Here is a 119148-nt window from a genome sequence, read left to right as displayed (position 1 = left end):
CTGGGCAACCTGTTCCAGTGCCTCACCACCCTCACATTAAATACCTTCACAGAAGAGCCAGAGGGGTCCCACTTAAAAAAACAAAAAATCTTTTCTTTGGGGTAATGCAGCAGAAGCACATAGCAAAGAGTTAAAAATGTCTACTCACCTCCATGTGCTACAAGTTGAGTGAAAACAAAGTTAGCTTTGTTGTTTCCATTTTGTTATTGTTGTATTTTTTTTTTTACCTTTCAAAGAATTGTGTTGCAATAGAACATGACTTTCATGTATGTCTGAACTCCTCAACTGTTTCTTTTTGTTAAAGCCTGAAAGATGTTTAATTAGTCTTCATTTGTTTAAGAACAGAGCAGGTATCTGACCAAACCAAGAGAGGCAACACCACACGTTGCAATTGTGTTTCTCTTGATAAGCCCTCAGTCTTAATTCTCTCTCTAGAAAACCCAGTACAGAATACTGCCACATCTTTTAATTTAAACACAGCAGGTAATTAAGAACATGAAAGAGGGCCAGCAATAGAAACAAAGGACTGCAAATCACAAAGACCAATTTCAGAGTCACTGGCAAACTCATTTTGTGTACCCTACCACGCTCTTACTGTCCTAGGCCCTGGAACAGTGGCCACCAGATGTCTCAGCTGTAACACGGAGAGGATGCCAACGCTTACCTTGTCATCTCTTGCTTCCTATTCCTGAGCTTCCCATGTCCAGAAGGGCCCTCCAATTGTAAGATTATGACAAAAGCCATAAGATTCAACATAAGGTACACCTTCAAATTTTCAATAAATGTACAAATCATTTATTTAAAATTCAAAACTCAGAGATACAAACAAAATACTTAAGAAACAATAAATCCAAAATGTAAACACTTATAGAAAATATATGAACGGTATCAATTTAACCACCCACCATTCTTCACAGAAAACAGCAAGAAATAGAAAGACAAATCAATACCCAATTGTTCTTTTTTTTCAAATTCTAGTTTAGAGGTAGAATACTCATGTGAAAGTCTCAAAAAAATTTAATTCAGTAGAATTATGCTACAAATGAATTTGGCCCATATACTTATAAACATAATGAAGCCAGAAAAAAAGATTTTTACTGAGAGCTCTTGTACAATAAAATTTGGCATGGCACTTTCCAGGAGATAAAGCACCTTTTCCTGATAAATACTGGTTTATGTTTTTGCAAGACAGGGATCCTGTGCTTTTTCCATTACTGACAAAGAAAACATTTTAAAAAAGACAGAGTCCCAGTTTTTTGGTAGGCATATAGAAAGTAAGTGCTTCTCAGTAACTTGTCCTAGAAAGCCAATCTGGGGAGGAAAAAAAGTGTAACTATTAAAAGACATTTTGAAAGACTTTATGAATACTTGATGCATACTTATTTGGGTGGCACAGTCCTCAAGGGGGGAAGTGGGGAAAGTTAACACAACAGGAGAGGAAAAAAAAGTGTCTTTTCCACTAGCAGGGGAACTGACCAGTTTTTACATTTTATTATCATTCAGTCAGTCTCCCCTAACTGCTACAATTCTATCCTCTCAGGAAAAAGTGTATCTGTGTGAGACACACTAGAACATCAAGTGCAGTAAAAATTATCCAGGTAATCTCAAAGGAACATATATTCCATTTTTGTTCATCAGATAACCTACTACAAGTAGAAACAAGAATTGGAGTTCTTCAGACAATATATACAAATTCATAAAAAAACAGGAACAGTTTGCAAGCTCAAAAACAAACATTATTCTGAAAGAAAACCAAGTTTTTTTTATATAGAGAATGGCTGCTAAGTGCATTATTTAAACTGCTGCATGCAAATAATAGAACTTATGTTTTTTTAAGAAACTTAAGTATCAACAATTGTTGGCTTCTGCAATTTAGTTTAGCAAGGACTTTCTCAAGTATTTGCTAAGGACATTTGTGGTTCAGAAGCAGCAAAATAAAATTTGCAGTCTTAATGCCTTCTTGCTTTACGATATACAGAACCACTTGTCTCAGCCTTCAGAAAAAGAGGCAAAAGAGTAATTTCTGCCACAGACTAGCTGAAAATAGGCTTGCAGGTGCCAGCTATCTCATTTGGAGCAAAACTACTTGTGTGGTGCAGTTTAAATAGTCTGAGCTATATTTATCTGATTCTTCTGAAGCAAATTAAAGAAGCATTTGAACTGTACTCACGGCAGAGCTGGCTACATTACCTGGCAAATAACCAAGTTATCTCTCCCACTAACACTGGAGGATCAGCCCAGGACAACACACAAGAGAGAAGCTTTTCTTCTACAAAGAACATTCTTCTGCTGAACACTAAGCCTTGCAAAAGGAAAGGATACAATATTAACACAGGGACGTTTCAGATATATTTTAGGCCTTCCAATTCCTTTATGAAATTTCCATCACCTCCAAAGGAAAACTGTGCATCCCTATCCAGTTAAAAGAATATCACATACCTAGATTAAGGGAACTTACTTAAGGATGAGTAAATGCTAAGCCATATATTAAACTATGGTACTTCCACATCATGATTCTTTGAGAGCTCATACCAGGGCTGAAAGAAGACAATTTTAAGTACATATCCAGTTTTATTCCTTTTTTCCACTGTATCCCTCATTACGTCTTTCTCTGTATGTATTTTAATGGTCAGGAAGAAAATATTTTCTGTATATACAAACTAATTACATTTAATCCTGTAAAAACTATTCCAAAACTTCACCATTTAATTTCTCTATATTTAGGTAACTCATCTTCTACACATGCAAGATACTTTTCAGAACACTAGAAAAAAACTTCTAGTATTTCACTGTTTCCTAAAAAAAGGGAGATAAAGCTGGAAATTTGTTGGTACATGCTTCACTGTACCTGCATGAAACTATTTCTGGATATACACATTACACACTAATAAGGACAACAGCTGACCTCAGCATGAGTTAAAGCTGCCTTGTCTTTGTGCTTGCAAGTCCTAATAACAAAGGAAATGACAAGAAACATCTAGGGCTTCCATGGAAAATTTACTTGCACCAAGTTTTCCCCCTCTGACAACTCCAAAAGTTAAAGTTGCTTCACATCTAACCATGCAGCAAAAGTGACAATGCAAAACAGCAAAATATATATGCTCCCTCGGTGTCTCCAGGAAGTGAAACATTGTTAGCCAGGCAGTGGTCTAGTTTCTCCCAGGATTTGCAATAAAGTTCTTGGCCAGAAAACTTTTAGTGTGTTATTACATCCGACCACTGCCTCCAGAATGCAAGATCCAACAACTGTTTCACAAACTGAAATAATTCCCCTCTCAAAATCCAAGGTCTCTTTGAAGTTTGGGGGGTTTTACATAACATACTGACATTCAAAGAGCTAAGTCTTATGAACTGCAGATCCCCAGGCATGGCAGATTTAGAGCCAAGTTCAGCACCTTCAGAGGACAAGGTATGATCGTGCTTTGCCCAGGTTATCAGATGTTGTGATCCATCAATGCACCTGCACCATTTTCAATAGCCAAGCACAGCTGTGCTCTAACTGTGAATATACGGTCATGCTACAGACGTGCTGTAACTACATTCAGTTAGCAAGAGCACATTAAGAACCCACCACCTCAGCTGTTCTGGGTTTTCTTTAATGCTCCCATACTGGCAAGGCACAGTCCAAGGTCAGCCTGACTGCAGGGAGAAGGTGGTGCCCTGAAACTTTTTGGAGTGGAAGAAAAGGAGGAGATGGCTACTCTATGCACAGAGGCAAGCTTTATTCTTCCAAGGTGGACTTCACCAATGGGAACAGGGCTGGTACAAGTCCAATACACCATTTAAGTTCTAAATAAAGGATATTTTGAGGCCTCAAGCAGATACTGGTCTCTTACCTAACTACTGAGTAGTGGTAAATTTGAGCTTGGAACTAAAGAACAGACATGCAACCAAAGCTTTCACAAAAACTGAATTATTTTACATGGCAACGTGGCCATAGGAGTAATTTTTAAAGAGTGACAGTTGGTTTTAGTGACACCATAGCACCAGAAGTTAACCTGTGGATCCAGACAATTAAGCACGTGTCTTTGTAACTGAGAAGTAAATATTACCAAACTACTGCAACACTGGCCTTCCAGTACACATTGCAGCATCAGCAAATGCAATGGACCCCTGTAAATATCAACATCAACTTTTATTTCACTAGTGTCCATCACAAATCACATGGCAAAACAGATCTCCCTTGTCACCGTTGAAGTATACTAAGATATCTGATCGTTTTCCATTAAAAAACCCAACACAGCAATGGCTAGGTAAGATACAAACCTGCTGCTCTCCCAGTGTTTAAGTGGAAAGCATAGCCAAGATGTCTCAGCATATTTGCTGACAGGGAAGAAATACAACTTTTTATCCACATCCAAATAAAATGTCAAATACTGGACATACAGGCCAAAAAAAAAAAAAAAAACCCAACCAAAAAAATGCAACAAAGATATCAGGAAAGAATTTTAAGTCATGGCATTTGCTTTTAGTATTTATACCTGTAGACAGAAGTAGTTGTGACCCATCAAACTCAGCCATGTCTTGAAAGCCATGCAAATCCCAATCTCTCCAGGGTATTAGCATCCTGTGGATGTTAATATATACACCACCAAGTCTGCTGCTGTACCCAGCGGGGCAGTCTTGGAAATGATGTTCCCAAATCACATGCCCTTCTGAAATTCTCATTTAGTCCTGGCTGCTACTGGTTCCATTTTTGAATCTTACCTGAGAAGGAAGGGAAATTCAGCCCCAGGGCAAAGAAAGGTCAAGGCCGGTTTGAAACTCCCTGAGGTCTCTCTCCTGTAAGTCCTTGTTTCAGTGTGTGTGTAAATGATCTAATTCCTCGCCAGCAGCTTCAAGCTATTTACAGAAGAGTCACTGACTCAGACCTTGGTTTCCTGCAAAGCATCTTTGATACACTGACTGGGTTACTCTTGTTTAAGTCAAAAGAAGTCTGAAAAGCAACCTTTCATCTTTCTCAGCAGGCTGTATCCTGCCTATGACAGGATCTACTGCCTGTACTGACTCCATTTCTTCCCATATTGTTTGCTCCTCTTTGCAAAGCAAGAACTTAATCTTTCTTTGCAGGAAAAAAACCCAAACAAATACTTACTAACACATTCACCAAAGTGAATTTACAGCAGACATTACCACCACCACCATCCACCCCCTCAGTCTTCGGAATTAATTTAATGGAGGCCAGTTATTAGGATACCAGTTTTATGTTTGAAAATAAAGTGCATAATGATTGTCACTGAGAACTTTGCTGATTTCAGGTTAGCATAGTTAGTGTCTATCCTCAGCAACATCAATAAAATAGTAATCACAACATAAATGCATAACATGAGTCAAAATCTGGAACAGCACACATGAAAAATAAGTTTTGTATAAACAGGAAAAAGAAAGAGAAAATGAAATGGAATCCCTAGTCCTTTATAGAAATGATCCTATTACACAGCTATCCCAACATGCAGCATCTGAAACGAAGAATCACGGCCTGTTTGGTTCCCTTCTCCTATTCCTGAATTCAGTTTGTAGCTTTCTGGTGGTGTCTGACAGATTTCACCTTGGACAGGGGAGGATGTGTCTTGAGGGAGCTCTACAGAGATCGTGTCAGAGGAAGAATCTTGGCTTTCTGCTGACACAGCCATTTGTAGACAGCTGCCCTCTATTTCCTCATTGCAATCTGTGTCTTCATCAGCCTCTTCCAGCTGCTGAACAGATTTTAAGTACTGTTGTATCAGTCCGTTGTCCTGCTCATTACTAGAGCTCTCTCTGCTTTGCCCACACTCCCCATGGCCATCCTCTACATCTGAAGAACATGCTAAAACACAATAGCCACGTTCTTTGATGGTTTCCACTGAAAGGGAGCTCTCAGTTCCTTCAGCTAAGCTCTTTTCAGAGCTACACAGGTCACTGGCATGAGTCTGATCAGCTGCAGAAGAATGAAAACCAGAATCTGGGAACTGCAACAGAGACTTTTCCTGAAGATCATCCTCACTGCGTGGAGCTAACAAAGGAGAACTAACAGCTGGGGGGGTTTCTTGCTCCTCTGTGGAGGACTGAAGAGGTGGTTTGGATGAACATAAAGGACTGGCTGAAGGGATCCCAGAACCACCTAAATTTTGCATCACAGAAAGCTGCCATTGTTGAAGGGATTTAACCTGTAAAGTTGAAGAGAAAAATTCATTATGAAACACAGCTAAATGTGTTTTGATTTCTAGAGGATTTCTTGCATTCAGTAACCAAGCTCTAGTATAAAATCCAAGACCAAATGACAAACAAAAGGTTTCCTATAACCTTTAGGGAAATTTTGTTCTTCTCACTGTGAAATTATGGCTTTTCAACTTAGATGGCAAACACTGACAGAGCACACAAGCTCCCAATTCAAGTACCTGAAGAAAAAGAAATCTGTTCTTAAAACCAGAAAGGATTTATCTGTTTTGAAGAAAACAGCCCTATTTTTGGAAAGAAAGCTTATTAAAAGGTGTATTAGTAACTTTTCTGCCTGAAAAATGAGTTGCTCACAAGCAACACAGCTTGATAGAATTCCATCTGCCATGGGCATTTACCAGTCACATAATTCTTCACAGTTGTGCTTATATTTAGCTTTTTTGCATTTTGTCTTCCTTCTTACACCAGGCCACAATTTAGTCTTCAGTAATAAAACCAGTGCTTTGCACTAATGTTCTGAAGGTTATTTTCCCCCACAATATCAGTGTAGCAGACAATACAGCAATAAGATTCCATTAAACCACACAAACCATCATTGGAAAAACTGAACCATACTGACTGCTTCTTCAGGACCTACAGTAAGAAATAATGCAAATTCACATATAAGCAGATTCCAATTCTAATTCCAAACTCACATTTAAGCAGAAAAGCAAGAAAACTAAAATTACTTACCTGGTTCCAAAGAAATTTGACAGCTTCCTCCTGTACAAGCCTCTGTATTTTCTCTTCTTCTCTTTCTTTTCTTAGTCTGCAAGAACACACATCCAAAATTTATGCAGCTTAAATAAGCAACATTTGGGCAACAAGAGCTAAAAGAATACATAAAAATGCCTACTTATGTAACAGCACCTTTGAAAGATACAACAGAGCCCAACATTAAGAAGTTACTGCAGTCTGGCTTGCCATAAATACCCAACTGCTGACTTCAAGTTTCTTTTTCAGTTGCATTTAAATTCTGCTTACTTTTACTGCAGCACACTTGTTAGCTTGGCAATAACGTGTTTTTTTGTAAACTGAACCTGAGCTCTTATTTTTTCCTGCACAACTATCACCCCCACACACACCAAATAGTACTTCTTCATTTCAAATTATGCTGTCCCCACAGATACAAGGATGGAATATGATGTGCAAGTGTTGGGAGTTTCTAGAGGTTCACTGAGCACTCAGCTTGAATCACAGAACTTTTGTCATTTGTGACAGTGAAGAAAAACAGCCTGTCAGACTGACAGATCCAGGCTGATCCAGAGAGATATTAAGTAAAGCCAGAATTTTTGTCTTACAAATTGAGCAACTTTGACCATGATCTTCTTCAAACATGGATTCACAGGATCAAAAATTAAAACAGAACCAAACATAGAGCCACATTTTAAAACTGTATCATACAAGGGAAAGGAAATTCTTCTTTTCACCAGCAACAGAAGAATGACTCTCAACATGGACACTTGATTTATAGACTCTGTCATTGCAAGGAGACAAGTAAAAAAAAAATCCCACTCAGCAATTTCTATTTTGGAATATGCAAGTCCTGCTAACAGAGAAATAGAAAAATGTGTTCTAACCCAGTCCACTTATAGAAGGCACTTAGAGTATGAATAGCTATGAGCAAAACTGTGCTTACCAACAGGAAGTGATCCTGTAATGTAACCAGTTTTATATTTTGGATGCTAGGTTCTACTGTGAGTAATTTTATCAAGGCCCATCTACATCTGTTCTGAAATCCTCTGGAATGATAGTTATAGTCATACAGACTTGAAAATACACAGCATGACCTCAACTTACTTTTCTATTTCAGCTGTTAAGCAAACGATGTGCTCCTGCATTCTGTTCAGTCGAATTTCATTCCGCACCTCCTTGGCTCGAGGATGGTGGTTCCTCGTGTAGAATCCTCTCCAGGAAGCTTGAAGTTTGGTAGCTGCTTCAGTCATCCTCTGCAGTTCAGCTGTACCTTGAGCAGCTGGTGCTGCACCTCGCACAGCCAGTGAACCAGACCTGTCTTCTGTCATCTGGGCAGGACAGAGAGTTTTTACTCCTGATTCAGCAGCTAACGAGGTGCTGGGGTGGCCTTCAGAGGCCCCTAAAGGGATGCCAGTCCTTGCAGCCAACCCAGCTGTTACTGGATCAGGAGCAGGCTCCTGCAGGATCTCTTTGATCTTCTCTTGCATTCCCACACTTCCTGCTGCTCTATTAGGGTTCTCTCCTGTAACAGACAAAGCTTCTTGCTTGTTAGTTGTTTCCCTGCTATTAACATCTCTCACACATTCAATCACTGTATCATCATCATCTTCTAGGCCCAAACTGATTCCATGTCGCTTCACGTCTGAAGCAGGAGATGCTGGAGACAATCCTGAAGCAACTGGCATGAAAGTAGACTCTGAGGATAAAAGGCTGCTGTTTAGTTTGTCTTCACCTGTCTGTACATCTTCCAGCTGTAGCTCCTTGGAAAAGCTTCTTTCATGAAGAAAAGTGTTCTTTACTGCATAGGAATGATCACTGTTTGCACTTGGTCCAACCCAAGAATTCCTCTTGATGATAGGTTCTAGATAGGCAGAAAGCCACATTATAGTGTTAGGGTATTTCAACAATAATAACAGTTTGTTTAATTCATAGGGATTCTCAATTTGGTTTTGATCGTAAGCACCTGGCTGGGTAAGATGATCTAACTTGTTAGTAATGATGAGCATTATTTCTATATCAGGACAATACCTACCACAGTGACATCTAGACTTGGCAAATACTGGTACAGGAAATTGCACAAACTGCACTTCACTGGAGAATAAACTTGCATAAAATGGAAAAGTCAAAGTAGTAACTCTTCAGTTTGTTGGACTGAGTTTTTCACTTAACCAGCCTACTAGCATTTCAAGACACAAATAAGCATGGACCACATTTTTTTAGAAACAAAGTATAGCTTCATTAGAGAAAATTGATGATCAATAAAATAAAACAATGATAGGGCCTTGTTCTGAAATTCCTTCCACAAAGTTACCCGTGTTCAAAAGACAAATACTCATTTCCACAGGTGTTATGGGTTAACACAGTTTAGTTTTTAGTTAAAGAAGATGGACTATTGCTTTGTCAGGACCTTGGATTTCTTTAGGAAAGCCAAAGACCCGTCAAGGACTAGTTCTTGACTATTGGCAGGTGGTTTGATCACTGAGAAAACAGAATGCAACTTTTGGTAATACCCATATAAAACCGAGGCTTTGTTTGAGCCCTGTCTCTCTTTTTTCCTGGTGAATCACCAGGTAACATCGTGGGCTGCGGCGGGGCCCGGCTTAGGCCCGCTCGCCTTGGGCAGGGTCAGGCCCAGCCAGGTCTCCGGGAGCCGCTGCCGTGGAGAGCGGCCCGGGCGGCTGAGCCGAGCTCTCTTCTCCTTGGCTGCCGTGGAGAGCGGCCCGGGCGGCTGAGCCGAGCTCTCTTCTCCTTGGCTGCCGTGGAGAGCGGCCCGGCCGGCTGAGCCGAGCTCTCTTCTCCTTGGCTGCCGTGGAGAGCGGCCCGGCCGGCTGAGCCGAGCTCTCTTCTCCTTGGCTGCCGTGGAGAGCGGCCTGGCCGGCTGAGCCGAGCTCTCTTCTCCTTGGCTGCCGTGGAGAGCGGCCCGGGCGGCTGAGCCGAGCTCTCTTCTCCTTGGCTGCTGTGGAGAGCGGCCCGGCTGAGCCAAGCTCTCTTCTCCTTGGCTGCCGTGGAGAGCGGCCCGGGCGGCTGAGCCTCTTCCCTCCCCGGCTGCCGCGGGGAGCGCCCGGCTGGCCCAGCTCCCCTTCTCTCCCTGCTCCGGCTCGGCAGGGCTGTGGCAGAGGGGGCCAGGCCATGGCCGGGCCCGGTGGCAGCCGGCAGCGAGGAAGGGGTGCCTGCAGACTCTGATGGCAGCTCCGAGCTGAGCTATCTTGGATCAGATCAAGAGGTGGAAAAGCATCCACCAGCCTCCTCTGCCAGCATGGCTTCGGGACCTTTGCAGCTGTCGCCAGCCCAGTGAGGCCACATGAGCACCGCAGGCCTGCGCAAGCTTTAAACTCCTTCCTGCCAGCACATGGAACTCCCAGAGCACTAGCCCTTCTCGAAAGTGAGAACAGAAAGTGATTGAACCATAAAGAGACATAGCATGAAACTGAAGTCAGTGAAGAGTAAATGAAAAGACTACTTGGAACAAAGGAGAAGGAGTGGCCTAATTTGGCTGGACATCTCTAGTAAACTATAGATAATGAACATTCCCCCCAAAGTGATATGAAGCTCTTTGCTCCTAAGGAAAAGGAGATTTTTAGTTTTTGAAATGAAGATGATTTTGGAAATAGAAAAGAATCTTTGTTTTATACAAGGAGCATCCTTAGACAGTATCCCTAATAAGCAGACATGGCCCATATGCAGTGTTGAGAAAGACCTCACAAAGGCAAATTTTCTGAGCGGCTGTGTTTGTGAGAGATGACACCCACAAGACAACTTTTATGTCGTTAGTGAAGAAACTCCATAGAAGTTTCTAAGAGACTCCTTTCCTAAAAGAACTGATAAAAGATTATATTTGAATAGTGAAACTGACTAAAAATTACAAGTTTTATCTCTTTATGTTATATGTGAGAAAGTAAACCATTGGGGGGCAAGTGCTTTGAAAAGTTTCATTTTATTCTCTCTTTCCCTCCTTCTTTTAGTGTATGTTAATCTATTTTTTTTATCTTTAAATTGAGCCTTTTCTCCTAATCTTACTTTCACAATAAGAAAATATTTAAACTCCGACATAATTTAGTGTTTCTGCCTAGTTTTGAATTTGAAACCATTACAACAGGTTGGATCACAGGTGTAGATAAGCTACTTACCCTTTTCAAGAACCATCTGTGCTGGCTGGCCCAGGCCACTGTGTTCATGAGCAACTGGCACTGTTTTGCTGGGAGCAGAAGTTGTAGGTGGTTCCTCATTTTGGTTTTCATGCATCAACTGCCTCTGGTGGAGTCTAAGCAGAGCACCAACAACAGATTTTAAGTTTCTTTTAAACTTTCTTTTGTACAGAAAACATCTAAAAGAAACTACAAACTATTTCAAAAGAAACAAGTGATCAAAACATTCCAAGCAGAAGCTAGTTATGCAGACTCCCATACCTACAGGACACTAACAGGACTACTCACACAGCAGGGGACTGCAGTCTTTTCCTGCTCCCCTTCTTCCTGCCCGCCCCTCTTTCTTCATTACACACATAAAAAAAAAAAAAGAAAAAGAGAAAAAGCCCAACATGCAATTCTAACTACAGACTGAAAACCATGAGGTATTTCTACACACAAGGAAGGCATGCAGATATTTAATGTCTAATGTGGAATACATTATGTGTGTAGGTATAGAGGAGTTTGTGGAACGGTGGGAGTACCTTTTACATTTCAAAGTGAGTGAATCAAGCAATAGGTGCTCCTGTTATTAAAGGCCCAAAATCATAGTACAAATCATCAAATACTGCCACAAAAAATTATCCTTTATAAAGATCCTTTACAATTATCCTTTACAAAGAACACACAGGTATTTTTGGCCCATCTAAATTAGAAGATCATGAGGCAGAGGTCAAACTGTCCTAAAAATCATATATGGTTGTGCATATATGCAGGTGAGGATTTGGGGAGATTGTTTTTTCTAATAGGGGTTTTTGGCTTGGTTGTTGAGTGGGTTTTTTTTTTTTTAATTTTTAAAGAGTTACATTTAGCAGAACAACTTCCTGAATTTTCCCCAGAAACATGAATGCCAGAGCACTCAGCTAGCAACTCCAAGGTCAAGATGCCTTGACTGCACCTTCTTCTCAGAAACAGCTACAACACTTCTATAACTTCCTCCTGGAGACCAATCTTGCACACTTGCAAAGTGTGCAGTAACTCTTTCCAGATACTCCCAAGTTTCTGGCCCTTTTGACGAGATATCCTTCTGCTAACCACAACACTTTCATTGCTCATCGTTTTAACCACACTGTGCCACTTAAATAGCCTGCTCCTGGGAGCTGAATTTTCTGCTCTAATTTTCTGAAAAAAAAAAAGTTTGTCAATAGGTCCTGGGGAATAGAACAACCTGTGTTACTACGTTTTCTGGCTTCTAACCAAAATTAGCTCACCTTTACATGGATGAAAAACGCAGCATGATAACCCTACTCATCTATTTGCACAGACCTTAGCAAAACAGCTACTGCTGGCAGAACCAGCAGGCTCTCCAGAGGCCTCTGCTGACAGACTGGGAACATCTGTCCCCCAAATGCATCACTGGGAACACTGTCCCCCAAAGGACAACCTTAACTTAAACCAAGAAAGAACATCCCAGCAATAAAAAAGTGGCTAATACACCAGTGTACCACAATAGTCCTCAATTACAATTAGAACAAAAGCTAAGCTCTTTTGAAGTTTTCATCTTTTTTTGTGTGTGCAAAGAAAAAAAAAATCCCAGTATGCAGTTTATTTAAATCACAGTTCTAACACAAATTACCTTCAGTGACCTACTAAGCACAGACTGAAAAATATAAAGAATTTTCCCCTAGATGGCCCAGAAAGCAGGAAAACACTCCTGCTGCTGCTGCCTTGCCTCTCATTCCCACCTAGGACACATCCTGTACCTCCACAACACTTTGCATCTCCAGCTCTCACTGTTACTTTGAAATACTTAAAATGAAATCTTACTACATCTAACACACCAGATATAATTATGCTCTCAATTACATTCTCTAAGAAAGAAACTAAGTTCTCACCTTTGCTTACTCAGTATTTTTTCCAGTTTGGCATCCTCTTCAGTCTGTAGTCCATATGCAGAAATAAGAGGACAAACAGTAGCCAAGTACTGAACTAGCTGGACATGCTGCCCAGGTCGATACGACCTTCCCTTCCCTTGACTGTAGAGCCATTCTGCCTTCAAACTGTTAGGAAGGAGGAAATCATTTAATAAACAGCATAGAAACAGTAACTCTGTTTTCATTACTGTTTTTCTAGTGGGCACCCAAGAGGTAATCTACAAATCTAAGCAAAACTTGGATCAAGTGCAATGCCCAGGGGAACTGGCAATGTCATTATCAGAACAATTAATAATGTATTCATTCACTTAAGCACTGATGAATGAAAAAGAGACATTTGTCCAAAACTGTGCAGTCTCTGCTTTGTGTGTAGTCTTTGAGCACTGAAAACACATTTGTCTCAATGAATTTATCAGCAAAGCTTTCACAGAAACAGAGAAGTTCACACAAACATGCAAAGCAGACACAGAGAGCAAATATTGCTAAAAAGTATTCAACAAGTCTGTTTTTCAAATTAATCTACATGTAATAATACAGTTAATATAGAACATCCCATTAGCCATGAAAAAAAAAAGTCTAGAATTCTAAAAGGCAACTTTCCTGAAAAGTCATGCATGTTATGGTGAAACAGAAATACAATTGGTTTACCTTTGACCAAAAAAGGGGCACCTTTGTATTTTAGTAACGGGGAAAAAGGACATTTATGTCCTAGAATATATTCATGTCCTGGACTGGAATGTGCTTATAAGGGATAATACTTATGGTTGGACTCTTCTGATGTCAAGAACTTTGTCATGCAGATATCATAGTGAAACAATGAGTACAGTGATACAGTAACAAGTGATTTGAGCAAAATAGTATTTAACTAATCTACAGTGAAAAAAAAAGCCAAACCTAGAACTGCACATGCAAATCATGCTCTTTATATAAGGGCATGTTTGAGCCTCCACCAAGACAACAGCTTTAACACCTGCTGATTGTCACAGTCTGCAAAGTCAGAGAGGCTGTAAAGAAAGGGTGCCACACCACTGATGAATTGCTACCACAGTTTTGCTTTGTGGAAGTGCTCCTGTGAGTAGAGCAACAAAAGAGCAGCTTAACTTCATACCTCTGTCTAAACAAACTGGTGATCTTATGTAATAATTCCAGTGTAACAAACAAAAAATCTAATTAAAGCAATTTAGGCTTAGCCAAACTTAACTTAATAATTTTAGAAATACAATAATACTATTATATCACCTTTCCTTCTGAGAAATCACATATCCATCAAGAATTTTCAGATTCAGACACCAGCTGACAATGTAAGGCCTGTAGTCAAAGGCAGGGACAGAAGGTGTGGCCATCACACAAGGATTGTTCATAACTGACAGCTGCTCCAACTGGCGAAGAGGGGCCAGGAAGGAAACCTTGAGAAAACGAGATGCATTTGTTAGCTCTACAGAACACACCACATTTCTCCTAGCTACAGCTGGACAGCTCATGCAAAACAACAGAATGACAAATCAAAAATCACATTTGATCTTTGACCACAAAGGACTACAAAGGACCTCCTATCAACTACTGCCGTTTCCCACTAATTCCTCTGTAAGTGCTATTAATCCTTGGAAAGTACTGCCTTCTCTTAAAATTTGGGAATGGGGCTTTATATATAGAAAGGTAGAGTATTTCTATGATTCCAGTGCACCACAACAGATTTTGGATTTTGAAAACGAAGAAAAAGAAAGTAAAAGGTGAGCCAAAAGCCTGGAAAAACCCTGTCCTGTTCTGAAGAGAAATTATTACCGAACAGTTTTCTTCTGACATGAAATCCCAACTAAGAGTTTTGGCCGGTACTTATAATAAACAAACAAAGCAATAAAAACAAAAGTCACAGGCAGATTATTTGTTTCTTTTACACAGTGTTTAAAAAAATAGGTCAGTGGCAACAAGTGCAATTCAAACCTCTGTTTTAAACACAGCAGCTGCAGAAGCTCTCTGCAGCAGTTAATCAGCTCAGCCTTCAACTTTCAGACAACCACTAAAGATAGGAATTTAGCCCTAAAAGTAACACCCTTGAATAATATAAAAACATAACAGAAAAAAAGCAAAGTTTCTTTCCAGACAAAATTTTAAAAGACATTACCCTAGCTTGTGCAGATAATGCAAACATGGTTATTACATACAAACAATTAAACTGTTAGGAGTTGGGTTGTTTCAAAGAAGAGAGCACATTTTCAGTTACAACCTCAAAAAAATTGTTCAGCTTCCTTCTTTCAGTCTGCCTAAAGACAAGGTGATCTATATTCTATAAATTACCTCATTTAGGTCTCTGATTTCATTTTCTGCCAAAGAAAAAACAGTCAAACTCTGAGGTAGGCAAACAGGGGCAGTGCGAAGTGAAGTTATAATATTTCCATGTAGCAACAGAGTCTATAAAACAAAAATACAGTGATGAAATGAATGTTTGATCAAAATCCACAGATTTCTTTTCCAGGCATCATCTGACTAAAAGACAGGCAAAAGAACTTTAATTATTAAGGCTTTCTAGTGACAATTTCCAAAAAATGCTTTTGGAAACATTTTTCTCTATGGTGTACATGCCAGAAGAGTTAACAGTATGTTTTGTCTTGATTCATGATAGGAGAAAAGAGAATAAAAAGCTATGAAGAAGATACCACCATCATATCTTTATCAAAATTACTGGAGTGGCTATAGAAAAATCACTGCCTCAGCTCCTGCAACTTGAAAACAAGGAAGAGAATTCCTACCTGCGCTTCCCTCTAGAAATTACAATTAATTAATTAAAATGCTGTGAGAGCTAGTGTTTGAATAGTGAGTGTCTAAAGGCAGCAATTTTCAAAGCAAATTTCTTTATGTAAAGAAGGTAATAAAAAGAGAGATGGAATAACATATACCTTCAGCGAGGTGAGCTTGGAGAGATCGCCTAACTGAGCGATGTTATTGTCTGACAAATCAAGATGCTGAAGAGACAGACAGGAATTGATTTGTTCAATGACCTACAAAAATAAAGAAGTCAATTACTCACAGCAACTCTTTTTAGCCACTAAATAAAACCAGGTATCAATAATTATAAATTATTTTGAAAGATAAAAGACCCACTAGCTAAGTAACACAAAATAAAAACTGTGTTTTAATACAGTTGTATTTTAAAGATTTTTTTTTTCCTATTTTGGAGACCATTATCTTGCTTTCATTTAATTTTGATATCAAATCTTTTACTTTTTTCCTAGACAACTCTACTCCAAAATCTGCCCTCTTCTATTTCATAAACCAGTAGACACAAAACATTCACATTGTTGTTCCAAAACATATTCAGATTTCTTGCAGCATTTTGCAAATTTCCATCAACACAAGATTCTGGTTAATGCAATAGCCTAAATACTTCACCTTAAGGTTATTTCCTGCCAAATTCAGCCATTCCAGGTGCACCAAGTCCTTCAGCCCTTCCACGTACCCAATGCTATTATGGGGCAAGTTGAGCACTCGGAGGTTGGTCAGTTTTGCTACACCCATCATCCGCACTAAACGATTGTTGGCTACAGAGAGCTGTAGATGGACATGTGAAAAAGACAGTTTTAAATACGCAGACAGAATAAGAGTTTACTTCCAGTAGTTAAAAATCTATTCCAACAGATACTTGTTCAATCTATGCATTTCACTGTCAAGCAAATAACACGGACAAAAAGCTACAAGAGCCAGGAAATTTATAAATAACTGATCAAAGAACACAGCTCACCCCACAAACTCAACAGGAAATTCTCCAAGCAACAGCTAAATAAAGGAAAAAGAATGAGGAATTGTGTCATATGGAAATAAGGTTTTAATATCAGAATTGTCAATTCATTGTGCAAATTGTTGCCCCATTCCTGGTGTAAAATTGCACTTCCTGTCAATATGGCAGAGAACAAAATGTATTTCATACAATTCTCAAACAGGTCCTGTGCTAAGAGGACTGTAAACGACGAACTTTCTAAAGGGTAAATCTTGACTAGACACACACTTCAGTAACATGATCACCAAGCTGGCAGTGTGGTGAAGGTTTGTTGTAGCAACAAACCCCACCTCTGCCAACTCAGTGTAACTTCTAACTCTGTAGAAGTGATCAGGCAGTTTCCAGTCTATCCAGAAGCACTTCCACTGATAATACAAAGTCATTCTTAAGGTTACAAAGCTCACTTACTCAAAAGCTAAGAAGTATAAAATTTGGAGTTATCAGTGATTTTTCTAAGTGTTCTTATGACCTCCTTCCTCCATTAGGATTTATTCAGCTCATTTTCAGTTACCCAGGTAATTCACAAAAGTCTCCCACACTGAAAACAAATCTTTCTACTTTAGTTAGCCATAATTTCTCTTCTTCTGAAGTCAGTAACTGCTAGCTTACTACAATTACATAATATGGTCTGAAGGCAGAGGATGCTAACATCATAGCACCCTTATTTGATAACAACTTCAAATGAAGTGACACTGACCTGCATCAGATTCCTGCATTTCTCCAAGTGTTCCAATTTAATTATCTGATTTTTGTCCAGAATCAGAGTCTGAGTATCAGCATCACAGGGCAAGGTTGGACCCAGTTTTTGCAATCCTTGGCCTGAGCAGTTGACTACTAAGCCTTAGAATAAAAAGGAGGAAAAAATAAGGCACCACAAAGTTCGTATAGGAGAACATGTACTGGAAAAGCAATGCAAGATAAAAAGATTTGTATTATAATAGATGCAGATAATTTGGAAAAACAGATTAATTTTCTTTTCCATGTAAAACGGAAGCAAATTACTTCAGCTTTAAAACTCTTAGAGTAACTGATGTAGTTACTGGAAGATATATGTACACTGTCCCAGTTAAGAATTCTGGGAAAGTCACAACACATCCTTTGAAGTAAGATGCAGCAAAGTTCTGGTAGCTAAATTTAAAGGTGTGATCCTCAAAACCCCAAATTTCAAAAGAACCTAAATTTTAAAATTCTTCAGAGAATTTAAGTTTTGAGCAGCTTGACAACTAACTATGTGTAAGCATTCTATCTTAACTAAGAAGCCATTCATGCTGCCACACTACAGTACTGGGGGCTTTGCGAGGAACAAACTATATATAGGCTAGCACACCATTAACTTAATGCAACACACAATTCAAATGTTCCATGCAAAAAGGGTTATTACATAAAGTTAAAAGGCAAGCATTTGCCATCTACAGGGAGCTTGAATCCCTGGGTACCCAAAGAGGCACCTGATAACCACCATCATTTTCATACATTAAACCTCTGCTGTGTATTTTAGGTATAAACATGACTAGTGCTTCTTGGTCTCTTAATTATTACTTACTTATTACTGTTCAGTAAATAATGCTTCCTTTTTCAGCAACGTATCCCAAATAGTGTTCTCACCCTAATATGCTGCACATATTAATGTTACCATTTACAGGTTTTTAGGGGTTAGTTATGCTACGGACAAACATTTTTTTGTGTACTGTTCTCTCAGCTGGAGAACGTGCACTTCTAAAAAAGATGTCTGATGACATTTAGTATATTTCCATTGTTTTTTCAAATCCACTTGGTTGCCCCAAGACCTTTGGAGAGCAGCAAGGCAGAGTCAGCAACCATCACACTCCTGTCTTTGCACATTCAGGGAGAAAGTACCCCTTGTTTCTCACTCAAGTAGTCACTTCTGCAACCACTTGGTCACTTTAATTGACCAGAGAAACTTTGCATCTGCTCATTCATCCAAGGGTTTGCTAAAAAAACTCACAACTGCCCCTCCAACCTAGGAGAGAAGCAAGGACCTGCACTAGTCAGCTGCAAGAGTGATCCTTTTATGCATGTGCATGAGGTGTCCCATTCACACTGGGACACTCGGAATGTGGCTTTACGCATGGGTCTCAGAGATTTCCAGCATTCAAGTATAACGTGATCCAATTGTCACTTAATACACACAACCATTCGCAAAGAACCTGTATTTCTATGGTGACATCATCCACCTGCTTCTCTACTGAGCGAGACATCCCCGCAGTCACACTTGCTATAATCCCTTCTCCATGATGCTAGACAAAGGAAGGTTTTCACAGAGGTGTTAAACGAGCTGGGGTGCTGGCGTTGTGCATCCCTTGTCTGGGGACATCCTTTATGAGCACCTTCAAGATTCAGAGCAGCATAGGTCCCTCTCTCAACATCGTCTGTCCTCCTCCTTGCAACCAGCTTTAGTCTGCTTGCTTAAGCACGGCAGCTCAGCACACAGCATGAATATATATAAATACATACATATATAACTCTGCTAAATTAATACAATTCTATTCTATAAAGACTCATTGACATAATATCTGGGGGACGAGATGTTCCTATCAGGCTTTCAGGACCCAGGAAAACATTTTCAAATTGCTTATTTCCCTTTTGGCAGGAAGCAAGGAACGACAGCCTCAGAATTGGCGCTGTCTCCAAGACCTCTCAGCCCTCCCCTCTAAGGAAAACGGGCTCTGTACAATTCAAATCCCGGCCTATACAGGTTCTCCAAGGCTGCGGGATCCTCCAGCACGATGGACAGCCGCTCCGTGCTGGCCCGAGCCGGAGGCGCTCCTCAGGGCGGGAAGCGGTGCCCGCGCCGCCCCTCGCCCCGCGCTGCCCCGGCCGCTCCCAGCGCCGGGGGCCCTCAGGGGCCGACTGCGAGCGGGGGCAGCGGAGCGGCCGAGCCGGCCCCTCACTGCCTGAGGAGGGGGCGCCGCCGCCTCCACGGCGCCGAGCCCCCGCGGCCCTACGAGCGCCACAGCGCCTTTCAGGACCCGCAGCCCCCAACATCGCGGCCCCCGCACCTGTCCGGGGCTGCCCTTACCCGCTCCGGCCGCCTCATCCCCCGCCCTGGCCGCAGCGCCGGCTGCCGCCATGCCCCGCGTTTGATAACGCCGCCAGCCAGCCGAGCGCCAGGCACCGATAGGCCGGGCCGCTCCGCCACGGGGGCACCGCGCCTTTTATGCCGGGTAGAGCGGCGGGTCCCGCGTCCGGGCCTGCGCGGGGTAGCCCGGGCGGCCGAGCGCTCCGCGAAGCCCCCGCGGCGCGGCCGGGGCGGGGCGGGGCAGGGCGGTGCTGCCCGGCCCGGCCCTGCCTTTCCCTTCCCGCTGCGCTCCCGTCGCGCCCCGCGCGCCGCTCCGACACCGCCTCCCGGCGTCCCCTCCGCCTCTCCGGCCCCTCGCAGCCGCCGCCATCATGAAGTGAGCGCCCCGTCCGCCGCCATCCGGGCCCATCCGCCGCGGGGAGGCCGCCGCGGGGCCCCGGCCGCCTCCCCCGGCCACCCGCGCCCTCCCCTAACTCTTCTCTCCCGCGCAGGGTCGAGCTGTGCAGCTTCAGCGGGTACAAGATCTACCCGGGCCATGGGCGCCGCTACGCCCGCACCGACGGGAAGGTGAGGCCGGGCCGAGCCCCGCGGGCGGGCGGGAGCGGGCCCAGCGCCCGGGGGAGCGGCCGGGCGGTGCGCGGGGAGCGCAGGCCGCGCGTTTGGGGTTGGCCGGAGACTCCGGTAGTGTTGATGTGGCGCCTGCCCGAGTCGTTCGTGTTGAGCTGTGCGAGAACAGCATCGCTGTGCAGGTGCCGTGGCTGTTCCGCAGGAGATCCTGCCGTGCTGTAGCTTGGATCTGGGATTTAGAGTACAGTTTCCAAAGGGAGTCCCAGAGCAGCAGGTGTTAAGTATAAAAGTTGTGTAGAAAATACTGCTTAGGTGTCCTGCATCAAATGCTGAGATTCACTGGAGCCAACATCTGGTCTTCCAAATTAATTGAGTAGAAAGCTTTGGGATAAAATAGGGTGGAGAGCCCTGTCAAGCTGCCGTGTCATATGCAGACAGGGTTGTCCCTGCCTGCGAAAGGAGGGCTTGGCTTTTGAGTATCCCAGTATCGTCATCCTTATGGAATTCCCTGCAAAATGACCCAGAGATAGACTGGGTGAATCCTTGTGAGCGCTCCTGGGAATTAGGCTGTACTTTAAATGGAATTATATCGCTAATAACAAACCAGCTTGCACATTCTGCCTGTTGTTTTAGACAAACAGGTTAGTGTCACTAGGCAAGAAGGAATCAGGTGGAGCACTGGTCTCCCTGTGTTCCCTAGGCCAAGTTTTGAGTCACTCCCACATACAGGAAGGACATTGTTGCTTGAGGACAGACACTTGGGAAGTGTGATGCTGGACACAACTATTCATGCTGTGCCTGAAGTACACAGCAGCACTGGATGCAAGTGGTAATTTGAACTTTTTTCAGAAAAATAAAGCTGCTTTAGAATGCAAGACATCAGTTTGACTAATGTAACAAAATGCAAAACTTTAGATTTCTTACAGATTTATCTTCTAAAAGTTTTAATAGTCCAAGCTGTGTTTAAGAACTCCAGAAACATCAATATCAAAAACACTGACTCAAAGAATACTTAATGCAAATTGTGATAATGTCTTTCAAGGAAACAAAGCTTATGCAGAGCATTTTGCCTTCCCAGGTTTTTCAGTTCTTGAATGCAAAATGTGAGTCTGCATTCCTTTCCAAGAGAAACCCTCGTCAGATCAACTGGACTGTGCTGTACAGGCGTAAGCACAAGAAGGGACAGTCAGTAAGTACAGAGCAGCTCATGGCACTCTTAAGTTGGAGACCAAAAGACCAAAAGATGTGGTCACTGGTTTGTTAGAGGTCACTTAAGTGTGCCAGTGTTCAGCAGAAGCAGGACCCAAGTCACCAGGATGAAGACTGGTTAATAGTGGTGAAAATGTGAGTGCAGTTACGGGAGTTTATACACCACTTTAGCAAAAGCATTGTATTGTGTTGTAGCACTTCTTGAGGGACTACTCAGCCACAGTATGTTCAGTACTTTATAATTGTGGGAATAGCATATGTTTTTAAAAGTTAGTTTTACAGAAAGTGGGTAATGCTGTTAATATGCAGATTTCCTAAAAGTTTAATCTTGTACGCTTCCTGAATGGTGACAGCATGGGGAGCTGATTTTGGGGTTAGAGGGACAGGGATGACACTCCTGATACACTCTCCTTGGAAACTTTGGGCTGTAGCTTAGCACAAGGTCTTTTCCTATGTAGCTGTCATTGCATGAAAAGGATAAGTGAGGTGTGCTGCAGTGCTCTTGTTTAAACTTGCACAGCAGAGGAGCTTTGAGAAAGGCTTCCCTCAGTGCAGTGAGTCAGTGCTCTCACCAGTTTGGTTGCAGAAAGAAAGCTGATGCATGATGGCTTACACTGCTCCCCAGCACCGGATCCACTTTAATAGGTGTGGAGTGTCTTCCTTTCAGAAGATACCATGGAAGGTTTATCCTTCCCTCCTTTATTCTTCTGGGAGTTACAGATGGCTGAACTTATAACATTCTTTCAAAATATTTTTTTCATACCTTGCTGTAGAAGCCTAGAAGATACAGGGTCTAACGTGTGTGTCTCCAACACTGATAGCTGGGGAGCCAAGCAAGGTAATAACACTGTGAAAAGTACAGGATGTGGCTGGAGAAGGGGCCGTATGGAGGTAGGGCAGCACTTCTCTGTACCCAGCAGAAGGAGTAGAATTCTGCTTCAGTGTTGCGTTTTAAATAGCTTCAATCTGAGTAGCAGTTTGTCTCCCTAATTGTCTTTAGCCGTGTATTTAATGTCCTGTGATGCCAATCGTGTGTGTTCTCCTGCCCTCGTAGGAGGAGGTCCAGAAGAAGCGCACGCGCCGTGCCGTGAAGTTCCAGAGAGCCATCACTGGCGCCTCTCTAGCTGAGATCATGGCCAAGCGCAACCAGAAGCCCGAAGTACGAAAAGCACAGAGGGAACAAGCTATTAGGTGAGAGTCACTCAGTGGAGCTAGCCCAACCTTTTCAAAGATTACAGTACTTTTTGTACAAAAGCTTAAACTCTAGGTGAGCTCTGTGTTTTATAAGATTTTTGAGGGGGTTTTTTTTGTTTGCTTTTAATCTGTATATTTGTATGTAATACTGAGTAATCTTGGCAAGAGATAGTGGCAGCAGAGAAGGGCTGCCTTGCCCTTTCCCTGTGTCCTTTTGTCACTCACAGTTCTGCTGTCTCTGTAGAAATCCCCCTGGGGGATAGTGGGTATAGAGGAGAAATCTGCAGTAATGCATTCCATTCCTGATCTTGGGAAGCTGTTACAGGGCTGAAACAAGGAAACACTGAATGGCAGACTTGGCTAACTTCCTCTTTTTCTGTGAATTAACAGGGCTGCGAAGGAAGCCAAGAAGGCTAAGCAGGCAACCAAGAAAACAGCTGTTTCTGCTGCAAAGGTGAGATGCAAGAGGCAAATAGAAATTATGAAACGGAATACACCGTGTTGTAACACGACACACAGTGTTTTGCTGTGGCACTTCATTGGAAATTCCCATTTCTGTTTTGAGGAAGCATTTTTGTAACTTTCTGATGTGAAAGCTTCCTGACTGGACTTTAGTACTGAAGTTAAGCATACCCTAAGAGCTGCATAGAATGAATCTTTTTTACAGAATAAGTAAATATTACAGTAAAACAATTCTCAGATTGTTTTAATAAATCAGATTGATTAATAAATCAGATTTATTAATAGATAAAAACTTGTCTGAATGTGACATCTTCACTAGGTAACAATAACTTGCTAACATTGATGAAGGCTACCATGTGTTTCATTATCACTTATGAATTAATACCAGATGTTGGTTTAATGTTATGTGTGTAAACATCTATTAACATGATCCTAATGTTACAGATTGCAATTCTAGTCTGATCTGATTCCTGTCAAGAGTATATACAGGGACACTTTCAGGACTGCAGATAAAAAGCTTGCCTTTGCTCATACTTCATTATTTCTCTACAGGCCCCCACAAAGGCAGCACCTAAGCAGAAGATTGTGAAACCAGTCAAGGTTTCTGCTCCTCGTGTTGGTGGAAAGCGCTAACTTGCCAAACTGTTGGTCATGCTGAATAAATATCTGATGGAATTCCATTATTTGTGCCATGGTCTGCTCAGCTGTGTGAGATATACTGAAGGGAATGAGTCTGTGAAATAACCATGTCTGGGTTTTGCAGACTGAAAAGCATCTTGCTGCCATAAACCCCTTCATTTCTAGACAGTCTGCTGAACCAGCACACATTTCACCAGTCTTCACTGAGTGGCTTAGGTGGCAGGGAAGATGGAGCTGGTGTTTGAGGAGAGTTCTTGTCTGAAGGACAGAACAGCACCTAAGTTTATTCTGCATCTGTGACAAATGACATAGAAAGAGGTTTGTTTCTATGTTCAGAGATAGAAGCTAAAAGGGAGTGTGAAGCAATGCCATCTGCAAATCACAACGGTCCTGTGTTGTGGAATGCGTGTAGCAAGATAGAATCTAATGAGGAGGAGGTTAAAAAAAGGGAATGAATGGATGGCTTCACAGACTGCATGGCTCTTACACACAAAGATTCAGATGCAAGTTCTGGGTCAGAAAGTTACAAAATGATAAATTGCTAGAAGCTGTTGTCAGGAAAAGGAAGCCTGTGAAGATTGAATGGGTTTCAAATGCAGCTGATGTTACACAGTTAAAGCTCATTTAGGTTCATATTGAGCTTGCTGAATGCAGATAGGAGTTCCCTTAGTAATTTTTCCACCCTCCCACCACTAGAGGGATTGAAATTCCTCATGGAAATTCCTCTGCCTGAGTAACTGCACTGTGCAGACATTGTGCCAGTTCTGCTGGACAGCAATACCCTTGGCAAAGCAATGTCCTGAAGTTACTAGAACCAAAACAGAAACCAAACCTTTGCTGTTTTCTGCATCAGTTAATTTTCTGTTGATACTTAAAGGGCTTGTTTTGTTATCTTACACCAGTCAAGAAGATAGCTAACTTCTGCAGTCCTGGGCTTCAAAAGCAATGGCTGTAATGGGCACTGTAGGTTATGGGCTATACTTATATCTTGTTTGGGGTTTAGTAAAATAGATATGGGTTTGGATGAAGGCTACAACCGATTTAAAACAGGTCTAGCTTGATAATAAAGGAATTTGCACCATGATCTTCCAAACCATTCTGCTTTTTGCTAAACTGGTTAACATATTTGAAAGCAAAGGAGCCAGGAACTGGAGGTGGAAAGCAAGGAAGAAAAATTGCCTATAGGTAGCAGGGAAAGGAATTTTTAATAATTTAAAACTGAAGGCTGAAAACACCTCTGAAAATGACCTGTGCTAGTGGTGATTATAAAAATCACCTCAGTGTCTTGAACAAGGCACCTGGTACTTTTGCTTTGCGTCCTTGAGAATGTTTTCAGCTAAGAAGCTGAAAATCAAGATGAGCTTCTACCATCTGCTTGAAATACCATTAATGATATATATAGAAACTGAATGGCAGATAGGATTAATTAGTAAGTTAGTATTTGTTAATGCTTTGAAGTTTGCAGGCTTTGGCTGCCTAGTGTCACTGCAGTGGTGCACACAAGTGCTTTATGATAACTCTTGATGTTTATTCCTGAGTTCTGACTGATTTGGTGAGAAGTGAAGAATAACAGCCCATCAGGTTACTCCTCTCACAAGCATCGAGTGAAGCAGGCTGTTCAGAGCAGGGCCTTACCCTGCTGTAACAGTTTGTTATTCAACTCAAATGTAGATGTCATAGGATGAATTAGCATGGAAATTAATATAAGCCTCTGTGTTCACCTAATGCAATGTAATTGATCCTCTATCGAGTATCTGTCAGACAAAATTGAGTACCTCAGTTTGTCACAGACCCTCAAAATAATTTGCGTTTGAAAAGGACCTCCAGAGGACATCCACTCCAACTCCTTGTTCAAAGCGCGTCAGTTTAGATGAGTTTGCTTAGTATCTAACAGTCCTGAGTGCAACTCCAATGCAGACTCCAACCTCCTAGGGCCACCTGTCCCAGTATTCGACCACTGCCACAGTTAAAATAAGCCGGAACACTAAACACAGAACCCCATTTCTATGTAAATAGCGCCTTTGGCCGGAGTCGCTCTGTGCTCCCGGTGCGTCCCGCCGGTACCGAGCGCAGGGGAAGGGGCAGGGGAAGGGTCGGGGCTGCTGCGCTTTCCTTGGGCGCGGCAGCCCGCGGCTCCTGCCTCGTGTCTGTTACGGGTGTGGAACCAGCGCAGAGCTCGGACAAGTAAAACGCGCAGTCGGCATCGAAAGGATTTTCTTTCTTGCCTCGTACAAATGAAACAGCGCGCACCGAGCGGCCCGAGGCATGGCGGCGGCGCCGCCCGGCCCGCGCTGCTGCTGCTGCCGGTCGGCACGAAGGACCGTGCTACTCTGCCCGCAGCTCCTGCCCCCGAGGCGGTTCTGGAGCAGAAGCCGCTCGTTTCGGAGCCGGGGCTGCCAGGGATTCCCCCGGGCGCGTCTCAGCCATGACCCCGCAGCAGGCTTTGCCCGGCTCCAACATGGCGGCCCCGCCCTTGCGCCCGGCTCTCCTCTGCCCGGTTCCAAGATGGCGGACGCGCTCCCCCGGCTGCTTCCCCGCGCCCCCGCCCCTTCCCGGCCCGTCCTGCGCACGCGCGACCCCGCCTCACTTCCGCTTGTGCAGCAGCCATTTTGTCTTTCCGCCGCCGCTGCTGCCCGAGCTTCTCCCTCCCTCCTGCCGCCGCGGGCCGCGACACTCCAGTTCCCCCCCGGGCGCGGCTCCCGCCGCCTGGGGCCCGTCCCGACCCCCCTTCCCTTGTTCCGGGAGGCTCCTCCGCAGCCTCGGCGCGGCTCTGCGGGCGCGGGGGCGGCTCCCGTGCCCCTGCCGCGCGATGTCCAGCGAGGAGAGCTACCTGGCCATCCTGCGGTACCTGACGAACGAGCGGGAGCCGTACGCCCCGGGCACGGAGGGCAACGCCAAGCGGAAGATCCGCAAGGCCGCCGCCTGCTACGTGGTGCGCGGCGGCACCCTGTACTACCAGCGGCGGCAGCGCGACCAGCAGCGCTTCGCCGAGCTGGAGGTGGTGCTGCAGGCCGAGCGCCGCGCCCGCCTCATCCGCGCCGCGCACCTGGCGCCCGACGGCGCGCACCGCACCCGCCTGCAGACCTGGCAGGGGCTCTCGCAGAAGTACTGGTGGAGAGGTGAGCGCCGCGGGCCGGGCGGCGGAGGGGCACCGGGACAGCCGCGGCGAGTCCCGGGGTCATCCCGGAGCGCATGGCGCAGGACTGCCTCCGCATGGTTCTTGAATGTCTCCACTGGTGGAGAGCCCGCAACCTCCCGGGGCAGCCTGTACCAGTGCACAGTCACCTTTACAATTTCTCCTCGTGTTCACGTGGAACTTACCGTGCGTTACTTTCTGCTCCTTGCCTCTTGTGTCATTACTTGACATCAGCGGGACCTTGCTGCATGCTCCTGACACCGGCTGTTTAGATATTGATATACCTAATGAGGTCTCAGTCGTCTCATCTCAAGGCTGACCGGGCCCAGTTCCCTCAGCCTTTCATTATAAAAAGATGGTTCGGTCCCTTAATCATCTTTGTTGCCCTCCTCTGTACCTGCTCCAGTAGTTACATGTCTCCCTCCTGGCGGCACCAGGAGAGGACTGTCTGTCACTTGCTGAGTGACCAGTGCCTTTAAACGCCACCTCGAAGCACGTGCTCTGTGGGCAATGACATTGTGTCACGCTCAGAGGCAGGACTCACTCTACATGGTACATGTTGGTCAGCAAATTGTCCAGGGCTTCTTAGTCAAGGTGGTGGTACAGCTGTCCCCTCCAAGTCTTGCACACAGCCCAGGTAAGGCAGTGGCATCTCAACTGTGCCCTTGGGATGATAATCCATTCCAAGTGATCCAGGTTAGCTTTGGACCGCACTCATGCATGTGATGGTGTTCATGTTAAAGTGCTACAGCTGCCAGTGGTGGTTGGCAGTCCTGGTACTCATTGTTATATTTGTCTCTTTCTTGCAATGAGAAGCTGAAAAGACCAGACTAATTCTCAGCTGGGTCATGAGTGGTATCATAGCTGTTTCAAATGGTGGTGCTGGAGCAGCAATAAATCCCAACTGGGACTTTCTTTTGGCTGAGGGAATGACTTGATATCTTGTTCCCTTTGGATTTGGTGTTCTACTTCTAGCACTAGGTATCCATTAAATAAATAGCCTGCTTTTCACTTGCTGTGGGCCCCATATGTGTCTGTATTGCTTCTCTTGTTCTCTTTCTTCATCCATCAGCAAGTCTATAATTTCAGCTTTAGTTTTCCTTATTTTCTTTTGGAGGGATTTCTCTCTAGCTGCAGCTGATCCCTCCAGTCCAGGTCTCATTGACTTGAAGATCTTTCCTTATGAAAAAGGATTTGGCATCTCAAAGCTGATATACCAATTCTGGATGGTGGTTTCCTTGCCTTATCTGCATTCTCATTGTCTGCCCAGCATTGTACTGTTCTGGCATCTACTCTCATCCTGTGCTGGAAACTTCCTCCATGGGCCTCGGTTTGTCAGGAGCTTCTCTTTGTCAGGAGAGGGCATTCTGTATTCTTTTGATCTTATTGGTCACCTGTATTTGCACACTCTGTATCCTCTTACTTCTCTTGTACTGAGAATATGAAAATTCATTCCATGCTTTCAGTTCAAGTGTTATGTTTCTTACGTGTGTCTCCCTCAAAGCAATGTTTTCCCTGCCATTACAGTACTCTGGCTGCTCGTGGACAGCAGCTGTGGCCCAGCTGCCATCCTGAGATGGACACCAGCCTGGAGTGTGTCTGTTCTGTAGCTGCAAGGCAATGGGCTGGAGAATGGCTCAGGGGCCAGGAAGGGTGTTAGAGCTGTGATTTGCATCTCCCGTTTGATTTTAGATGAAGTCAAGGAGATGTACTAATGCTGAAATGGGCATGAATGTCTTAGGTTGTCTTTAGTCTCTGTTTCCCTGGTCCTTACACAGATATGTATGTAATGATAGTGCAAGTCATGCTCTGAGGAGATGGGAGCAAGCAAGTCTAAGTCTGTCAGCAAGGCTTTTGAGCTGTGCTGAATTTTAAACCACAGAGGCCCAGCTGCTCTATATGCTTTTATATTGTCCTAGTGAGTTTGGATTGAGAGCCATGCATGGAAAATGCCTTGATGTCTGGAGGAGGACCCTGAGCGTGGGACCTGTCGAGTATCTGAAATTATTTACAGACTCACAGAATGTGCTGAGTTGGAAGGCACCCACAAGGATCATTGACGACAGCTCCTGGCCCCGCACAGGACCATGCCCAAAAATCACAAGAGTTATCCCTAAGAGCATTGTCCAACACTCCTTGAACTCTGTCAGGCTTGGTGCTGTGACTGCTTCCCCAGGGAGCCTGTTCCAGTGCTCTGCCAGCTTCTGGGGGAGAACCTTTTCCTGATATCCAACCTAAACCTCCCCTGGCACAGATTCAGGCTCTTTCCTCGTGTCCTGTCATTTATATTTGATTCTTCCATTCCTACTGGTTAAAGTACTGGTGGGAAATTGATTTATTTAAATTCCAAAATCCTAAGCAATTGATTTGAATCAATTAATAATTGATTCAAATAATAATACTTATCAGTATTAGTATGAGACTAAATGTCTAAATACCGTTATGTTTTTTTAGCCTTAATGATCTTTCTAGGAGGGTTTGCTTGATGTAGTAACATTCTAAGTGTTCTATCTCAAATTAGCAGTACATACAGTATCATACAGTGATGTGAGAAAATCAGAATTGGTAATAATGCATCAGAGAAGGAGAGTGTAGCTGACTGACTTAATTTTTTTTTGTTAGTATGTAATATTTTTGATTATTAATTATTGATGTTTTGCTAATCACCAACAAATACTCTCTAATGCTACTGCTAATCACTAACAAATAGTTATTCGTTTATAGTAAATTGAACTAAGATTAGAAGCCTAATCAAGCTCCATTCATTTTTTTAGGTATTCTTAAGCAGGTTAAAGATTACATTAAAGAATGCAGCAAGTGCCAGGAAAAGCTAGATCGCTCCAGATCTCTCTCAGATCCTTCTGAAATGCTGGAGGAGCTAGGACTGGATGCGAAGTCTCATGAAGACAGTAATGAAACCGATGATGAACTGAGTAACACAGCATCAATCCCAGCTGCATCCCCAAAGCCTGTGAAGAAGAAGCCAATAGCAAAGCATGAGCTTGTGTTTGTAAGTAACATGGTTTACATCTGAGTGGATTTGCATTTTCTGTTTCTGCATTCTTGGTCATGTACTTCTGTTCTATTGTTGTGGTAGTCTTGTAACAATGAGACGACAAATTTTGCTAAAAATATTGAATATGTAGAAATGGGATACCGGTGTATGTGTCATGAAATTAATTATAGGACATCACTGCTGGGAAATAAAATCACCCTATATATTATGTATATAGAATCTAAGGTAAAATGAATGGCAAAATTGCCAGTAGTAAAACATCACATACAAGATTCTTATGGGCTCTGTATCTTTTCATTAATAAATGATGCTATACTGATATATAGAATTCTTGTTCGTAACTGCAGGCTCACATGCACGTAAAGACATTTGAATTTAGAAACTTTTTCAGACTGTAGCATAGAAAAATACAGTCAAAGAGCTGTTTGAATGTGTCTCCCTGTTTTTCCAGTTTGTTCTAATTGTGTTTGGAGGGAGGGTGAAACTTAAAGAAAGAAAACAATAGTAAAGTTAAGCTCTATATTCTACAGGCTTGACTTGATTGTGTGGTTGCAGAAAATAATCCTTTTGTGTGTTTCAGTGTGAATGCTTAAAAAGGCACAATCTAAATGTAATTAAGTTCTCAAATGTTGTTTATGACAGGTTGACAGTAAGGGCCTTGTGAAGCAGTCATCTTCCAAACATTGTCTGTCTGTCTTAAACCAACTGAATCAGCAGAGGCTTTCCAATCAGTTCTGTGATGTGACTTTGCTGATTGAAGGAGAGGAGTACAAAGCTCACAAATCTGTCTTGGCAGCCAACAGCGAGTACTTCCGAGAGCTCTTCATTGAAAAGGGAGCTGTCACTAGTCATGAAGCTGTAGTGGATCTGTCAGGTGAATTGCTGTGGGTTTCAAAGCTAGAAATCATAATATCCTAATTACAGTATTTAATTCAGTCTTTTTTGCATATTGAAGGCAACCAGATTTTTATCTTGTTTTTTTTCTCTTTTTAAATCTAAAAGTATTTTGTGTGGATTGTAATGCAAAAGTGGTCACTCTGATTTTGCTTAATCTCATTTTCCATGGACTGTGATATTTAACCTTAAAATTCCTGAGAAGTGTTTGATGGATTTTTACCTTGCTTAGGCGTGCTTCCACCTTGGATTAGTCACAGATGTTAAAAAGAGAACAAAATCAAATGCTTAAATACATCAAGTGGGGATGCTGACAAGCTGCTTGGAGAGTTGTTTAGGTTCACGAATGCTAAATTGCTTCTTAGTTCTGTGAAGCAGAATTATGCATGTCTGCTTATTTCTCAGACCTGGTACATGAAAGACAGGAGACAATTCTAAAATAAATGTTCTAAAAATAGCTTTGTAGTGATGAAGAACAGTGTACAGAACGTATGCCTTCTGCCTTGCTTTCTCATTTATTAATTGTCTCTGCATGAATCATAGGCATACGTAAACTAGGATTTTCTAATAGGACAGTCCAGAAGGTTCCCCACATTAAATATTTGATTTATTATTTATGCAATTGTGGAAAACTATACCAAATTCTTATATTTAAGCATTCCTATCTGTGTATCCATATGTTTATTGTTTTCAGTAGCTGCTTTGTTATTGTTGTGCCGCATCACTTGCTACTTAAGACCTGAGTACTTTCTGAATGTAGCAGATCCAGAAAGACTTTGGTTCAATTAATCTGCTCCAAAAGTATTGGCTCTCCCAGCATCTTGGAATATTCCTCAAAGAATTTTGTTGTGAAACTACCTGCGTTCTACTTAGTTATTGGAAAAGTTGTCTGAGCTTACCCACACACAGAAACTACACGAGGAGGAAGGTTTAGTGTAAATGACAATTAATTGAGCCCCAGTGATGGGCTTGTTATTGCCAAATGTGTTTTACTCTAAATTTCAGGCTTACCTGTATCAAAGGTGAACTGTTGTATTCATCATGGGATATTTTGGTGTCATTTCAGATCACCATTATTTGCTCTAACATCTTGTTTTATTCCTGCTAGGTTTCTGCAAGTCTAGTTTCCTGCCTTTATTGGAATTTGCTTATACTTCAGAATTAACGTTTGACTTCTGTAGCATGGCGGAAGTGGCAATGCTCGCCCGGCATCTCTTCATGTCAGAGGTCCTTGAAATCTGTGAGAATGTGCACAAACAGATGGAAGAGAAACAAATCACAGTGTACCAAAAGGGAGATATTCAAACTGTAGAATCAACACAAAATCTAGCAGAGCAGGCCGAAGTGGAGATGCAGCCCGTGGATGGTGTTGAGCAACCTAAACTCACAGCTGGTGAAGTACCAGTAGCTGTGAATGGGGCTCCTTCTTCTGCTGGGACAGAGGAGGCAGCAGCACCCCAGCCTGACCTCCTGCACCCAGAGCCCCTGGAGGCCACTGCGGGTGATCCTTCCAACTCTGTGGAACAGTGTGGAACAACTGAAAATTACATCAAGATCCAGCTGGTGGGGACCATTTCAAACAACCTCTTCAACAAACTCAACCCTGAGCCACCAGCTGTGGAAGCCATGGACACACAGAGCCAAAGGGAAACTGCGACAGCTGAAAATCAAAGTGATAAAGCACATGTGGACTCTGCTTCTGAAGACTCCTCAGAGACGCCCAAGCAAAGCAGTACTGAGCAGAGCGGCTCCGTTTCTCAGCCCAAGAGCCTGGCTTCCAGCCAGGACGATACTTACAAAAGCAGGCTCCGCCAGCGCTCGGTCACTGAGGGGGAATACATCAGGCTGCACAAAGGAATTGAAAAGAAACTGCAGAATAGAAAGACAAACCCGAAATCTGCCGTGCAGCAGGTATTCTGTCGTTAGGCCTGTAGTTACCAGAGTAATTTCTAAGCTGTGACAGTTGTGCAAACAAAATGCCAAAAGCATTGACTAGGCATCAGTATTCCTTCCATATTGAAGGTCCTTAGAATGCTCAGTGGCCACAGTCTAGATTGAGTATCTTCTCACAGTGTCTTATGGCTTATCATCTCCCCAAAATTCTTAATGATCTGTGAATTTAATTCTGAGCTAGCTCATATGTGTGTCGGTCATAAATACATACATTTATCTATTAGAGAACTGAGATCCTACATTTGTTCAGACTTGACAACAGCATTGGAAATGAAAAATTTTACATCCCACGTAGATCTTCAGATGTAGTCATGACTCACAATAATGCATTCCTACCACCTTTTGATTGGGGTCAGTTAAGAGAAAGGTTCAAGGAGCACTGGTGTTATAAACTCCAGCACCCGAACATGCTAAATATTTAGTAATTGAACTAGTTCCAGTTATATATTTTTTAAATGAAACAGTCTTATCACTCTTTCCCCTTTTAGAGCCTCTCCTCTTTCAGTGCCTATGGATAGCTGACAATCATCTCACTGGGCATTCACGCATTTAGTTTGTGACAGAGTGCACTTCACTGCATGTTGGCAAAGCAATGGGGAATTGTTAATTTCCAGAGGAATCCTGAGAGTTTTACATACTCTAGGCACCAGTCCCACACACAGGACAATAACTTGTTATTATTACAACACCCTGGTAGATAGAAACTGTAGCATTAGTGTCCTTTAACAGATGAACAGCTTAAAGCCCAGATGCTAAAACTAGCACAATCAAAGTACTTGAGCAACCTATTTATGCTGGTAGGAGAATGCCAAGGGGCTTTTCTGTTTTGGGAAGGGGAATATTTACTTTTGGGAATATTCCTGTGAATGTATTTTGCAGTTTTTAAATCCAGCTCCTTGCCAGATGAAGTCCACAGACCTATGGAAAAAAGAAATTGGTTTAGATGATTTGCTGATTGAAGGAGAGGAGTACAAAGCTCACAAATCTGGACTCAGGAATAGTTTCTGCTTCCCTAACTTGTTTTGCAGCTTTTAGTGTTTTGTCTTTTGCATCCCTCAGCTCCCCCTATGGCATGGGTTGTTATACAGGCTTTGGGAAGGAGACACTCTCCTGAGTTCCCAGTTTCGATGCTGGAAGAGTAACAGGAAAGAGACTGCAGGAAAAATGCTGCTGATTTAAATTACAGTACTTGCACTTGGCATGGAGATATTGGGGATGAGGTGTGCTTTGTAGGACTTAATATTTCCCTAGCTCTTAGTAATCATGTAGTAAACAAAATTACTGTTGTGGCTTCACAATTTAGCCAAGTTTGCATAAGTTTTCAGAGCAACGGGAAAATTTAAAAAAATACATTAAAAGGTTTTCTTTGTGTCAAGTTTCAGTTAGGTTTTCAGAGGCGGGGAAGGGCTGGCACATTTCAAAAACTGCCAAATGCCTCACTTGTTGGGAGAACAGGATGAAGAAATGGGGATGCCTGTAGTTCCTTCCTTGCCTTACTCTCAGGAACCCAAAGGGGACACACCTGATACAGGACATTTCAACCTGATCAGTCAGAATTTGACTTTTAAAGAATTTGGCAGCAAGGTTTTACAAAGGAAGATGAGATTATCAGCTCCAGGTAGCACTGCCAATATCACCTAGTAAAAACCCACTAGTGCCTTATTCCTAGATTAAAAAATCTCAAGGAAAGCTGGAATGCTCTCAATTTGATAGAAATCCTGACTGGCAGTACTCTGTGATTCTTTTGTAACTATCCTGTAGCTGAGACTTAGGCAGTTACTCAGGGCTGGAGTTCATTGTCCCTGAACTGGCAAGTCACTGCATGACCATCATCCTCATAAATTTATGGTGCTAAGAAAAGAATGGTTTTTCACTCACCTTGAGATCTGAAGTTTTGTAGTGAACCGAAACAGGGTAACTTTGGAGCAACTGAGCTGAGCAAAATTAAGATGTGTTACAGTAACCATATAGACCATCACCTTTTAATACCATTTTTAGACAAGGTGTGAAGTACTGTGCAGTAAAATTCATTCAAAGGTTCTGTTTTTACAACTTAGGTTGCCATGAAGCTGGTACAAAGAGGGAAAAAAATGAAACAGCCCAAAAGAGAGACCACGGAAAATAACGAAGTGGAAGCTCAGCACAAATGCACTGACTGTGGAATGGTGTTCCAGCGGCGCTATGCACTGATAATGCACACACTGAAACATGAAAGAGCTAAAGAATATAAATGCCCAGTAAGTTGAGGGGTTGGGGTTTTTTTTCCTGTGTAAACCTTCCTCCTTATGAAAATCATTTCAGTAATTATATTAGTAATTATTTTTCATTGCCTTTTTTGGTACATATCTTGATTTTCCTTACAGATTTCAGAGTTGGATACAGCCTTGATCTGGATGGGGTGAGGTAGAATGGAGTGCAGCCACTTGGCCTGACAGTAGTGTGCTTGACTTGCTGCTCAAGACAGTGCTAGCATAGGATTTGCCTTTAACCCTACCAATAAATCTGTATTTAGTCTCTACTGGAAGTTAGTCTCACTGGGAAGTGATCAGTGGTTCTGTCAGTAGCCATAAAATAAACGTTTACAACTATTCAGTAACCTCAGACAAAATGGCTGTTGGGGTTGGGTTATAGCTTTAACTCATCATATTACTGTACTGAGAACATTTGATTACTTGTGTTTTTTAAACATAATTCCGAGTGTGTCATGCCAAGTCAGTTGTAACGCTCTGTGTGGCAGCTGTGCAAGAAGGAGTTCCAGTACGGCGCCTCCCTGCGCGCGCACCTGGTGCGGCACACGCGCAAGACGGACGGCACCGCCGGCGCTGCCGAGGGGACGGGCGCGTCCCTGGGCAAAGGCAGAACCAAACGGGAGTTCGTGTGTGACATATGCGGGAGGACTCTGCCCAAGCTCTACTCTCTCAGGATACACATGCTCAAACATACAGGGGTCAAACCACATGCCTGCAAGGTAAGGTCCCCCTGCTCTGTAGTCAGATTAGTAATGTGCTCAATTAGCAATGTTTTGGTACTGATGCACTGCCCTAAAATTTGTGTTAATCTCAGTCATTTCACAATAGGGAAAACTGGTGTAACATTCAGTATGACATTGCTTGCAGTCCAAGAATGAGAAAACTAGAACGAATTTCAGTTGTGCAAGTTCATATTCTTGTGTCTAGAAGAACGTCTTCCTTCCTTCATTCCTTTTTTTTAACAGACCAGTTCTGTCACTGGTGCAAAATCATACGTTTGGCCATCCTAGTTCCCAAGAAATACAGGAGGTTTTGTTCTGTTTGAAGTTAAACACCTATTACATAATTTGTTTTATTTGTCCTATTCCACCACATATGGATTTTTTTAGGTTTGTGGAAAGACCTTTACGTATAAGCATGGATTAAAAATGCACTTAGCTCTCCATGAAGTACAGAAACAGTTCAAGTGTGACTTGTGTGAAAAGTCTTTTGTCACAAAAAGAAGTCTTCAGGAACACATGAGCATTCATACAGGTAAATTATGAGAAAGGGGATCCTTTTGCTTTGCTTGGCTATTGTAAGCTGCTGAATTAACGTTGTTCTTCACTGTTTAAAAAAATAAATGGTAGTTTGTTCTTCTGGTCGGGCAGCTGAGATAGAGGTAAGTTTTCTGGGGCTGTTTTACCATAGTTTATTGTTATTATGCAAATATTGTGTACAAGAACAGGAATTGTGGTTGGTCTGTTCCTGTGGTTTTATGTGCATATTTAATGCCTGTATCATGTCAGTTCAACAAGAAATAGGCAACAGGCTGAAATGTTCCAGTGCACTTAATCTTGCAGCCTTTCCTTTTAGAGGAGAACATGCTAAGTTAAATCTCTCAGCATCTGTTTATACATTTTGCAAGATTTTCTGTACTAATACTGACATTTTATAAAGCCTAGTGTCTTGAAAGATCTTAGCATGTGAAAGATGACTATAATAATTTATAACCAGTTTTAAAACTGGTAATTTGTAAAGCTTGTTTGTGTTTTTGGTTTTCTGGGCTGGACAGAATCAAGAGAGCTATTCAGTTAGGATAATGTGTGCCTGAAATTAAGGAATTGATATTAATAGTTATCACTCCTATATTGATGAAATGGAGCAGAAACTTTTATTTAAAGTGTTTTTCTACAAATGCAAGATATAAAGAATAATCCATTAGCAATGCTGTGTTTCTGAAGAAGTTGCATAATACATAAACACAGGCTGCTGTGTTTTTTCACACAAGGGCAGTTTTTTAGGCTGCTCACTTTTCATGACTAAATCATAGTTGCAGTGATGTACCTATATCTAAGAACATTAAATAATTTAGAGTTGCTGCTCCCTCACCTTGTGTATTGTTACATTAGCACATACAAAATACACCTAAAAATTCCATCAATGTGTAATTAAACAAACATCTCTTTGTAGTGCTGCTTTGATTACTTTAGAGAGGTTTTATATATGAATTAGAAACCTGTCTCACAAAGCACTTCAGAGAAGTGGAGGCCTGGCTTGGTAACATATTTTGTTTTGTTTTTGCTAGGAGAATCCAAATATCTTTGCTCCATCTGCGGAAAATCTTTCCACAGGGCATCAGGACTCAGTAAACACATAAAGAAACATCAGCCAAAGCCTGAAGTTCGTGGATATCAGTGTACTCAGTAAGTTAGGTGATGGGTGGTTTTGGTGGGCTTTTTTTCTTAGCATTAATGATCCTAGTAATTTTCAAGATTAAAAGCAACTCCTTGTTGTAGCGTAAAACTCCTCCACTGGCCTGAGATAAGACTTGTAAAGCATGAGAATAAAAAAATGCATTTTTGTAAATACAACTGCTGGAGAGCAAAGGCTTGGTTTTAAGCTGTTACCTGGCTCCAGTTCCATGCAGCTGTTCTCTAATGACTTTGCACTGTAATCAGTAGCTGTGTGGGTATACAGGACAGACAAAAGTGTGTAAGGTTGTAAGAGGCCAAGGGCCTTCAGCCTGCTTTTGCTCTCTTGTAGTGTGACAGCAGATTTCAGTTTGATTTGAAGGTGTGCTGTAGAGTCTGCAGTGTCCTGCGCCTGTGTGCGGTGTTTGCTAAAACATGCTGTGTTTAGCAGAGCAGGAACATCACAAGCTGAGACTCACTGACTGCTGCAGTTCTTTGGATTATAAAACATATATGACCACTTAAATATTGCAATAAATGGCATTTATTATTAGTCAAATGACAGTATTGGTGGATTTTAGCAAAGCAGAAACTAACTGGAAAGTGTGTTCTTAGTGCATTAGCAAAACATGGATACTTTTTCCATGACCAAGCAGACTATAGGGAACCTTTCAAGTGCCCTGCAGAAGGACAAATAATGTTTCATTTTGGAACTCACAATGAGGTCCCTGGGAAGCTCTGTCAGATATTAAGAGGAGTGGTACAATTTATATGATTGCCTGTAGCAACTCAAGGTTTTAAAGAAAGCAGTAATCTAAAGAATTGTTTAAAGTGTCTCAGTGCTGCTGCATGCTAGCAAAAATATTTTCTAAATTATGAAAACTTACTTTGGTTCTGTCAGCAATGTTTTTATTTAGTGATTTTTAATGCTAAAGGTATTCATTCTAAAAATACAAAGAACAGAGCTAATATATGAAACATACTGTGGAAGGCAATTTTAGTTTTGAAGGTGAAATACATTTATAAACCAGAAATTTTTTACTCAAGGCAGTAGGGCCATGGATGCAAGAGAATACCTTGACAGTGAAGACATTTTGACTCCCCAGCTTCTTCAAAACAGACACAGTCCTTGCTGCTTCTCTAGGGAAGGTCTCTCCTAAGGATATCATTTATGTTGTCACCAGTAGTTCAGAGAGCTTCACAAAGTGATAACCAGATTTCAGCTTTTTGGTTTGGTGGCTCGGAATAGAAACCTCCCTGTCAGGCTTCAGTCTGAACTTCTGGCCCAGTTGAGCAAAGCTGACCATGAGTTATTTTCCTGAAATGTTCTTGGAAGTTTTGCAGTGAAGTATGTGTTTGAATAAATTGTAGTAATGTGTGACAATGTTAGAGGGTGGTGGTTGCTTGAGTTTTTTGCCTCTCTAATGGCTTTTCCAAGTATGCGATTCTTGAGGAGAGAGCACCAAGTGCCAACACTATTCAAGCCCCTGAGGGGTCTTTCTGATATGTTTTTTATGTGGATGTGCAAACTGAGGATCCCTGAGAGGCCCATTTGAACTGCAGGTCAGATTTTCCAGCCTAGGAGGAAGAGAGAAGGTTGTTTGGGTGGCTCAAGGATTGTTACCCATTTTTTTTTCTCCCTCCAAAGCAAAGAGGACTTTTTTTGTCTCCAAAATGCCCATTATTTAGGCAATGGAATATCAAATGTTTTGTTCCTGTATGGAAGCTTTTTTCAATTTCAGGTTCCACTGGATACTGTGACTTTGGAGATTCCCTCATTCTGGTGGTTGATACTGTAGAAGTTGAATCATCCACGTTTGCTTGCTGGCATTGCTGTGCCTCTGTCCTTTCTTGAGCCATGCAGCTGTATGTTGTCACATGAGGGAGAGAGATGAGCAGCAGAATGTCTTTGAAGGGAGAAACCATGGTTTTGATTAGACCAAACTTTGTGATCCTCATACCAAGAGGAGGTGTATAGTCATACAATGGCAATGTATAAGTGAAGGAAAACCATGTTAGCCTGGGTTAAGATGTGTACAAGCAGTGAGCTAAAGAATGAGTGTTGATACTTTCAAATGCTTTCTTTCAGGATTATGAATTTGGTTTTTTTTTAATCTACAAAAAACCCCTACATTTGAGCATTTAAAGTAACAAATTCCAGTTATCTTTGTGTCAGTCCTCTTGAAGCAGGTGTTACCATCCTCATATGTTCATGTGGTATAATACAAATTTCTGACGTCTCCCAGTTGGTTTGCTTTTTAAAACTGCAGAAAGAATATAGTCACTTATTAACAGACAAAAGGGTTTCAGAGGTCCTCAAATTTTATTCCAGGCTTTCAAATAAGCTGCTGTTCTTTTTAGTTTTTCCTAGTTTGGAATGGGATTGTGCATTAAATAGTTATGATGCAGTAGGTGTTGTCATTCTTCAGTTGCCATTAAAGAAGAGCTTCCCAGTGCCTTTGAAGTCAGTGCCTTTCGTGTATGAGATGCTAAAGCATTTGCTGTTACAGGTGTGACAAGAGTTTCTATGAAGCTCGGGATCTTCGGCAGCATATGAATAAACATTTAGGTGTGAAGCCATTTCAGTGTCAGTTCTGTGGAAAATGTTACAGCTGGAAGAAAGACTGGTATTCTCATGTAAAGTCTCATTCTGTCACAGACCCTTACAGGTAAGAGGAAAGTAATTTAACAACTGAAATGTACTGATCAAAGCGAGGTTACAGAGATCCACAGTCTGTCAACAAGACACTGCCTAGTCCACTTTTAAAATACCAATGGACTGATGGTGACTGGGGTCTTGAGTACATGAGGATGGACGGGTGACTTTAAATAGCATGGGTTAGCTGCTAACCTGGGACACAGTGCTGGAGCTAAGACATGAAGTCATAAGAGGATAAATATGATCAGTGAAGTTAGAAACTTATGTGATCTTACTTCTCTAGAAGGTAAGTGGAAGCTTTGTGGCTGTGGATAACAGGAAATGTAGCTCAGTCCAACAATATTACTCCTAATTATGGAACTACTAACCATATAAGACAGTATTGCCATTAACCTTTGTCTACCATATTTAAAGTGGATTTTGGCTTAAAAGACATAGGTGTACAATAACAGTTTTAATAGATTTCTCACTTAACACATTTTAGGTGTAACGTATGTGGAAAAGAATTTTATGAGAAAGCTTTGTACAGAAGACATGTAAAGAAAGCCACACATGGTAAAAAGGGAAGAGCAAAACAAAATCTGGAACGAGTTTGTGAGCACTGTGGAAGAAAGTTCACACAACTCCGGGAATATAGGAGACACATGAACAATCATGAAGGTATGTACAACACAAATAGTCATCACATTGCTCAGCCCCTAGAAACACAATGTGCAGGGAATTACTGTTTCTTCTAGTCTGTCTGTGTCCTCTCTGGCAAGACATGGAGTGTTCTTACAGATTCTACAGTTCTGTGCAAGTCCTGGTTTGCTTGCTACCAGTGATTCCCAGAAGTTGCTGTTGGAGTCTTTCTAAAACTCCAGTCATGCACAGGGACTGTGCCAATTTGTCCTCAGAACCTGAATGGAAGAGGAACATTTTTACAAGTGATTTAGAGGGGTAAATCTGGCAAATAATTGGATGCACTAAAACATTCTCCATTTTCAAAGGTGCACACAGTTAACAAAGTACTCTTCAATAGGAGAATGATTGGTCTAAATTAAAAAAAAAAAAAAGGACCATTGTTGGAAATTGATCAACTTCTTAATTTATGATCAGTGATAAACAATATGATGTTTGGGGAAAATATAAAAACATTTTATATTTTTTATTAAAGAATTGTACGCATTTTAATGTTAGATGTAAAGTGTGAAATTGATTTTCGAGTAATTGCTTCTTTCAGCTGTTTTGGGAGTCTATATATTCTCCTGTCCTGGGGCAAAACCCACTTTTTATTTTTTGAAGCATGGCTCCTTATAAAGAGCTCTTAAGAGTAAATCTGAGAGGTGTCTAACTATTGAAATAGAGATTTTGTGTTTGTTTCTAAACAGAGAAAGTGTCCTGTAGTAGGTACCTAGCCTAAATCTACAGTAACCATCACAGGGGAAAAGCCAGTAGGGAGATGATGTCTGTCACCACCCACACGCCCCATTAGGTATTACAGACCACAGAACTCAGATGTTAGGAGGGAAGATAAGACCCTTCAAACATCAGGTGCAGTATTTGAACGTATGCAGTGTGGAAGAGGAAAGGTAAAGCTGTAGGTGTACAGAAGGATTTACAGAAGCAAAGGGTGACTAGAATATAAGTGACAAATTCTGTCAAGTAAAACATGGCTTCAGAAAGGCATCAAAATGATCAAATTCCATTAAGCATTGTGCACTTAAAATAAGGAAGAAACCGCATTAAAAGGAATCTTGAAAAGTTTCATAAGTAAGGTGTTGGGTTGGGCTGGGCACCTGTGGAAAATCCCCCCACTGCGAGCACTGTGCGTGCATTATATGGTTCCCCAGAGCTGCAGGCAGGGTCTGTCCCCCACGGCAGCCGTCCCAGTGTGGCTGTGCTCTCCCCCTGCTGCTCCCTGAGCTCAGTGCCGCCTGTGCTTGCCTTGCCCGCAGGAGTGAAGCCGTTCGAGTGCCTGACGTGCGGCGTGGCCTGGGCGGACGCGCGCTCCCTGAAGCGCCACGTGCGCACGCACACCGGGGAGCGGCCCTACGTGTGCCCCGTGTGCAACGAGGCCTACATCGACGCGCGCACGCTGCGCAAGCACATGACCAAGTTCCACAGGGACTACATACCCTGCAAGATCATGCTGGAGAAGGACACCCTCCAGTTCCACAACCAGGGCACGCAGGTGGAACACGCCATCAGCATTTTGGCGCCGGACGTGCAGGAGCAGGAGACCGAGATCAGCTTCGGCGCCGCCGAGGGCGAGACCGTGGTGGTGACGGGAGAGACGCTCGAAGCCATCGAAGCGGTTGCAGCTACTGAGGAGTGCACGTCAGTCTCCACCCTCTCTGACCAAAGCATCATGCAGGTGGTAAATTATGTACTGGCACAGCAGCAAGGACAGAAAATGGCCGAAGTGACACAGGCCGTTGAAACTGTAGAAGTGGAAGTGGCCCATGTAACAACGACAGAGTCAATGTAATGTATGAGAGCAAGAAGGGTAAGGTTCTAAAATCTGCAAGAGCCAAGTGTTTAACGGGTTATCTGAGGCCTTCAGTGATGCCTCTTTTCAAATGGTTAATCCTCAGAACTGAATGCTGTCGTGACAGAAAACTGCACCATGCGTTAGAGGGAAAAAGTACCAATACTCCAGTGTGGGCCAAGGCTTTGAAAGCTAAGATTTCTGTACTGGCTATAACTGAAAAAAAAATCCCCCCCCAAAAAAACCACATTAAAATAATGGGTTTGTGTATGCAGTATCGTACTGTAACTTTGAAAATTAAAAAGAAAAAAAAATATAAAAAGGCTGCACTAAAAACTAGACAGGCACAGCTATTGGTTGCTTTTTTGTTTGTTCTGACGTGCATTTCATCAAGTTTGTGAGCAAATTACCTGTACTGGATTCTCTCTGTTTACTCCCAAGACAAGGGAGGTGGTGGAATGCTTTGTGTAGGCTTGTGCTTCATGTGGCATACAGAAAACGTGGATCTTCTTTCTCTGGGCAAATGCACTGGTAGTTAGTGAATCCCAATTCTGAAGGACTCAAATTCCACGTGTGTGGGTGGCTGGTCCAAGGTTCAGCAAAATGCTGTAAAATGTTTTATGGGTAATGGGCAGTGATTGCTGAAGTCCAAGGAAGTGATTCTCCAAGATGTTTGTGAATCTAAGTTGACCAGAGGACAGCCCACCACAGGGAGACTACTTAGAGCAGTAAATTCCTTTTCTTTGTAAGGGAGGAGCTTACACTGCAGCCTCTGTGCACAGCCACGTTTAGCTCCATGTTTGTTTGGAAGTTATGGCCAGCACTGATGTATGAACCAAATCAGGCAGCATCAAGATGGATGCATCTGATTTTGCTTTACTTTTGATGTAGAATCTGTCAAAGGAGAAAGGTCTAATGGCACACTTCTTCAGGAACTGAGGAAGTCCACCTAGTTACAGACTGCTCTCGTCCTGTATTGCATTGAAAGGATAAGCCCTGCTAATTCCCAAGCAGGACACATGACAATATCAGGATAGAGAAATATGAAAATCTTAAGATGGAGTAAAAATTAAATTTGTCTCAAAATTACCAGAATCTCTAGAAGACCTTATTGCTGGTGCTTTAAGAAAAATACTTCTAGGGCCAGTTGTACCTGGTGTTACATCACAGAGCTGGAAAAATCAAGTAAGTGTGAATGACAGCTGTGCTTGGCCCAGGTTTCCATGTCCCTGGTTTAATACCATGAACAGGGCACACCTCAATCTGTACAAGGTGTGGGTTCCTTTGTTGCTGTGTGGGGTTTTTTAAGCAAGCAGCATGTCTGTCAAGGAAACTAAAAGTGCTTTGCATGTGAACAATCAGAGCTGTAATCTTTAAATTCTTCTCAGTCTGTAGTTGTATCATTGTTTCCTAACTTGGACAGCAGCAAGATACCTGAGCAGCCAGAAATTTGTAATATTGCAGGGTAAACTTCATAAATAAAGTGACATGCATATAATTCTGCTACCTGTGAAACAGATCCACTGAACAAAATTTCAGCAATCCCTGTGGCAAAGTAACCACCTCATTTGAATGAGTATTTCTAATTTAACTGTGTGGATATCTGTCTACTAAGCTACAGAATGGACTGTTCTTTTTATACTTTGCAGTTCTGTAGATAAGCAGTTGTTGAAAATTTTTTGTGTTTGAGTTCCTGTCTTGGATCCAAATTAATATGTAGATGCCTATTTCAAAAGTCAAGGTCTTATTTCAGAGAAATAATTTAGTTATTTATATATCCTGTACCCCTTTACAGTTGTTTTATTTTCTAATTACCAAATGGAGTAAAACTAAAATGAATATTTAAAAAGAATTACTGCTAGCTGAATTTTTGTATAGTTAAGAATCTGGAGATAGCCATCCTGCTTAAAATTAAAATACTGCCATTATAATGGAAAAAGATTTAAAAGAGCACTAAGTAAATTTGAAAACTTTCTTCCATGTTTGTATCCTAAAAATAATTATGTATTACTAAAGCAAAGAAGTGTTCAAGGAAAAATAAGTGTAAATAGTGCTAGAACATTATTTGTATATTAAGTGTATTACCTTACAAAAAAGAATATTACCAGCACCTTAGTTTAATCTTTGGTGCATTTATTTATTTGCCCAACCTATGGAAGAAGCGAAAGTGACTCTGAATTTCCAAGCCTTCTTATCCACTGTCAAAATGCTTTTACTGACTCAATGATCTGCTGTTTAAAAACAACCACCAACCAAACTAATCACAGAAGGTTGTTTTCTAAACAAGATTCAGCCAGGAATGTCAAAGCTGGATGTCGTGGCACCCCTTTCCTAACCTGCTGTGCCTTACCTTTTCAGAACGGCGTGAGGTAAGCAGGGAGTGTCACTCTTGGCTTTGCTGTTCCCATCTGTGTGGAGTTGCCTTATGTTTTTCTCTGGACTTCAGCACTTAAGACATTCACTACCCTTCTGAAAAACCAGACTGCAAATACGCAGTTGGTATTTGATTTTTTAAAAATAAAGTTACTGAGAAGTGTCCACTCATTAAGTATTCCTAGTGAATTCCTGTACATTATTAATTTGATTTGTACATTCTGCTGTTTTTATTTAGTGTTAGATGTATAAAGTTATGGTTATTTCTGTCATCAAATAAACTGAGCTCTGTCATGAACTGCTCTTTCAAGAAACCTTTTTTTTTCCCAGGGAAAGAAGGTGTTGCAGATTCCTCTTCAGTATTTCACTTTCCATATACAGACAGATTCTGGCCTGGATAGTTCTAGTAACACCTGCATTTTAATTTTTGCTTAAGGCTCGAAGAATTATGTTGTATGAGGAAAGGGAACACGCAGCCTTCCTGAACAGTGTCGGGACACGGCTGTACAAGAGCACACTGCTAATGACACACCGTGTACACTGAGACTGAACTTGCTTTGGCTGCAACTCCTCGGGCTGGGTGAGGTACCTGCTCAGCCCCCTGGTACCAAGTGTAACCATTTTGGTTTGTTTTAGATGTTATTTCTCTTGACTTGGGTGTCACAACACTGCACCCCAGAGCGAGCGCCAGCCAGCACTTCCATCTTGGCCTCTGCCCTGGGAGGGATATTTGAGCAGGGGTTATGGCATGGAAGTTGTCCTCCAGTGTCACTCTCCTGGCTGAAGGATGAGCAGTACAGCTGCCTCCAGGCCTGGGAGCAGTGCCCTATGCCTTTCCCTTTGCTGTTACAGGAACTTCAAGGCAGCACTGATGTTGAAGAAAGCCTGATTATCTTCTGTGGTTCATCGTAAGGGAATGCTAGGAGCTTTTTAACTCCTCTGTGGGCCTCTGTAAGTAACCAAGCTAAGTCTATAGTTGAAGAAAAGTGGGGGTTTCAAAAGGCTGAGAGCTGAAGGAATAAGGTAGGCGTCTGCTGAACAACTACTGCTCCACAGGGATGCAACTATAGGTGCACAGCAGCCGAGTGAAGCGTGGGTAATTTTTGCCCCGCTTTGTTTCTGCTGGAGTTTCAATCATGCCATTCCTCGCTGTTAAAGGAAGCACCAGTGGATGATGACATTCAGGAGCCAGTCTGACAGCTGGCTGACACTGTGGTGGAACCCCCAGCATCTCTGGAACTGCTCTTATAAGCGAGGCCTGTTCTCCTGCAGAACAGTTCCAGCTGCTGCAGGCGAGGGACCCTGGTCACTCTTGTCATCCTCAAGTGCTGCCCTGCTGGGGAGCCTCCTTACAAGTCTCACGTGACCTTTACAGGACTTAGCAGAAAGGAAGGTTTTCTTGTTCCCCTAGGAAAAGTTCTGTGCTGCAGGCTGTGTCCCTCCTCAGGGGTCAAGTGCTCTGCCTTCAAGCATTGCTGAGTTAAGTGGTGCTTTTAGATGTGGGGTAGTGCAAGCTCTCCTTGCCACGGCGTTCAATTTTGCATGTGAACAGGATTGTCACAGAGCACCTGAGTAACAGAACTAAAGCACCCCTTAGGCCCTGGACTCACAGTTACCTGTCCAGTGCCATGGCAGCTGCTGTGCGTGGCAGGGCTCCCACAGCCACACTTCTGTCACCAAGGCACGGCTGGGATTCTGTAATGAGCTACTGAGCAGCAGTCAACACCTTATTCACAGCTACCATGTTTACAAATCAGGGGAAGCTGGGGGAGAAAAGGAGGGATAATGACATTTTTATTATAACTTACATGAACTTTAGATTAATAACTTGTACTGCCAGGGAAACATCAATATGAGTTCATGACTTCACATTCCAGTGGAGTTCTTGCCACAGAACCACTAACACTTTTGTGTATCCATCTCATCAGGAAATCCAGTCCCAAGAACCAAATTTAAGAACTGAGCCACACGCTGAGCAGAGGTTTTCCAGGCCTTGTTTCACGCCACTGCATCAGGCAATCCATGCTCCGATTCCAGCCACTCCTGCCTCCTCCTCACCCAGCCGGAGTGAGAGTGTCCAGACCTCAAAAAGCTGCAGAGGGATGGGCAGTAAACCTTGGGCTCCCACCACTGCAGACTGCTAAATGCAGGTTTGCAAACACAAATGGAACGTGCTGTGTCCAGAGTTGAAGTGTAACAGTTGATGTTCCGTGCTTTTAATTCCATGGATAACTCCGCACCTGCCCCTGGCAATGGCTCCACATTATTAGCCACGAGCAGCTTTCCCCAGTAAGCACTATGTAGGATGCCGATATTTCAAAATAAGACAACAGTAGATCTTTTGGTTAATGAAACCAGAAGAGATAAGGGATGTGTTAACAGGATAAAGTAAAAAAGCAAACTGTTAATTATCCAGCATTTATGGTGTTCTAGTGAGTCGTGCCAGAGACACCAAACAAATTCTGGTGAGTTTAGAACATAACTTTCCCTTTTGCAGCTTAAGGGCAGAACTACTCAGCAGTCATCAACTTTTAGTTATATAAGGAATTCAAAAACCCAAACCTCTTCGCAGAACCTTTAAGGCTAGCAAATACACAGACAAAAAGCCTTTCTGAAACCCTGTAGCTCCTCCAAATGGATTCACCTTACAGCAGCCTATAAGGAGTTCTATGACAGCAGTGAATTCCAACAGTTTAAAACCCATTTGTCTCTGCAGGGAACAGAAGCTGCCATTTTCTCAAGAAGCTGCCTTTTCCTCCCCAGTCTCTTCGGAAAGCCAGCTTTGGTGAAGCCACTGCCAGCACACGGAATTCAGCAGTCCTGTGAGTTCTGACAAAGGGGTGCCCTCCAAACCTGGCAGCCGGGGAGGTGAAGCTCACCAGGCCTGGTGGCAGCTGTGGCTGCTGCCGCCGTGCTCCCAGGACCACACTTGGTTGTGCCAAGTTCAGTGACTAGCGGGATTGGGTCATCGCTGACACAAGCTGGAACTGGCACCCCTCAGTTGCCTTGGAGCCAGGCTGGGATCTCCTTCCTGCTGATGAAATCTTCATTCTGAGAATCGGGACAAGGCACCTCCCATGCTTTAAAGGAATGCCATTAGTAAGGGTTACACCCAGCATTGTCTGAAACAGCCACCAGCACTTCACTGCACCGTTTGGTGGGGCTGTTTTGGATTGGATTTTTGGGTGGGGACTTCTCTTGCCTTTTGATTTTGGTTGGGTTTTTTTCTTTTTTCTTTTATTTTTTTGGGGGGGGGGTTGTTGGGCTTTTTTTGTTATTTTAATATAGTTCGATGAGTTTGGATCTCTTTCCAAGCCAGCAGGCTCAGAGCAGCCCAGCTGCAGGGCAGCACAGAGAAGGCTGCTGGGTCACTGCTCACATCTTCTCCTTATGTCACCAGCGTGCTGCAGGCTGCTCAGGTGCCAATTCCTGCTCCACAAGCATGAGCCCCTCGGGATCAAACCGCACACGCCGCCATCTCAGCCACTGCCAGGCACACACAGCGTGCTGCACTGGGCAACTCGAGGTCTCCGCACACCTCCTGGAGGCACTTCCACACAGCTACATCCCATCATTGATCGTGGGGTTCAGGATTCTTGAACATCCTTAGAAATAAAAAGCCAAACCAACCAACCAACAAAAAAAAAATCACACCAAGACCAAAGAAAAATAAGGCTTTCTGCATGCAAAAAACACGACTACTCTAAGAGCCTACAGCTTTAGGTTAATCCCAGCTATTATTTGCCTTGCTGATTGTTCAGATCAGTTTGTTCTCACAAGCGTCAGATGTTAAACACCAGCAGACACCTGGCAGTGACAAAATGCAGCTTGTCTGGCACCCAGTCCTCAGGAGACTGGGGCCATCCTGATGGATTTGCTCCCAGGAAGCACAGAGACAGAAACTTGCGTTGTGCGAGGCAAGGACACCGCTCACCTTCAGCTGAGCTGCAGAAGGTTCTGCAGTCTCTCAACCAGGCCTAGGATTATTTATTGACCGTGGAAGTAAGAAGATAAATGTAACTTTTACTCTCTCCGTGGCATGGAGGGTATTTCATAACATGTCTGCTCTTCTGCCCAGCGATTTCCTAAATGATGTTGAAATACAAGGAAATTCTGGGTCTGAACATGTACTTGAGACAAAGATGAGGAAGGAAGTGATGCTAGGTTAACTGAACCAAGGAACAGATCTCTAAGTCATTCTCTTGTTTAAAGTTCTGGTTTGCTTTGTTCCTATACACGTGATTGATATTCCTATAGGATATTGATAATTCTATAGGATTGATTATGAACCAGCTACTGAGGAGCACGAGAAAATGGCTATTCACTGTGGATTACCACTATCTTAAAGGGATTTATTTAGACAAACATAACCACATCTGATGAAAATAAGTGAAAAGTTTGTCTTGCTCAGTTCCAGTAATGCCCAAACTGGTTTTGGAAGTCCTGGAAGTCAGTTTTGAAAGTGTGCTTTGTTTTAAATAAACCAAATATTTCTGCTATGGAAGAAAAATAATGTATACATTTTTATGTTAAGTTTATAACAAGGCTTTTAAAAGAAAACAGTTACAGGTATTCAACTGCATCAGACTTCGAAAGAAAAAAGATTACACATACAATACAAAAATACAAAAAAAATATTTTTAGAACTTACAAACTCAAAAGTCTAAGTGGTCAGAGCTTTCCTAAAATAATAATAATAAAAAAAATACATTTCAAGATGCACTTTCCTTTCTGGACTTGAAAGTTCAACTTCAGCATGAAGACAGTTTTAGAGGCAGGATGAAAGCAATTAATGTACTGAATGCTACAACCATTTCCCAGCTGCAGTTAATTTAGTGGGTGACACTATCAGGTATTTGAGTTTTAAAAGAGCCTTATGTTTGTTTGGGGTAGGGGAGGTGCTGCTGTTGACAATGTTCTATTTAACCAGTTCTGTTAGTAAAATTTTTACAAATATGCAGTCTAGACTGAAATTTATATAATCATTACTAGCGCTGAAATCCTTCAGCACTCTCCTGCAATATGGGAGCTAAGAAATAAACTGACCACATTCATGTCACTGCTGAAAATCACTGCAAAAGGAAGACAGGAAAAGGTCAAGTTTTATTTCTGAAGCTGACATTTGTTAGAAACATCAGGACTGCAGATACAGCATTCTTCCACCTGATAGTGTCCACTGAGGTCACAGGCATCAAGGCTTTTTGTCTTAAATGGCCAGACAGGGAAAGTGCATCTTAGATTTTTCATACTTAAGCAGTGAGTTACTGATTTTTGGTGTGGCTTTTATTCCTTCTAGGCATAGTAAAGAAAAATATTTCAACCAAAAGTGAAGCTTAATGTACATTAGCTTGTATTTTTTTTGGTGGCTTTTGTGTACCACTAGGAAATGCTAACAAGCACTACTCAAGGCTAATGATTCAAAAGGAGCACACTGAAAATACTGATTTACCTTTGTAGTGACTATTCTTTACAGACTGTATCTAATATACAGACAAGGCCCATTTCCTTAGGACAGAACAGGCCACTGAAGGTTACACATCCTACAAGAAGTTTGAAACAAAATCAGAGCTAAGTTACCAGAGCCACTCGGAGCAACGTAATTCCTACTTTGCAGAGACTTAACAAAAGGTGACTGCAGGGAGAAAAAAAATCCAGGTTCTTACAATTTCCTGTGTAAGATTATGTTCAAATTAATTGTCCAGTAACACTTCTAGCACAAGACAATGCTCACTCTCTTTAACAGAATTCCTAGGAGTCAGCTGTTTCTCCTGTTATGAAGAGGGAGCCAGAAGTGAGAATGCAAGAGCATTCAATTTTAACCTGATTAAAGAGACAGTAACCTTTTCCATCCACCTTATTTAATCACTGACAAAAAAAAAATTATCTTAAAAAGGTACCACTCCAATTTCTTTATTATCTGTAACCTTTTGAAACTAATCACATGAACTACAAAATTAGCAAATGCCTTGAAATCTGTATACAAAACATAAATTACCTCTAATTTCAAACTTATTTATTAGTGTACCACTCAAAGTCTTAAAAAAGTGGCTCCAAAGATAGTCTCACACCATCCTTAAAAAAGGAAACTGTTCCTTTAATGTTACACCCTCCCCTCCCCCCAAAACACCCAACTTGTAATCCACATCATTTAGTTATTTTCTTGGTCATGGACATTTCCAAGATGAGATTTTATATTTCGTTCCCATAGCTTCTGGTTGTCAGAAAATCCATGCTTTCCTTTATTGAATGAATTTGGTCCTGCTGAGGTTGGTGTATCCCTGTGAAAAGTAAAACAAGAGCACTTGAGCCATGTGACACTGAAAATGCCAATTTCAAGTCCCAGAAATTACCACACATTTCCTTCTGTTACACCAGGAGCCCTCACTATTGGCAGCTGTAAGCTGGCCACAGAAGTGATCTGCACACACCTCAACATATCTGCATGTCAAAACAGAGCGATGAGATGGGGCAGGAGAGGAGGTGGCAGTGGCAGTAGCTGCTGCCAGCTACGAAGATTAAGAAACTGCGGATCCAAATTTGCTACTGGAGAAAAAGGAAAAACCACCAAACTAGACAACTTCCAGGGGGACTGACTTTAAAAGCAGTCTATCATGATAAACATCTCTAAAATACAGATTCTCAAAATTCATCTCTAATTTAAGTGAAGCCTCCTCTGAAAAGGTCCCTACTTATTTTAGGACTGGTCCCCTACCATCTCAAATCTGTGGCAAGCAGAAGAATTACATGATCTATTATAAAGTCAAGAAGCAATTCTTTGCCCTTCTGAGAGATGATTCTTTTCTTCCCCTTGCACATGAGTTTAAAAACATGACCAGACTACCTACATCCAGGCCATTTATAGAAGGGAGAACCAGAAATATACAAAGTAGAGACAAGCAGGAATTCCTACCTATTACATTTACAAGAAAAAAAATGAGCTTCTATTTAATTCAGTCTCAATTTCTTCCTCAAAGAAGGTACATAAGATTCAAAGTTCAAATGCAAATGCACTACTTTTAATGTGTAGATGACACATTTGAAAATCCTGTTTCTGGAGAAATGCTGGTAGAAGTGCTATTCCACCTCCCTGTACTCCCAAAGCACCCTGGAGCTCTGCCCTGCGCTGGGGAGGAGTTTCACGGCTCGCCCTTCCCCACAGCCCAGCTCAAGGCTGCCCTACCTTCCGATGTTCTTCATGCGCATCTTGGCCTCGGGGGGCATTTCCTCGGGCTCGCTCTGCAGGGACAAAGGAGGTCAGAGCACTTCCAACGGGACCACACAAAGGCTGCACTGCAGCCCCACAGGGCAGCAAAGTCACCCTGGACACAAAGGAGCTCCTGCACCCTCACTCAGCAAAATACAAACTCCTTTGTTCAACTCTAGGTGAGAAGGAGCAGTAATATGACAACAAAATATTTAGCAAACCAGAAGCACAACTTTCCTTTGCCTCCCTCTAATCAAGCCTAGAGAAAGCAAGTATTAATTCAAATTATGTTGAGCATCTTATTTTCAGGGAGAAGTTATCAACATTTTAATGATTCCTTGAACCAACACGGAGTTATTGTATGTTCTTAATGAGAGTCAAAAGAGATGCTTCTAGGTTGAAAATTCATTTATGTTAAAAACCATAAATAACCCACTCTCTCTGCCAACCACACCAATGGTATTTTGTGCTGATCACTGCCTTATTACTCACATCTTCATCTTCATTGAAAGCTGCTGCTACAGAAAGGGTTTTTGGAGCCAGGGTTGGAACAGGCTCTTTAGGCTTCTGGAAAAGACAAAATGCACAAGTAACATAAGTCTACAAACTCAAAAAAGCTACCCTTGGCTTTTTAAATATTTTGATAAAATTAAGTCAAACATCTTCACTGAAATGGGCAACCAGGGGGAAAAGTTTTTGTCTGAATCAAGCACATAAAGGATTCTCTAATGAAAGAAGGAAAATGACTGCTCATTTGTGTGTGATCACTCTGAGCAGCAAGCTGAGCCCTCTCATATGACAACTCCCCCCATGAAGGTCCTTAACTTCCTAGCACACTGCAGGGGTACTCAGGCACTGGTGCATGACATGAACAATTAAAACAGAACCTGAATAACTTGTGGTATTCAAAATTTTTCTGTGTCACTATTTCCATCATTCTTTTGGGATATTCTTATCGATCAATGAGAAAAAATGAGTATTTTCTTCCATTTTAACAACATGACAGCTTCCTGCCTTAAAACAATTCAATGCTTTAAAACTATGATCAGTATCTATCATACAGTCTGATTAATATGAAGTTCCTTTAAAGAATATTTATTTACAATTTTTATTCCTCTGTTTTAAGGGTAAGAAGCTGTCAAACTCAGAAGTGTTACACGTGATACAACAGTGAAACTAGAAGTTACTTCAACAGCACTGAGAAAAAACGGAGTTAGCAGTAACAGATGGCTACTGTAGTACTAAATCACTCCTGGACAGTGCTTTCTCCACTTTGCCTTTACTGGCAATTCTTTCATACACACTCCTAGAAGCTGGTACTGCAGCAGAGCCCTTATGCAACTGCCCACAGCTGTTCTTTACTGATACTGCACAACACAGAAATACCACACCACTATTAACACATCTGTGCCCAAGGAATGGGCGGTGTACGAGGGGAGCAAAAATGACCTAAAAGAAACGGGATAAATTTCAGCACTGTCTCATCTGGTGCACTGTCAGTCACCCACTAAAATTCAGTGAACCAGAAATCCTGAGCCAAGTTTATTGCTGCTTTGGGCATGAGAAGCTCAAAGGAAGCCTTCCCTATTTTCCAGTGTCTGAGCTGACCTGGCTGCATTTACACCCTAGAATGCTGCCAGCCCACATCTCCCTTCCATCTCAAAGTAACAGAGCACCCTTTGAATCCTTTGCAGGTCTCCAAAATGCATTGCAGGTGCAAGGCTAGCACCATTAGAGTTTGAATTGGGTGCAGACAATTACTCATAAGGTACCCATCACCGTGACAGGTGGGAGATGTAAATGAACGATTAAACAGAGAGGCAGCCCTGGCTTGTCCTTGGCCAAGCCAGTGGAGGGCTGCTCTGGAAGTACAGTCACCAGATTCCCACCTGAACAAGCACAAGGATACCTTGTGCTGGACAATCAAGGGGATCAAAATTCTTAGGAACATATGTAACAAAGCCCCATCTCCTGCATTTAACACAAAGAAATCATACTGACCTTGCAAAGAATAGGCAAAGTCCTACAAATATGCTACAGTTCCTCATACTAAAATAAGATCTTTAGAGTGGAAGACAACCTATTAAGCCATCCAGATGCTGTTTCCTAGCTTTACGCATACTGTGCAGTGAAGCTCCCAGCATGCATTTCAAAGCAGCCTGAACAGCTTACCAAGTCTCTCATTTCCCTCAGGAAATTATTGCGGACTTATCAAATCTCATTACAAAATTATTCTGTATGTTCAAAGATCTACAGTTCATTTCAATCAAGTCTTATGATTCCTGAGACTGCTGACCTGTTATTAATCACCTTGAAGTACTTACACATGCACGGCTAGCTGGCCCTGCAGCGCCTGCCTAAAGTCACCCTCGTGGGAATTCAAGGCTTCCTTCTGCAGGGAAACCTCCCCAAAGTACTTCCCCTTTCCCTCAGTATCCCTAAAATTAAAAGCCCCCAGTAAACTTACATTTGATCCCAGTTTGATGGATATTGCAGATGCCTTCTTTGTTGTCTGACTGCCTATGGAAAATCCAAACTTGGACATTTTGGCAGGAGCAGGCTTTGTGGTGAAGTCTTCAGCTTCTTCATTAGCTGCCCGTTTCTCTGCGCTGCGACTCGAACTTTCTCCTCCATTACTGGAAGAAACAGTCTTAGTTTTCACAGGTTTTTCTGCCTCTTCTTCAGGTCCTGGTGAAGTCGAAACAACTTACCAAGATGAGCTACTTTTACTGAGCAGATTGATGGGAGCAGCAACCTCAAAAAGCATTATACTTTGGGTGCAATAGGTAAGATGTTTTTTAGTGACAGCAGTTTCCACCAATATATTTAGTGGACAGCAAAATACAAAGAGGAGAAGAAACTGCAAGCACTCCACTACTTGTAAAGAACTTCTTGTATGAGCCAGGAAAACAATCTTGAAGCACCATCTCTTTATTTAGTATGGAAGTCAAAGTTCATGTAGTAAATTATATGTAGTTGACTAAATCTTTTTAAGTTTTTAAGTTGCCACAGATAAGCGTTCATAATTGGAATCCCAATTCCAAATCTAGAGTAGATAATCTAAGTTAAAAGTAATTCTAATAAATTTCTACAAAATCACGTCCATGCCAGTCTCTAGGCTTGTCTGGCCCAACTCTAAAGTCATGGGAGTGACTACAGTGAGGCCGGCTGTCTCAATCGTGTTTCAAGTCACTGCTTGTCCACATCTCATCTGAAATAAATCTGCCAAGCTCTGCTTGAGGAAGGAATCAGCACTAAAAAAACATATATATAGAGAGATTTCATCTTTTCTGGTTTTGTATAGTCATGGAAAACATAGCAGCTGAACAGAGATCCACAGAGAAAAAACATTCAAGTAATACTTGCACTCCTATAAAATCAACTTCTTCAGCTACACCAAGAGACAAAGGTGTCCTTGGAAAACACACACTGAACAGAGTAAATGCTTCAGCAAAAAGACACTGCCCTGCTGCTGAAATAAGCAAAGCACTGCAGTAGCAGAAGGGGGCAAAAAACCAACACACAGTAAGGAATGGACAGGGAAGTGCTCACAGGAGCAGTTTAAAACAGCTGGAGCTAGCACAAGTTGCTCATCACATCAAAAGGAGAACAGCACCTTCCATGCCCGGCAAATTCCCACCACAGGGGACAGAGCTCTGTGCAGTGCTAATGCAAAAGCTGCTACATAAGATGGAGCAATGGGAGAGAAGAAAGCCTGAGCTGGGGGTCAACAAGACTGTAGCTCTGAGGAAAAAAAAAAAAAAAGGCAAACAACATCAGGAAAGAGAAAAACTAGGGACTCAATCTATATGTATTTGTCTGCTATTTCCCAAATCACAAGCAGTAGAATATACCACTTCTACTCCACTCTGCCACGTATCAAGATAATAAGTGATTGAAACCAAACTGGATTTATCATTCACCTTCGGAAATACAGATCACAAAAAAAATTGTAACTTTAATCGGTTTCACTGATTAAAAAATGGTACTAGAAATTTGATTCAGAAACTATAGATATAAAAATGAAAAACAAAGGAGGAAAGAGAAACAATCAAAATTCACACAAGTGACCTTGGGTCCTGGTAGCTGTCTTAGCACAGTTTAGCAAACAGCAGTCTGCAGAGACTGTGAGAGCATCCCTACAGCTAGTCCCTGAAATCCCATTAAACAGAATGTTCCAAGTCCAGCCTCACCACACTAGAGACTGTGATTCAAGGGCAGATAGAAGATTCACTGGCCTTCAAAGGGCTGCAACCACAGGGCTAAGTCTTCTTTCTCACAACATACAGAATCCATAGCAGCCCAAAATTCAGGGCACAGGCAACCAGTCCAGGCTCTTAGACCAGTGCTAGCTTGAAGGCTATTACACTACTTCTTGCAGCTTCCTTCTTTAGAGTGCAAATTCTCAAATAGTGCTAAGCCCAAGTGAAGCCTAATACCCACATTTCTCACCAAACCCTAGAGAGCATCTCTCTCAGAATCAGTTCCTATCAGCACTGCATCCTGAGTGTTATTTCTACTGGGCTTGACAAAGGATGAACTCCAGACTGCTGAAAGAAACACTCTTGTTTGCTGAGAGAGCTGTAAAGGGCACAGGACAATGGGGGAAGGTGGGAAGGGAGCTGTTGAGCTGTATAATTTCTGCAGGAAACAGAAATGCAGACATATTAACCCTTAAACAGGTCTCTACCATCTCCCATGCCATATATATATTCCAAGACATCAAGGCTGCTTTATTATTTCCTGGAGGTCACACTTCACCTACGGAAAGCACCAGCACTATTTCCAAACTAGACTGGCTGTGCCCTTTTCATGGATTGCAGACACAAAAAGTTGTCCCACTCCACGGCTAAGTTTTTACTCGTGTATCAGCACGCCACACGAGTGGACGACTTGCACCGTCCAGGTGGCTGAAGTGACAAGAGTGACAGTGCCAGCTGCACAGCAGTTCAGGAGCTTTTGTCCCTGAGAGTGCCACCACTGGGACATGTGGGAACAAACCACTCCCAACTAAGTCCATTTTAAGATAAACGCCACTATCTTGGCAAAAGCTGAAGACTGCAAATTGCTTTCAAAAATCCTCAGGGGAACAACTATTTTTCCTTAGGGCCAAGGTACCTCAGCTCATTCAGATCATGTTCCAGCACACAAAACAGTACACAAGGCAGTATGAATTACTGATGCTGCCACTTACTGTATTACTAATACAAAAAACCCCACCCAATACCACCACCAAAGAGCCACCAAAGCCCAGCAGAGAACCAAGAGTCAAGGAACGACCTAAAATCAATACTGTTCAAATGTCAGCTATTTTCAGAAATAACATTCACTGTTGAGGCTATCCTGATTGGTTTACAAGCAGGATTTAATTTTTCAACGGATCTAAGAAGCTCCCTCTCCCTAAAAAAAAAACAAAAAACAAAAAAACAAACAAACAAAAAAAAAAACCCCAAACCACACCAAGAAAGAAAAGCTTTGTCTTTGCAAAGATACTGTCCTCTCAACTTTAAGTTAAGGGAAGAAAGAAGAAAAGAAACATACAATTGAAATTTTAGAGCCAAATAGTGCAGAAATGACAGGAATGTCCAGTCACAATCTAAATACTGTAAGACCAAACAGAAAACATACCGATTGTTGTCAAGCAAAAAACCCTCAAATGCTTAAAACAGCAATTAAAGAATATTCACTGTACCCATTTGTAAAAAAGGCACCGTAACTGCTGAAAGTTAATCTTTAAGACTCTGCCCTCATCCTTGCAGACAGCAACAGTCGTATTTCTCTCAGAACACAGCGTAAGTAGTCCGTGTATTTTTACCAGAGAGAAATAGCGCATTTGCACGGACAAGGCGAAGTTGGTGTATTTTTACAAAAGCGCCTGTAAAGCTGAGCGCAGCAGGCCCGACTCGGCCTCTCCTCCAGCGCAGCCCCCTCAGGCCCGGGCCACCCACTCTCCCCGCAGGGCCGGGCACCGCACGGCCCGGCCCGGCCAACTCACAGGCGGGTGAGGCCCACCTGGACTCCCGCATCCCCGACAGACCAGCCCGGACCCCGCTCCCACCCCACAGCTCCGCGGCGAGAGGCGCTACATGTTCACCTCCTGCGGGCTGCGGCCGCTTCGCCTTCTCCCCCTCGGCTCTGCCGTCCGCCATTTTCCCCGCCTCCTCCGCCGCCTCACGCGCCGCGCACGCGCGCCGCTCGGGCCCGCCCCCGCCAGGCGCCGCTCGCGGCCAGGCCGGCCCCGCCCCTGCGGCGCGCGGGGATGGCGCAGCGGCGGGAACGGCGGGAGCGCGCCGGGAACGGCGGGAGCGCGCCGGGAACGGCGGGAGCGCGCCGGGAACGGCGGGAGCGCGCCGGGAACGGCGGGAGCGCGCCGGGAACGGCGCCGATGTGACGGTCGTCCGGAGCCGCTGCGCACGTGGGCACGGCTTCCATTCCCTCCCCCGGGAAAGAGGGGGAATCAGTCACCCCCCGGCACTCCCGGCATCGCACCCTGAACCCCTGCGTCGCGGGGGTGCGAAGGAACCACGTGCGCTGCCGCGCTCCCCTCACTGCGCGTGGTTTCAGCATTACCTTCCGTGATTCACAAGCATCATTACCTCACTGCCTCCTCCGTGTGTATAAATATCTACAGGGTGTGGAGGTGGTGCACCAAGAAGGAGATCGGTGGTGCCAGGCAATGGGACACGCAGCAACGGGCAGAAACTGATGCACAGAAGTTCCACCTGAACACGAGGAAGAAACTCTTGACTGTGCAGTGACCGAGCACTGGAACAGCTTGCTCAGAGGGGGTGTGGAGTCTCCCTCACCGCAGATATGCAATGTGAAAAATACAGGATGTTAATTCATGTTCTTATGGGTTATGACATATTAAAACTATGAAAATCACTGTATATATGTTATATGAGAATAGAAGTTTCAGTCTGCCTTGAAAATTTGCTAAGACAAAAAGCAGGCACTACCCTGGAATTTAACATTTAGAAAGGAGACAAAAGATTTACGGGAAAACCGGCTGTCTCCTCAGCATCAGAAGACACTCCCTGGATGGCAGAGTCGTCAGATTATTATCTTCAGCCAACACCCTCATTCGAGCATCGAACACCACCATTAGAGGAACATCATCATCCACATCTCCGGAGATGAACTTTTACCATTCATAAATCTGGGCGTCAATACACTCACGGGAAACTAGAAATTGACACCTCGCAGGAGAGGAGGAACTCTTTTCAGCTAAGCCGGAGACAACTATGAATTAGAATAACTAGCTTGGACACAAAGGGACTATGAGGAAATTTTTGCCAGGGGCGGAATAAAGTGTATAAAAACTAAGCCCCGAACAAGGCCAATTGGTGAACCTAGGGGGGACGGCAGTCAGCCAGGTACTGTGGGTGGTTTTGCCGAAATTCTGTAATTCGATCCTTTTTAATAAACCAAATTGTTATCATTTTAATTGGACTACTGTATTGGCATTTATAACATGCAAGAACCATCCAGATGCAAGCCTGTGCCATGTGCTCTGGGACAACCCTGCTTGATTTGGGAGGCTGGACCAGATGACCCATTGTGGCCCCTTCCAGCCTACCCAGTCTGGGATTGTGTAACACGAGTGCAAGCGAGCAGTGACACCATCTTCCCCCACCCCAGCGTGCAAGCCAGTTTGCAATCAGAAGAGGCTGTTCCTATGGAGGAAGAGCAAATGACAGAAGGGACCCAGCACCCAGCCCATGGCAGGGGGTTGGAAGTAGATGAGACCCCTTCCTGCCCAAACCATTCCACAGTTCTATGACACTCAGCAGCACGTAGCTCCATTGTTGTCTCTTCCCTTGAGGAAAGAGTCTGCCTGAGTGAGGCACACACACTCACACAGCCAGTCCTTGCACTTCAGGGCTGCCCAGCAAGCTGAAGGCAGCTCTCAAGCATCACCTGGAACAGCACCCTAGGGTGACACTGTGTACGTCCCAAACACACACAGCTGAAGGGAACCAGGTCCTTCCCTGCACCAGAGGTTATCCATGCCTGGAGGCCTCTGTGTACCTCACTACAGGCAGTGAAGGGCAGTACCAAGGCAGTGAATCTTCTGCCTTCCAATGCCCACCTTGCAACAGCATGGAGGAAGAGGTCACCAGGGAGCGGGGCACCACCAACTCATCATCTGCCATCACTCACTTTAAGCATCACCCACAAAGAAAGCCCTCCTCGTCTTACAGACAGCAGACCTGTTATTTAGCTGCCCATGGCAGCTCTGCACACAGACCTTCAGAGAGACACAAGTATATTCTGAGCTGTGAGAAACATTAAACGGCTCTCTGCTCCTCTAAGTATTTACTAATAGGACTGTTTGCCATCTCAGAAGTTCCAGCACTTTGGGAAATCTACATTACATGACCTGGAAACACAGGCACTCTGGGATTAAAGACTTACACAAAAGTAGGTACGGGGTGGTTTTTTTGGCGCAGTCAAGAAATTTGTCTTATTCCTTCCAAAAAGGGACTTGATTTGTGCCACACAGAACATCCAGAAATAAATGGTGCAGTTGCCTGTACTCACACAATGTTTTAACCATTTTAGTTCAGCTATCAAAGGTCAATTCATCTGCACACAAGAGCATTCAGGAAGTAATGGGAGAGGTCTCTTCTACTTCATCTTAGTTATCATTTGGAATAAAACTTTAGACAGCCTCCAAAGCAGTGAGCTCTGAAGACCTTTGCATTCAGTAACAATCACCCCTGTCCAAGCATAGTTCAGTTGAACAGACTGATAATCTTCATGTAGAGTTATATTTTTTACAACAGATTTTCTAATTTCTCTTACATAATTTCAATAATGTGTGAATAAATTTAAACAGCTGGACTACTAAAGTAATGAAAAAAAACCCCAACTCTTAACGATGGTCATTTCAAACATAAGCAACAAAACATGTTCTGAGATTAAGAGCTGACAGATTTCCAGATGTATACCGAGAAGCCTGAGCATTAAAGGACAGTTTGTGTGCAAAAAAAATCATGCTCCCCCCCATCACTCTACTTTTGCTTTAGTCTATACTTCTTGGGGTGGTTTTTGGCAAATTGCTTTTCTACTTCTTCCCGTCCCCTTCCAAGTTTAAGTGTGTGGATCAGGTCTAACGTTTTTTTCAGTTCCTTTACAGGTTTGTTTACAAAGCCACAATATTTCCTTTTTGGAACAAATTCCAGAGCCTTCTTCCAGTCAGCAGTATCTTTCAAGGTTAATAAAATATGCATCATTTGATCCAGTGTGAGATTTTTGGCACCAGTATTCCAAAGCAAATACTTCTCCAGTGGAAGGGCTGCAGTCTCCAGTCCTAATCGCTTTGCCCGTGCTAAAGAGACTCCTGTTTTGATGCTCCTGTCAACCATTGACCCAACAATATAGATCTTGTCGTGATCAAATGTTTTCATTACTTTGGGAGAATCGGCTGTCAGATAGATGAGCTTATCCTTTGGAAAGATTTCTGTGTAGCACTGGTCTGTCACTGTGATAAGCAGTTTGCCCCATGCCTCTTTGTACTGCTTGACAAATTCCCTGTGATAGAGGCTATCATCTTTGAGGTTACAGAAATGGATGTGGAATGGATCCACAGATCTCCGATTGCAGCTTTCACTCATTACTATCTGTCTCACTGTATTTGTCACTTCTCGCAGAGACATTTCTTTTTCATAAGACATGTCAAATACTAGAGGCTGACCAAAGATCATGGACTGGGCAGCCCTCCAATTGTATGCTTTGTCCATAGTGCTGGACCACAAACATATGAATGGACTCTTTTTGGTCTCCTCTGTATTTGAAGTTTGATCTTGTGCTTCCAGCCTCCTTTCCCTTTTCTCAGCCATCTTTCTTTTGTCATTTTTCTTGTGAAGTTCTTTGAGATGCAAATATTTTAAATACTTCTTTTTGGCTGACTTAGAGGGACACTCCATAAAAGTTTTTAGCTGCTCTTCAGTAACATTTTCTGGGACTGCTCTGCCAGCTAGCCTCCACATTTCCAAAGTCTCACGAGCAGCAGCCAAACTGGAAAGCTCCTTAGGCTCCAAGACAGTCTCACTGACCTCTTCTTGCACCCCGGATTTCATTACCTTCTTCCACTCATCTAAATCCAGTTTTTCTGCAGGTTCACATGACTTGTCCTGCTTCAGACAAAGGGATAAACTCAGAGTTCTACTGAATGGAAACAAATCCTTTTTCATCCCATGCTGTGCAGCAAATGGAAGGGCAGAACTTCTTACAATTTTTCTCAGAAGCATATTAGCACACTGCATACTTAGACATGTGCTGGGTTGCAACACTTACCTGCAAAACATGAATAAGAGGGAAAAAAAACTTGTCAGAAATCACAAAGAAAACACATGCAGATTTTTATTCTTAGTAACACTGACAGACAATAGCTTATTTCTTGGAGGATGCTGGAAATTCCTCCTTCTACTATGAATTTTTTACTGTTTCCTAAACAAAACCAGCTTAAACCAGCTCTACTTACTCCAATTCAAAATGTAGTCAAACAACCTTTGAGAACTGTCCAAGATCTCTTTATCCTATGACGAGCCTTCACAACCAAAGTCAGTGAAATGCTGCACAGAAACCAGAAGTATTTTTATATAATTGATCTGTCCTGTGAAAACAGAAAGAATAGATGAAAGAATAACAACTAGTACAAGAAAAGACCATCTTTTTTCTTTTTGCTTAATTGTCTGTGAAGCTGGCATAGGCACATAAAGCTGAAGACATAAACCCCGTCCCCAGTCCCATTAATTTTATCCACATAGGTATTTAAATATGAAAAGTCTGCAGAAAGAAAAACACCCAAGAACATTTAATAGTTTCCCTGGCCTATGCACACTACTGAACTAAGCATCAGTGATGTTTCAGTGCTTGAGGAAACATGATTTGGACAAAAGTAGAACTAATTCCTATTTTTTAAATCAAAATTCATAACCTTCCTAATAAACTGAAAATAATGTGATATACAGTAAAAGAAGTTAAGTTTAATATTGGGTTTGTAAATATGTACCTGCTCAGATAGAGGCACAGAAGGAGCAGTGTATTATTTAGAAATGTTATATAACCTGGTATATGTTTTACTGTACAGTAATTGGTCAAATTGGTGGCTGACCTCTCATGTTCTATCATTATTAAGATAAAAGAAACAAGAACAACCAAGCAACCTAACAATGTGAAAATTTGTGTTACAAGACAAGTATGCCTAATTTTACACTGAAGCATTAAACCTACTGGCAAAAGTAATAATCAAAGAACCACGGAGCAATCAAAGGATCAGTTCCTCAATTAACTTACTCAGCCTCCAATTATGTCAATATTGAACACCAGATTTACACCATCAGAATACTTGATGAGAGCTTCTGATAGAGCCAAGTTACCTCCCAGTGTGTCATTAAGGCTCACATCATTACTGCAAGAATTAATATAAGGCTCTTTGAAGAACCTAGATTTGTAGCACTGAAAGCATTTTTTTTTCCTTTTTTAGCATGACTTCACTGCAACTCATCTCAGTAACAGAAAGGCTCTTCACTGAGTTTTCAGAGACTGAACAACTTGCTTTACTTTTCCAGCACAGCTGCCCACTCAGAGTCACAGACTGAGTAAGGCTGGAAAGGGCGGCCACCAAAGGAATGGATCCTCTGGTCCAGCCCTTCTGCTCAAGCATCCCCGAGCACGTGGCACAGGACTGTGTCTAGACAGGTCTGGAATATCTCCAGTGAGGGAGACTCCACAACCTCTCTGGGCAGCCTGTCCAGTGCACGGTCCCCTGCAGAGGAAAGAAGTTCTCCCTCCTGCTCAGGTGGAACTCTGCGCATCAGTTCCTGCCCGTTGCCTCTTCTCCCACGGCGCAGAGCCTGCATCCATACTCTTGGCACTCCCTCTAGACCCTCACTGATGAGGTGGGCCGCAGCGGAGGAGCACTGCCCGTGCACGCTGCTTAACAACTTCTAAGCCAGCCCCGAGCACCCGAGGCGCTGAGCGCCAGCTCACACCCCGCAGCCCCGCGCCGAGCCCCGGCCCTCCCGGGACACCGGCGCGCCCGCTCCCCGCGCTGCGGCGGGGCCCGCGAGCAGCGCGGCCCCCGGGGCACCGCGCCGCGGGTGCCGAGGAGCACCTGCCCGCTCTCCGGGGCTCGGCCGGGCAGGGCCGAGGGAGCCCCGAGGCGCCCCGCGGTCTCCGCCCGCCCCGGCCGCGCCGCCACCGCCGCTCACCTCTGTAGCACTGCGCCTGCGCGGGGCGGGCCCGCCGTGCGCCCCTGCACTGTCCCGGCGCTCCGCGGCCGCGCCGCCAGCGTTCCGGCTGTGTGCCCGCCAGCGTGCCGGCCGTGCGCGCCGCCAGCGTTCCGGCCGTGCGCGCCGCCAGCGTTCCGGCCGTGCGCGCCGCCAGCGTTCCGGCCGTGCGCGCCGCCAGCGTTCCGGCCGTGCGCGCCGCCAGCGTTCCGGCTGTGTGCGCCGCCACGGCGGGGCCTGCGGCGGGCGGACATCCGAGCTCCTCCGTATTCCACTCCCGGGGCGCCCCGGGCACTGAGGGGCTGCCGGTGGGTGCTGCCGCCGGCCCTGCTGCGGGCCGGGGTCTGGCCCCGCCGCCGCGCTGGGCTGGGCCGTGAGGCAATGGCCTGGAGCCGAGGGGTTTGTCAGCCCGGCCTGGTGATCTGTGATGTCTGTCTTTCTCTCCGCTTCCCTCTCTTCCTCTCTCGCTCTCTTCCTTTTTTTCTTTTTCTTTTTTTTTTTCCTTTTAAAAAATTTAATAGAACAGAGAAGTTTCCCTTCTTTTCCGCCCGCAGGTTGTTGTAGTTTGATGGTGCGTTGTTTTGTTGGTTTTTTTTTTCCTAATTGTCAGCTAGGAATTTGGTGGGGACCGTGATCTGTCGCGATGAGTTTTCTGCTGCCGAAGCTGACCTGTAAGAGTGAAGTGGATCAGGCAATAAAAAGCGTGGCTGAGAAGGTTTTGGTCCTCCGTTTTGGAAGAGATAATGATGCTGTTTGTCTGCAGCTCGATGATATTGTAAGACCATTTTTTTTCTTTTTTTTTTTCTTTTTAACGGGCTGTACAAGTATAGTTGATGCATAGAGGAGAATGTCGCTTTTGCTAAGATGGAGAAAGTTTGGTGACAAATATAGAATGAAATTATACTATATTTATTAAAAGGTTTGAAAAGTAAGTGTCTGTGTTACTATTGTAGTGGCTGAACAAAGTGCTTGAGGTAGACAAGATGTGATATTCTATACCTGCTTAAGCTGGTAACATGTAAGACAAACAGGCTTTAGAAAGCCAGCCTCTTTTCATCATGTCTCAGTCTTATTGTCATCCGCTTTTCTCACTCTTTCCAGCTTGCAAAAACAGCTCATGACCTAAGTAAGATGGCAGTCATTTACCTGGTGGATGTGAACAGTGTCCCAGTGTACACCCAGTATTTTGACATCAGCTATATCCCGTCTACTGTATTTTTCTTCAATGGACAACACATGAAGGTTGATTATGGGTGAGTCATCCTACCATTGTTTTATTATGTCTGTAAGAATTATCAGTCTTTTTCTATGTTACCATGTCTGGGGAAGGTAATGTTTGAAAACGATAATGTTGTTACCAGCATCTGCACTGAGAATTCTGTAGGGAGCCAGGAGGATGTAAAATAGAGAAGTAATTTGAAATATGCTCTGATGCAGTAAGTAGGTGAAATATGTCTGACTATGCAAAAAATAGTAAGAAATGGTTACAGTCTTGGACATGACACTGCACCTGTTTGACCTTTGGAGGTCACAGCATATTCCTGACTTGGCTATGCCATTTTATAAAGTTAGTTCATTCTTTCAGAATGACTAGATCAGAACTCTCTATCTCATTTGGGCAGCTTTTCACATTTTTAGGTGTTTTTTCTCTGAATATTTTAACATTACAATTCCGCCTTTGTCTTGTGTTTATATTTAGGTCTCCAGATCACACCAAATTTGTAGGAAGCTTCAAAACAAAGCAAGACTTTATAGATCTGATTGAAGTGATCTACCGCGGAGCAATGCGGGGAAAGCTCATTGTGAGAAGTCCTATTGATCCCAAGAACATTCCTAAATATGACCTTCTCTACCAAGGAATTTAATGGGTTGACCTGAGATAAGAAGTACACAAATGGGTGATGTTGTAGATCCCTTTTTCCTTTGAACACTTTTGGCCTCCTCTGACACTGTGGGACAGTTTGAGCATTTATCCTGAAGGATCATATTGGTCTCCTTCTGAAGACAGATATTCTGTCGCCTCATGCTTCTCTCGTAAATAAAGCTCCATGTTCATGCACAGAGTTCCCACAGGTGACTCTTTGAGTTGTGTTCTGACCAGTCCTTACACAACAGGCAGGCTGTGTGCATCCTCAGCTATGGCATCTCCAGTGCAACCTTCTTCAGGGAACTGAGGCACTCTGTTAGTTGTCTGTTTAGTACCATTTCCATTCAGATATAACAACAGGAAACCTGACGTTAATACAAAAAGCTCTGCTTGCTCTCAACTGAATGTGCCTTTCCAGTAGAGTTTTCCATTTTGGCCATTGCTGCGTAACAGGACAGAAGTTTCTTCTGAGAGAGGTGATGACTGAAATCTGAAATGGATATAAACACAAAGGCAAGTTGATGCTCTCCTCTCCCTGATACCTGTTACTACTGTTCAACACCTTTTTGGCTGAGATTGGAATGTTCTACGCTTGCAGGAGAAGGTTTTGTCATCCTTCAAAGGATTCTTTTTTGTGGCCAGTGAACGCTTTTGATTCCCATGGGCTTGAATGGGAAATTAAGAATAATTCTTTTGTTTACATTCATTTTATTTGAACTTCTGCTTGTACAATTGCAACCTTTGAGTGTGTAAATTATAAACTGTGTTTCCCACATCTGTCTAAAGTTAAACAGCTAAAAGGAAACAGCAATGTCATTCCTCTGCATCAGTTTGGCAACTGCAGGTTGCTAGACTATTGTATCGCTATAGCAGCTCATGTCCAGTATTCTTACTGGCTTTAAAATGGAAATTATTTTACCTCCACATACCATGTTTGGGGCACACCAACTCTGACTGGAGGGAAATTTGTAGTATGTATTTCCCTGAAGCATTGTTCAGCTTAACCGTAAATGTTTCAAGGAGAAAGGTGCATATTCCAGCTCTTGAAAGATTTTAAACAATACATGGTAGATAGAAAGGAGGAAACAGATTGTTTATATGCTCTTGCTATTCCAGTTTGGCCTTCTAATGAAGCTAAGCACCTAAGCAAATGTTTTCCTGATAGTTTAGTCTGATCATAGAGCTATAACTCTATGATCTATATAGAATGTTTGTTATGGAAAATGATAGATGAGGGTTGGTATACCTTAACATCTTTAATTCAACTTCAAATTTCACAGCTATCCAAAGGATTGTTGTTTAAGGTTTTCAACAGTGCATTTCTTTCCTAATAGTTAACTTCTGTGCTTTCCTTCTCAAAACTGAAAAAAAATAGTTTCAAACTTAGAACTGTGAATTTCTCCACAGTGAGATGAAGGCGCTTAGGTGATGGGAAGGTGCAGAGGCAGTTACAAAAGGAAGAGACTGCTATCAAGAACAAACCAGTGTGCCTTTATTTATTGCCTCTCTTCTTACTTGTGCTGCTTCTGGTTGCAACAGGTGAATTCCTCGAGGCTGTTGTGATCTTGGCTCTCAGCATGGTCTTCAGGTACTTAAAGATGGGTGGTAAGCAGCAGGAAGGTGCTAAAGCATACTTTTCTGTTCCAGCAGAGAAAGCAGGACAACTTACTCTCATGAGAAGGTGCACAGTTTTGTTTAGGGGTTTACTGCTTGACACCCATTCCCGGCAGTTTTTGTGTATCCATTCCTGTATTTCTGGATCGTGCCTGCTCTGGTGCTGCACGTTTTGCGTGGAGTCGATGAACGCCACAGAGTACACTTTATTCATCACCTGCCATTTCCTCTGCACCAGCAGATCAACAAACACCAACCCACCATAGCCATGGGCAATGAAGGCCACATTCCTGGCTGCACTCTGTGCAATGAAATGATCCCATACATACACGGTATGCTCCTCGGGGCTGCTGCTGCCCCTCTTGGGGGTCCACCAGACAGACTCTGTAAAAGTGAGCGCTTCTTCCCTGGCAGAAAACCTCTCCTTTTCAGTGTTCAGATCAGTGAAGTTGTCATTGGGGTTCAGTACAATCACTTCCCAGTGGCTTTGCAGGGCCATTTTGATGAATGGTATTTGTGTTCCATGTCTCAGGCCCTCACTGACAATTGCCCTTCGGCCCCACTGTCCAGCACAAAAAGCTCCACGGTCTTGAAGAAGGATAATGAGGCAAGAGGAACTTGTTAGTGCATTCTTGCTCATGAAAAAGAAACTTCTTGGTTCATCCTCTGTAGCGTCAGTAGGGATATAAACCTTCTGCAGCATGCAGACTCTTTCCAGGAGCTCATAAACATACTGGGTAATAAAATGTCCCAGAACTTCATAGCGTTTGTGATTCTGCTCATGTCCATTCTTGTAGTAATTGAAAACAAAGGACTCATTTGTATCCAAGTGCCTCAGTTCCCCTTTTATGTTGAAGTCATATTTTAGTTCCTCTTGATACTCTGATCCCTCTGTTAGTTTCCTCAAACTGAGTTCACGCTGTATTTGTAACCACTAGGAATTAAGAAGACTGTTATGTCAAAGTAGTGATAGAGCTCCACACAACACCTGTCCACCCAGCCCCACCACTGCATTAGAATTCAGATTTAAAGGCTGTTAGAAATGAAATACTTGTTGATCCAGAGTATTCTGTGGTGATGTATAGTAGACCAGCTGCTTCTAAAGTCTCTTACAGATGTCAGTTGTGAAGTTCCAACAGCAGTATCTCCTCTGCCTTTATTATGCCTTATTTCAGTTTGGTAGTTAAAAATATTTAAGCTAGGATGTTTATTTAAAGATCTGTTTAAGGTAGTTTGGGTTAAAGGCTTTAAGAAGGAGGCACATGTACGTGGTTCATTGTTCACTGGAACAACTTTTATTGTGCTGTCTCCTAGCCATTATCTTGGAACTCTGCTGAGTTCCAAGGCCACCTTTGAAATACAGGCCTTGGCAGTTGGGAATAGGAAAAGTGTCATACTGGATCCTGAGTTTTTAAAGAAAATAAGCTGCACTTACTAAGGACTTTGACTTTCCCATTGCTTATGTACCAGCATACTCTCCATGTTCTACCTTCAACTGTACTAGAACTGATAATACATGCATGTCTTTGCTTTCTGCTAATCACTCTAGTCAGTCATCCTTGCAAGCACTTTCTACATGGAAATACAGGAATGGATGACAGAATAAACTAGCCACTGTTGTCTAGGAGCAGGAGAAAAGTCCAGACAGCAAACTATCATGAGGTTGGACTGAGGTCTCCAATTACAAATTATCTCTAATGACTGATATGAATTATACCAGGAAGTGATTTTTGTGCAGCTGAAAAATTAAGCTTAGCAGAACCTTCTATTTTCCTAGTAACTCTTCAATCCAATGACTGTTACTGGCTGTAGAATGGCAAACAGGGTGTGTAACCTTTGATGTGGTCAGAATCCTACCTTTTCAGGAGTTTGGTTCTAATACATTCATTTTTTTTCTGTAATGGTCTGAATCAAGTTATGTTTGGCAAGTTAGACTATATACCTTTAAGTTTTTCTTGCTGAACTAAAAGAAGCTTTACAGAACACAGTAAATTACATTCTGTGTTAAAAGTCACTATACCAGCTGATAAAGCAAATTACTAGGACAAAATGTGATCTGAATATTTTCACGTAAGCAACTTGAGTTGGAACCCAAAAAAAGGCAAACAAAAAAAAAAACGAAAAACCAAACAAACACATTTTTACTTTTCAACATGTATTTTTCTTTTCGGTAATCTCCACTAGGCTAGTGTTATTAAGTCCTCTCTTCAGGGTCATTCCTGTCTTCTAAATAATAAAGAGTGAGCTAGAAAATGAAACTTTCTCCTTTTTTCTCTCATATAATCAGTTCACACAGAAAAGGGAAAAAAATCATATGCTATGATATATAATCCATTTATTACTGTCTTGCCAATTTCTTGAAATGGAAACAGCACAAAGAAAATGCAAGGGCACCCATTCATCTATGATTTTTTCATTCTGCAGGAAGGCACAAAAGACAAAGGAGATGGGAAAAAGTCTGAAATACTACTATACTACTGCTCTACTACTATGGGCAATTAAGGCAGAAGAGATAATACTTAGTAGGAAAGAAGCTACCCATATTCCAGTTGTTGTTCCCATGAGATGAAGTGGGAGAAAAATTGACATATTCTAAGGAAAGATGTGTATGAAGAAAGGCACACTTTCTGTAAGAATTAGGAATAGGTAGATGCTGTTTCCTTGGAGTGGTATGCTGGGTATCTCTCAGTCCCTTTCTCTCCTCACCCCTGAAAGATTAGAGAGACTAATTTTCCAGCCTACTCTGAATGGGAGGTTACTTTTCTCTTACTTCAGCTACTAACGGCAACATTGCGTTTTCAGTTCCAAAACAAGGATATGTGATTCCAAATTAAACCCTGAACATCTGCTTTACAAAGCATTGTGAAGGGCTGCTGTAGGTTTCAGGAGGAAGAAACAAAGAAGCAAACACAGTTTTTGCACATATGACTTTTCCTCCTGACATTGCCTTCCAGATGCAAAATGAAAAGTATTGAGGCAATTAATAATGGGTTATCACTTAAGAGTTTACTTAAATAGCAGCTTAGAATTATATACTTATTAGTCCAGAGGACTGATTTTATTGTAGTAATGCAATTAATTATAGAATTAAAAAGTAGCAATTGCAGATTGTTCTAAATACAGCTGCATACTGCATGCACTTCTTTGTTGTAAGTCTGCATTTTAAATCAGCATTGATAGCTGTTTGTACATCATTTATATATATAAATCAATATTCAAGGTTATATGTGCTGGCAGCGTCTACAGTTGCTACCTTAATTTTAAAAATTTGCTTTTGGGGGAAAAAATAATCCCTCTTTCCCTTCCTCTCACTTTTCTATTCAGATCCAAAAATGCTTCAGATGCAAATTCAGCTAGTGCTTATTGCAGCATTTGTCATATTTTAAACACTAGTGCAGCATAAGTAGTATATAAGATCCATAAAGATTACTTTGTTTTCCATTTAAAACCACCTTATTGTAGTAAAGCCCAGTATTACCGTATGCTCTCCTGTAAAATCTGTCATCATCATAGATGGAAATCTTTTTCACTCTGGGAGTGCAGACAAGTCCTCTGCATGAAAAAAATAAACCCAATCATGGTTTCAGTTTTCATTACTTTACATATCGTAGCTGATAGTTTGTGGCCATCTCAGGCACTCCAGATAGTTTCAAGTTACAAATTAACCTCTCGTGCTTGTAACTCACACCTGACAGTAGTTAAAGCTAAACCTCGGGTATGAAACGAAACATTTGTCCACGCCAGCTTTAATTCCCGCTACCAAGAAGAAAACAAAACAGAAAGCTCCACAGAAAACTTACAATTCTGAAGCTGTCCTGAAAAAAAACACACCCACAAAAAACCCAAAAAACCCACAAAAAAACAACAAAAAACCCAAAACAAAACAAAACAAACCCAAAACAAACAAACAAACAAAAAAAAAACCAAAAAAACAAACCAAAAAGCACACACACACACAAAAAAAAACCCACAAAAAAAGGCAAAAAACCCACAAACAAACAAAACCTAGCCAACAAATCTTCGTCTGCCCTTGGCTGCAGGAGGACTTCTAAGGGTATCAGCTGCAAACCGCGGCCAGCCGAGGTTATGAGGGCGCTCCCCGGCTGTGCATCCCCCACCAGGGGATTAACCGGGAGGGGTCTGGCTGTCAGCTGAGGGAAACCTCACTAGCAAGGTGCAACTTAAACCCGGCTCGGGTGTACTATTGCTTCTTTAAAAGTAACGCGGCTTTCTCTGTTCTTTAATGGCTTTTAGCGGGTCAGTACCGAGCTCTCCCCGAGCTGGTTAAAGCTGGGCGGGCCCGAGGGGCAGCGGGCGGGCCCGAGGGGCAGCGGGCGGGCCCGAGGGGCAGCGGGCGGGCCCGAGGGGCAGCGGGCGGGCCCGAGGGGCAGCGGGCGGGCCCGAGGGGCAGCGGGCGGGCCCGAGGGGCAGCGGGCGGGCCCGAGGGGCAGCGGGCGGGCCCGAGGGGCAGCGGGCGGGCCCGAGGGGCAGCGGGCGGGCCCGAGGGGCAGCGGGCGGGCCCGAGGGGCAGCGGGCGGGCCCGAGGGGCAGCGGGCGGGCCCGAGGGGCAGCGGGCGGGCCCGAGGGGCAGCGGGCGGGCCCGAGGGGCAGCGGGCGGGCCCGAGGGGCAGCGGGCGGGCCCGAGGGGCAGCGGGCGGGCCCGAGGGGCAGCGGGCGGGCCCGAGGGGCAGCGGGCGGGCCCGAGGGGCAGCGGGCGGGCCCGAGGGGCAGCGGGCGGCGCCTCTGGCTCGGCGGGGCGGTGCCCGGCCCGGAAGTACCCGGGGAAGCTGCGCAGCGGCGGCGGGGTCGGGTAAACAGCTCCGGCCGTGGCGGTGAGTGCTGTGTGCTGCTGCCGGGCCGGCCGGGTGAACAGCTCTGGCCGTGGTGGTGGGTGCTGTGTGCTGTGTGCTGCTGCCGGATAAACAGCTCCGGCCGTGGTGGTGGGTGCTGTGTGCTGCTGCCGGGGCCGGCCGGGTGAACAGCTCCGGCCGTGGCGGTGAGTGCTGTGTGCTGCCCCATAAACAGCTCCGGCTGTAGCGGTGAGTGCTGCGTGCTGCTGCCGGGGCCGGCCGGGTGAACAGCGTGTGCTGCCGGCCCTTCGGAGGGGGAGCAAGGCAGGGCTGCAGCCGGCAGCGTCTGCGGGCGGCCGTGGAGCTGCGGTCTCCGCGGGGTCTGCCCGAACGAGCGAAGCCGGCACTGAGGGAGGGAGGGAGGGAGGGAGGGAGGGAGGGCTGGTGGCGGCGTTGCTGAGCCCCTGGGAGAAGGCTGAGGAGAGAGCGTGAGAAGGTGGAATTGCTGGCTCGGGCTCTCGGGATTTGCGGGTTTGTCAGAGGGAAGCTGTTCCCCTCCTAGCGGGGGAGCGGGGTCTGCTCGGGGCCCGCAGTGCTCCGCGGGCGGGCAGCGCTGTGCCGGGGCCGGGCTCAGGCGCTGCCAGCCCGGGCACTGCCGCTCCTGGGTGGTGCCTGCTCCCCCGAGCTGTCAGGCCGCCTCCGTTTGTCGGCTCTTCCTCGTCGCAGGCGTCGGAACTGGCAGTACTCCGGCTTTTCTTTATCGGTCTGTTCCCACACTGGGCGACTGTGGCGCTAAGTTAACAAAAAAGACCAAAAAAACCCCACCAAAAAACAAAACAACAACAACAACAACAACAAAAAAAAAAAAACCAACAAAAAAAACCACAAAAAAAAAACCCACAAAAAAACCAACAAACAAACAAAAAAACCCACGCTAAGTAGAAGTCCCCGAAGTTTTCTTCTTCAGAGACTCCAAAGCAGCTGTAGTCTTTGGAGGTCTTGTGCAGAGTCATACAGACTACGTATAAAGAGAATACTTACAAATGCTGCAAGCTCTGAGGCCATGTTCTTCCAGTGATGAAGTTTATAGATTTAACAGGAATCCTTGTCTTTTATTTTTTATTGGAGCCCTTGCAGTGGTACTGATGTCCTCTTTTACCCCTGTTCACTCTATAGGCCAAGTGTGAGCTGCTTATTAGTTGTGTGCTTGCAGCAAGGAGTTAATCAGTGAATGTCTTCTAGGACAATTTCATTAACAATTGGGTCTATGCTGACAATCCCCAGCCTTCCCCAGATGTGTGACTGTCTTGTATTGTGGCTGTCAATTACTTTTTACTAAGGTCTGTAGTGACAGGACAAGACGGAATGATCATAAATTGAAAGAGGAAAGGTGTAGATTGGATATGAGGAAGAAATTTTTTTTACAGTGAGGATGATGAGACTGGAACAGGTTGCTCAGAGAGAGAAGCAGTGGATGCCCCATCACTGGGAATGTTCGAGGTCACATTGAAGGTGTTGAGCAACCTGATCAGTTGAAAGCTGTCCCTGCCCATGGCAGGAGGGCTGGAGTATAAAATCTTTTAAAATCCTCACCCAAGCCATGTTGTGAATGTATTTTCTTTCTTCTAGTTTCTCAAAAATTATTTTTGTGTTCTTTCTTAGTGCCTACTACTGTGTTTTCACTTCTCTCTTAATCAATAAACCAGAAATTGTTAAGCTTATATCTTTTTTTTTCCAGTAGAGAAAACCATGTCAGGAGGAAAATCATCTTCAAGTCATGTCAGTGTAAGTGAAATGAAATTTTCAACATTTTATTTTGAGGCTGTGGGTATCCTAGGGTGTTCTGATGTGTTTGCACAACCAGATTTATTCTTCACAGATTTAACTTTTGCTTTGTTGGAACATGCTTTCCTGGGAAACTTTTTTGTTGTAGTAGCAGTCAATACTAATGTCTACTGTTGTACATCTATTAGTAGGCTTAGCATTTGATTACTCATAAAATAGGCTTGTTTTCCAAGTTATTTTAAGGCCTAGGCTAATACCCAAAATTTTAGAGTAACTTGAACTAAGTAGAACAGCTGCAAAACTGTGTAAAACTTGGTTATCTGCAGAGATGTACTCAGAGGCTTCTTATGCTGGTGTAAATTTTTTTCCTAAAATATCCCTATTAGAAATAGTGGGAGTACTAGTGGGAACAAATGGTAGATATAGGAACTGGTATGATTGGGTAAGGTCTGGGTGACCTTGTGGTTTAGAAATAAGCTGTTTCCAGCACTGTGTTCATGCACTTTCTCTGGCCCTTGCTTCTGCAGGTGGGAACCTTCAGGAAAGTACCTCTGATTTAGATGAGTCTGCTGAGTGCGTCTGCACCAGTGTGTGTAGAGTTAGTCACTTTGTATTTGGGAAAAGCTGAGGCAACTGCATACCTTGTGTCTAGCATAGATTCAGACCTCTCTGTGCCTGTTGACTTTGTAAGTTAATTGTGGGCACTGTAAACCAAGATCATCTTAATGAGTGCAAGCATTGGGAAGATGCTGTGTGGTGACCTGGAAATGTTGTTGGTTAATGTATCTTGTGCTTTTGATCCCTTTCTGTCAGTTGTCTCTTCTTTTTAATGAGTAGGACTTTATCTGTCCTTAATGTTGTGTCATTACAGAGGTTATCAGAACCTCTTTAATTTTAAATGTATGTTCAAATTCTAGATAACTATGTGTTCTTTGGAATCTCATAATAGAAGCTGCTAGTCAGGCAGCAGGTGGAGGTCTGAAGTAAGAAATCTATTCCTATTTATTACAGTGCAGATCAGAAACATGCATTCTGACTGATAAATGTGTTTATAGGCCACTTCTAAAACAAAACCAACCAGCCAAACAAATTCGAAACAATCTACTTGCAGAAGTTCCTGAATAAGAAAATGGGTTTTTTCCATCCTTTCATGTTGATTCAAAAGGAAGGAAGGTATTTGTATGAGAAGTTGTTGCCTGTGTGTGACATTTGTATCCTTTACAGTTTGAGAAATCTGTTATTAAAGGTGTGTTTGTTAAGTGTTTGACCAGCAAAGGCAGCCTGAGATAGTGTATAAAAATTTGGGTCTAGTTACAAAAAACTTTAATCTTAGTTTCAACGAAGTATAGAGAAGTAGTAAGAGCACTCAGGATTCAGACTGAAGGATTGAAATATTATCTCATTATGGTGCAGCATGCTTCATTATGGTGTGTCTGAAGGACTACCTGCTGAGCTAATGAATGCAGTTAAGGTGCTAGTAATTGTTAGTGTCACTGTTCTGGAGTCCCTGCTTGTAATTTCATGTTACAATGCAAGGCATCTGGTGGCTTGCAAATCAAGTTCACAGGACACTTTACAGTGTCCATCATATGGAGTAGCTTCAGCTTTTTCCTGCCTGAGCTCGACTCAGTTGTCTGAGAGGTGTAAATGTTGCATTCCCTCTCTGATACATTCGCATCTGGTTGTATTTGCAGTGTTAGGTTTTGCTTCTCAGGATGCCTGCAGCAATAGCACTTTTATTCTTTCAGGTGATATTATTTTAACTGGTTTAATAAACTGATAGGAAATATTATCCTGTTTCCTTGTCTTGATGAACAAGTAAAAATTTAGTTTGATTATTTTGGGTTTGATTTTCAGTGAACAAACCTTTCCTACATGTCTCTTTTTCTGAGCTGGTGACTTTCTGTGGATTACTGACTGCTTCCTGTTTCAATAATTATTTTCAAAATGCTGGCTCCATTTCTGTGGGAGTTGGCAATGACAATAGTTGATGCCACTTTGAGTATATTAAAGTCTGTTTAATAGTAAATTATCATACCAAAATACTTGTATTATTGTAAGACATTCAGACGTTCTTCATCCTGTTTTTTTTCTTTTGAGGAAGCAAACCTGGTCATGACATTCGGCTATTTACTTTTCTCTTTATCATTCTCTAAGCTGTGACAGTTAAACTAGAGTGTAAACAAATCAGAATGAACTAGGAAAACTGTGCCAGTGGATTGGTTGCCACTTTTTTGTCATGTTTGCAGATGTAAAGTTAAGAAAATAGAGCTTTTTCAGATGGTTCATGTGTTAAAACTAACTCATCATGTGGTATGACACATGATTTGGGATCAAGCATTTATGAGGAATGCATTTCAAGTAAAGTCACAAGTCAGGTCTTCCCTTACAACTTTATTTTGTCCAGTTAAGACAACTTTGTACATGGCTGTATGTCAGCTTGTAGCACCAGTGGATAATTTAGTTTTACCATGTGTAACATCATCTATTTTCAGTTTCGTATACCAAAGAAGAAAACAAACACCAAGTCAGAGGATGTCCAAGTTCAGTCCCCTTTGGCAAGGCTCGCAGGCTCCCACCATTGTGACTACCCTTTAAAAGAGGTAAAGAGAAGCTCTTCAGAGTGTAAAGTGTGTAGGACAATGTTTCATGAGGTTTTGGTTTAGTTTTTTTAGTTTTTTCAACACCAAGTGCTGCCTTGTGACCAATAACTAATGAAGATTGTCTTGAGAGAGATAAGTGTGTGAGTCTGAAATCTGTTTGCAAGCATACATGTACAGAAATAGGAGTTTTAGTGCCAGGTTTCCAGCCTGAATCACTGAGAAGCAGTTTGTCTTCAAGTGCAGTTTGAAACTATCTTGAAAATCATTAATTTAAAGGTAAATACGATATTTAATTTTTTAGTTGATTGTCTTCTGACTGCTGAACTTTTATGTTATATTCAGATCACTTACCAAACTTTTTGTTATATGGAAATAACCTTTACATTGAGTTTTTGGTTATCCAAGAGCTTAAGCTTTTAATGGAATATATGAAGCACTGTATGACTCCTGACAGAATTCTAGGTGCTAATACAGAAATAACTGTATTAAGACCAGAAGACAGTAAGAGTCTTATGGCATTAATCATAACTGACTGTCTGGATCATCTCAGTCACATATAGAAGCAAATATTTGCCTCTATAAATCCATACCAAATTTAGTAAGCATTTCAAATGTCAAGTGTTGGAAACATATTTTGCTACTCTTGTTTCCTTCAGCTCAGCATCCAGAGTTTGTTGCTGGCTTTAGTGCTTTCAGAATCATGGGCCTGGCCAAACAGACCTCCTCCCCCTCAGAGGGGGCTGAAAGGTGTAGTGAGGGAAGGGAGGAATTTTTTGACTTACAGTAGCAGTGGTAATGTGATCCAGGTCTCTTGGCAGGCCAGATCATTTGAGAATGCTGCAGTAGAGGCTCGCTGTGGGGTTGTGTTCTATACTGGTAATGCTCTCAGTGAGCAGAGCATCCAGTTGCAGTCAGGCTTTGAAATGGGAGTGATGTTTCCTGTGGCTACAAGCAGCAACCTCTCAGGCAGATTCAGACAGCACTTGCATGGAGTTCTTCCTGTATTTCTTTCTGCCTCCATAAAAATAATGATTTGAATGAGTGAATTGAAAAATGCTTTATTTCCTTGTTATTTCCTTGATGTTGTCTGATTTTTCAGTTCTTATTTTTCCTACTATGTCTATATATTTCAAACTTTCCCATGTATTGGGGGATTTCAAATGCTTTAAACACTGACTAGTTTTTATGTTCTACTTTAAGAAGTCTTGGTTGTGAGTTGTCAGAGTTTGCACCATGTTGCTTGAGAAACTTTCTGCAGTTTTCAGTAATCTGGATGTCTAGGTCTCTCCTGTGCTTGAACACCAGTGGTATGATGTGAATGAGATGATGTTTGAAGGAAGGAAGAAGGGAGAGCCCCGTCAAGCCAATTTCTTGCTGCCAGCTTTGATAAGGGGCTTATTTTGCATTAGAGTTAGTCCCTATGGTAGTAAAAGTTTGATTTGGTATGTGCCTTTCAGACTTCACTAAAGTTTCTAGAATATGGATGGGCATGAACTTTTCAGATGCCATTTCAAACCACACTTAGTCAAAAATTAAGATACGTTTGTCTCCTTTCAGCCTGAGTGGAATAATTTTCAAGCTCCTCTTGGGTTTGTTATATTTTGAATTTTAAGAAATGAGGAGGATTAGGAGGAGGGCTGGAGGGCTGGAGGTTTCTGGACTTGCAGCAATAACTATGTTGTGGTGGGGCTTCATTTATTTAATTTGAAAATATAAGTACTTTCTGGTAAGGTAAGAAAATTTGGAAAAAAAAATGAAGTCTCGCTGTTCTGGGGTTTTCCCCCTAGTTACCAAACCTTCAAATTGCTTTTCCTTCTCAGAATTTTGTCTTTTATGTCCATATTGAAACCTGTAAAATTTGCCTAAATGCAAATTGAGTTAGCCTCTCCTTCCTCCGTCTTGTGTATTGTGATTATGTGGAACAGGCATAATATTGAAGTCTGTTTGGTGTAGTCTCCCTTGAAATTGAGAAACAATAGAATTGTCCTGTATATTTCTTCAGAAGAAAAAAGTTTTATTCAATATCTGTGGTATGTGGATTCTTTAAATTAAAAAAAATTAATTCTTTGCAAAATTGCTGTATATGCTCTTCATAACTTTGATATATTTGGTCAGCTGCATTGTTTCAGTGTCCCATTTTTCTAGAGCATTATCCATTATGACATATTCAGGTTTGTTGAAATCTGCCGATTTTATTTGTTTTGTTTCAGTGGAGATTAAGTGCCAACAACAGAAAGCCTTTCACCAAAGGAAAAAGGAAAAAGGATTGCAACAGACACAGCTCTAATGACGAAGAACCAATTGGGTAAGAAGTCATCTCAAAATTAGTTCATCTCTGTTTGCATATTCAGTTTCACAGTCTCTCTTGAAGATGAGTGTCTCTGGTCTCTAGCTCATTATTTGTGTCATGCAGAGATGGTTTAAGCTGTTGGGTGGCTCACCTTCAGAGAATTGTGCTTCAGTGGTCTAATGGCAACTGTAACCTTTCCTGTGTGTAATCACAGCACAAGACTGTGACACTACAGAATGAGAGTGCTTACCAGAGGAATTACTGCTTGTTAACCTGCTTGGAGTCCAGGAAGGTGTTCGTTGTTCTCTACGTGTAAATTTTCTTCCTAGCCCTAGATACCTTTAGATATGTAAGAAGCTTCCCAGAATTCTTTTTCTCATCCCTTTTTATTCTGTAGTACATACTCATTAGCCTAAGCTTTATCAATTCTTTAAGACTATTAAAAATCCCTTAAACAATATGGTGATTAGTAGTGGAGGGAAGTAAAAAAAAGAGCTTTTTCACCTCTGTGTTACTGTCAAGGCACTTAAGTAATTAAGACTGCTGATGTGCCACTTCTTTATTCTCTGTTGCCAAGAGCAAATATCTTGGTTTCTTTGAGATTATGGCAAATTACTGATATGCTATTATAAGATAAAATCATCATCTGCAGAGCTGTCAGCTACATAACTGTTTTATCCAAGAAAATTCTGAAGCTGTAATTTCTGTAGTTGACAAATGGAAATGAAAATGTACAACTAGATTTATTAGCAGCTAGGAAACATAATGACATTGTGACAAAATGGATGTGTTTGTCGTAATGAAACAGTTGTTGTTTCCAAATCACTTAATTATAAATAAATGAGTAAACATTCTCTGCCCTGTTTTCTGACTGCAACTAAACTTGTCCATAAGTGGTTTCTTATCAGGACAAGTTGTTAAAAACAAAGTGCACAGGTAATGAAAATGCAGGTGATTTTGACACTGCTGAGTTCTGTAGGTTTGGGGTTTATAAATAGACATTGTTTAGCCTATTGAGAATGCATATTCAGAATGCTTCAAAGTGATGCAGGGAAGATCTGAAATTTTAAAAGATGCTGAGTTTATTTTTCATACTTCCTCAGAGGCATAGCTGTCAGTTTACATGTACTTACCTCAAAAAGCTTCTGTCAGTAACTTCTAACTGAGGGAGCAGCTCACAGAATCAACCTAACAAAATTGAATTGCAGTTTCCTGAATTTTATTTACGTTGTGACATGGTTGATATCTGATATCAAGATATCAATCTCTAAAGGTCTTTCAGTAAACTTTGAACTGATCTTTAAACATTTAGATGTTTGGCTTCTTTGAAGCTACCCTGTTGTGTAATAATTTTCTGTTACATATGTTTATTTCAATATGTAAGAGACTTTCAAATAGCATTTATAGGTGTTCCATAATTTTTACACAAATTGTTACCAGCACAATAGTGAGAAATTATTTAGACTACAAACAGACAGCAAATATTCAGGTATTAAACCTGTACATTTTTCAGTTCTTTGAAAAAAGATGTGTGTCTAGAGACTAGCTGAAGCCTCTTTGTAAAATAAGTTTACTCTCCTCTCTGCAATGAAGCTTGTACGAAGTGTTCCATGTGGGTACTCTGTGTTTCTCAGTAAGTCAGAATCAACATGGTGATTGCATGATAACTGGAAAGAGCACACAGGTTCTACAGAGGTGGTGTTGGACAAGAGTCTGAGAACTAACAAAACTCACAAGAGGAAAGAGTGAAATTGTGTGCTGCTAGTCTTTGTGCTGCTATAGTCTTTATTCCCAGTGAGGAATTTTCCGTTTGCATTGCTTCTGTCAGTTGTGCTGTGGTGTGAGATCACCGGGGTTTGTAGCAGCAGCTTAGCTGCTCTCTCATGTACAGCTCTGCTCCTGGGCTTGTGAAAGGTGAGTGTCAGGGGGTTTGTCTCTGATCCCAGAGAGGGCTCCTGGGGTAGGTTAATTCCCTAGTTAGGGCGGAGGGTGGAAGGAGTACTCAAATAAGATGTGTGCAATTCTTTAGGTCAGTATTTTAAATGTTCAGTAAAATACATGTTGTAGCTGAATGAAGTACTGACCCTGTAGCAGTCAGGTTTTTGTGGCAATCGTTTACATGCTGGTCCCCCTTGCCCTGACAAGTGCATTTGGTCAGTAATAACCTCCTAGTGCAGCAAGGCAAGGCAGTTCAGAGGAATGTTGCTGTTTGCTGTTTGTTGGTCACTGACTTCTCATCAGCTGGTGAAAGGTCAGGGCCTTGAGGCTGAAGGAGGACAATCAGAAACTTTCCTCACGTTGGGGTGTCCTCAGTGAAGGTATCAGTCAGAGTTTGCCATTATTGATAGTGTATCACATTATTCCTTTGGACTCTGAAAGGTCCGGGAGCTCCTGGGCTGTGCATGTGCTGCAGAAGCTCAGATAGCTGAATACACATCAAATCTATCAGTGGCCTTGTTTTGTAAACACAGGACAGACCCTCAGCTTGTATGAGAGCCAAGGGAACAACCCTCAAACAGTACCTGACATCCCACTGCCAAAATATTTATTTTCCAGAACCTGGGTTTACTAATAAAAGAATATAGCCATGACGATAGTGGTGTAGACAATTAATAATCATTTAGTCCCAAATGAGCCAGTAGTCTCCTTGTCTCATTTTGATCACTTTCTAATAGAAATTATAGCTTTTCATCCTGTGGTTTATAAGGTAGGATAATTCCTTTCTTGCCTGTGAAAAGCAATATGAGGCTTGTCAGGAGCAGCTAACAGCATTCTTCATAATACATTTTTTGTTTATTCCATCATTACATGCATGTTTTCATTACCTTTGCTTTTGTATTTTTTCAGTTTGGGGGAGGTAAATGAGAGACTATGGTAGGTACTTGTTTTAAAAACAGAAATAATTGTCTTTGGTTTTCCTTCATCAAGGTGCCTCCAGTATTGCTGTTATGCAAATTGCTTGCTGGGTCTGCTGCTGGGACTTGCTTTTAATGTATACTTTGCTTTTTTCTGTTTGACACTTTAATCTTTTGAAATGTCTTTTGCTTGAGTTGCTCACTTTATTTTGTGAACAACTCAACAGATAATTTACGTATCTGCGTCCCAACCATTGTTTACAGATGTACAGACTGGCTCAAGTTTAGATGTTTCTCTGAATCTATTATATTCCCAGTCTTAATGACATGATTTTCAAGGAATTCTGCCAGAGGCCATACCCCTTTTAGAAAGGGAAGCTATTGAAAGCTCTTAAGGTCTTCTGCTCTGAAGGTTAGGTCATAACCAGTTCAAAAACTTCCATCGAAACCTGGTGCCAGATAGGAGGTGACGCCTTGGCCTGGCACTGACAAATGTATACCATGTATACATTTATGTATATGTATACATTATATATATGTATACATGTAAACCTTGTTTGTTGAAGGTTCCTCTCCTTTGCCTAGATTTCCAGTGCAAAGCTTGCTTCGTGGTATGTATGCTTGAAATTATAAGATCATTTTTGCTAAAGTACTTGCCCAAAATCTATAAACCCCATTTAAATCAAGGGAATGGGGAACATTAAAAAATCAGCTCCAAGTAAGAATCAGTACACCAAATTATAGAGGAGCCTGGAGCCTGTTAAAATCTAGTCTGATGTAAGTGTGAGCAAGGGAAGTCAGGTCTGAATTTTCAAGGTGGCCAACGCACTATAGGTAGTGAAATTCTGTTTCTGATTCCTTTACCTTCTGCTGTCGACTCTCTCTGTCATTTTGTTTAAACATGCAGCGTTGGAATATTTTCTTTATAAGTCTTGATTATACATGGTCACAGTGGCTTTATTTTAATTGTGTGCTCCCACTGGACTAATTACCTTGTTCTTTGAGCCTAAATTTAGCAAAATTTCATTGTGATGTCATGTGTTTGAGAAATAAAAACACAAAAATGTAGTTTCTGTGAGGCTGAACAATGAAAACTGAAAGAGATGAGATCTGGGAAATTGATAGCCTTGGTTTGTTTTTAGTGAGGAGGGCTGAAGTGTTCTGTAGAGAATAGCACATTTATATTGTCTCATGATCCCCTGCAATAATGATTTTAAAACATATTTTTTAAGAAGCAATTTTCTGGTTCACGTCTACATCTTGCTAGGGCTTACTATTACGACTGTTCTTGATTTGGAGGAAAGAACACCATTTAGTTACTTTAAGGTTTGATTTTTAATTTTGAGTCCTACTGGAGGAGGGGAAATAGCTGTCTTAGTCTTTCATTGCATCATCTCTTCTGGCATCCCAAGAGCTAAAGTGACTTCAGTTCTTTAGTCTTCAGTAACTGGCCCTCTAAAGTAGTTTGGGTGTTTCTTGTCTTTAGGGAGGAATTTTAAAGCAGAAGAGTGAATGTCTAGTTTCAAAAGATAACTTGTACAAGTTTTATTGATAACTTTTATCTTGAAATTTTCCTTACCTGCTTCAGTGGCTGTAAATTTTCTTACCAGCTAATAAGTTCTTGTGTAGCTGAATTTTTAATTGATCACATTTCTAAAATATATATTTTCTCTATATCCTTAGATACTACTTATTTATTTCTAATATACATTACAGTGGACAAACAACAAATGGTGTAGAAGTCTGGTTGCTGTAAGCTCTTCTGAGGTATTAAACTGGTTTATGTGTGAGCTCTATGTTTGAGAAATCCAGAAGAAAGCCAGAACTTCTGATTTAGTGGGGATTTCTATGGGAAAATAACTCTCTTGCTTCCTGTGCTCAGTCGAGAACACTTGCCCAAATTGGGATGTGCTCACTAAGCTGCTACAGTTGAGCTCCTCCACTGAAGACATTAAATGTTACTAAACTGACCCTCGGGACCTGTGTTCACTTCCCAAACTTTTCAGTAAATAAAGCATATCTTGAAATGAATCGTCAATCTCTGGAGATCCTCAGAGTGTTGAACAAGCCTCTCTTACATCTACAGTATCTGAGGCACATTCTTGGAACGCTTTTTTTGCATTAACATTCATAGACTATATACAGAACAGGTGAAAGCCTTTTCCAGACTGCATGAAACATTCTGGAGCACTACTGTGCTTTAGGCTGGTGCTCAGATGAGACTGTGTTTGCACATGTGACTTTTTACTGCCTTCACAGAGCCAATGTCTCACTTGATAAATTCTAGATTGTTTTTCCAGCAGCTAATTAGAACCAATCTCTTACATAACACTTTGTCTTCTGTCTATGTACTTGGCATAAGAGTGTCTTAAGTGGATTTTGGGTTTCTTTTTTATTGGTGCCTTTTTTTTTTTCCTTTTGAGATAGAGCCTTAGCTCTTTTCCACCAGTTTTCCTTTGGGAAACTTCAGACAGAAGTTCAGAGAGTGAAGGAAGCTGCCTTCCCTTGAGCTTAAGTTACTTAGGTTTGAAAAGGAGTCATTTAGATTTATTGTGCATTGTCTGGAGAGTGATCTCCAAAGTGTGGTGTGTATGAGATAATTCACAGGGGTACAGAAAGGAAACAGGTTTGTACAATTACTAAATGTTTATATCTTTATTGCATCCCTTTTTAAATTTCTATTTCTGTGGTTTATAATCATAGAATTGAGGTTGGAAAAGACCTTTAAGATCAGCCTGTCACTAGTACCTCTCTGAAGATTTTAATTAAATAAATTCTGTAGAAGGTACATGCTCAAAATACTTACTGCTGGTAGGGATGTGTGATTAAAATATTTTGGAGACTGCTGGTCTGGGAAATGTATAGCAGAGCTCTAGGAGAAAGCATCTCATGGCATCCCCATTGTGGCATTCAGGGGTGCAGAGCTCTCATCATGTTGACAGCATCATGGGCAGGTTGTCCAAGCTGTGGGTAGGAACATTTGTCTTTTCAGGTTCAGTGAGGGGTTCTGTGTCTTGTGAATATGGTAAGTAACTAGGGAGAGGAGAGCTCAATGTCAAGACTGAAAGAGCAAAATAAAAGGCTTATGTGGAACATTTGCCCCAAGTTCGTTGTGCTTCACTAGCATGACAGTTCCAGATCTTATTTTATGTCTGAGCATCTCAAAAGTTTCCATGCCCCTACCCATATTTGCCACTGGGCTGCTGAGCTGAATGCAGCATGTCTGTGGGACAATTACAGCTGCTTGCAGAGTTGTAAACCCACTGAGGAATGTTACAGTAACATGTGTGTAACAGCTAAGTGAGTAGAAAGGGTTTTTTCCTAGCAATTAGAAAGAGATATGCTTTACAGTGAAAACATTTTATTTTTGTTTTGCAAGACATGCAGTAGGAAAAAACCCAATTCTCTCTTCAGTAATCTTTAAAACCCAACAAATTAGGCTAAACCTCAGTGTCTTCGTAGGACCAGCTGTTGGAAAACAAGTCCAGCTCTCCGAGGTTTAAAAATTAGGTAAATCATGACAAATTATCTATGATCTATAATGCTTATCAGCTTATAAATTCAATAAGCTGAAATCTTGCCATTAGGTCGCAACGACCTTATGCAGCACTACAGGCTGGGGAAAGAAGGGCTGGAAAAGGCCTTATTGTTGCTGGTCAACAGCAGGGGAAGATGAGCCAGGGTGCATCCAGGTGGCCAAGAAGGCCAGTGGCATCTGGTCTGTGTCAGCAATAGTGTGGCCAGCAGGACCAGGGCAACGATTGTCCCCCTGTACTCGCCACTGGTGATGCCACACTTGGAGCGCTGTATCCAGTTCTGGGCCCCTCATTAAAAGAAAGACATTGAGGTGTTGGAGTGAATCCAGAGAAGGACAGTGGAGCTCGTGAAGGATCTGGAACATAATTCCTATGAGGAGCAGCTGAGAAAACTGGGTTTATTCAGTTTGGAGAAAAGAAGGCTGAAGGAAGACCTCATCACTCTCTAAAACTACATGTAAAGAGGTTGTGGCAAGGGGAGTATTGGTCTCCCCTCCAAGAAAACCAGTGACAGGACAAAGGGACATGTACTTAAGTTGTGCTGGGGAGGTTTAGGTTGGATATCAGGAAAAATTTATTCACTGAAAGAGTGGCTAAGCACTGGAATAGCCACCCAGGGAGGTGGTAGAGTCACAATCCCTGAAAGTGTTCAAAAGCAAGTAGACATGACACTTCCACAGTATGGTTTGGTGGGCATGGTGGTGTGCAGTTGAAGACTTGATCTTGGAGATCTTTTCCAGCCCTTATGATTCTGTAAGAAAACTGTCCAAATTAGTGGGTATAATGCAGAGTTAATTCTTTATGTGAAGGCTTCAGTACTCATGTAGCAGAAGTACTAAAGTATAGATACTTCTTTAAGGAACTTCAGTAGGGCATTTTTACTTACATTGTAATTCATAATTTGAAGTAATTTGTTTAGTGAATTGAGTAGAAATAGTTGGAGCTTCAGAACTGGGAGATTTGTAATAACTTCTTTTTTCTGCAGCAAGATCATAATTAATCTGCTATATAGGAACAAATAATATTCATGATTTTAAAATAAGATGACACAAAATGCCTATTTCCATATCCAGCAAAAGGTCAAGTGTGCACTTTCAGAATAGCTTGTAAGGCCATAGTGACTCCACTTCCAATGTTTTGTGATAAGAAGATGCACCAAAATTTCCATTTCAGTGTTTCTGCACTGAAAGCTTACCTCTTCAGAAAGGCATATGGTTATGGTAGTCATTCATTCAGGGCAGTGACCTAAATTCTGTAAGGTATGATGCAGAGACAGCGAACTCATAGAATGTCTTTGTTGTGAATTCATGTGACTTATAGAGTTCTCAGCACCCTACTATTAATGTATTGTTATATGTATGGCAGGCAACCCAAAGTTATCTTGACGAATGTCCTGAGGACGAAAATAGGAAGAAAATATACACAGGCGCAACCTAAAACTGGTGTTAATTTTTCTGATGCTGGCAAGTTGCAGTCACATCAAGCACCCTCATCATCTGCTGCCAGCGTAAAGATATGGCAGATTTTAAACCCTACTCTCCAAAGTCTTTTTCTGTCTAAAAGGTATGTTGTCCTTGCCTCATGTCACTAAACAAAATAATTTTCCTTGCAGTTATTTCTTCATGAGAGTGTTCTTTATTGTACCACAGCTTCCTTGTTCATGAACTGTATTTTATCTCACTTAACTGAATTCACTGGTACCTGGTTCCTTTTGATAATCATTGAGAGAGATGGTGCTAGGCATGCTGTAGTGGTTTTTTTCTGATCAAATGGCTTCTAGATATTCCTGTACTGTCAAGACCAAGGAATTATAATTTAGCCATTGAATTCTCAAAATGTTTGGCTTTTTTTTATTCTTATGAAAAGAATATACTTGAATTTAACTGCAGCCCTTTTCTCAGAGAAGATATCAAGGTGTATTTTCACTGTTACTGCTTAGACTACTCATGAAAATAGGAAAATTGGTATAAATGATCAGAAGAAAAGCATGTCAAGTCCAGTATCCTCTTTGCACCCCTGTAAGCCATGGTCAGTTGTAGATATTCAGGGAGAAGTATGGCTAGAGTGAATGCTTTATTCTTGAGTTTTCTGTCTGAGCTTCTGATGACAGACAGTTTAGGGGCTTCCTTTATTGGAGGTTATATCCAGTCTACTTGTTTTTCAGTATTAGAATTTTCCTCTTTAAGTTGTATCTCTTTTTATCCCCTGTGGGTCCCTGCAGTCGTGTCTGGAAGGTAACCTCCTGATGAAAAGTAAATTTACATCTTGGTGCCCAAGGAGATCTGAGTGCTCTCCAGACACCACACAGTCTGTGCTGCAGTGTGTTCTGTGGATAAACACAGACAACAGGAGAATTGTTCAGTCAATACCCAAAAGGCAGTGTTGTTCAAAACACATTCAAAAAGGCCACAGCCTTACAAGCTAATGTAAAACAAATTGCAATGGAAGTGATAGAATTTAAATCCCAGGAAGGATGTGGATATGGGCCATACAGCAGGCTGGCTGCCGTATTTTATGAAGTGAGTTGTTTTTACACGTCAAGTGTGTGTTCAAGTGGGAGTTGCATCTTTGTATTTCTGCTTGGCTTATTTTTGATGCTTGTCTGTTTTAACACCTGGGGGTATTTTTCTGGGTCTTGCTATACTGCAGAGTGCCATGTCATAGTTGAGGAGTGGAATAAATTCTTATGCCACCTTTTGTATACATGCTACTTTTCTACCTGTTCACTAAGTGCTTTAGAAAATTTGCTCTGTTTTACTGGAGGCTTCTTGTTCACAGGAAAATCAAGATTGTTTGTTTCAGAGTTCTGAGAAATGTGTACAGATACTGCATGAAAGCTGTTTAAAGATAAATATTTACCAGTTTTTAAACAAAACTGCGTGATGCGTTAGAGGCAATGCAGTGTGCATAGTATCTGGCTAAGGTAAAATTACATGGCTAGCTTTTCTTACTCTGGTTTTATTTTGTGTTTATCTGCTTTCCTTGTATTTTAAGTTTCTTAATGAGGGTTTGTTGTGGGGTTTTTTGCCTCTGAGGGACTAAAAATATTGATATTTAATTATCAAGCCTCTAGGATACATGAATTTAACAAGAAGTTTGTTTCTCTAGATTTCAGTGCAGTACTTATGACTTGCTGTTATATGTATGGCAGGCAACCCAAAGTTATCTTGACGAACGTCCTGAGTACGAAAATTGGAAGAAAGTTCATAGACAGCCACGTAATAATTGATGCAAATTTACCTGCTGCTGACAAATTGCAATCGGGCCAACTACCCTCATCAGCTATTGCCAGCATACAGACATGTCAAATATTAAGTTCTCCTCATGAAAGTTCTTTTCTTTCTGAAAGGTATGTTACTCACTGCTGATTTTGCCAGTCTTCCTGAAATGACATAACTTCACAATGGAAAAGAATTTCCCTGAAACAACTTTTGTTCTACTCTTTTCTTGAATCAGGAGATCAGTTTCCTGAGTGCAAATTAACATGCTTCTCCAATGAGGCATTTTAACATTACATCTGTTGTGGTTTGCTGGACCTGATGCTAAAAGGCTACTTTTCTTTTTTAGAAGGAATTTCTGTTTGCAATGCATCACTCTTTTGATTTGGCAAGATCCACAAGAAATTCAAGCACATCTAAGTTGGCTTTGTGTCCAGAACCAAAATCTTGCTTTCCTGTTGATGTTAAGGTGTTTTAGCATGATTTCAAATAACTTCTTTTGCAAAATATCTGCAAAAACTTCTCTGATAATTAATTTCTGTCCATATTAACCCACTGATGGTCTCAGTATTCCTCACAGGGTGGCTTTGGTTAAGGGCTGTGTGTGTCCTCTTACCACTTTAACATCTGCTTTTCATCTTTTCTTCCTATATTTAGGTGGACTGAGCATCACAGTAATGTTTGACATGTAAAACTAACAGAAATCAGATATTAGATAACATCTGTTTTGATCTAAGGTGGCAGTTGCATTCAAAGCTAGCTGTCTCCTTTTATCTATTATAGCTACATCTTTGCTCAACAGCAAATTTTCCACAGGAAAAAATAGCAGACAATCCTGAGGAAGACAGTAGAAAGATGAAGAAGAGAAGAATGATGTGGGTTTTTGTGTTGTTGTGGTGGTTTTTTGTTTTTTCTTTTTTGTTTGTTTGTTTTTGGTTTTTGTTTTTGGTTTTGGTTTTTTTTTTTGAGGGCAGGAGTAGTTAACAATTCCCAGGTTAAAAATGTGAAAAGTCAGTCATATTCCTCATTCTGGTACATCAGCATCTTAGAGAACTGAAATTAATAGCAATTACTTTTTTTTTTTCCCTACTGAGTTGCCCATTGCTGCTTAAATTAACCTGACAAAGCTGCAATTTAAATGAGATTTAGAGAGAACAGTTTATTAGGCTGGCTCATTTTGAAGTATCATATTTGTTGCTAATAATTTTCTGTAATGTAAGGCTGGCTGAAGTGTGGGATGTTTGGATTGTTGTGAGTTTAGGTTTTTGTGGAGTTTTTTGGTTTTGTTTTATTGCAAAATAAGACTAATTTTTTCGGTATCTGATTTTTTGACTTTGTAAAGTTTTGGATGATGGGAGGTAGTGGATTTATAGAGAGGAAAACATGAACTCTTGCATTTAATGCTCTAAATCTGGAGGTACATCTTGTGTATTTTTCCTGGCTCATATCTGGAGCATAATACATTAAGCACAATAATGGTTTGAGCTATTAGGGTTTTTTAGTAGTTGTGAACTCAACTTGCTCTAGGTTTGGAGTGGTTTGTTGTTTGAATGATTACTATTCTGTACCTGTTGCATGCTTTTCTGATGTATTGTGGAGAAGGCTTGTTATCAGGGAACAACATTAGATGATTTTTGACCCTTCCCCAGTGACTAGCACTTTAGTGCGATTTATAATAGATACCATGTGGGAAATGGAGAATTTAGGAGTTATTTCAACAAAGTCATGGCTTGATCCTGGTCACGTGTCTTTAGTCAGTGCATTACATACACTTGGCACTGATTCTTTTGGGGTGTCTTATTTGGAGGAGAATAATAAAAGCTCCCCCCTTGTATTATGCATATATATGCACATGATCATACAGACAGTCTTTTGTACAATCAGAGTAGCTGGAGGGCATGCTTTGCATTGCTGAAAATTGTGCTAGTTTTGTACTATGGAAGTTTCAGATCAAGTCAAAAATTGTGTGTCAACAGATCAGGGTGGTAATAAGTTAACTTATCTCTACCAGCTAGAACTTACTGCCAGCTCCTTCTTTCCATCCTTGCTCTTTGTATTACAGAATTGGTGGATTTTTGTTGCCTTATTGCAACCCAGTGTGAAATGCATTTATTTAAGTGAGCACTGACCTGTCAGTATAACTAATGAATTGGAGGTAGGTTTTAAATATAAAGAAACTTGGGGTTTTAAAGTGTTTACGGTATTTGTTTCTCATGGTTGTTAAGAACACTTTACAATATACATTGCCATAGCCTCACAGGTGATGCATATATCAGTTAAGGGGTGCATTTTAAACAGAATTATCCACAAAGCTGGAATTGAAAGCAAAATGTGCATAATTTATGTGTAAAGCAAATATGTTTAGGAAAATCTATTAGCTGAAACAGCCCTGCTCAGGTGCTTTCTGTTGTTAAAATCCCTGAAATGTGGTGTTGGTGTAAAACATATGCTGAAAAACACTTGATGGTTTTGAATGGTCTTTTAAGACAGTCAAATCTATACAGCTGTTATGCATACAAATATTTTAGTTGAGAGAGAAGTGTGGGTTCCAAAGTAAAGTTTTCTATAGTGACCTGCCTAGTTTTTGGAAGACTGTCTAGTTCCATATACAGAACAAACAATAGCACTTAGTGGAAACTACTTCTGTGTGTGGTCCAGTTCATGATTCTTTGTGAATGGAAAGATCATCAGTAATTTTTTTCACAGTGCTCATCACTGTGGAATTGGAGCACTCCAGAAATCTTTGTTTGTACATAATTCCCAAAGAGCACTGATACTCCAGTTTACAGATAGGTCACTAAAGGGTAGTCATCTGTTCAAAAAGTGTTCATTAAAGGGTAGTCATCTGTTCAAAAAGTGTTCAGCAGTTTTGGTTGTCTGGTTAGAGATGTCAAGGATGTTTTTTGCCATGGTGGGTGATAATCTTTAGGAGTCAAAGCTCAGTGATACCAGGCATTGTGATGATCACAATGCTCTGTGAAAATTTGAGACCACAGTATTATGAATTGAACACATTTTAAAATGATGAATGCAAAATCCATTTGGATTAATTCCTGTAAACCTTTTCTGTTTCTTTCTTTCTATGTCCCATCATTCTCCACCACTTTTAAAGTTACTATTTCAGGCCCTTTTGAGCAGGAATTTCTATTTCAAATAATATCACATTTCAGGATCTTACTCAATGGATTTTCTATCAGCAGTTCTGAATCTAAGTTAAAAATACACTGCATTCCCATCACATTCATTACAAAGGCAAGGATAGGCAACTGACTTCTTTTTTTCTTACCTGTTCTTGTTGCAGTCATTCCTTACAGCAAAATAATGTTTCAGTGTCTGATCTCAAGCATGTCAGATTCTCATACTGTGCTTTTTAGAAGTGTCTGTTTCATTAATAATGTTAGAGTATCTGAGTATTTCCACAACTGGACTGACTTAATTTGTGTTTCATTTGGCAAGGTCCCCATGTTTCTGGGAGAGGCAGAAGTTTGAAATCTGACCAACTCTTGTTTCTGCTGCGATTTTTATTCAGTATTATTTCAAAATGAAAGCTAAGTCAGTTAAAATTATTTACAGGACTGAACGTTGCCTCAGAAAGACAGATGATGAACTGTGTAAGTTGACCAAGGCTTCTAAGGAACTTGAAAAAACTAATGCTGTCACTTTCAGAAGACGAGAGCTGCAGAAGAAAGGTTTGTAGTAAGCAGTCATCTGGCAGTTAAGTATGAATTTTGGAGAGTATTGGGATATTTTCCTTTTTTACTCTAGTATTATGAAGAGAGCACAGAAATAAATTGAGGTGTTGCACACAGTGTATGTGTTTCTTCAGAATGCTTTTTTTTTTACAGATACAGTAAAAATATACCAAATGCTTGGTTTTAAATAGCAATAAAGCTATGGTGAATCAAATCTGTGGAAGAAAAATGAGACTGAGTGCAGCCTCTCTGCACTGTTATAATCTTGATTTTCTAAAAAGTCTTGTAATAAAGAATGTGATCCATTAAGAAAGCTCAAATGCTTTGTGAACCCTGCTAAAATATTCATGCTAGACTATATTTGCTTTCACTGCTGAAGAATTATGACCTCTATGCACACTCTCCAGGGATAATGTGCTGTCTTTTTATGCTGGTTACTAATATTTGCAGATTAGAAAAGGAAATTGAGAATATTGCATTTAACAGAAGATAATGAAAGACTGTGAAGTATGAAGTGCTAGTTCTTGTTTGGAAGGAAGCTATAAATTTGGTTATCAACTAATTATACAAAAAAAATAATAATTTTAGAGAATGTTTTGGCAGCCATATACAATTAAAAAAGGAAAACTTATTGTGGAAGATACCTGCTTCCATGCATTTTATATAAGACAAACAATACGAAGAATTGTAAAGGTTTTAAGGATAATATGCTAAATTACTTTTTTTTGACACAGAAAACAAGCACTGTGGAGAACTGGAGAAGAGGAGCAGACACATGAACAGCACTACTCTTAGTCAGAAGGAATCAGGCTCTTTTGATTCTGAGAAAAGGAAAAGAAGACATAGTGGCCATATTTCTGATGATTGTAACGCATACATTCCACAAAAGTCACTTGTACTCTCTGTAAGTTGCACTTCATTGTAGCACACGTTCACACACACTTCAGCAGCAGTAGCAACATCCCAAATAAAAGGATTAGGGCAATAAATAGGATTTATTATACAGCTATATTAGCAGGTATTACCTGTTGAGGGAAAGTAGTTCTGTGATGCATCAAAAGGAGTGAATAAATGTTCTTCTGTCCACACCATTTTTACAGAAGCTGCAGCATCTCCAGGAAAACAACAAAATTTAAATATTCCGGAAAAGATTGAGAACAACTTATTAAAGGCCCACACATTATTATAAAGACCCACAATGTTCTTATTGTAGCAAGAAAGTTGTGAAAGATGAATGACAGTGTTTCTTTCACACAGGAGCATAGATTCAAACAGTTTTGAAAATAAAACATCTAGCTACTTAAATGACGCTTCTTTCACAGATGATCTAGAATTAGGGACTAATTAGGGGCACTAATAGCAAAACTGCAAAGTATACCTGAGGTTATTGAAATTTTGCAGATGTCATCTTTTTGCTTCCTCCTTAGTTTATTGAACTTTTCTTCTTATCCATCATTAGGATTTGAAAAAAACCCCAACAAATAAAAGACTGAGGGAATCAGTCAAGTACAAAGTGTGATTTATATTCAAGCATTTGAATATAAACAATAAAGACATCTCTGTAGCCACCTGATTTAAACCCTACAGAGACAGGCAGTTACCTAACCTGTTAAATCCAGTTGACCAAGCCACTCTTCTTTACTTTTGGAAAGTAAAGAACAGCACTGATTATTGGCCTCTCCATATCTGACACTGACTGAGCTCTTAAAATTCAGAAATGGTTTTCCTTGTTCAGTTTGAATAGGGGTCATTGTAGCCTTTAAAAAAGGTTGTCCCTCATGTCTTTATGTAAAAAGTCTTTGGAATATGAGGAGGGAGAAATTATCCTGAATTGAACATTAAATTTCACTGTGTTAAGCTATAATTATTCTTTTCTAACACATAGCTAATATCCGGGATCACTGATCTGAGCTGTCTAGAAATGTCAAGTAATGAACTTACATCCTGTCTCTGATTCCTGTTTCTAGGAAAAGCAAAGTTTGAGTTCAACTCAGTCTCCTGGCTGCAGAATACCCTGTGAGGATGGACAAAATCACAGATCTATTCCTATTCTGGTGCCAGACTGTCCAGCAGAGAGAGACTCTAAAGACACTTCCACCCATAACCACTCACCTGCTCACAGCCACACAGAGGACTGTGCCTCAGAGTCTCCTCCCAGAAATTTGTCAAACAAACAGCTTTCTGCCACCACTGAGGATGTGATTTCACCACAAGTCAGTACAATCAGGAAATTAAAGATGGACAAATCAGAGTACCTGAGCAAGCTGCGGAACAGAATCTGCAGGGGTAATCAGCAACTTGTTTCCATTGACCCAAGTATGTACTGTGTCTGTGCTGGTGACAATTCCTGGTGGTGCTCTTAGGTACTAGGAGAACTCGAGAATAACTGCCTAGTTGTGAGACATAAGGAAGAAGAGATTGAAGATTGTCAGCCTGTTGTTTGTAATGCATTGTGCAGGTTAGAGAACGAGATCCTGCCTAGTGTCAGGATCTTGTACCTGAGAAACAGAATAGACAGCAAGATTCTCAAATTCCAGTCCTCTTTTTTCAGCTGATTTTGTGACTATGGAAAAACTGAACTTTTACTTTTTAATCCTTTTTTAAAAAATGATGAGAAAAAAATATTCTCTTCTTTGAAGCAGCTGTGCTGTGTCCTTTTCATTTAATAGCCAAATAATTCTGAGGATCTGGTTTAAAAGGTGTTTGTAAAGATGCAGAGCACTGCTTGTTGCATACAGTTCCATGTACACAGATCTTGACTGGTTTGAGCAGTGTACTTTGATATCACATACTGCAAGACTTCTTTACTTGTGTGAAATCCACAAGGAATGAAATATTCTCAAGTCTGTAATTTGTACTATATGTATACTTCTTTTTTCCTTTTGAGTTATCCTTTCCAGTGATGATGATGATGGACCTTCTGAATCACAATGCACAGAGATGATGCAGGATAATATCACTGAAAATAAAGAAGCAGACCAACAGTCTGACTTCTGTTTCTCAGCCAAGCAATTAGAAGACAAGATGAAAAGTCACACAGAGGAGGTAGTCCAGTTTTTGACCTATGTATTATTATGCCAAGCCTTTAATTTATTTCTATAATGTTTGTTATAGAAAGTGATTGTTTATTATGGTCGCAGCCACAAGCAGAAGCTGTTGTAATTTATTTCACAGATAGAATACTGGACAGTCTTCAGAAAATATCTCTGGTTCTGAAGCTTGAGTGTTTTTGCTGCACACAATGTATTTCTTATTTTGACAATAAACATTTGGAAATATTTAATATCAGAAAACAGGAAGATCAGATAGTAACTTGAAGCAGAAACAGTCATGATGAAGATGCATCTGTGGAAAAAAATGTTTCCACACACTGCTTTACGTTGGTCATAGTTTCTTTTTGTCATCCAATCCTCTGTTGTAATTAAGTGCTTAGAAAAGTTCAAGGATCTTTGTTGACAGCAGACAGAGGTAAGGTGAAGTTCCCTTTCCTGTAAAGCTGGCTGTAGAACTTGAATCTAAAAGTAGCCAAACAGGTTGTTTGCCCCATTTTGAACATGATTAGCCTTTGGCTGCTTGCTTTGACCTGGATCTGGGTTATCTCTGTAATTCTTAAACAAGTCAGAAGAGACATTGCTGCCTCTTCTTACAGGTGAATCAATTCAATCATAAACATTGAATTGGAGCCTAAAGCTTTGCTGTGAAAAAAAGAGTATTATTTAGTTGCTCCGTTGTTTGAGTTTTTACTAATTTAGAACCAAGTCAGGAGCACAGATCGTGTCTTGGTAATGGAAGTGTAGCAAGGTACTGTTAGACTCTTAAGGAAATTATCAGTAATGGATGTAATAACACTTAGAGCTTTTGAATATGAATTTTTTATGTGGAAGCTGGCTTTGTCAGTTGTTACAAGCATGAAGAAAGGTATTCCTTAGGTTACAGGAGGGGTGTATCTAACAAGTCTTGCAGTAAATACCCTTTTTTCCCCCCCAGTTTTTAAGAGAGCCAATTGAAGATAAATGTCCTCTCAGCTTACCTTCTGGAAGCACACGTAGAAAGCAGACAAACCTGGCACTGGATGTTGAATTTGATAGACTACATATCGGGAAGTTTAAGTGTTTATCAACAGGTCCTGCTAGGGTAAGTTGTTCTATTATGGTATTTTGTGAATATTGAAAAATAAAAATTCTGGTTAAACAAAGTCAGTGATACTTAGTGTGGAAGCACAGAGTTTTTATTATTGTTGCACTAAATTCCTTTGGCTAAACAATGGAGTGTGTGGTCCATTGCCTTGAGCATTTGGATTGCTGTCAGTAGAAAAACTGACTGTGATTTGCTGTGGCCACAGTTTTCACTTGTAAAAGCTCTGTATAAATGCTGTACTGGAACACAAATCATACTGAGTTTTTAATTAATTCTAACAGACAACAATGACCATGTTAATGGCCAATTAATGTCACTTAAAATAAAGAGCAATTACTTTTCTCAGAACTAATAGTTGTGTTCTAATAAAGTAGTTCTTAATGATCAGAATTCAGATATATACTATGCTCTTGCCTTTTAAACAGAAAATGTCTTGCTTTGTGGCTTCAGAGAGCATCAGAACAGTACTAAAAGCTTCAGTATGTGACAATGTACTACTCACAGGGTATAAAAACATAAGTGAACATGTTCTTTAAATGGAGCACCAGCTCCAGGAATTTCAATGGATCTTTGACCAGGTTCTTTCTGTATATTGCAACTGAAAAAGATGTTTGAACTTGCATATCTTTTTTTGCCTTCAGTAAGAAATTTTGAAGTCTAGGATTGTAATAGCAATTTCATCTTCTCAGAAAACAACAATTACAAAAACATTTCATGGAAATTTTCTTCATTAAAAGGCTGAAATAATTTTAAGGACGAGTTGAAATAATTTTAGAATCAAGGCTCTTAGTGTAAAGTAGAAACTTTGCTTGGGAAACACAACTTTGTGCCTATTGTAGTGCCACAGGGGAAACCTCCCTTGTTAATATACATAACCTTTTGTCAAAGTGACAATAAAGCATTTTTCATTTAGCAAAATGTCTTTAACATAGCAGCAGTGCAATTGGAGTCTTTAAAGACCTTTAACTCAAAGATTAACATAAAGTAATACCAGCGTAAAGTTGCACCATTTCTCTCAGTCCTTACTTCAGGCAATGCATCTGACAGCTTCTCACAGGTTGCTTTAACTCCTTCTGTCCCAAGTGTGCCTCTTTTCCCTTCATTTTAAGGGACCTATAGGCACTTCTGCAACATTGTGCTTGTCTCTCAGTGCCCTGCATCTCTGAAAGTTACTTGCTGTTGTTTAGGTTCTGCAGTGTCTTCAGGAATGTTTTTTAGGTGATATGGGCAATAGAAAGTCTCAAACTAAGCTTATTTGACTTGAGCTTAATAGTGTTTTCCAACCTGAATGGTTCTATTATATTATTTTCAGTTGATTTCACTGTAAGGAAAGATGTGCAGATATTTAAAAATTCCTGTATTATTTTAATCAATTTGTAAATTGCAAACTAATTTATATATTTTTAATTTTATTTCAGTTTACAAAGAAAAATATTTTGATCCCATTTCAGGGTAAGAGAATTTTCTTTTCTTTAGCCTTTTCTTAATTGTATCTTTAAAGTATTGCATTAAAACACTGAGTATGTATTTCTGTTATGAATGATTTATAATCTTTCACTAAGATATTAGATAGTTTTAATTTTTTATATTTTTCAGTAAAGAAAGGTTTTGGTGTCTATAGTGTAAGCATTAACATCTTAGCAACTTCTTGTACTTTAGAGGTGAATTTGTAATTTTAATGGCTTGCCTCCCATATACCTTCATATTTTAGGTGTTGAACTGTAGTAGACGTGACTATGCATGTTTTTGAGTTGTAACATTGAGCTTTTCAAATTAGCATTTTAGAGGGTTTTGCTCATTTAGAGCATTTTAGAGCATCCTTAGGTGTACAAAAATGTATTAGTAGACTAAAGCTAAGAGGAATATAACTATAGATTTGCATTCAGTTGCTTGTCCAAGATGATGTGTGGTAGGAAAAGGTTTATAAGTAGCTCTAAGCTGAGTCAAATAGGAATTAATGATTTGCAGTATTATTTTTTCCATATTTATAGGTATTACCAGTGGTTATTTTGGGAAAAAAACCAACTTTTTTTCAGGAAGAATCCTGCATCCAGGTTTTAGATTTTTGTGTTGCAATTTGGTAACTTTGTTTTACAATTTGATGTAACTGACTTAAGTATTGAATTCTCAATATTTTATGCAACGCAAGGAATAAAATGTATAAGTACTGTGCTAATACACTCCCATCATACCTCTCAACATGTCATTACTGTAACATGTATGACTATCTGTGACTGTTAAGAGCATGGGTTTTTTTGAATTATGTTTTCTACAGTGTCTGTTAAGAACATTGAGCTGACAGTGGATACACTGGATCTGAGAAGATTTGGCTGGTGGAAAAGTGATGGTGGCTGTTCTTCAACAATTATTTTTCTTTGGTTGTCTGTGGATTATGTAGAAATGATTGAAACCCAGATGGGAAAGTTAGTTACCAGCAAGCCATGTGAGTAATTGCTTTCCTTAAGTGCAATGAGAAGATTGTGTCAGTAAAGTGGTTTACAGCTGTGTTTTCTGAATGCAGAGGAAAGCTTCTAGCATTTTAAAGATCACGGAATTAGAAAATACGCTGAGTTGAAGGCATCATCGAGTCCAGCTCCCAGCCTGCACAGCACCTTCCCCAAGAATCACACCATATAGCTGACAGCATTGTCCAAATGCTCCTTGAGCTCTGTCAGGCTGGTGCTGTGACCACTTCCCAGGGGAGCCTGTTCCAGGGCCCAGCCACGCTCTGGGGGAAGAACCTTTTTCCTAAATATCCAATCTAATCCTCCCCTGACTCAGTTTCAGGCCATTCCTGTGGGTCCAGTCACTGTCACCACAGAGAAGAGATCAGTGCCTGCCTCTCCTCTTCCTCTCTTGAGGAAGCTGAGGTTGCAATGAGGTCTCCCCTCAGTTTCCCCTTCTCCAGGCTGAACAAGCCAAGTGATTTCAGCTGCTCCTTGTATGATTTCCCATCAAGGCCCTTTGCTGTCTCTGTGGCCCTCCTCTGGATGCTCTCTAGTAGCTTAATGTCATTTTTAGGTTGTGGTGCCCAAAATTGCACACATGTACTCAAGGTGAGGCTGTACCTGTGTAGATAAGTTGGTTAGTTCTGCATTTTTAATATGTTTCATTGTATTTTTATTTGGAAGAAAAAAAACTAATATGTGATTCAAAACTACTGCTATTTAATAAAATTATGTCAAAACAGTTTATTTGCAGTCTCTGTCAGGAGGTCTTCTGAAACTAGACTTGTGTACAAAGCATCTCTCCCTTTAAAATATATGGATGTTGTAAATATCCTTACTCCTGAGTATTGTATATGCTATGCAAAAGGCTTGGCAGGTAAAGACTGAGTTGACCTTTGACAAGACTGCAGTGAGCCATTGCATTATTACTGAAGAAAATTTAATTATGACATTTAATAATGTGTATTCCCTGTATGGTCACCACCTGTATGAAGAAAAATTATAAGTAACAGCTGCTTTACATAAGGAGTACAAGTAGTTTGAAGGAAAGTACTGAATGAAATTTTAGCAGAGAGCTACCTTTAGTTGATTCAAGTTTATTGAAGTTGCCTGTACCTTCTGTAGACACAGTTCTGAGTGAAATGAGTGGAATGTGAGCATGAAGATGCAAGGCATCTTTTAATATTAGGTTTATTTGCATTGGTTACATTCTTGTTGGAGAAACCATAAGGAGTTTTTATTAAATTTCTATATTTGATTGACACCTTTTAATTTTACATAGTAATGTGAATGTTTTGACAAGCCTTTAGAGACTTTTGAAAAAAAGAGTGTCGGCTTTGTGGCTTGTGGAAATGTTTACTGTGATTTTGCTCTGCTGCCTTAGTGTGTTAATGTTAGAGGAAAATATATCATGGTTCATCTGACAGCCTGAGAGGGGTCGGAGGAGTTTCTCAGCCAGGAGAGTCAGAAAGGTTTTTAAGAAGACAGGATGCCACATGCTCGTGGCATGGCCAGACAAGTGCACAGACCAGCAAAGTACTGAAACATGGCTGGTCTTTCTTATGCCCTTAACCCTCTCTTTGCCCTTACTACTCCTTCCCTGAATGACCCGAATTATCTCTCTTTGCTGCCTTTAGGTCTTTCCTATATTAAGTCCTGTGCAATCCCAAAATACTCTTCCCCTGCATCACATCATGTGTGCTGTACACCTCAGAAGAAACCCCCTTTCAGTCCAAGAAGTGCTCTGGCACTGACTTATCTTGATAGGTTTTGGGTCTGGACCCTTGGGCTGAGACTCTCCTGGGACAGCCCTGGGAAGGGCCCTGATTGTGTGTCTCTTCCTCAGTCTTTAATTTGGGTTCCTGTGAAAGCAGGACTTCTGTGGGCTGATGGCCCCTGTGATGAACCTAGCAGGGTATTGTTTGGGCTTCTCCTTCTGCCATTGTTTCTCCAAGTTCCTTTGTGGTTGTTCAGACAAGTTTCTATCACTTAATCTAATTGTTAATATCATCCCTTCTCTTCTTTTTCCAGCCAAATCCAATGAATTTGTATTTTTTGAACTGTCTCAACCACTCACAAAATGGGAAGAAGACAGACTGACTGAACTGATTATAGGTGTCAGCAAGAGGAACAGAGCACCAGATCTTGTTGAGTTTTTGTCTTTGAGACAAGCATTACCCTTGTTTAAGGATCTTTCTCCTGAAGAAAGCTCTTTCATGAGTTGCAATAAGGATCTACTGAAGCCATACATGCTGAAAGAGAATACCTCAGATGCTCATGAGCCTGTAATTCAGGTCAGTGGCTAGCTGTTGCTTCATTCATCACCACTGTCTGACATCCACATATTTGAGTAAATTTTAGGTCAGCCTTCTTTCTTAATTAATTAAAAAAAAACCCAGACAAGATTACTCCAAAACTTACAGCCTGCTGGATTGTGTCCACAGAGGGGTAGTGTGTAGACCTCATCATTAATTGGCAAGTACCAATGCTTTAGATCAATTCATGGCTGTGTAAATTGAGAACCACAGGGTGTTCTGCCCCTGTGGTGTCTCTAGGACAGCAAGCAGGAAGTTATTCAAGTACTGCGTAATGGAACCATTTGTTTGGTTAAGCTGGAAGTGCAGCAGAGGAAGAGCTGTGTAGATGGCCCTCCAGACACTTTTAGATGTACTTGTGGGGATGCCACAGCTTGAAAATGCTGAATTATTCCTCAGACTGCTGGGGAGATCAGTCTGTGCAAGTTAATGTGTTGTCTTGGTTTAATCTCTTGAGCAAATGTCTAAACCAAACCCCACATCATTGTCACACAGAAGTTACATATCTTTGTTTCCACCAGTAAAAAACCAAGAGACAGCAGATCAGTCTGGTCCATGCAACTGGGGACTTTAAAAGGAAGCCAGCCAGCTCAAATGTGTATTGGTTTTAGGCAAATTGTTCAAGGGCTAGATTTTCATACCTTCCAAGCATATACAGCTCCTGGTAAGACGGTCTGATACTTGTCTCCATTCTTTCATGTTTCTTCTCCAAAACCATTTCTGGTTCACATGGCTAAAAAACGCTTGAATAGTTTTAGAGAGAGATTATGAACTAAGGTCTGTCATTATTTTTTAAAATATTCATAACTTTTTAGCTGTCTGAGCAAGGGCATATTTGCCCACATACCAAATCTCCAGCAAGAATCCTCTTCAGTGATGCAGGGTACTCCTGTGGGTTTTAGGCTTGAGTTTTGTGTGTTGTGTTTATGTATCAAGCTGTATCATGTTTTTTACAATTGTTTGTGTTCTTCTGGTAGGAATCAAAGCTAAAAGTGATCAGGCCCAGTTATGCCCTTGCAAATAAGCAGAATAGTGGCTGCTATTGTATCTCTTTGTCCTCTGCACTGAATGAAGAATGGAAAGAAGTAAGAGAAATGGGAGCAGTTAAGAAGTAAGTGTATTTCATATAAATGAGAAAGGGGAAATATAAGAAATTTAATAAATTAATTACTAGAACAAAAGCCCTCACTTAACTGCCATTCTCTTGTTGATTTGAAAGTGTTGTATGAAAGTTACTCTTCAAATCTAAAATATCAGGAAATGTCAGTGTAGTTACCTGTTAAAAGACAATATGGATGTGTTCTAGGATGACAGTCTCACAGAAATTAGAGTAAAGCTGATCTATGAGTACAAGGTTGTATCATGGATGCATTAACAGGGTGAGTGGCAATCTCTGGATTCTGTCAGTTTCCATTTAAGCTTATCTTAGCAAAACTTACTAAGTTAAGCTAACTTTTTATAAAAACTGAACAATATTTTCTATTACTGTTCTGTCACACTCAATCTTTTTATAACCACTTGTCCTCTAGTATTTGTTCACATTTTATATAGCCATTTTTAAAATACTTTGATTGAAAATAGAAACACTGGCTGAAGGCAAAAATAGCCTGCTTTTCAAAAGTTTTTACCAAAGTTTCAGGGTGCGTTGGGGTGATATTTCTTTTGTAACACCTAAATGTTGGAGGAGGAAATGGTAAAGTAGTTTGAGAATTACTGCTTTTCACAGGTTTTCCAGAAAATCTTCTGCATATAAGACATCCATACTCAGAACAATGTCACATAAAACATTTTGTCACTGTTATACATGATTTGTTTTCTAGTTTGATTGTTTATCCGCCCCCACCTGCAAAAGGAGGACTGGGAGTCACAAGAGAAGACCTAGAGTGCTTAGAATATGGAGAGTTTCTCAATGATGTCATCATTGATTTCTATCTGAAGTAAGTAATCTCAGCCCTTCTTGCACCTTCGCACTCTCTGAGGCATGATGTGCATTTGAATGTTACTGGAAATGTTGGTCACTAAATACAACAATTTCAGAAGTGACAATGTCATGGACTGGATGTTGGACTTTTTTAAAAAAAGCTTTTTTTGTTCTTAGCGGTTTCATTTGTTTTAATTTCATTGGATTTGTCCCTCTGAAGAGATGTGATAAAATCCAGACAGAGTAACTGAAGGATAAAAGCTTCTTGGTGGCCTTACAGACAGAAGGTGTTAAGTAGGCAGTTGAAAAAAGTAGAGGGTCTGTAATAGTATTTTACTTACTAAGTTTGCATGAAGTGGAGCATCCCCTGCTATTCTGTGCAATTCCAGGTATTCTTCTGCTGCAGATCTGCAGAAAGGAACACAGCTGATACAGCTTGGGAGGTTGTGCTTGGCTGAGGCACTCCAAGCCATCCTGCTGAAGTTGCTTGTGAAAGCAATTTTTCAAGAACTGGCCTTGTGGCCACCAGTCCCTAAAGCTGTGGTTTATTTTCACTCTGCTGACATAGACCTAAGGAGAGTTCTGGTGCTTTTGAAGCTTGTCAGCAGGAATTGCATTTTATTTGGCATCCAGATGGGTGCAAGAACTGTGAGCAATAGGAAGACTTGACAGGAAAAGAAAATGTATAACAGTGTTTCAATGGGGTTTTACAGCAAACCTCTTGTATTTTGCTCTAAACTAGAACTAAACAATGCATCATGGTCCTCTGAATAGCTGTAGCTTCTCAACAGAAAAGGAAGATTTAAATAAAAGAAGTCAATGCAATTGTTGCAGAAATCCCTCTGCTTTTTAAATTGAAGATGTCACACATTCTCACTTTTCATTCTGTTGCAAGCACTGTCATGTATGACTGTGTTGCTCAATTCATCAGGTGAAGCTGGAGGCACCTGCACGTGTAGGATACCTGCAATTCTGAGAGAGAGCTTTGGCCTTCTAGAGTGACAGAATAAACACTGAAGCTGATGTTTATAATAAAATTATCAACAGTGAAACAATAGGTACTTAGCTTTCACATGCATAATGTGCAAAAGTGAAATGGACAATTTAACTGATCTGTTCCATGCTTTTTGGTTCTGCACAAATACAGCATTGCATAGGTTTATACCTGGTTAGGTTTTCAAGTCTCTCTTAATTGTAAGGCTAGGTACCTAACTTTCAAAACAAAGTCAGAAGGTTGAATACTGGAGAAAAAATCAGGGACAAAAAATAACTGCATTCTTAGCAGGTGCTTTGCTTTTAAATTCTCTGATGATGGGCACTAGTCTGAATAGTTAAAATAGAAAAGTTTGGCGTGATTAGCAGCTGTGAAGGCAACTGATACTAAGCATAACCTGAGTATGATAAGTCATTAGAATAACTGTCCTTTTTTTTTCGCAGTAACAGTACTTTCTAGAAAAAGAATTTTTTAATAATTTTCTTATTTTTTTCTTTGGTAGATATCTGTTATTGGAGAAAGCACCAAAGCATGTTGCTGACCGTACACACATTTTTAGCAGTTTCTTCTACAAGTGCCTGACCAGGACAGAAAAAAACTCAGAGGGGGATGTCAAAGTTTCGTAAGTTCATTTCAGATGCCATTATGACCAGAAACAATCTATCTATTGGTGCCACTTAGAAGTTCTGGAGATCATCTACTAATCAGCACATAAAAAAGTTTTTTGTGTTTTCCAATGGATTGGTGATTAAGTATTGTAACTCACAATTTAAGCATACTGGTGTTTTTCCTTAAAATCAATATGATTCATACAGAATGAAAATGTTATCACCTTTCTGCAACTTTATCTGACTATTTACTTCAGACAACTATTTATTTGATTTTTTTATCATAAATGCATAGTTTTGCAAGACATGCATTATCTTAAGAAACTATGCTACTAATAATATTTAGCATGTATTTCATTTCACATATTGATAAAAAATTACTGAGTTTTAGTAAGAAAATTTTATTGTACACCAAGCTTACGCATTAGTTTTTTAACAAATGAGCTCACTGAATTGGAGAGTTTCCCAAAAAGATATCATTAGCACCCGAGGAACCCTGTATCACATTGTGTTTCCTGCTAACTATCTAAAGGGTAGAAGCATCCCTAACTCACTTGCAGTTTCTTCTCAACGCTGATGTCTGAGAGCAAAGCCACCAACATTCATTCTGATTTCATAGAGTCACAGGATCTGTTAGGTTGGAAAAGACCTCTGTGATCATTGATTCCAACAATTATTACCCAGCACTGCCAAGTCCACCACTAAACCACGAGCCCAAATGCCACATCTACACATTTTTTAAATACCGCCAGGCCTGGTGACTCAGCCACTTCCATGGGCAGCCTGTTCCAGTCCTTAGAAAACATTTTGGTGAAGAAATTTTCCTAACAGCCAATCTAAGAGTTCCCTGGCACAACTTGAGCCTGTAAGCTCTTGTCCAGTTGCTTGTCACCTGGGAGAAGGGAATGACACCCACCTCACTAAAGCCATCCAGGTTGTTACAGAGATCAATAAGCATCATCATTCAGCTTATTGGAGGCTTTTTTTTTTTCACTGAAGTGATTTTTTTTTTTTGCTTCTGTTATCCATGAAGTCCCAGATTTTTCATTCTACTGGCAAACGAGGCCATCTGCACAGACAGGAGTGTGCACCATCTTGTTTAGGTGACAGTCACTGCTGGGTGAAAGCTGTGTTGAAGGGAAGAAAAGTGAGACTTCTCTAATATTCTCAAAGATGTCTTGAAAATTCATGTAACTGTGTTTGAAAAAAACGTCTTCCATGATTTTACTGTTTTCTGACTTTGAATGTTCTGAGGTGAAGACAAAATTATCTTGATAAGAATGTTATTTTCCTCGATCTGATTCCTTTTACAAGGCTGGACTGTCCATAATCTTCTGGAGGAACAGGAATGGCACTCTTAATTTACCATATTTCAAGGACTTTGACTTTTCTGGATTAGGAAATAACTTTGGAAATTCTGATTTTGTGTTTGGCCTTAGATAACTCACCTGGTGACTGCAGATGGCTTGGGTTGTTAGTTTGTTTCGGTGGGTTTTTTGGATAAATGGCTAGTAAAAATCCTGGCTCTGTATTCTTGTAAATGAAATGAATCTCAACAGATGTACTTAAAGACTACTTTGTTTTGTTCACACAGTTCTGACACTGGATTGAGAAAGTTACTTTTATAGGTGCTCTCCCAGGTTATAAACAGGCCTTCCCCCTTTGAAGTTGCCAGTGTTTTTACTGTCATGTAGCAGAGGAAGTTTGCAGCAAGTCTTCACTTAATGCTGGCCAATGCAGAGTCCTACAACAGCCTGGTTTTCTACTCCTTTCTCATTTTCTCCAGCTCCTACTACTCTGAAGTTGTTTCTTAATCAAAGATGAGAATGGAGTCACAATGATAATAGGGATGTCTGCTGAATAGAGTGAATTTTTCTTTCATATTGGAGCAAAGTTCTGTGAAATGTTGGTTTCTATTTTAACTTGTGCAAACTAGGCTGAAAGTCTAAACTTAAATATCTTCAGGTTTTTTTGTTCTCCTCGTATTTTCTGTAAAGCTGGAAATGAAATGTGGTGCAGCATTTAAATCTCAGGATTGGAGGGTATGTGTTGTACCTCTGTGTTTGCTACAGGTGTTCTGCATGACCCTGTGCAAGGCATTTAGCTTTTTCCCTTCAAAAGATAAGGTTGTTCAGCTAGGCCTTCAAAAGTGATATTGTGAAGCTTAATTCATGGATGTTTTTAAATTATTATAGGTCTTTATAGTATTTACACTGGTGTTTAGATGAGGTTTCTGCATTTAATGCAGTAAATAATAATTGCAAGAAATCCATTCAAATCTATGAATGATTGTGGGGTTGTTTTCAAGAAGATCTTAAGATGGTTCAGAAATGGCTCATTAGTCACTTGGGCTCAGTGGTTTGCTCATTTATTTGTAATCTGTCTAGGAAATTGCTAGAGTAAATGAAAAAACCATTTAGGGACTAGAGAGATGGAGTACTAAACCCTATGCCTTGGTTTAACTAAAAGGAACAAAACTAAACAATTGTCATTTGTGTTTTTTCAGAGCAGCACAGAGAAGACACAGGAGAGTAAGAACGTGGACTCGCCATATAAATATCTTCAATAAAGATTATATCTTTGTGCCTGTGAATGAGGAGTAAGTCTATGTTTTCAACACCTTTTCTGATATTTAAAGATTTCAGTGAATGTTGTGGTGGTATAAAGTTATGGCTGTAAAGTTGGATCATTGCCTGTGATAAATTAGATTTTGAAGGAATAACACATATGGAATGAGTAATTTTTTAAAACTGTTCAAAAGATAAAATGTTTATTCAGCTGTCAACTTTGTACCTTTGGTTTTTGTTGTACTGAAAATTAATGTTAGGTATTTTCCAGAATTATTTGTGTGTCATTATGATGATTCATGTGCACTTCAGTAATATTTCTCTAAGGACATCACAGCAACTCATAGTGTCAGTAGATAAAAGTAGAACTTCCATAATCTGTGCCTTGGCCTGGTTAAATAACTGACCTGTACATGGAAACTCCTGTAAAACTGAATAGTCATTGAAAGATACATTATGTACAACAGCTGTGGAAAGGTGCCACACCTTCAGCTATATTCAGAACTACAATCACCATCACTGATTATTTCTATTTTCTTATTTTGGATTTAGTTGAAGTGTGAAATGGATGCTCAAACACTGATGAATTGCTGTGGTGGGTTTCTTGGGATTTTTAAAGGAAATGATTGTTGTTTTTGCTGTTATGCCACAATGTAAAGTAAAAAATGAGGGAGAGGATTAATATGAGATGCCATGAAAAGAACATGGCAGTGATGGTTGTGTGTCACAGAACAGTTGTCCATGAGCTCTCAATATCATAAAAGCTTTTCATAGCCCTTTCAGAACCAAAAGTTGCAGAGTTCTGACGTTTTCCCTCCCTCTCCTCACTGCTGGGCAGGTCTCACTGGTACATTGCAGTTATCTGTTTTCCCTGGTTAGAAGAGGCTGTGTACGAGGAGTGTCCCCGTCAGAATTCGTTGTCCCACTGGCTCCAGCAGTCTCCAGGTGAGCCAGAGAGGGAGAACACCAGAGCTGGCTCAGTGCTCTTCAGGGGTGAAGAAGAGATGGATGGTAACAGAAATTTGTTCTCTAAGGATATGTAATCTAGGAGAAAGCTATGTCAAGCCATAAACAGTTCTGTCTTAATCCTTGAAGGAGGGAAATTATGTGAAAGATAGTTTCTAAAACTTCCAGACCGATGTAATTTGTTTTTATGTACCCATGCATATTAAGGACTGCAAGTTTTCTGCAACTCTGGAAAACACTGGAAGAGATATGGAAAATCAGGAGTGATTGAAAAGTTGTTTGGTTTCAGTAAGAATTTTATCAGGAGGAAGGACCTTTGGTAACTGCTGTTTCAGAATTCAGAAGAGAATGTTAAAAGTTGATTTATAAATTCGTTCTTTACTTTCATATTTTGAATACTAACAATCATGAACTTGAAAATAAAAATACTTTGCTTAGCCATTATTTTCTTAACTTTTTTTTTCATTTGTTCCTTTATACTAGGTGGCAATGACATTGCTGCTTCTGCTTCAGTTCTATATTCAGCTATTTCTAAAGTAAGTGCCTTTTTGTATTGACAGACAAAACATATTACTGTATTTTTGAAGGCTGTGAGACTTGACCAAGGGATTTTGCATCATCTTTTTTGCAGTAGTTATTGATATTTGCATGGCCAGCAGCATATGCGGGGCTTTTTCAATTACATTGTCCTCCTTTGCTTAACTATTTGCTCTGCTATGATTTCACCTGTTTTTAAAATTGATTTATCAGTTTCTACCTTTCTGAAATGCAAGCTTCTCTAAAGACCTTTAAATGTATGAAGATCATAGAGTTCATAATTGATGTTGCTTTTTTAAGGTTTATTTTTATTTTTTCTTTTCTTAGATCTCCCTAAGTAATTCCAAAAAGCAGATTTGTAAAAGGTATGTTTCTGTTTTCTTTCCAATATTGTAAGATTAAATTATGAAATTCTGTAGTAATTCAGATATTGTCAGAAAACCACAGCTGTAGGTACTTGTCCATTTTTACCACATTGATTCAGAAATTGATACTCCTGGGTAGGCTGTATGCAAACAAAAGACTTCCTGCAGTAGTGTTGGTGATGGAAGACTGCAATGACTTGTTTTTGTTTTTGTTGTTTACAGGCCTTGTATACTCATCTTAGATTCCTTGAAGGCATGTTCTGTGCAGAAAACAGTGCAGGTGTTGAGAGAGTAAGTAACTGCAGTTTCTGTCTTTTAGCAATACATGTTTCTGTATACAAAGTACTGTTGTCTAGAAAGATGTATATTTCTAATGCTGAAGGAAAATCCATGAAAGGGTCATGACTAAGGAAGTTGTAATTATAATACAGAGGCTTCCATCAAAAGCCTGGCTTTGTTCTGCAACCCATATATGATGCAACAAGTGGAGAGTGGAGAAAAAAGAAAAATGGAGAGGTTGTTGCCGGTGTTGTTTTTGTTGGGGAAGGGTTTATTCCATCTAGTCTAGTAACTGAAGGTATCTTTGAGGTTAGAAAAACATTTCAAATGAATACTTTGAAATTTGAATGATAATTTTCTAGGTGACTGTTCATTTTTTTGATGACACTTACAGAATTAGTGTTAAATCCACTCCTGTGTGCAAAAATGCAGAAACTAGGCTGAAGCTGTCTAAAAGCTTGGTGTGTCAGTAGAGTTATAGTGGAATGGTATTTGTTTTGAGAAGTGTGAAAATATATTCTATTTTGTATGTGGTAGGTATGTAAGTATTGAAAGAATGTAATAAAAACTTTCAGTACTTTTACACACTCCTAATGACTTTAATGTCTATCAACAACTTTAAAAAAAATATCTGAAGGTAAATGCAATTTTTCTTTCTGTTCTCTTTGCTATTCCTTTCACTGAAAGATACAAAAAATCTGTAAACTAAATAGCACCACCTTCTTGTAAAAGTAAATTCTTCAAAATGCTATGTCAAGGTAGATGAGATTTAGAAGTTTTTGTGAAACCATCTTTTCCTTAAATAGAGAGGCCTCCCTGCCATGTGTCTTGGAAGGAAGAATGAAATAGCAATTTCTGTTTATTTACTTGTTTATTGATAAAATATCTGTGGGATGTATTATTTTAGTGCTCTATTCTTTGAGCTACTCCTGAATGGAATTCCTGAATGTGGTTTCTGGGAGTTTAGAGAGATGTCACAAAAAGTCAGAAAACAAGTGGAGACCTTTGGAGTTGTGAGATAGGGGAGTTTGGGAAGCAAACCTCTTATACCTTCCATTTCCAGTTACACCCTGGAAGCAAAAGTATAAGGAAACTTTTGATGCTGGGATTCTGTGATATCTTCTTTTCCCTGAGCTGATTTTTGTTGTGTTTTGGGCAGTGGTCAGATTCAGACAAGTGAGTCAGAAAGTCTACACTTAGAGGTTCTTGCAGTTTCTAGGAAGTGTGCTTCACTTCATTTTTGAATTGTTTCATATTTGGTGCCTTTTCACAGTTGCCATTTTCCCCAGAAGCTGTTTTAAGTGTTCTATCTGTATTTTTATTCTCATGACTGTAAGGACTTGGGGCTTTTAGAAATCAAACACAAGGTTGACTTAGTGCGTATATTTATTCTCTTAAGTCAGACCTTATGTTGGATTTTCTGAAGCCCTGAGACTTTGTAAGTCTAGCTAAAGTCCAGAGAAAAAGGTAGGTAACTATTGCCTTTGAAAACCAGACCCTCAGGTTTTCCATCTCATCTCTGAAATCAGCAGCCAGCCTTGAATGTGGGCTCAGTGAGTTGCTACTGAAGCATGAGAACAACAGAAAAGCCTGATAAGAAATAAATACTAATCACTATGGAAGAGCTTTCTTAAGGTTTTCATCAAATCTTTCATTATCTTGTGCACTATGAGATTGCAAGGGTTATATTGGTGCAATTGTAACAGAAGTTTTTTGCAAGGTGAGGTTTCAAGGTTTTCATTTTGCTTAGATTGAAAATGCACTGCTGGCCTTTTAGAATGAACCCAGGAAAAATATGTGATAGCCAAGATTCCTTTAGTTAAGGTATAAAAACGTCCTGGTATCCTAATAGCTTGTAGAAACTCTGCACAAGTAGCTGATTTTAAATGACATTGTGCACATTTGTTTTGTGTATTCCCTGTTATGTAGTAGAAATGCCTCTGAGTGCAATAGAATATTGGATAGTGGAAACATCCATATATTAATTATATGTATATTAATTCCTTTGGCAAATTCTGTGAAATAATTTGGCTAAAGCTATTTTAGCTTTTTGGCCAGCTTTGGAACAATGTTGAACAGTGTCCCAAAAGGCATTGAGCTTGGGAGTTATTTCTCAAGTATTTCAACTATTTACTTTCATTTGTAGGTACCTTGAAGTGGAATGGGAAGCGAAACGAAAAACACGTCGGGAATTCAGTAAATCCACAATGATTGACCTATGCCCCAGAGTGCCTAAGCAAGATAACAGCAGTGATTGTGGAGTCTATTTGCTGCAGTATGTGGAAAGCTTCTTCCAGGTACAAATGCAAACAACCTTCCCCTTTCCCCCAAATCATCTTAAGCCACAAAAAACCCATTTTCTGAGGCAGACACAAAATAGCTGTCAAGTGTCAAAAGTGTCAAAACTTTTTGAGAAAGAGGAGGTGAAACCCATTCTTAAGTGATGGTAGAGGTCTTTGTCTGGTTTCTTATATGCATCTATCCTCAAATGTTTCTGACCTTGTAGTTTAATGGTTTTTTTTATGTTGACACATGCAGTATCCCTGACTATTTGTGTGTATTTGGAGCCTATTAGTGTACACACTCCTGCCCTACAGAGGTTACAGAAGTATCTTTGCATCTCTTCTTGCAGTATCTAAAACTTTGTCAGCTTGTGCATTGGTCTTTGTTTGAGTCTGCAGAGAGAGGGAAAATTGTTAAAAGGGACTGTGTAGAGCTAAGGGAGCCTCTTTTTCAGCACATACCTTTAAATATCTGCAGATGCTGGGCTTCAGGCACTGTCCTCTAGGGTGTCCCCAAGTCTTTCTCTCCCTGATCAGTAAGCACACTGCCCTTTGCCCTGTTCTCTGAATGGCTCTGCTTGTCTGATGCCTGATGCGTGTGGCTCACATTCTGTGAGATTCCTGTGCACACAAAGCCTTGTGTGAGGCCCTGGGCAGTGGACAGGCTGCTCTGCCACAGGAGAACAGACTGCCAATCCAGAGCACCAGGTACCCCCAGCAGGGGAGGGTGGAGACATTGCAGCTCTGTGTGCAGTTGCAGGCTGTGGTCTTGTCCAGGTCATGGGGATGTTGTTGGATACACCACATATCCAGCAGGAGTGCTGTGGATGGATATGGCCTTTGGAAAGCACAGGCATGGAACACAAGGAGGTAGAGTTGTCCTTGATGTGGGTCAGCTGGAATGCATGGGTCCATGCCTAGGGCTGGGTGAGCAGCCATCTCAGAGGTCCTGGGTAGTGACTGAAGAGCAGAGGGGGACATAGCAGTGGGCATCTGCTGATCAAGAAGAACAAGAGCACAAGAGGCCCCCTTGGACAGGCAAAAACATTCACACTCACAGGCCCTGGACCCTTTGGGTGACTCTAACCTTACAATTTCCTGGAGAGCTCCTGACCTGACTGACAGGTGACCCAGTGAGGACAGGTGCTCTGCTGGAAGCCAGGAAGGTCTGGTTGGGGATATAAAACTCCAGAATTTCCTTCAATCCCATCCATTCTGTGGTTTTGTAATAGATGGCTTGAGCTTTTGTGTAGGTGGAAAATTAAATTACTTATCAAAGCTTTTGAGCTGCCCATTCTCTAATGAGGGGGACAACTTCTTCTTGAAGAAGCAAGGCTTGGGGCAAGGTGGTTGTAACTTGTCCTAAATATGCCAGGACTCATAGACTGCAAATCATGATGTGTTCTTTACTTTGCTGCTTTAATTTATCATATATTACTTTATTCAAAGGAAAGACAATGTGAAATACAAGCATGGCAAAAGAGTGAAGAGGGGAAAAAAGAAAAAAAATTGGTTTTGACAAATCAGATGTGATGCTGTGGTCTTAATTACCAAGTCTGTCAGCATGTCTCAACTATTTCATTTTGCTATCCTCTTTTGTTTTGAATTCTCCCATCTCATGTCCTGCTAAAACTGTTATCAGTATTCTTACTTTTCATTGTCTTCTATCAGAAGACCTGCTCACAACAAAAAACACGTGCTTGAGACAACAAAATCTCAGCATGCTGAACCACTGTATGTGTGATTATTTGCTGCAGTGTGATTGTAATTATGTGTTTGGTGACTGAAATACATCTGTGCCTTGTTAGATATCAAAAGTATGGCTACTTTCTCAAAATACATGAAACCTGCCTTTAATATGTGTTAATACTGATGTGTCTTTAAGAGAAGGGGTGATAACCTGTTTGGTGTTTAGCATGAGTGCCTTTTGGTAAGGGCACAGATATATATATGTGATTATGATGAAGGAACTGCAATTTGTCTTTGAAGGCTGTCAGTCTTGTATGGAAACTTGATTGTGCCTCCTTGATCTCAGCAGCAGTGGAAGGGTTTGAAATTGTTTCTGAAGGTTGTGTTAGGAAATTCATTCCATAAATATTCCTTTTTCTCTTATCAGAATCCCATAGTTAATTTTGAACAACCATTGCATCTGGAGAATTGGTTCCCTCGTCAGCTGATCAGAAACAAAAGAGAAGAAATTCGAGACCTGATCTTGCAACTGCACTTCCAACAGCAGAGTGGCAGCAGCAGCTGATAAATCTAAGGCAGTCTTGGCAAAGGACACTGCTGTGTAAAGTAACTGGAACTCACCTTGGTGGTGTTTGGTCTCTCCCTGCCTTGCAATGAAGAAAAAACAAAGGCATAAGGAGTATTTTTTGTTCAGCATGTATTTATTTAAAGATTTTTTTTTTCCACTGGTGTTGTGTGGTCTTCTGAATGCTGGAAGGGGAAAAGGAGAAGGTTGTAAATAAGAATGTAAATATGTAAGTTAAAGCTAATGCATATGGATTGCTAGTTTATTCTTGGACAGGTATATGCCTCAAGGATGTAAAAATACTTTTGTCTTTTGGAGCCTGTTCTTTATAATCTTATATAAACATGGGTGATCGTGTAGGAGTCAGGCCTGGATCCTCTACTGTGTGTCTTGATTTGCAGCTGATACAGACAGAATGAATACTGTGTATTGTTTTACTTTAAGGATTTCATATTGGCTCTCTTTAGAAATGTATTTTTTTGTTTTGTTTCTGATTATATACAGAAGTAATCTGCATGTGTCAGGAAATTCTGCCAAGATTTGAAGCTGATGAGGTTTTATGATTTTTTAAAAATTATTTTCCACCTTCCTAGCATTTTCATAAAAGTGTGTTTCTGCAAGTGGAAGACATTTGTTTGAGAGTGACTGTTGAAATATTTCAAAGTTGGGAGTGTATTTTCTTCTAAGTTTTTTTTTTCTTATCAGAATTTAGAAAAAAACTTTGTTCTCATACTAATGCACGCATACTAATACAGTATGTGTAGGCAGGAGATTTTTAATGCTGTTCACCTGATTTTGGGCAATAATTCCTACAAATCTTAAGGCATCACCTGCATTAGCAAGGCAAGCAGGCTGTAGCTTAACAACCTCAAGTATGAGGTATTTTATTGTAAAATAAGGTCATTACGATATGTGGTTTACATATAAGACAAACAGGATTTGTACCTTGCTTAGGAGAATTGAGTAAAGATGACTGAATATTGAGTGCTTGAACTCACTTGATTTGATAAACTAGCACAAGTTCATCATTGTCTTAATTTGTATTTATGTAGCTTTTCCTTGAACAGTGGTCACATTTTGATATGTGCACTTTTTTCTGTACTCACTGCATGATAGAAGGTGGCTGTTCTAAAAAGATGCTTTCCCCTGTTCCCCACTGTAAGTTTACTTAAGTGTCATCTCACCCTTCAAAAGTACTGTGTGTCACATAACCACCAAAACCACCTGTCATTAAATAGTCTACAAAACCAGAGCACTTAAAGTTGGAAGTATAATAGAGAGTTAAAATAAAAATTGGGGGCAACCCAAAGATGCAAGTATTTTTATGTCACTGCAGAATTCTCAGGGCCCCTTCCCTTAAGACAATTCTGAAACCTGGCTTTTGGAAAATCCAGTTATTAGTTCAGGTTCTGTACAGTCATCCAACACCCCTCCACCCCCCCACCCCCTTATTTGTTTCTCAAACCAGGAAGCATTCATTCTGGGGGAGAGAGACAATTTTAAAACAATTTTGCCGAGCACAGTTACCTTCTGTATAGCTGTGAACAGCCTTGTGCAATGACTGTATGTTTTTTGTCTTTGTTTCTAGTTTAATTCTGTACTTTGTCACTACCCCTTCTTCCCCTGCCTCCCAAACTCATTCCCTCTCATTCCAGAGTTGTGTCTTTCAGCACCTAAATCACAACACCAGCATTATTTACAAGAATAATCTGCGTATTTATTGTAAAACAAAAGATTAAATGCAAAAAGGTGTTCCCTTTCTCTACACTTTTCGTAACTGAATAATATTTTCAGTGTTCCCTTATGAAAAATAGTCTGAGCTTTTTCTTATGGTAAAGTAAAGTTTTATCACCAAGCAATTGGTTCTTTTTTAGATTGACTGGTTTATAGATATTTAAAAGCGAAATAATGTATGCAATTTTCTAAATTGATTTTGTAACACAAAAGGATTGCCTTGTTAGATTTCTTACATATGTGCTATGAGAATGCCAATGCATTTGGTATTAAAATTATCTCCAGAAGTTGCTGACTGTGGTTATTACCATTCTTCTCCCAGCTGCTACAAATAACCCACAAGTTCAATGTAAGATTGGCCATCTGACTGCTTTTAAGGTTTATACACAGTATGTGTGTCTTCACCCAAATGTCTCACCCAGTGATTATGGGACCATTAGCCACAACCCACCCATTTCCAGCCATTTGCATTTACCAGGTATGTGGTAAATGCTAGGAAGTGTCTCTAGAAGATGCTACATTCCAGGAATCTTCATGCTTTTTACATGCTGGGACTCTCCAAAGTTAACTTTTAACCAGACTGACTCAGGGACCTTTTGGCACATCTCTTGCATTTCCATTTCCTGTATTAAGCCCTGTTCAACCAAAATAGTGCAATGACAAGGTATTTCAAAGCAAACCGCTCTCTGTAAGGCTCTTTACCCTAAGCTGTGTAATTTTTGTTCCAAGGCAATCAGTTGTACCTGAATGTACCTGTCAGTTCTTCAAAAGAAACTGCTGCATTCTGTCTGCGTGGGACCAGAAAATGGCTTCCATGAGGACATCTGGGTCAGGGAGGTCTGTTTAAGGTACTCCACAACACAAGGGGCAAGGTAGAAGAGAAGTAACTTGTAGGAAGTAAATCTGCCAGGAAAAATCTAAAAATAGACAGTTTTCATTAAGAACTAGAGAAGCAAATCTGCAAGCATGATTTTTGGGATTTTTAATTTTTTAAGTATGAGGTGACTGCTGTGTTTTAGCAAAGGGATTGCAGGCATGAATTAATTGCAGTTCATGTGGGATTTTATGGTAGTTGCCTCCTATAACTTGACCCTGAGATGAGCTTCCAGTACTCAGGAAGTACTGCACCTTAGAGAGTAATAAAAACTTGACAGCCACAGTAGTGACACTTTTATCTTAGTTAGAACAGAGTATACAGAGAAGCACAATATTGTTTCTGGCACCCATCCTCCCCAAACCCCCAAAAAAGAAACCTAAACAAACAAAAAGAAGACAACTGTTTTCCAGATGGAAAAGCAGGAATTGTAGCATGAGAGTTTTTGAAAGTCTTAGAATGGAGAATGTGTTGAATAAAACTGAGACTAACAGTAATAATCCTGCCCACCCAAATTGAAGTTGGAAATTGAAGTCCAAAGAGAAGCACAGACACTGGGATCATCTTTGACTGTTGAACAAGGTAAGAGATTTCTGGCCAGGAGTTCAGAAAATGAGGAATGCTGGGAATAGGTTTACATTACATGGACAGCATTGATAAGTGTGAGATTAATTTGGTTGACCTCACTTTCTAATTTTTCTGCTCAAAATACAATACTGTATGATGGAAGAGGTGGCAGTACAACAGGCTGTGGCAGACTGAATTTGGTCAGCTGGAAGTTAAACAGCCTCAGAACTTATTTATTCTTGGGAGGTATTCAGAGAACTCTTCAGGAGCACGAGCAAAAAGTGACAACGGGGAATGCTTGGCCACAGCAACCACAGAAACTGAACAAGTGAAAAGGTCATGTCTAACCTAATTGTCTCTGCCAAACTGATTGGGTATTTTGTTGGTGAATCCTGCCAAATGCCATAAAGTCAGCTTCTGTGTCCAGTCATGGGAGATAATTCAGATTCTGGATAATAAACCTCGTGAGCTTGGAGATAGTGGGTATCTGCCATGATATGGTTCTTTATTTGAGATATTTTCATTAAAGTATTCCTTCATTTGACATTTTTTAGTTATGGACGGACTCAGCTTTTTGAATAAATTACATTTGGAAAACAAGGGACATTATTTAGAGTGGTATGTGTGCTGTAGCAGTATTTCAGTGAGCATTGCTCTGTGGAGAACATTAATTCAGCTAATCACATTTGCTATATGAAAATACATGTTTCTTCTCAGAAATGCAAACTGTCAGAAAACTGTCTTCATTGTTGGGAGTACTGGGCTGACCTTGGCATGTTGTGTCACTAGAATTGCACTTCCCTTTTTTTCTCATTCAGCAAGAATGCTTTTCATGAATACTTTTGGACAGATACAAGTTGGCTGCTGAAAACGAATTACACATTTTCTGATACAAAGTGTTACTGTAAAGGCTTTTGTCAAATCAAGGAAGGAGTTAATTTTCCACAATTATTTTGGAATTTTATTGCAAGAGTTGTTTAGCTTATTTTAAGAAACTTTAAATGCTTGTGCTTTTAGATGTGCCTTTTTTTATTATAAATGTAGGAGATTTTCAGCTGTTGCAAGTTTACATTTCAGTGCTGAAATCACTTGAATATAAAATTGATAGCAAACTAATATTAATAAAACTGAATTTACCCTTTAAGGTATTTTATCTCACAGAAGCTGACACAACCATACCATAACACAAATAAGTATTGACAGAGATGGTTTTTATACTCTTTTGAGTGCCTTTGAGTACTTTGTTGATGAAAGAAATAATACTGTAAATCTAAAAAACTCTCCAGGAAAACTTTTAACTGAGTTTCATACTTCTGCTGAAGTATGTTCTGTAAATGGTCTGTAAAGGCATTAGTTGTCATGTGTTCTGGAGGTAAGATGGCTTTTGACTTTGTAAGTGTGTGTAGTGTTTCTAACCTTGATCCAATTGGATTTTTGCAGAGTGTTGCAAGCAAAAACATTCATTACATTGAAAGCATGAGTTTCTACAGACGATTAAAAATGAGGCTGCTCTGTGTTGAATCCAGGGTCATAGTAAAAATACTCAAGCTAGCCTTAGAAGTTGCTGTCTCTACCCAGACATGCTGAAGAGGGCTTTGAAACAGTTTTGGGCAGCGATGCAGTGTTGTCTCTG

The 119148-nt window shown here is 41.2% G+C and overlaps 7 protein-coding genes across 24 annotated transcripts; 4 read left to right on the top strand and 3 right to left on the bottom strand.

Annotated features, from left to right (window-relative positions):
- Positions 1–772: 772 nt before the first annotated feature.
- CEP97 (centrosomal protein 97) lies at positions 773–19920 on the bottom strand. Its single transcript, XM_063393760.1, has 11 exons — positions 19762–19920; positions 17419–17561; positions 16337–16495; positions 15844–15945; positions 15245–15358; positions 14189–14355; positions 12911–13075; positions 11019–11152; positions 7996–8752; positions 6889–6964; positions 773–6146 (listed from the first exon to the last, which is right to left on the bottom strand). The coding sequence occupies exons 1-11, from the start codon at positions 19811–19813 to the stop codon at positions 5433–5435; spliced, it is 2583 nt and encodes an 860-aa protein (XP_063249830.1). The 5' UTR covers positions 19814–19920; the 3' UTR covers positions 773–5432.
- Positions 19921–20081: 161 nt separating this feature from the next.
- On the top strand, positions 20082–23873 carry RPL24 (ribosomal protein L24). Its single transcript, XM_063393769.1, has 6 exons — positions 20082–20137; positions 20253–20328; positions 21407–21517; positions 22592–22728; positions 23122–23185; positions 23746–23873. Exons 1-6 carry the CDS (start codon positions 20133–20135, stop codon positions 23824–23826), a joined length of 474 nt encoding a protein of 157 aa, XP_063249839.1. The 5' UTR covers positions 20082–20132; the 3' UTR covers positions 23827–23873.
- A 2545-nt stretch (positions 23874–26418) lies between these two features.
- On the top strand, positions 26419–45273 carry ZBTB11 (zinc finger and BTB domain containing 11). Its single transcript, XM_063393745.1, has 11 exons — positions 26419–26951; positions 29743–29978; positions 30627–30858; positions 31987–32789; positions 34889–35068; positions 35569–35799; positions 36190–36334; positions 37368–37485; positions 39984–40142; positions 40617–40792; positions 42070–45273. The coding sequence occupies exons 1-11, from the start codon at positions 26642–26644 to the stop codon at positions 42600–42602; spliced, it is 3123 nt and encodes a 1040-aa protein (XP_063249815.1). The 5' UTR covers positions 26419–26641; the 3' UTR covers positions 42603–45273.
- Positions 45274–49485: 4212 nt separating this feature from the next.
- On the bottom strand, positions 49486–58424 carry PCNP (PEST proteolytic signal containing nuclear protein). Its single transcript, XM_063393766.1, has 5 exons — positions 58274–58424; positions 54647–54867; positions 52672–52746; positions 52156–52211; positions 49486–51253 (listed from the first exon to the last, which is right to left on the bottom strand). Exons 1-5 carry the CDS (start codon positions 58326–58328, stop codon positions 51124–51126), a joined length of 537 nt encoding a protein of 178 aa, XP_063249836.1. The 5' UTR covers positions 58329–58424; the 3' UTR covers positions 49486–51123.
- A 2510-nt stretch (positions 58425–60934) lies between these two features.
- Positions 60935–64533, bottom strand: TRMT10C (tRNA methyltransferase 10C, mitochondrial RNase P subunit). Of its 5 annotated transcripts, none has more exons than XM_063393763.1 (3): positions 64401–64533; positions 62669–62800; positions 60935–62481 (listed from the first exon to the last, which is right to left on the bottom strand). In XM_063393763.1, exon 3 carries the CDS (start codon positions 62448–62450, stop codon positions 61197–61199), a length of 1254 nt encoding a protein of 417 aa, XP_063249833.1. In that variant the 5' UTR covers positions 62451–62481; positions 62669–62800; positions 64401–64533; the 3' UTR covers positions 60935–61196. The 5 variants fall into 5 exon arrangements, with proteins under 5 accessions (XP_063249833.1, XP_063249831.1, XP_063249834.1 ...); XM_063393761.1 differs by having other exon boundaries at positions 64304–64405; XM_063393764.1 differs by lacking the exon at positions 64401–64533 and adding an exon at positions 64304–64384 and having other exon boundaries at positions 62669–62759.
- A 52-nt stretch (positions 64534–64585) lies between these two features.
- TXNL4B (thioredoxin like 4B) lies at positions 64586–66481 on the top strand. 2 transcript variants are annotated; one of them, XM_063393767.1, is made up of 4 exons: positions 64586–64726; positions 65029–65193; positions 65520–65671; positions 66118–66481. In XM_063393767.1, the coding sequence occupies exons 2-4, from the start codon at positions 65062–65064 to the stop codon at positions 66281–66283; spliced, it is 450 nt and encodes a 149-aa protein (XP_063249837.1). In that variant the 5' UTR covers positions 64586–64726; positions 65029–65061; the 3' UTR covers positions 66284–66481. The 2 variants fall into 2 exon arrangements, with proteins under 2 accessions (XP_063249837.1, XP_063249838.1); XM_063393768.1 differs by having other exon boundaries at positions 64589–64726; positions 65033–65193.
- A 6005-nt stretch (positions 66482–72486) lies between these two features.
- Positions 72487–115064, top strand: SENP7 (SUMO specific peptidase 7). 13 transcript variants are annotated; one of them, XM_063393749.1, is made up of 24 exons: positions 72487–72731; positions 74431–74474; positions 76970–77077; positions 79288–79382; positions 87124–87321; positions 88910–89107; positions 92550–92665; positions 93403–93572; positions 94636–94984; positions 95556–95713; positions 96656–96802; positions 98224–98257; positions 99081–99248; positions 101284–101546; positions 102545–102678; positions 103388–103504; positions 104985–105104; positions 107597–107689; positions 108496–108668; positions 109107–109159; positions 109488–109525; positions 109748–109816; positions 111951–112101; positions 114203–115064. In XM_063393749.1, the coding sequence occupies exons 2-24, from the start codon at positions 74439–74441 to the stop codon at positions 114338–114340; spliced, it is 3126 nt and encodes a 1041-aa protein (XP_063249819.1). In that variant the 5' UTR covers positions 72487–72731; positions 74431–74438; the 3' UTR covers positions 114341–115064. The 13 variants fall into 13 exon arrangements, with proteins under 13 accessions (XP_063249819.1, XP_063249822.1, XP_063249816.1 ...); XM_063393752.1 differs by having other exon boundaries at positions 74428–74474; positions 94636–94954; XM_063393746.1 differs by having other exon boundaries at positions 72488–72731; positions 74428–74474.
- The last annotated feature ends 4084 nt before the right edge of the window (positions 115065–119148 follow it).

The sequence above is a fragment of the Prinia subflava genome, chromosome 3 (assembly GCF_021018805.1).
Source record: "Prinia subflava isolate CZ2003 ecotype Zambia chromosome 3, Cam_Psub_1.2, whole genome shotgun sequence".
In the NCBI taxonomy this organism is placed as follows: domain Eukaryota; kingdom Metazoa; phylum Chordata; class Aves; order Passeriformes; family Cisticolidae; genus Prinia; species Prinia subflava.
Note: the sequence above shows the minus strand (reverse complement) of the source record. Positions and strands in the feature narration are given on the sequence as shown.

Excerpts from the sequence above, each read along its gene's own strand:
- SENP7 (XM_063393749.1), top strand. The coding sequence starts at position 74,439 with ATGTCAGGAGGAAAATCATCTTCAAGTCATGTCAGT. Across the intron at positions 101,547-102,544 it reads CTCATGAGCCTGTAATTCAG|GAATCAAAGCTAAAAGTGAT; the intron begins GTCAGTGGCTAG and ends TTCTTCTGGTAG. Across the intron at positions 109,526-109,747 it reads AAAAAGCAGATTTGTAAAAG|GCCTTGTATACTCATCTTAG; the intron begins GTATGTTTCTGT and ends TGTTGTTTACAG.
- TRMT10C (XM_063393763.1), bottom strand. The coding sequence starts at position 62,450 with ATGCAGTGTGCTAATATGCTTCTGAGAAAAATTGTAAGAAGTTCTGCC.
- RPL24 (XM_063393769.1), top strand. Across the intron at positions 20,329-21,406 it reads ACGCCCGCACCGACGGGAAG|GTTTTTCAGTTCTTGAATGC; the intron begins GTGAGGCCGGGC and ends TTGCCTTCCCAG. Across the intron at positions 21,518-22,591 it reads AGCACAAGAAGGGACAGTCA|GAGGAGGTCCAGAAGAAGCG; the intron begins GTAAGTACAGAG and ends CTGCCCTCGTAG.
- PCNP (XM_063393766.1), bottom strand. The coding sequence starts at position 58,328 with ATGGCGGACGGCAGAGCCGAGGGGGAGAAGGCGAAGCGGCCGCAGCCC. Across the intron at positions 54,868-58,273 it reads GCGGCCGCAGCCCGCAGGAG|GACCTGAAGAAGAGGCAGAA; the intron begins GTGAACATGTAG and ends CGACTTCACCAG. Across the intron at positions 52,747-54,646 it reads CCATCAAACTGGGATCAAAT|AAGCCTAAAGAGCCTGTTCC; the intron begins GTAAGTTTACTG and ends TGTCTTTTCCAG.
- CEP97 (XM_063393760.1), bottom strand. The coding sequence starts at position 19,813 with ATGGCGGCAGCCGGCGCTGCGGCCAGGGCGGGGGATGAGGCGGCCGGA. Across the intron at positions 6,965-7,995 it reads TTAACAGCTGAAATAGAAAA|ACTAAGAAAAGAAAGAGAAG; the intron begins GTAAGTTGAGGT and ends GTGTTCTTGCAG. Across the intron at positions 6,147-6,888 it reads TCAAATTTCTTTGGAACCAG|GTTAAATCCCTTCAACAATG; the intron begins GTAAGTAATTTT and ends TCAACTTTACAG.
- TXNL4B (XM_063393767.1), top strand. The coding sequence starts at position 65,062 with ATGAGTTTTCTGCTGCCGAAGCTGACCTGTAAGAGTGAAGTGGATCAG. Across the intron at positions 65,194-65,519 it reads GTCTGCAGCTCGATGATATT|CTTGCAAAAACAGCTCATGA; the intron begins GTAAGACCATTT and ends CACTCTTTCCAG. Across the intron at positions 65,672-66,117 it reads CACATGAAGGTTGATTATGG|GTCTCCAGATCACACCAAAT; the intron begins GTGAGTCATCCT and ends GTTTATATTTAG.
- ZBTB11 (XM_063393745.1), top strand. The coding sequence starts at position 26,642 with ATGTCCAGCGAGGAGAGCTACCTGGCCATCCTGCGGTACCTGACGAAC. Across the intron at positions 26,952-29,742 it reads GCAGAAGTACTGGTGGAGAG|GTATTCTTAAGCAGGTTAAA; the intron begins GTGAGCGCCGCG and ends TCATTTTTTTAG. Across the intron at positions 35,800-36,189 it reads TCAAACCACATGCCTGCAAG|GTTTGTGGAAAGACCTTTAC; the intron begins GTAAGGTCCCCC and ends GGATTTTTTTAG.